This window comes from Staurois parvus, unplaced genomic scaffold, assembly GCF_062004578.1.
Source record: "Staurois parvus isolate SC_StPar_1 unplaced genomic scaffold, SC_StPar_1.0 ptg000685l, whole genome shotgun sequence".
Classification (NCBI taxonomy): Eukaryota; Metazoa; Chordata; class Amphibia; order Anura; family Ranidae; genus Staurois; species Staurois parvus.
Window position 1 is genome coordinate 1 of NW_028318481.1, and position 144179 is coordinate 144179.

General features: G+C 43.3%; 1 long non-coding RNA gene across 1 annotated transcript; it reads right to left on the reverse strand.

Moving 5' to 3' along the window:
* Positions 1-57: 57 nt before the first annotated feature.
* On the reverse strand, positions 58-90750 carry LOC149447468 (uncharacterized). Its single transcript, XR_016305875.1, has 3 exons — positions 90476-90750; positions 16031-16132; positions 58-132 (listed from the first exon to the last, which is right to left on the reverse strand). It is a non-coding gene; the product is annotated as an uncharacterized LOC149447468 (long non-coding RNA).
* Positions 90751-144179: the final 53429 nt, after the last annotated feature.

Sequence of the window (144179 nt, forward strand, 5' to 3'; positions counted from 1 at the left end):
TTGAACAGCATCAGGTCCACTTGAGCACACTAATCTATTAGTGATGATAAACAAATCTTCAATTCCTACCTGCCATAATGTGTTTTTCTTTGGAGATTCATCTTCATTTTGATCATCCATTACCGAAGTGTTCTAAGATAAACAAATAAAAGGATTTAATATTCTTCTGTACTACTTATAAATTAATATGCTATTAAATTACCACTTCTGCATGCAAAGCTAATTAATTATGCAAAGCTTCCAAATACAGTTCCATTATAAATGGACACAACACTTGAATCTAGTCATGCTATCTATAGGATACATCTCCTTAACACATTTATAATCATGCACTGCATACTTTTATGGGACAGGTCTGGGTCGCTCTAAAGGCAGGGGTCTCCAAACTTTCTAAACAAAGGGTCAGTTTACTGTCCATCAGACATCAGGGGGGCCGGACTGTGCCCATTGGGAGTAGATATTGTACTGGCGTCTGTGAGAGTAAATAGTGCATCTTTGGAATTAGGGGGAAGAATTGTACCCCACTATTTGTTTCACTGGGGGGAATAGTACCCTATTGTTGCTGTCAGTGGAAGAAATACTGACACATTGATGTTAGTAACAGGAATTAAGCACCTTTGTTGGTGTCAGTGGGAAGAATAGTGTAGTGCATTAGTAGCAGGAAAAGTGCCCTAAGGGCCGGATAAAGCAAGAAATGGGCCGCATCTGGCACTCAGGCCACAGTTTGGAGACCACTGCTCTAAGGCAAAGCATTTACATGCCAGTAGGGACTCTCCTACCTCAGCCTGTATGATATAGATTAGTTACAAATAGTTCTTTATACACACAGTTTTTTGCTCTTAGGATAATCAGCATAAGGCCAGGAGTGCTGAATGTGATTAACACTTTATATTACATTGTTGGTAAGGATGAATAAAGACACATATCCATCCATAGTTCAACATGTGTATTTATGATGTCACTATAAAATTTCCATATCCCTGTACAATGTGCTCGCTAAAAATGTTTTATTTTATCCATACTTCCCACAGACATTACAAACTATGGAAGGGGGTTACACATACTAACTGCATTCTAAAAGTAAAGAATCCCATATGCATTTTAAGATTGAACCTCTTCTCATTTAACATCGTTGTGTGGCCATGCATCTTCTGGTAAATGGTTTTTCTCCCTATGATATAGTCACCATTTAAATATTTGTATATTGCAATCATATCCCCTCAAGAGACTCTTCTCCAGGAAGGATAAGCTTTATGTTTGCAGTCGTTCCTCACAACCGAGGTCCTCCATCCCCTTTATTAGTTTGGTTGTCCTTCTCTGGACTTCAGTACTCTACTTTTCAGCTCAAAGACACCCTTCAAGACTGCTGACTAAAACTGGACTGCATACCAAGATGTGGCTGAACCAAAAGTTTTGTAAAGTGGTGGAGTTATAGTTTTATCTCTTGACCCTTTGTAAAGCACGATAATTGCCTGCCATAGTCCTGCTTGCTTCTGCTTGGTACTGCACGCTATTGTCAAGTCTGATCTATAAAAGGACCTTCAGATCCTTTTCCATTCTTGATTACCCCAGATGTTCTCCCCTCTACTTAGTAACTTGCATGCATAGTTTTAGCCAAGTGCATGACTTTACACATTCAATATTGCCTAGAAAAAAAATGTAAATAAAATTATATACCGTATGTTTCGCTCCATAAGACGCACTCCCCCCCCCCCCCCCCCAAAAAAAATTGTCTATGCGTCTTATGGAGCGGCCGGCCAGCCCCCCGGTCGCCACCGCATTAGAATACCAGGCCAGCCGCTCGGCTCTATTGTGAAGAAGAACCTGCTCCTCGGTCCTACCTGTTCCTCGGTCCAGCGGTGTCCTGCTTTCACCCGCCGTATAGTCTCCCTGGCGCCGGCATCTTCAGTGAGGGCACCCGGCTGTGACAGCTTGTGAATGGCCCTTCTGGGACCCGTCAATTGTCCCACAAGACTACGGGGGGGAGTGACAACTGCACGGAAGTGGGAGCGGGTACCCGCCGCCCCCCTGCTCCCCAAAGCAGTCTCTGGTCACCCCCTGTACTATGTCAGCAGTCTTTAGTCATTCTCTGTACTATGTCCACAGTCTCTGGTCATCTCCTGTACTATGTTCGCAGTCCATTGGTTCAGAATACTTTTTTCTTGTTTTTCTCCTCTAAAATCTAGGTGCGTCTCATGGAGAAAAAAAATACGATATATATATATATATATATACATATACACACACACATACATATATACATACATACATACACACACAAACAATATTGCCAGAAGTATTGGGACGCCTGCCTTGGCTTAGCTCGCAGTCTCGGCTTTAATTCATCCCAAAGGTGTTCTATCGGGTTGAGGTCAGGACTCTGTGCAGGCCAGTCAAGTTCCACCGTACCCAAACTCGCTCATCCATGTCTTAATGGACCTTGCTATGTGTACTGGTGTGCAGTCAGTCATTCTTGAACAGGAAAGGGCCATTCCCAAAAATGTTTCCCACACAGTTGAGAGCACAAAATTGTCCAAAATGTCTTGGTATGCTGATGCCTTAAGAGTTCCCTTCACTGGAACTAAGGGGCCAAGCCCAACCCCTAAAAAAAAAAAAAAAAAACACCCCACCATAATCCCCACTTCACCAAACTTTACACAATGCAGTCAGGCAAGTACTGTTCTCCTGGCAACAGCCAAACCAAGACAGGTTCAGCGGATTGCCAGACACAGAAGCATGGTTAGTCACTCCAGAGAACACATCTCCACTGCTCTAGTGTCCAGTGGCAACATGCTTTACACCACTGCATCCGACGCTTTGCATTGCACTTGGTGATGCAAGTGCTTGGATGCAGCTGCTTGGCCATGGAAACCCATTCCATGAAGCTCTCTAAGCACTGTTGTGCTAATCTGAAGGCCACATGAAGTTTGGAATTCTTTAGCTATCGACTCTGCAGACAGTTAATGACTTCTGCGTACTGTGCACTTCAATATGCATTGACCCCGCTGTCATTTTACGTGGCCTACCACTTTGTGGCTGAGTTGCTGTTCCCAGTTGCTTCCACTTCGTAATAATACCACTAGCCGTTTACCATGGAATATTTAGTAGCAAGGAAATTTCATGGATGGGCCTATTGCACAGATGGCAACCTATCATGGTACCGCACTTGAATTCACTGAGCTCCTGAGAGCGTCCCATTATTTCACAAATGTTTGTATAAGCAGTATGCATGCCTAGGTGCTTGATTTTAGATACATGTGGCCATGGAGGTGATTGGAATACCTGAAACCAATGATTTAGAGGGCTACTTCTCACACAAATGCATAAAGAACAAACAAAAGAAATGCTGTAAAGAAAGGGTGTTTAATTTTACAGTACCTTAATAGGTACAGTAGTACAGTACAACAGCTGACATACAGGGACTGGCATGGAGTGACCAGACAAGACCGCTGCTTTAATGCTTGCTTCCAGATATCCTAGGCTTGAAATCAACACAGCAGAACAACCACTTGTGACAGAGGGTGCACGCAGCGGACAATGTCCGGCAGACACGTGAGCTACTTTCGTGATTTGGCATGTGAATGCATGTTCGCATCTTTGAAAGTTCTTATACATAACTGTCCATTTTAAAAAAGTATTTATGGTTTTCCACTTCTCTCATAGTGAAGACATACATAATAGCTACTTAACCGCCTCCCGCCTGCCATATAAGGCAATGACGGGCGCAAGGTGCTTCTCTCCTTCTGGGAGGAGGTCATATGACCTCCTCCCACTCTAACCGCGCGTGTGCAGCCCCGTGAGCGCGCAGCGATTGGTGGTACGCTGTGTCCCTTGGACACAGTAAATCACCGATCAATGGAAAGCTGATTGCAAGTAAATAGGGAAATGCCGCTTATCGGCATTTCTCTCCTCACGAGCTGTCACGCTGACAGCTCGAGAGGAGAGCCGGTAATCGGCATTCCTCGGAGGGGACATGTACACTGATCATCAGGGCACTGATGATCAGTGTGCCCTGATGATCAGTGTAGCCCCAGCAGTGCCACCTCTTAGTGCCCATCATAGCCAGCTGTCAGTGCTCAATGCCACCTGCCAGTGCCCATGAGTGCACTATCAATGCCACATATCAGTGCCCATCTGAGCTGCCTTTCAGTGCCGCCAGTCAGTGCCATGAGTGCTGCCTTTCAGTGCCCATCAGTAATGCCTGTCAATGCCAATCAGTGCCACCTACTAGTGCCTCCTCATCAGTGCAGCCTATCAGTGCCCATCACTGCAGCCTCATTAGCGCACATCAGTAAAGGAGAAATATTGCTTATTTACAAAATTTTATAACAAAAAATAAGAAAAAAACGTATTATTTTCAAAATTTTCAGTTTTTGGTTTAGCAAAAAAATAAAAAACCCAGGAGGTGATTAAATACCACCAATAGAAAGCGCTCTCAAAAAAATTATAAACATTTCATATGGGTACAGTGTTGCATGACCGCGCAATTGTCAAAGTGCAATAGCGCTGAAAAGTGGCCTGGGTAGGAAGGAAGTATAAGTGCCCTGTAGGCAAGTGGTTAAATACACCAGTGGTATATATAGTGAACTTGGTGTATAGCATTTCACTTTCAAGTCATAAAAGGGGACAAGAGGGCACCATTAGTTCAGGTCAGCTCAGTATATGGTTTAAAAAAAGGCCTGGATGCATACCAAAATGCACAAAATATAACCGGATACTAACATTTATAGGTAATAACACCAGGGGTAGTTGATCTGGGAAATATCCGACTGCCACCTGGGGGATCATGAAGGATTTTTTTTACCCACTGAAGCACACTGGATCATGTTTTTTTTTTGTTTTTTTTTTTTTTGTTTTTTTTTTTTTGCTTTCCTCTGGATCTACTGTGGGTATAGGGTTGTGTAAGCAGGAGTTCACTTTTTTTTCTATTGGTTGAAAAAGATGGACTAGTGTCTTTTTTTCAACCTGGCTACAGTATGTAAACCAAACATTTCATACTCCTGATATATGTCTGCTGTAACAAGTACTACTTGGTATGAAAAAGTATCCTGTTCTTTGTATTGCTTCCTTTGTGTGAAATACTTGGTGTTCCTGCCAGTCCCCCTTCTTCCCCCTCAAATCACACCACACTGAAATACATGTGTAATGCACAGGAAAGCAGTGCGGTTCCTGTGCAATGCATATGCATTATAAAGTGTGAACCGAGGCTAAAAGTATGAATACCACTGAGCCTATAGCCAATTTCCCAAAAAAAAAAAAAAAACCCAACATCGCCATATCATATGTTAGCTCCCCCCCCCCCCCTTTAAACCATTTGATATTCAACAACCTGGACATTTCCATGACCTCTCATAAAAATGACTAGTCAGTGCATTTACCCAACTTTCAAGAAAGCCCCTGAAAGAACTTACATATACTGTGTATATATATTTCTATTATTTCGGTTTAGAAAAAGACAGTTAGAAACAGGTATATTTTATCTGGAGAGGAGCATAGAATGTTAGTAAAGTCAACTTAAAAATAAAAAAAAAATTGGTTCCCCTGCAAGTATGCATGTCATAATGTGTATAATGTGCTATTATGTATGCACATTATAAAAGATGTACCTCTAAAACAGAGCCTTCCACTTACACGCTGTCACTGCTGACAGGGCTCCATCTTCACCCAGTTTTTCTTAAGTTTTGTGGGCTCCAGCCGTTTGAAAAGCCGAGGAATGACGATGTCACTCCCACGCATGCGACACATTCACTGTGCCCTCAATTCAAAGTGCAGTGCCCATGCGTCTCCAGCTGCAAAACATGTGAATATCTCTTAAGTGGTGCATGTTGAGGAGATATTCATTTTACCTACAGGTAAGCCTTATTATAAACCTAACTGTAAATAAAAGTAACAAAAAAGGTAAAACAAAGCAGAGTGCCTGACATTTTTACCTACAGCTTAGAATTAGAAGTGCACCAAAATGAAAATTCTGGTGCCGAAACCAAAAATTCAAAATGCACTTGGCCGAAAACCGAAACGCGCTGTTTTTAAAAATGAATATATATTTTTTGGAATAAAATACACGGATTTAAAAAAAAAAAAAAAAAAACCCACAATATATACCTTAATTTTTTCTAAAATATGAAAGAGGATGTTACGGTGAGTAAATCGATACCCAAAATGTCACACTTTAAAATTGTGCATGCTTGTGGAATGGCGTGAAAACTGCAGTACTTAAAAATCTCCATTGGTGAAGCTTTGAAAATTTCTACAGGTTAGCAGTGTAAAAGTTACAGAGGAGGTCTAGTGCGAGAATTGTTGCTCTTGTTCTGACGTTCGTGGCAATACCTCACATGTGCGGTTTGAACACTCTTCATATGTGGGCGTGGCCTACATATGCGTTCATGGGGGGACGGGGGCACATTAAACTTTTTCTTTTAATTTATTTATTTATTTATTTTTTTTTTGCACGGTCCTTTTAAAAAAACATTTAATCACTTTTATTCTCATCACAAGAAATGCATGCATCCCTTGTGATAGAAATAATTAGTGACATGTCCTCTTTATGGAGAGATATGGGGTCAATAAGACCCCACATCTCTCCTCTGCAATGTAAAGCATTGGATCAAAAATAAAAAAAAAAGCCTTGATCTAGTGCTTAAAAAAAAAAAAAAATATTATGGGCGGAACGGAAAGGGACATCGCTCCGGTCCTCCAAGGGCATAGAGATGAGTGGCGGTCATCTTTCCTTCACTCATCTCTATGGCCAGCACTGGGATCAATGGTTTTTCAGGTAAGGCTGAGAACTTCCGAGTGGCGGCCGGTGGCAGCAGCGGGTGTGGCAACGTTTTTTTCGGCACCTGTATTGGTGCTTTTTTTTTTTTTTTTCCAGCCAACAGCCGAAAGGGGTATTTTTCAGCCAAAAACATTTTCGGCCACCCAAAATTGCGGTGCATGCCGACTTATAAATAAGGCTTACCTGTAGGTAAAATGAATATCTCCTATTCCAGTGAGCAGCAGAAGGTGATGTCATGGCGTATGCTCTCTACGTACTACAGCATACTACGTTCCTTCAGAGCTCTGTGCTATAACCCGTGACTCCTGTGCATATGCACCAGGTGAAGATGAAAATCCTGTCAGCAGTGACAGCTCACTGCTGGAGGGCCTTGTTTTAAGGTAAGTCTCTCAAAATGTGCTAGTAGGTGATGAATGCTAGCACATTACAGCATTCCCTTGCAGGAAGAAATATTTTTTACTAACTATACTATTGCTTATATTAGAACAACAGATAACCTCAAATTTATTTGTAATACAGTGACTAAAAAGCTTCAAAAGGATCCAACCAAAAAGTACTCACCACTGTATTTTGCCAAAAAAAAAAAATTGACAAAAAAAACATGAAGGAATGAAAAAAAATTCATTACCTGGTCTTTTATTTGTACTATAATTTTATTACATCTTTAAAAGATTTTTGTACAAGGACAAAATTAATATATTTTGGATATTATATTGAATAAGTGAACCCTTCCACGCTAGAGCTGGACTCCACTAACCCCCCCAAGCCCTAGTTCACACTGGATGCGACTTGGCATGCAATTTCCATATGCTGCGACTTGAAAATCACGTTGCAAGTTGCACTCTATTGGAGCAGTCATATCGATGCGGTTCCGACTTGGTCGGAGCAGCACCGATTTCAAAAGTAGTACATGCACTACTTTTGGTGCGATTTGCATAGACATCTGTATCAGATGTCTTGCAAATCGCATCTGAAATTGTCAGGTCCCCCCGACTTCGAAATTGTGCAACTTCACTGTAAGTTGCACGATTTCAAAGTCAGGCTTGATGTGAACGGAGGGTAAACATCAATCATCCTCTGTATCCATAAATCCCATTTAGCGGGATTTAAAAAAAAAAAAAAAAAAAAAAAAAAGAATAGATTAGATAACTCAATTTATACAGTGTTGATATTTCAAAAAGTGTGCAAACATTCAATGTGTCCTAAAAATACAATCAACGTCAGTCAAATATGGCAACAAATTCACCAATAATGGTTTATAAAATGGTTTATAAAAACGAGCATGGCCCTCTGATTCCTACTGTACTAAATTGTACTGTCTGTCCTTATGCTGCGTAAACTGTTAGCCCTATATAAATCCTATAGAATAATTAAACACAATCCGAAAATGCTCACATATCAAAAAGCAGGCATATAGCAGGAATCAAGCTGTATTATGTGTATCAATACAGCTTGATGCCTGCTATTTTTTTCTTAAAATGTGAGAATATTTGGATATCATCACACTCTGGTTTTTTTTACATTCGTGTGTGTCTGAAGACTATACGAACTGCCTCATCTGTAACTAGATTGGTATGCACTTTTGGTAAGTGGATTTCCTGAGTGTGGTGAAGGGAACACCTTGGGGATTATAAGTATTGGAAGATTCACTTGATGGAAATTTGAGGATGTTACACCACTGGTCTTTTCGGGACTTTTTTTTTTAATTTGGGTTTCATGTTTCCACTGATTTTTATACATAAGTACTGTTGAATTTATACATATTGATTTTTATTCACAAGCACGGCTGAAATTATTTAAATTTTTACACAATTATTGGTGAATTTGTTGCCATATTTAACTGATTTTTTTTTTCGTATTTTGAGGACACAGTCAATGGTTGCACATGTTGTAAAATCCCAGCAATGTATAAATTAGTTCTATTATATACAAGGACAGAAGATGACAAAATAGGCTCTTTGTTCTTAGAGAAACAGCATACATTTTATAAAGTTATTTACATGTAGGATATAGCCAAAAGCTATATCCTACATGTAAATAACCCTTTCCCTTTATTTTCAACTGACCCCTACACTTGGTCGAAAAATATTGGGAAAAAATGTCCTAATTTGTTTTCTACTTTTTTTTTATTTAGTGTTTTCTAAAACAGTAACTGTATCAGAAAATTACAGTATGGAACGGATGCTCATTACCGCCTTTAAGGATTCTGTTGGGCCAGTTTTAAAAGCAGGAGACACTCAGGACAGAGTCCCATTAAACTCAATGGGAAGCTACTGTGTAGGAACAGCCAGTGGACTGAATCAACCAGCCAGGGAGAAAAAAAACGAATAAAAAAAAATATATAGTGGTGGATGCACTTATACAGCAAAATTGACTATACAGCAAAATTGACTAGTATGCAAAAAATTAGAACCTTAAAGAACTAAAAGGCAAAACTTTTTTCATTACGTATAGTATAAGGGAGGGATTTAAACTTTGTCAGTTTACTGTTGCCATCCGTGTCCCAATGGGGAAATTTCCCTTTACTTCCTGATCCATAGCCAAAACATAAATTGAGAGGAAATCCCTGTTTTGCCTCAAAACAAAGTGTTTTTAACACTACTACAATCACTCACTAATACACGGATTAGGCTTAATAAATATTAAAGCAAAACATGATTTACTGAATAAGTTCTGTTAGTATAACAACATAAGAATTGTCAGAATTGCAAATCATATTTAGATCATATTATAGCAAGAATAAAGCATCAATACATCACCGGAAATTGTAGCATCACCCGTTGCCCAACGATTAAGGGACTCCAGCAATCAGCAAAGGGGAAATCCGGGAAATCACCGCAAGGCATGCCTGCCGCGTCTTCATTGAGTCCCGAGATCCCTTAGAATCCCCCGTCTTCTATATTCATAATTCGCAGTGTCCTTGTCTACTGCCATGCGCATAGACTGTTTGTTTAACTATTGTGACTATTAACCTTGACTTGTTCAGACTATACATCTTGTAACTATGAGTCCTTGACTGATTACGACTGCACATCTGGTAACTATGAATCATAGATCTAGCCTTGATAGATTTTAACAATGTCCTTGTCTTATTATTCTAAACTCTAGTTACTTCTTCACTGATACATCCTACTAAAATTATGGCAATTGAGTGTCAATTATCCTTCACACATATATTCTATACACCCATGTCACATATGTATCACAATCCCTCCAATCCAAATGAGGAAATACGTGGCTGTCACCAGGGTCATCAGAACTAGTGTCACTATTAGAATTCTAGATGTTGTGACTTCCCAAAATTTAGAATTTTCTTTTACTTCCATTCTCAGGGATAGTGGCCACTAGGACAAATAGAGGGTGTCAATCTCCCTAAAGGGGCTACAGTCAGCATTAAAACCGACAGGTATTCTAATCCCTCTTCATTCTGACCCAAAAAAAAAAATGGTTCTGCCTTTAGTTATACTTTAAAAAAAAGATCAGAAATAGACAAATAAGTAAGGAAGCATCTGAATGTGCTAGTGCTTCTATAATAGCTCTAGCGCAATGGAGGTCTCGGACAAACAGCTACTCGCTTTTTTTTTCCCCGCACGATTCAAAATGTATCGTGTATTCTTTACCTTAAGCTTTTACAGACTGATATCACTGAAAAATGCACATAATACAATAATGTCAAAGGCAAATAAAGTGGGATTTCTGAACTTGCCATAAAATACATTTCTTTGAGTTCACTAAAAAACAGGAATTCAGAGACTGGTGTGTTATACAGACACCTGCAGGAGGAGCAGGAGACTAGCAAACAAAACAGTGACCATCTTGGGATAATCCCTCCTACTCCCAGCATACTTCAGCTTGGAGGTATAATCAGACCAAAAAAAAAAAAAAAAAAAAAGAACGGGGGGGGACCGGCGTCCCTCAAACTCCAAAAAACTGATTTTAATGTACAAAACTCATATTTTTCTTGTTTTTTGAGGGATACAGGAATTCCAAGACTGTTAGGGCATCAAAAACGGAGTGGGCAACAACATCAGGATGCTAAGAGGCCAAGAAGAAAACAGCAGAACCAAGGTTTGCCAGCAGCTCAAAGTGATGCCTAAATAACCTTACTTTGAAAAATGGGTAGGCTAGGATCAAACTTCGTGTGGTTGACACGATGTCCCACACCCTCAGCAAAAGGGCACTACTCTTGGCAGACACGCAAGGATGCCATTAATTTTTTAATAGCACCCCCACTCTCTGGAAACTGCAGTGTTTTCCCATGCTGAAAAACACTTGACACTATGCGGTTTCCTTGTGGTTGTAATTTTGGAAAAGGCGCAGGGACCTTTTCCCTGTGTTTTGTGTAGATACAGCAGCCCATTCAAATGAATGGGCCGCTGTGCTCGCACAAACGCAGCCACAGGAAAAGCGTAATAGTGTGAATCCAGCCTTAGAGGCCTAAACATCCAAAATTTAAGAGAACATGTTGACAGAAGTTCACGTGCCAGCCTCGCAAATCTGGGAAACAGAAACCTGATCACAAGAAGCACTCACAGATTGATTAGTCTGCCTTGCCAGGAAAGGGTGAAACTGATCCTTAAGACCATAAGCTTGAATAATGGTCTATTCTGTGCAACAAAGAAATTGTGAAATAAGCAGAAGGCGCCCTTTAATGGAGGCCATAGGGAATGACAAAGTCAGTCTTTCTAAAGGTAAAAGTGCCTGCGAAGTAGATACACACATTCTGACAGAAAAATACAGAACAATCTCCTGGTTGAGGTTAAAGGTCTAAACGACCTTGGGAAGGAAGAAGTCTCTAGGTCTTAACACCACCTTATCCCTATGTAAAAATCAGAAAGGGTTCTTTACAGGACAAAGCCGTCAGCTAAGAGACCCACCTCGTTGAAGTAATGGCTACAAGAAACGCAACCCTGTGAATGAGTGGAAAAAGGAAATATAGTATGCCTAACAGGTTCAGTAGGCATTTTTGAAGCATTAAGAGAAACAAATTAGAATCTCAAGGAGTGCACTGAAAAGTGACAGAAAACCTGGAAAAAAAAAAGCCTCAGAGTTGAAGCTAGGATCTGGAAAAGCCCAAGGAGCATCTGTCAGGAGTCTAATGAGGTCAGTGTATCACATCCACCTGAGCCAGTCTAGAGCTAGGAGTACAACAAGAATGCCTTCCATTCTCATACTACTGCACAGACAAGGAAGGTGTTTTAGAGAAAACGCATATATTAGGCTATAGTGATTCCACAAAGCCAGAGCCTCCACTGTTTCTGCCAGATGATCATTGCTCCTGGAGACAAACCTGTCCATCTTGTTGTTGAATCTGGAGTCCAAGAGGTCCACATCCAGATACTGGATTACCTTCAAGTGTAGGGACCATTCCCCTGGGTCCAGGCACTGCCAACTGAGGAAGTATGCTTGCCAATTGTCCATGTCTATCTGGAATGTGAATGGTAGTGAAGGTTAGAATGTCAAGTTCTGCACAGGACAGAATTATTTCCACTACTCTTGCCACAGCAATATTCCTGGTTTCTTCATGATGACTGATATACGCCACTGACATGCCATGGCCAACTGAATGGTGGTTGGATGACCCTCCAGTTAAGGTATCCCGACTGGAACAACCAAACTGCCCAAATCTCCAGAATGTTTATTGGGAAACAAGATTCCTTCAATGTCTAAGTATTCTATACTAACAAAATGTTTAAAACTCCTCACTACCTCAAGAGGCTCTCATTGGTTTTGAAAATGTTACAAGATCCCAGAATGAAGGACTTCCCTAACCCCAGAGCTGGATTTCTGAGCCACCAGGCCAGGTCTGGTCTTCAGTATCAGACATATCGGTCTATGGAATAGACTTGCTTAAACCACAATGACAGGATGATGAGTTATAGGGGCCTCTAGTGGAAGTGGGCAAATGGGACTGCCTCAAAGTAAACTACCATCAGTCTCAAAACTCTCATGTAAAATTAGATGGTCAGGTGACTCCTAGACTAAAGAGAATGGGTCTTGGAGCAGAGAGTTTGAAGTTTTTCCTAGGGAAATAAACATTCTGGCTTGAACTGTGTAGAGGATAAGACAAAGATTTCAACTGACGAGTCTGTTCCTTTAACTTCTGAAGGTTCAGGATCCAGCTGAACCTTAGCAAGAACTAAAATGTCTGCACCACATTGTCGGACAGAACCTGTGCTGACTTTTCGGACAGAACCTGTGCTGACTTTTCCTTCAACAGGAGCAAGTATCTTGGTGAACACACAAGAAGTGGAAGCTAGGCAGAATGGAAGAGCGACAAACTGCAAGTGCTGGGGACTCACAGCAAAGAGGCTATGTCAGAGATGGTGGACTCGATACATAATTTATCAGCCAGAATGAAGACATTTGTGGCTTTGAGAAATAAGATGGGGAGAATGCACCCTTGCTTAAGAACAGTTGGCATGAAACCCCTGGAACCATGCTACCACAGATACGAAGGCTACTGCTCTATTACCCATTCCTCCAGAAAACCCATATTAGCTGAATAGAGAGGTTTTAATGTGTGTACTGTAGTGACACAGGCAGATTAGAAGGCATTAACAAAGGGCTGAGGGTGGAATACTACAGCTTGTAGCCCCTGGAAACCACCTTCTCCACCCAATATGCCTATCCAAGGACTTGGGGGACCATTCTGCTGCCATTACTTTTAAGCAATATAGCAAACCAAACAAGCAGAAAAATCTTTTCTGGGCCTGTGCAGTCTTTTCCAAGAACAGCAGAGAAATGGTGTTCAACAAATAGGAAACTAGCAGAAAAAAACTGTTGCATGCCAGGAGTAGGAGGTGTTATATACAAGGCTGGTCATTTTTTGTTCTCCAGTGTCCAAATCCCCCTGTAGGCAGCAGAGCAACCCAACAGTATCCCAAAACAAAAGGAAAAAAAAAAAAAAGCTGGCACAAAACAGAAAGACAAGGTCTTGGAATATCTAGTCTGCTCTTCCATTACCATGAAAAATCTATAAAAATTACAACACAAATAAAACCTGGGCAGACAAAACTGATCACCTTAGCAGCGGTTTTAAAAACGCAGCCATTGGTGTGTGCTGTGTTGAGAGTGGTGCTGCTGCTCTGAAAACAGAAAGCCTTTTTTTTTATTGTTCAAATACTGCAGGTAAAAAAATAATGGAGCGATATATACTTTTAGCGCACACCACTGCAGCAAGTGGTGTAAACGGATCTAAATGTGAACATGGTAAATTACCTTGTCTGTGCATTTGGACTGTGCTTTGGGAAGGCTACCCAGCACGGGCCAGCGCAGTTAGAGTAAAACAAGCCCTTACAATACATAAAATGTAAATTATTTTGTTTTTGCTCCATCTGCCTCAATGTCAACTCACTTTGGAACCATGTTCAAATATTTGACAAGTCTTCTGAAGCATATATATGTGATTTTGGATTTCCGGGTAGGGGGTGCGCACACACCCTATCCAAGCCGCCAGTCACGGCTACCAATCACCGGGTTCTGGCTGGTGATTATTCATCGGCACCCAGTGATTGTCGAGCATCTCCGACGGGGAGGAGAACTGTTTGTAAACTAAATGTAAACAGTTCGTGCACACTGCTTTGCATGGCTGTGCAAAGCACAGTCATGCAAAGCAGTGTGATTACAGTGAAGCACCAACACACCGCCCCATAGTTAAATACAGCCAGCACACAGTTAACCCTTTGATCGCCCCTCATGTTAACCCCTTCCTACCCAGTGCCATTAGTACAGTGTCAAACTGCAAACCTGCATTACACACAAGTATGCAGCTGTATCCAAACAAAAGTGCTTTCCACATTTCCGAGGAGCATAGTATATTAATCTGTAACATTTCTAAATCATTACTTTACATGTGATTCTGAATTGTAAATGGCCACTGTTAGGCTAGGGTCATAGTATTGCGGGTGAGGGAATGCATGTAAACTGTACATGTATCCATATCTGCAGACAAATCGTGTTGCTGTTTAGCAGATGTGTGGGGTGCCATTAATTCTTAACAGCACCACAAAGTCCACAAAAAAGGCTGTGAATTTTCCTGTGCACTGGAACAAGTGCTTTAGCACCAAATGGTTTCCATGCGGCTGATGTTTCAGAAAATAGTTTGGAAACTTTTTCTGTGTTGTCTGCAGGTACAGCAGTCCATTCAAATGAGCTTCTCTCTTAAAGGCTGTCACCCTAGTGTTGTCACCCTAGGCTGTGCTCATGATCTGGACTACAAACACCTCCTCTCATCTTCATACCATAGGAGAGAGGTGTTCTGTAGACACATAAGAGATACAGGAATGTTGACAACACTGGATCTCAGAAGAGGTGAAAAGGTATATTTCTGTACATACAGAAAATGTAAAAAGAAAAAAAAAAAAAAATCAAGCCTGATAAAAATACAAATTTTTGCTCTTGGTACAGAAAAACATTTTCTCCCCCAAGTTGCTCTAACTCAGAACAATAATCAAAGTGGCTGCAATAGGGCAGGGGAGATGAAAAGTAATTCCCTCACAAAACTGTGTGTAAAAATTATCTGTCTGAAATCACCCGTAGAAATCCGGGGGGGGGGGGGGCGTTTTGGAAAGAATTGCATAGATTACGGAAAAATGATACAGAGGAAATGTTCAAGAAATAGAGAGGCCTTATTGCCAAAGCCCAAAATACATGACAGGAAATGCCAATTAGGACTACATCCATATGAGCAAGAGGTCCCAGCATAAATTATCAGATATAATGCCTTTGCTGCTAAAGCTTAGCCAGCAACATGCTCCTATCCCACCAAACAAATCTAATATTTTCTATTACCTGCTCAAGAATTGGCAGTAAACATCCAACAGTTATGAACGTCAAAAAAACTTATTTTACACTGCATAAAGAAATCCAAATTTCAAGAAAAGCATGTACTAATCAACTTGTCTAGTTACTTTGCATGCATAGTATCTTGTAAGGATGCAGAGGAAAAAACTATATCCTATGTTTATGCTTTAGCGCACACTTCGTATTTTAGATTTTAAACCATACGCCATTAGATACTAATTTGTATATTTGTAAACAGAATCAATTTCATGGAAAAATAACCAGACATAAAAGCATGCTTCACTATAACACAAAGAATTTGCACACTAACCAATAAAAAAACAAATCAATAGATCATGCAAAACGGTCTTTCAGGCATTCAGGCCACCAAGGCAAACTAAAAACAAATATGGAGGTGTTACACAAGACAGAGCATACAGTTAACAGTACAACAAGAAAGAAGAAAGGCACCTGGAGACATCTGACACTGGGCATGCTCTGCAGGCATCTCAGTGCGCACATGCTCTCTACCAGGTTGGAGCAGCCTAGCCACAAAGACCTTGGCACAGAACACTGCAGGGTGACAAAAAGGAAGGAGAAAAAAGCAGTTAGATGCCACAAAATATTTCAAGCAGGCAACTTATGAGTATAATAAAATGTATTAAGAATGGACAAGCAAATCTGCATGCTTTTGTTTTGAAAAAACTATGACTTGTGAATATCATATTCAGATTAAGTTAATGTACACAGTGAGTGATGACAATGACCTGTAAAGTTTAACAAAAAGTACATCCTTGGAACTACATATTCCATTCTATGAACTAAACAAGCCAAATGGTACAAAGCACTGGGCCAATGAAAAGCAAATAAAATACATCTAGAAATATTAAACTCAGGTTTTGGATCTTGCCAATTCCTCACTTGTTTATGGTGCTTATCAACGAAAATATAAAAGTGTCTAAACCAAGTTTTCGTAGTACTTGAGCAACCGGATTTCTTTTGAGGGGCACGTTTTTTGCTGCTTTTTTTTAATAAACATATTTAAAAGTATATTAATACTTGGATAGAGTGGTGAGGAGTTAAACCCACTGTCAGTTTTTTACTGCTCGACAGCACATCAGGTTTGATTGCTGTGTGTCCCCGTTAGGGATATTCGCTCAGTCTAATATCTTGATCACCAACGTCACCGGAAATGAAAGCAAAGGTAAAGCCAAAATTTTGGGAAATCTTTCAATGTGGACATATGTTCCCACGAAAAAAATCTAAAAGATTTCCCTCACATTGGAATAATATCAGTTCCTACAGGGCAGAAGTGAAGAGTAATGTCCCAAATGAGAAACAGAAGGCAAAAATTACACTGGTTTTTACTTACCCCTTCTCTATCCAAAATTTAAAAAAAAGGTTTTGGCTTTAGTTATACTTTAGCTAACAGACATCTGAATCATAATTTTTAAATCATAAGGAGTAATCTAAAAATAAGGGGATTGATATATACAAACTGAAGACATCACTAAGGACTTATTCACATGGGCGCCATGTTTATCCACCTGAGAGACACAGGTTGTCTGTGCAACCAGCCTGTCATTCAATGATCTTCATGAACATCTGTGCAGCACCAATGCACAGCTCAGAATACAATCTGTCTGTTCAGGGCCCTGCATCGGTCCCACACAGATCTACATTTACTGATGTGCATAAAGATCATTGAAGATCCATACAGCTGTCAGCTTGTCATTGATTTTACCAGGCTGGATGCACAGAACACTTGTAGCTTCCAGCTGGATCAACACGGCCCTCTGTACAGATATACAGTTCTATGACCCTGCGTGAATGAGCCCTAGTGCTTACTCAAACTTGTCAATTGCTTGCATCAAAGGTTGTGCACATAGCTAGCTTTAAAGCAGACCTTGTACTTCAGTACACTAAAGTTTACATGTTGTCACCAAAGACTATTAGAAACTAACTTTTTTTGTATTTCTCTTCAAAGAGGATGTTAGAATTAAAGATTATTAGTTGCAGTACTTTGAGAATCAAATGTCTCATCCTAAATAATGTTGAGACTGGCATCAATAGCTGCATTGCCAGCTGATATAAATTAGGGTCATGTGAAAAAGTACATTCCACTCCATTCTTCAACATTTAGCCAGAGAAATATTAGATCTTCATTTTAACAGTGCCTACAGATAAAAGTGATATATTTGAAAAACAAAAAAAGGAAAGCTTATCTTTATAAATAATTTACTTAAATATACCAAACGATCTTATGGTTTACTGTGGAAAATGAAAGATCACTCCCCAACTCAGGATACATAGTTAGGTTGGGGAAAAAAAAGAAGAAGAAGGTAAAAGCCATCTTTTTCATCCAATAGAAAAAAAAAATAAAAAATTGAATTAGAAAAAGTCCATAAACAGAATCCTATACCCATAGTTATCCTCTCCAGTAGCAATGACATTTTGCAGAACTGCCCTCCAGTCTAATATCAGCTCTGCAATTTTTGACCACTCCCCTATGCAAAATTACTTCAATATAAAGAAATTTGTGGCTTTCCTCCCGTGAACAGCCTTCTTCAAAATCTCCCCATAGCAGTTCAATGGGATTCAAGTTGGAACTTTGACTAGGTCAGTTCATAACCCTCCACTTCTTTGGGTCATTGGCTGATTTGCTAAGTATGTTGGCTCATTATCATGCCATTTCCAGTTTAATTTCAGCTTTCAGACAAATGGTCTCACATCCTCATCAAGCACATTTTGATATTATTATTATTATACAGTATTTATAAAGCGCCAATAGTTCGCTCAGCGCTGTACATTACAAAGGGGGACAGGACATGTGACAGAACAATACCAATACAATGCAAAACATGAAGGGATTGAGGGCCCTGCTCTTTTGAGCTTACAATCTAGGAGGGAGGGGATAGTGGTACAGGAGGAGATAGCTGTGGGGGATGGAGTGGTAGGAAGAGTGGAGGAGGTCGGCAAGTTAGCAGGGGGTGGGGTAGGCTTCCCTGAAGAGATGGGTTTTCAGGGTGCGCCTAAAGGAGAGGAGAGTAGGTGATAATCTGATGGGTTGGGGCAGGGAGTTCCAGAGGATGGGTGACACCCTGGAGAAGTCCTGGAGGCAGGCATGGGTGGAGAAGATCAGGGAACTAGAGAAAGGAGGTCTTGTGAGGAGCGGAGTGTGCGTGTTGGGTGGTACTTGGATATTAGGTCGGTGATGTAGTTCGGGGCAGTATGGTGGACAGCTTTGTACGTTAGTGTTAGGATTTTGAATTTGATCCGTTGCGCAATCGGAAGCCAGTGGAGGGATTGGCAGAGGGGGGTGGCGGAAACGGAGCGGTTGGAAAGGTGAGTGAGTCTGGCAGCCGTATTCAGGATCGACTGAAGCGGGGAAAGCCAGCGGCGAGGCAGGCTTGTGAGGAGGGAGTTGCAGTAATCGAGTTGTAATATGATGATGGAGTGGATGAGCTGTTTAGTGGTTTCTGGGGTTAGGAACGTGCGTATTTTGGCGATGTTGCGGAGGTGGAGACTGCATGAGTTTGTTAAAGATTGGACTTGGGGCAGGAAGAATAGGTTGGAGTCCAGAATGACACCAAGTACTCTTGCCTGCGGGGCGGGTTTGATGGTGGCGTTGTTGGACATGATGGAAAAGTCAATGGGGGTGGTGTGCGAGCTGGGGGGAAAACAAGAAACTCAGTTTTGGAGAGGTTCAGTTTAAGGAAGTGGAGCGACATCCAGTCTGATATGTCGCTCAGTAGTTGTGTGATTCGGGTGGAGACTGAGGGGGTGAGGTGGGGGGTTGAGAGATAGATTTGTGTGTCGTCGGCATATAGGTGGTAGTTGAAGCCGTGAGAGTGTATGAGTTGGCCAAGGGAGGTGTAGATGGAGAAGAGAAGGGGCCCGAGGACAGAGCCTTGAGGGACCCCAACAGAGAGGGGGAGTGAGGGGGAGGTGGTAGCATTATAGGTAACGCTGAAAGAGTGTTGTGACAGGTAGATGAGAGCCAGGAGAGAGCAGAATCTGAGGCCAAGGGAGTGTAGTTTTTTGAGGAGAAGGGGGTGGTCGACTGTGTCGAAGGCTGCGGAGAGGTCAAGGAGTAGGAGCACTGAATAATGGCCATTAGCTTTAGCGGTTAGCTGGTCGTTGGAGAGTTTGAGTAAGGCAGTTTCGGTGGAGTGTAGGGGACGGAAGCCGGACTGTAGGGGATCGAGGAGGTTGTTGTCGTTGAGGTGAGAGCTTAGGCGGGTGTAGACTAGGCGCTCGAGGAGTTTAGATGTAAATGGGAGCAGGGAGATGGGTCTGAGGTTGTTCGGGTCATTGGGGTCCAGGGAGGGATTTTTAAGTATGGGGGCACTGAATAGTGGCCATTAGCTTTGGCGGTTAGCAGGTCGTTGGAGAGTTTGAGTAAGGCAGTTTCGGTGGAGTGTAGGGGACGGAAGCCGGACTGTAGGGCTTAGTGACTATATCTTCACTGAGTTGGAAGACTAAAATCGACCTTGGGGGATTTGTAAGATGGCCTTGGGAGTTGGACTACCATGTCATTGTGAAGAATAAGGAACGGCTCTTTACAAGAGAGGGTCGCCAGCAGAACGACACTTCTGACAGACTTGATAGCAACCGAAAAGGCCATATTGCAGGTTGCCATCCAAGGAGATATTCCCTGTGGAAGGCAGGCAGAATCAAGTTGAGGTCTCAAGGAAATACAGGGGTGCTGTAAGGGAGGCTTGACCCAAGAGACACCTTGAATAGAGATTTTTGACAAGAATGAGGCCACATTTCTGAAGAGTGGTGAAAGGCTAAAACCTGTCCTTTTAAGGTTCTTTAGGTTGCGTTCTGATCAAGTCTGAGTTGTAGTAAGGCAGGAATATGACGCAAAACGTAATCTCTGGGATTGAAGCACCTGTGGCATACCAGGCAACAGAGGAATTCCATGTATAACAGACCTTTTTGGAAGTGGCTTTTCTTGCTATTAGCAAGGTAGGAATTAAAGACGCAGGGACCCTTCTGTCCCAAGACCTGGATTTCAACAGTCATGCTGTTGAAGCTAGTGACTCAGAAGCAGCATGGATTAGAGGGCCCAGAGACAGAAGGCTTGGCCTGTTCAGAGGCTGTCGAGTCATTTCCTAGAAGGCTGAGAAATTATGTGTACCAGGTTCCTCCAGGCCACTTTGGTGCAATGAGAATCACAGGCATTTTTTCTTGCTCTAATTTTATGGAGCAGACAAGGTAGAATTTGCACTGCAAGGAAAACACAGATTAGCTTGAACTGAAATCAGGGGATTATAAAGGCATTTGCGGTCAGTGCTAGAGGATCCTTTTTCCGGGCCAAAAACAGGAGGTAGCTTGTTGTTGAACCTGGAGGCCAGAGCAATCACATCTGAGGGCCCCAATCTATGGAATGTCAAAGTGAAGATGTCTGGTATTGTACAACAGTTTCGTGCTTGTCCCTTTGAATAATTTTGGATGAAAGCTGTGTGCTAACAATCAGATTATCATCTGATCATGTGTAATAAGGCTGGGCTGGAGAGACACCTTGGCTAAAATGGAGCATGGGTAGGTCAAGAGAAAGAGGAAGCTTGCTCAAGGTCTACAAGCTGCTGTACTGGAGAGGTCTCAGATGTATTTGGACCAATGGAAAAAGCCTCAAAAGGAGACTACAAAGAGACCTAGAACTCTCATGGATTATCTCACAGAGCGGTGTCTCTTTGATCTCATTTCCCAAGCATTAGCCGAGAGAGCATTTTCTTCTCTGGAAAGAAAGTCTTTGTTTGGGATGGGTCCAGGATCAGACCCAAGTGTTTTAGGTGAAGGGAGGGCTGAAGAGCACATTTTTGGAAGTTGATTAATCAACCAATAGCCTGGAGCATCGAAACTGTTCTATGGATATTTGCAACTAGTTGGAAAGGAGATGAAACCTTCAGGAGAAGGTCATTCAAATAACCTGAGTTCTTAGATGGGCAAGAAGAGGTGGCAAGACCATTGTGAATACTCTAAGCAGAGGATAGGCCAAAAGGCAGCACTGAAAGTGATAGTCTTCAACTTAATGAGGTAGAGAACACGGATAAGATGGATAAATGAGAACACAACAGGCTTCATGGATGTCTACAGATGCCCCTCGTCTCACTTAATAACCAACCCTGCAGATTCCATTTGAAATGTTGGAACTGGAAGATACTTGTTTAAGGATTTGAGGTCCAGGATAGAATGATCCCCCCCCCCATTGGGCTTTGGTTTGAATAGAATCTTTTGGACTTGTCTCGTGAGGGTACTGACACAACGGCTACCTGAGACAAGAGACTACTTGGGGCAAAGCTAACTGTCCTCAAGCATTTGATTTGAGAGAGGAAATCAGTGACAGAGTAGAGTTATGAACTCTGTTTTGTAACACTTCAAAACCATCGATTGAACCCACAGGTCTAGGACATCTGTGACCCAGAGAGAAAAACTAAAACGCCCCCCATTCTTGATGATGCCCCTTCACTGGGACAAGCAGGCTTTGGGGGCCTAATCTTACACTGAAAAGAGGGGGGTGGTTGGAATTGCGACCTCCGATGAACTTGTCAAGTGCCCCACAGATATCACCCTTCAAAGGGCCTTCATGTGAGGTTTTCTTACATACATCTTCAGCTATCCAGTGATATTATTCTGCGCATGTGAATGGAGATTAGAGCCATTCTGGAAATGTTTATTTGTTCTAGGTCATCCACGCAAACCAACAAGGCAATTTCTCAATTTTTCAGGTAAACCACAATCCAGGAATACAGGATTTTAGTGGCTGTTTATTGCCCTCCTCCAGTTAGCTGTAGTTTGACAAGAAACAGCAGCAATAGCCGATTAGAGAGCTGAGCCTGAAAGTGAAAAGAGCCTTTAACCACTTCCACTCCGTAAACTTTTACACTCTTCCTGTCCAGGCCAATTTTCAGCTTTCAGTGCTATCACACTTTGAATGACAATTGCGCGGTCATGCAACACTGTACCCAAATGAATTTTTTAGCATTTTTTGAGACAGATAAAGCTTTATTTTGGTGGTATTTATTCACCACTGGGATTTTTATTTTTTTTTGCTATGTAAATTAAAAAGTCCAAAAATTTTGGAAAAAAAGGGTTTTTCTTATACAATTTTGCAAATAAATAGTATTTCATCATAAATCTTGGCCAAAATTTATTCCGTTATATTTTTAGTAAAAAAAATAACCCAAATTAGTTTATAACCAAAAATTATAATTTTTAAACTTTTTTTTACATACTGTCACCTTAGCAGTACAGTGTCACCTTGGTGACACTACTACTTGTGGGGGGTGATGATTTTTTTTTTTCTTTTTACTACACAGATTGCTTTTACACCCATAAAGGATGTAAAAGCAATAATTTCTCCTTCTCTCTAGCTGCATTCCTGCAGCCATTGAGAACTACTGAGTGAGCTGTGATTGGTCACAGCTTGTCACATGGTACAAGGCTGTTGTGAAGAGCCTTGTACCATGTGACCTTTGTGATCATTCACAGATTTCACACATAGTAAGCAATGATGTCACAAGTGACATCTTGCTTACTACTCTGCATGTGATCACTGATTGGCCAATCAGTGATCACATGATCGGGACCTCGTACAGAGGTCCCGTCCGACGATCGGTATTCCACTGTGTCCGGAGGACAGAGCGGGCACCAGATCGCGGTGCTGCGCGCTCCTAGGGAGCACGCACAAGCAGGGTGCGGGGAGGCCATTTATAAACGGCCACCTGACCCTGCACTGCCACCGTCCAGCCGTTTATATAAAACGGCCTGACGGGAGGTGGCTAAGAGCATCTTACAAAGTCCTATCTGCAAAATCTTGAATGAACATACATTATCTGGTACAGTGAGATGTTTAAGACTGATATGGCAGTTTAACTACTAGAAAAGACTCATTAGTGAACTCCCTCCAGTGGACAGAACTGTGCAATAATTTTCTGAGGAGGGAAAAGCTTTTCTAGATTGACCCAATCATAAATTGTTCATTCTATTTGTTCATAATGTCTTTAGATTTAGCAAGTAACCAAACAGGCATCTTCACAAGTCCTGTGCACGTTTTGCCACTCTGGCAATTTCAGGAATCTTCATGAAGACACCAGTGCAATGAAATGCTTAGAGACACAGAGTCTTTGTCCATCACTTCCAGTTCTGGCCCGCCATATTGGGTGATTGGAATGCACACAACTGCAGTGAGAGCTGAGTAGCAGTGCTCCTGCTACACAAAGGCTGTCTGTTTAATGCCTGAAATAGGCAGCTTTTAACATGAGTGGGATACTTTTACCTTATACAATTTTACTATATCTCAAACAAATACTACACTATGCGATTTTAACCCGGTCTATGTATAACTGGTGTGAACTTTTGAGGAGGAGACAGTGAGCAGCAGCATTCCCTTGACATTCTCTGTGGACCAACATTAGTGAAGAATGAGAGGAGAGGATTTGGCCTATACCCGTGAGCATATATATATTGATCTTATATTTTAAAGAGATCATATTCATCTGGTGAGTGAGCACATGGAAGCACGGGGTGATCATTGTGTGGTGGTGTGGAGGAAGAATACTCTAATGGAACGTTGCAGTCTGAATAATTTATAGATGTTTAAAATCAACTATAAGAAAAAATTCACTGCACAAATGGACTTTTATTTACATTTACACACTTATGTATGAGACACTGGCACATGTAAAGAATACTGGGTGTTTTGGTATTAACAGTCACATAACATTTAACGCCATCCTCATGTATTATAGTAATGGTGCATTTGTACCTATTTGCGTTTAAAGGTTAAGTGCACTTTTGTAATATATAAATGCACATTTTTATTTTTTTTTAAGGAAATGTGCATTTATTTTTTTCATGGAAGCCTGCAGAGCATTACACCCACAATCAGTGTATCATGGGTGCAATGTCAGACTGCCTACAGGTCTGCACCCATACCTGTCAGTTTCACAGCTGTAGGAAGTGTGAAAAGACTACAAGCGCACTCAGCACAGCTGAGACAATTTTTAATATGACAGCAGCTGTGGGGGAGAAAGGAAACCCCGCCTGCTCTCGGCAAGGATTGGGGGGGGGGGGGCTTGTCCCCACTTTTACAAGTGTTATGTAAAGTGGGACAAAATGAGCAATTTATCCCTCAAATACCCTTTCTAATGTAGCACAGTATTTTGCTTATTTTGATAGCAGCAGCCTTACATTGCTTGCTATTACTACATTTGTAGTTCACCAAGACCCCCAAAGCGTTTTCAAACAATGGATTCTGCCATAGCTGCCCCGCCTAAAGAGTATAATCTCTAAAAACTTTACATTTTTTTCAACATTATACCCAATTTGCCATGTCTCAGCCTATAACCCCTAATGTGTCTACATTGTCCTGATATGTTGACACATCCTGTGCTTAAGTTATTTCTCAGTCTAATTTTGTGTCATATACACAAATTGTGCTCTTAAAAGGGTTACTAAACCCACAACAGTAAAATCAGTCTGTATATGCAGTAAAGCATGTTTGCTATTCTTACTGTGGAACCCAAGGGGTTAATCCTCTGCATTGTGTAAAAAGGCTGTTTGATCTGGACTTCACTGCCCCTCCTCTTGTTCAAATGTCCACATCTTATCTGCTGATGAGATAGACTGAACCTGTAGCCATTCTGCACATTGTCAGTTTAGTGTGTAATGCTAGAGAGGTTTTTTTTTCCTGGGAGAGTGCATGTGATCAGCACAGGGCCAATCAGCACTGTCCAGACACAGGTCAGGGCTTTTGCATCCTCCTAAAGCAGAAAAAAAAAGCTCCTCCCATAAGCTTTAACCAGTGCTCTGCTGAACAATGATAGAAGTCACAAGACTGCTCTAACTGCTGATAAAGTATTTAGCAGTTTATATTTACTAAAATAATTGTATTTTCATGTTCTGTGTACTGTGGGAGACCAGATATAGTGAATGCAGGGTCCTGGGTTCCGTAACACTTTAATACCAACTTCATGCTCCATGCACACTAGTGTTTTTCATAAGCTCAAAAAAATGCTAGGAAAAAAAAAAAAAAAAACAAAACACTGGATGAAAACCACTGATAGCATTATATATTATTACATTATAGTCAAATTTTAGTAGTGTTTAGAAGTGTTTAGCAGCGTCAGCGTTTTATTCGCATTTTTACAGTACACAAAAGAAAAAAAAAATTCTTTAAAAAAAAAGAAGCCAGAGTCATTAACCCCTCTCTTACCTCTCTTCCTTTTCTCTGTCCTTTCTAGACTCTCTAAGCCCTCTTATATTTACTACAGTTGTATTTTAACAAACTCAGAGTTAATACCCATGTTTGTGCCACTTAAGGTGCGTTTCTCTCAACTGAGGGGTAGATAGCTCGCATTGATGGGCGCAGATACTACGCTTACAAGATTAACGTTATCCGTCATCAGGTAACACATATTATGCCTTTTATCATTCTCTACCTCATTTAAGGAGTATCATCCCGAGGTAGTTGGCAACCTGCACCTAATTGACCCCTAATGGAGATGCACATTGAACATGTGTATGGAGCTTCCTTCACTCCCACAAAGAGCATAAACATTCTGTTAATTAGTGGTACATACCTTCCGATTCTAAAAACTCTATTCACAATGCATTAATATCATTTATCTGTATTCCAGTAGCGATTATATTGTCATGTAATGATTTTTGGAAATTCACTTTTCCTTGTCTTGTGTAAAACTTTTCAATAAACATACTGGAAACAAAAACTACAGATCCCACAATCCCTGGGTCTGTCATTCTAGTGTTCTGCAGGTGAAAGCTGCATAGTAATTACATCTGAAAACAGGTACAAGCAGGCACAGTAATATAGGAAAGATCTGTTTTCATCACATTAGGCCCTTTCACATCTGGCGTTTTGGAATCTCTGGCGGAATCTCTGCGACTGCTCACAATCCCAAATTGTGGTGCAATAGTGGCAAAACACACCACATGCATTTTTCAATGATACCTAAACACATTTATTGGTATTGTCGTGATTTTTGCATGAGAAATCACACTGAAATCACGGCAAACCGCATGACACAACGCTTGTTGCCCAAAAGAAACCCCTGCTCCTTTTTTGGCAACAGGCTTTGTGCAGTGCAGTTTGCTGCAACTTCAGCACAATTTATCACGTGGCAAAAACACACCACATTAAGGTGCCATTGAAGATTAATGGCACCCAAAAATGTGTGGTACGTTTTGTCACTATTGCAGTGACCTCTGGCATTGTGGGCAGAATCGCAGAGATTCTGCCCTAGATCCCAAAAACGCCAGATGAAAGTAACCTTAGCACTCACACATTGGTGATGCAAAACAGAAAATGGTGATGCATGGATTGGATACTGCATAACTCAGAACAAGAAGTTTATTTTTTTTTTTTTTTTTTTTTTAAGGAGAAGGGACAGGCTAGATGAACACATGTATATAGGGGAACCAATCAACCATGACACTACAAACTTCAGCCACATTAGAACCCATTATTACAAAGCAAGCCAAACACAGGGAACGCAACTCAAATTAAAAAGATAAGTTCACCTTTGGTAATATGTTACACCCCAATTTAGTGTAACGTTACCAAAGAGCACCTGCTGCATACCCCCAATTCTCCCTTGTGACAGCAGGCATGGGACCTTCTGCCTGCAGCCACTGTCAAAAAAAATAAAATTAATAAAAATAAAAAGGGAGCATCCACATGGCCTCGTCATTCATTCACAGCAATCTGTGAATGAATTTCAACTACCATCAGCCACCATAGCAGACAGCTTGTATTTCTCAATAAGGGCACTCTCCAGTAACTGTCTACCGTACAAGTGGTACATGCAGACAGCTGCACAGGAATTTTACAGGAGCCTGACAATCTGTGGATCATGGGTGCAATGCTCTGGAAGCCCCAGAAAGAAAAATTACAAATTTTTTCCCCACAAATATATGTGCATTCACCTCGCACACTATTGTCAATAGAACGGTTCAAAACGGTGCAACTACTTTTTGCAATTTCAGGTGCGAAATGCATAGACATCTGTGGCTGAAGTCCTGCAGATGACTTGCAAGTTGCTCCTGAACTTGCACAGGCATACAACTTTAAGTTGCACGATTTCAAAGTCAGATCCGGTGTGAACCAAGGCTTACCTGGATGGACCAGTGTTTTATTCAACCTTAAACTATGGAACTACATAAATACCTAGTTAAACCAACAAACATTTGCAAAAGTGTACGATGCCTTTAGAAGTGTTCCAGCCTTTGCTCCGCAAATGCCACCAGGGAATGGAGCGCCAGCACACTGGAACCAGGAAAGTGCATGAAGCCTATAACTTACAATGGCAGATGTCAACATTTGAACAGGATGCTGGGGGACAAGCAACTTTTGGGATAAAGGTTTAAACCCTTTTACTGGCCGATACACTTTATGCCATATTTTTGCACGTTTTAGACCTGAACAGTAAAACCTCCAAACATATTTTTTAAAAGCAGAGAGAATAAAATGGTGGTAGTTTCAATCTTTTTCAGTCACGCAATATTTGCTCAACAAAATACACCCAAGTAAGGCCCCTTTCACACACGGTGCAGATTGAATTATAATCAGAAAGGATCAGCTCACAGACCCCCTACTGACTGGACCAAAAAAAACAGAGTTAGAGGGAAATACCTGCAGTGTAAAGGGGACTTTATAGGCACCATTCTAATACACAGCACAGTTAGATAAAACAATATATTTTCTAACATTTAAGTGTTGGAAAGTAACAACCACTCTATAAAATTCATTTGTTTACATATCAACATTCATAAACCATACAAAGCTGGTTTTGTGTGCAGTTGTTATATGCCAACGCATTTTGCAGTTGACAGCTGCTTCATCAGGGACATCATGGGACACATCACAAGTTAACTACCTAATTGCCACTGATCGCTGAGGGATTGCTATATGCTTGTTTTGAAGAACCTTCCCCCAGTTGGCAAAAGGGAAGGGCCTGTCAGACATTAGGCCAGATAGAAGGGAGGCAGGCAGGCAGACAAGAGCTGTTACCAACTGCATAATACCAAATGTGTAAACAGAGTAGGCAAATCTCTGGTCACAGCAGAGACCCCACAGCGGCACTGCACTTGTACCCTGGGCCCAAAGGTCAGCTTGAATTTTTCTGGAAGGTGATCAAGGTTCTATATCCACCTCTCAAACAATCCTTTGTGGTAATCTGTGATCAATTTTTCCCATTTTGTCCACGTCCAGGGCGATTAGCTACAGTGCCATGGGCTGTAAACTTCTTGACAATGCTGCGCACAGTGGACACAGGAAAATTAAGATCTCTGGAAATGGACTTGTAACCTTGAGATTGTCCGTGCTTTTCCACAATCTTTGTTCTCAAATCCTCAGACAATTCTTTACTATTAGCTCTCTTCTCCATGCTCCATGTGGCACACACAGACACACAACAGAGAGGTTGAGTAAATTTTTCACCATTTAAGCTGGTTGCCGCTGTGATTTATATATGGTCAGCACCCGTTAAATGATACAGGTGAGTTTAAAAAACAAATTACAGGGACTTTAAAAACTTGGAATGCAATTATTTCTTACAATTTTGATAAGGTGTCAATAATTTAGTCCAGTCCATTCTTGGAGTTTTGCATGGAAAATGTCAGATTTGGCTTTGTTTCCCCACTTTTTTATATCATACCAATACAAACAGAAAAAATAAACATGAAAATGCCTAAACATTTGCAATCATTTTTTGGATGAAGTGGTGCATTATCTGACAGAAATGCAGGAGTGCCAAGATTTTTGGCCATGACTGTACTGGCTTGATATCTAGACTCTTAGGCTTCATTCACATGAGCATTCTGCTCTCTACAGCCTCAAAGTGGAAAAAAAGCCTTGCATTCAAATGCTTCCCCCCACAATCATTAAGGATACCTAAATAAATAAATATGGGCAAAATTGTTAGAACCATGTTTCAATATGTGTACCTTTAGTATTTACTTGCCATCACATGACCACAATCCCCAACCTTGCATAGCGCAAGTGGCAGCTGGTGGGTGTATTTCTTTAGTCCTGGCAATGTACCTTCCAGAAGCAACAATCTACATCACATTCCTGTCAGAGATCTGACAGAAGTGAGCATCCTCATTCATGGGAAAATATTGAGGTTATGAATGGGTCGTGGCTTTGCCCTGTTGCTTGAACAAACACCACCAACAGTATCAGGGAGTGCCTATGGGCAGCATTATTCAGCTACACTGTTGTCAGTGAAAGAATTGCTGAAGGTCTAAATGGTTGTTTCGAATCAGACATTTTGCAATTCAAACAAATGTTTAAAATAAAACTATTACTCATGAAAATAAAGGGAATTTTCAACAACCCTCTTTTCCCACCGGGTTTAGATCACCCAGGAGCGTTTTCTTGGTGGGTGACTAATGGTTTTTCGCAGGTGCGGCACTTTTTGATTTTTCGGTCCTTTCCCACCTGAAACTCTCTTCGGGAATCCCGGAATATCCCCCCGGCGGAATTCTTTCGATATCTTCAATAGCGACACTGGCTGCTCTTGCTGCAGGGCACTTCTTTCCCGTACCAGAAATCTGCCTTTGAACAGCTTTGCCAACAGAATCCGGGCCTTATATCCCTTCTTTATGCAGCTCTGAACAGACGCTCGTCGCATACTTCTCTTTTCTATGTTGTTCAGTGGGAGCGCGACCTGGGAGTGGCTGTGGATCCGGAGGACTGGAATAAGGCCTGGTCACTCATAGCTAAATGCTCATTTAATATGACCACACTGGAGGCAGCCTATAAGGTATTGTTTCGTTGGTACTGGGTTCCGGCTCGGTTGGCTCGGGCTAACCGTGCCTGTAGTGATCAATGTTTTCGGGGTTGTGGCCATCGTGGAGATGTATTGCATAGCTGGTGGTCATGCCAGAGACTGTTTCGTTTTTGGTCTCGTGTGTTTGGCCTCCTTTTCACCTTGTTCCATCTCTCCATACGCCGGGATGCTCGGTATGCTTTGCTTCATTGCCCCATACCGGACCTCTTGGCTCACCAGCAGAAGTTGGCTTCCTATCTGTTTTTATCGGCCACTAGAACAATTGCTCAGGCCTGGAAGAGTCCTTTTGTCCCTCTTCAGGGGGTGCAGGATCGTATGACCACTATGATGCTCAACGAACAGATGTTGAGTATCTGCAACGACTCTCAACGTAAATTTTTGAAAATATGGGAGCCGCAGTTGCAATATGCCTTTCCCTCACTCCCCCCCGGCTAGTCTGGGGATGTAATGGCGTTCAGTATTGGCGCTCTTGGACCCCTGCTCTTTGCCCCCCCCTTTTTTTTCTTTCCTCTTTCTTCCTTTTTCTCTCTCTCTCTGTTTTTGGTGTGACTGGACAGCTGCATTTAGTTGTTATAGGCAGTTACATTAATGTTTTTCAACTTATGTGCCATTGATAGCCCCTGCGCGGGCGTACCTTTTGCCCTGTTGGCATTAGAGCACTGTTTTTCCTTTTTTTTTATTTTGCATTTTTTTTTATCTGTGCAATTGATAGCCCCTGCGTGGGCGTGTTTTATTGCCTCTGCTTTATATTGTTTGAAAAATTAATAAAAACCATTGAAATAGAAAATAAAGGGAATTTTCTTTTTACTTTTAACTGGAATTACAGCCATTTGTTTATGTAGCTGGAGACATCTGGAGATGCATTCATGCAGCCTATTATACTAAACCCAAGCAGCTCTACAGACACAGCCACATGTCCTAATCTGACAGGCATGCAGGGGCAGATGCATGCCCCAAACGCAGTGCATACGCAGCTCCAGTAACAAAGACTGATTCAAAATGTGTATTGCCACAGCGCCCATGTGAAAGAAGCAATACACAGCCATTCCACAACACGGATGTTGCTTTTAATTCAAAAGGAGACATATATAGTCATCCACCTAAGGTTATCATTACACAGCTTTACTGATTACTCATATAAAGTAACCATGATGAGGATAAAACAAAACACTGTTAGTAGTTCAAGTAGGTCCCACACTAAACCCACACGGTTCCCAAAACTTTTATAAGTATATAACCATGGTATGGTAAATACATATCGAGCAACTATATCATATTCACATGATGCCATGCTGAAAATGACTCTTAATCAAATTTTAAATGTATATGAAGAAACGTCATAAAAGGATTATGCATTATATGTACATCTTGCCTGTATACAGAGTTGTTAAAATATCTCTGCATGATTTAATTGCAAAACTGGCAATTGTTGCAGTTCCATAACATGTTAAGACAATCACTTAATAATTTAATGCAGTGATACAGCTGCTAGTAATACAAGAAATTGAAAAAAGGAAATTATAATGTTCATATGGCCGCTATTGGAACTTTTAAAACATCAGTAACATGTGCTAGTACCCCAACAGTTAAGGATCCTTTCCTGAATGTAACCACTTGCCTACTGGGCACCTATACCCCTTTCCTGCCAAGGCCAATTTTCAGCTTTCAGTACTGTCACACTTTGAATGACAATTGAACGGTCATGCAACACTGTACCAATATGACATTTTTAGCATTTTTTTCAGACAAATAGAGCTTTCTTTTAGTGGTAATCGCCAGTGGGCGTTTTATTTTTTGCGCTATAAAAAAAAAAAAAGAGCAAAAAATTTAGAAAAAAAAAAAGTTTTTCTTTGTTTCTATTATAAAATTTTGCAAACAGGTTATTTTTCTCCTTCCTTGATATGCGTTGATGAGGCTGCATTGATGAGGTGGAACAGATAGGTAGAACTGATGGGCACAGGTGGGCGGCACTGCTGAGCACTGATCATCAGTGCCTTGATTGATCAGTGCCGATCACTTCTCTGACAATTGCTGGTTATTGGTAGTACTTTCCTCACGTTGTGACAGCGTGAGGAAAGTGCAGCAGATAACCGGCAACTGTATTTACCTGGTGATCTGCTGTGTCATTGGACACAGCTGATCACGTGGTAAAAGGCCGCTGTGATTGGCCGTTTACCGTATCATGTGTCCGCAGGACAGTGTTCACCAGCAGCGCCGGGTGCGTGTTCTGTAATGCCATCTACGGACGTCGTCCCAGAACTAGACAACCGTGCTGTAGCTGTTTTTCAGCTATAGCGCAGTAGGGAAGAGGTTAAACCACCTTTTTCATTTGTCATGTGCACTGCTCTAGGTACACTAAAAATCTCATAGTTCATAGTCCATCTCCGAACGAGCAAGAGAAGGTGCTACATTCATACACAGGGAGACCATGGAGAAAGAGTAGCCACCATCCAGAAAGAAGAATCACAGCTACACAAAAAAAAAAAAAACCACAAAAAAAAAAAAAAAATTTTGAAACAGGCCAAGAACTGAAGGAAATTTGAGTTAAAAAGGAGACCAAGTACAGCCAAAGCTAATTTGGCTATATTTCTCCTGTGGATCACAGGAGTGCAGTTCTTACTGCACTCCTGTGACCCGTTTTCAGCAGACAACAGGCTGGAGCCCGCTGTCGGCTGACGTCACAAACAGGGGTAACTTGTTGTTGAACCTGAAAACCCGAATGCCCACATCTGGCCATTTCTGCCATAGGATGCTGAACATGTCAGGATGGAAAAACCATTTCTCTTGGAGTCCAGACTGAGAAATCCGCCTTCCAGCTGTCCATTCCGATTATGTGAAAAATAGATTGCTGTGAAATGCTTTTCTACCATGGAGATCAGACTTCCTTCCTTCAATGCAGCCTGACTCCAGGTTTCCCACTCATTTAAATAGGCCACAACCATTTGCATTATCTGATTGAACCCTGGTTAGCTGTCCCTGGAGAAATTGGGGGGGTTGGGGTCCAGTGGTGCAGAGCCAAATTTAGTGCACTGAGCTCAAAGATGTTGATGGACAACTTTGCTTTCCTGGGTGACCATGTTCCCTAAGCTGTGGAAGGTGGAAACAGCCCTCCACAAACTTTGAGGCTGGCATCAGTTATTGCCTTTGATGGATGTGAGAAAAGGACTAGGGAATAGGGCATAGGGAAGTCATGAGATGGAGAGCATTTGTTCCAGGCCAACAGAATGCTATGTTAAAGGGACCCAAAGTGAAATTGAGCAAAGGGAACAGCGCTGAATGAGGAAACAAAGCCTACATCTATCATGGAGAATCTCTCAGAAAGATGTAATTTAATCCCAGTGTCCATGCGTGAGGTTTTATGTAGCATGTATGCAATTGTATTTGCCAGCATGAGTCACGTTATCCTTTAAGCCTGGGTTCACACTTGTGCAGTGCAGAATACCGCATATGATTTGCGCAGGAACCGCATGGCATTCCTGTGCAAATCACATGCGAATTCTGTGCGGTGCGATTTGAGTCATACATTTTGTGTGGCTCAAATCACACCAAAAAGCTGCAGGACCCTTTTTTTTGGTCCGCACTAGAATCGGATCGCATGGGTGTTCGCAACCATGCGATCCGATTCTGCACATGACACCACATTTTGCTAACTGATTTCGGGATGTCGTTAACTTAAAACACACACCCGCAATGGTTCGTGTGAACTAGGTGAGATTATGATGCGGTGCAGAAATCACACAGAAAACGTTGCAAATTTCACACTGCATCAGTGTGAACCCAGGCTAATACCGATAAGAACATGTAGTGGTTTCTATTATGTATTAAAGTAGTTGTAAAGGCTCAAGGTTTTTTTTTTACCATCATGCATTCTATGAGGTAAAAAACCCTCTGTGTGCAGCAGTGTCCTCAGCCCCAACAATACTTATATGAGCCCCATCGAGATCCAGCAATGTGCATGACAGCTTCGGCTGTCCTGGGTCTCTGCCTCATTGGCTGAGACAGCAAGTAGGAACCATTGGCTCCCGCTGCTGTCAATCACAGCCAGTCAGCCAATGAGGAGAGGGGGCAGGGCCAAGCCACGCTGTGTGTGTGAATGGACACAGAGCAGCAGGTGCCCCTATAGCAATCTGCCCACGGGGGACCTGAGAAGAGGAGGATCCAGGCTGCTCTGTGCAAAACCACTGCACACAGCAGGTAAGTATAGACATGTTATTTTTAAAAAAAAACTGAACCTTTAGAATTGCTTTCAGCTTTATTTCATGATCGCAAGTGTCTTACTTTTTCAGAGAGACAGGGTAAATAGGAAAGGTGGTGGTGTCTGTCTCTATGTGAAGTGATCTCACAGCGAGTGTGAAAGAGGAAGTAGTTGATGGAGAGTGTGATGAGGCTGAAGTATTATGGGTGAAACTGCACATGGGGGTGCATACTACAAAGGTAATCATTGGAGTTTGTTATAGGCCTCCCAGTGTTAATGAGGAGGTGGAGACTTAGCTCCTTGCACAGATCAAAAGGGCTGCAAGGGCTGGGACAGTGATAATAATGGGGGATTTTAACTACCCGGAAATTGACTAATGGTACTGCAGGAAAAGTTAAAGGGCAAAAATTTTGAAACCTACTACAGGACAATTTTATGGTACAGTTCATAGAAGCCCCTACTAGGAATGATGCTCTGCTGGACCTGGTAATCTCAACCCATGCAGAGCTTATTATGAATGTCCATATAAAAGAACATCTGGGCATCAGTGACCATAACATGATTTAATTTATGGTGAGCTGTAAACAGCGAGCACATACGGGAAAAATAAAAACGCTCAATTTTAAGAGAGCTAATTTCCCAAGGCTGAGCCTCCTAGACTTAGACTGGGAGGGAATATTGGCATCAATGAACACAACACAGAAATGGGAGTTCTTCAAAAAGACTATGTGAACACACTGCAAAAGTTAAAAAGGCTAAAAATCAAACCTATGTGGCTTACGGCCAAAGTAAAAAAAAAAAGCTATAGATAGTAAGAAAAGAGCTTTTATTAAATATAAAAATGAAAGAACGCTATCAGCTTATCAGCTTAAACATTACAAAGAATAACAGAATATGCAAACAAAAAAAAAAAAAAGGCCTCACAAATTGAAAACGGAAAACAGATTGCAAAAGATAGCAGGACCAACCCCAAAAAATTCTTCAAATAGTAAAAAAGGTCCGGTCTGAGCATGTAGGCTCTTTACAAAATAATCTAGAGTGCGTGACTGGGGACAAAGAGAAGGCAAATTTATTAAATACCTTCTTCAGCTCTGTGTATACAAAGGAGCATGGGGGAGCACTTGCCCATAATGGGCATGTATTGACACAGCTCCAGCTGATCCACACTGGCTCACAATTGATAGGATCGAAAAATATTTAGACAGTATAAAAGGTGAATAAAGCACCAGAACCGGATGGCATACGCCCACAGGTACTTAAAGAATTGAGCTATGTAATTTCAGATCCATTGTTTCTAATTTTTAGGGACTCTCTAATGACTGGCATAGTACCCACTGGATTGGCGTAAGGCAAAATGTGGTGCCAATATTTAAAAAGGGGCCAAAATCTTTAACAAGTAATTATAGACCTGTTAGTTTAACTTCTATAGTTGGGAAGTTACTGGAGAGTTTATTAAAAGACCACATAGATGAGTTCTTGCTGGAAAAAAATATTTTAAGCAACAGACAGTATGGATTCATGAAAGACAGAAGTTGTCAAAGGAATCGGATTTCTTTTTATGAGGAGGTGGGCAAAACCTTAGAGGGGGTAGCGGTTGACTTGGATTTTGCAAAAGCGTTTGACACAGTTTCCCACACACAGCTAATGTGTAAGGTAAAGTCTACGGGCTTGGAAAGATCCGTATATAAATGGATAAAAAACTGGCTAAAAGATCGTATTCAAAGAAGTGGTTAATGATTCATCAAACTATGTAAAGATTACTTGTGAGCCACTGGAGTGTGTGTTCTAGATTTTTATGCAAAACAAATTTGTAGTGTATAAAATAAATTATAAAAAATATTAATATGGGCGCTGGCTTCCTTGCACACCCTCATAAATATGAGTCAAATATTGACAAAAATTAATATAATATAAGGTACCGCGCTCTATTTAGGACTAATGGTTGCTTACTCACTTATGGTGATGACTATGTACTCTCTACAGTATAGGCATGAACAGTTTATAATATGATGAAATGAGATAGCATATCTCTATAGTTAATACTAAAGAAACAAATATGTTAATTATTGTGATATTATCTGTGAAAAACAGGAGAAATAAATGAAATAAATGTATTCACCTAATTAATTTTGAAAAATTCAAATTATGTGTGCTACTTGAAAATATACACTCATTAATTATAAAATAGAAAAATGACAAAAATAAAAACTATATAGAAAAATAAAAAATATATATAATAAATTATGTATATTATAATAATGATGAAAATAAATTGTGAATCCCCCAGATGAAGCTACGAGTCCCTGTAGCGTAACGCGTAGGGGAGGGGCAGAGACGTCACCAGTGATCCGACTACCCACACGGCGAGTATTGTCAGTGTGTGCTGACACACTAAAGAGGCTGGTCATCACCGCTTACAGCGGCTTTTTATAGAAAGCGTGATTAATCCTTTTAAATACACCATGTCATTTTTCTTTTTGCATGGCTAAAATGAGGAATAACGGAGAACAGGAATAAGGAACGCTCCAAGGAGGGAGAGGTCTGCCTGTCATTAGGCTAACACTGAAGTATCTTCTCTACACAGACTACACCCATAAATCAGCAGGCTGTTTGGGAAGAGAGCACATCGCATTAACTATTTCGTTGAACTCTGCACAAAGTTGGTTAAGACTTTTCTTCATTGGGAAAAAAAATGTTTTCATTGGAACTTTTATTCACAATATATTTTCATCATTATTATAATATACATCATTTATTATATATATTTTTTATTTTTATTTTCTATATACATTTATTTTATTTTTGTCTCATTTTTCTATTATTTTATAATTAATGAGTGTATATTTTCAAGTAGCACACATAATTTTGAATTTTTCAAAATTAATTAGGTGAATACATTTATTTCTTCTGTTTTTCACAGATAATATCACAATAATTAACATATTAGTTTCTTTAGTATTATTAACTATAGAGATATGCTATCTCATTTCATCATATTATAAACTGTTCATGACTATACTGTATAGAGTACATAGTCACCACCATAAGTGAGTAAGCAACCATTCGTCCTAAATAGAGCGCGGTACCTTATATTATATTCATTTTTGGTTAATGATTCATACTCTGAATGGTCTAGGGTTGTCAGTGGTGTACCCCAAGGTTCAGTGTTGGGACCCTTACTTCTTAATATATTTATAAACAATATAGGGTCTGAGATTAAAAATACAATTTCAGTCTTTGCAGATGACACCAGGCTGTGCAGTGGAATAACGTCCTTACAGGATGTCTTCAACTTACAAGCCGACCTCAATGCACTGTTTAAATGGGTAACTATGTGGCAAAAGAGGTTTAATGTTGATAAATGTAAGGTTATGCACTTGGGGGCTAAGAATATGCATGCATCATACATACTAGGGGGAGTACAACGGGGGGGGGGGATCAATGGTGGAGAAGGATCTGGGAGTTCTGGTAGATCACAAACTTAATAATGGCATGCAATGCCAAGCTGCGGTTTCTAAAAGCGAGCAAAATCCTCTCTTGTATTAAAAGAGGTATAGACTCCAGAGAGAGAGAGAGAGAGATATCATATTACCTCTATACAAATCATTACACCCCGTTCCAAATTATTATGCAAATTATATTTTTCTCATTTACCTAAATAATTGATGTAAATAACAGTCAGCATAATTCTCATGTTATCAACTATTAAGAGTACAATTCAAATTTTATTGAACAAACCTCCTAATAACAGTATTTTGTTTTAAACATAAAAAAAACTTACAATGCACTGTTCCAAATTATTACGCACAGTAAGTTTCAAAACACTTTACACCCTGTTCCAAATTATTATGCAAATTCTATTTAAGTGTCACAAAGATTAAATATTTTGTTTTTCAGTTTAACTCATGGATGGTATTGTGTCTCAGGGCTCTTTTGATCAATGAAAACAATCTCGGACACCTGTGATAATTAGATTGGCAGATGAGCCCAATTTAAGGAAAAAAACTACAAAAAGGAGGGTGTTCCACATTATTAAGCAGAGCACCATTTTCAAGCAATATGGGGAAGAAAAAGCATCTCTCTGCTGCCGAAGAGAGTGAAATAGTTCAATGCCTTGGACGAGGTATGAAAACATTAGATATTTCACGAAAACTTAAGCGTGATTATTGCACTATTAACAGCTTGCCGACCCGCCGCAGTGTTTTTACTGCAGCAGGGGGGCACCTGTATGCACAGCACCGTCTTTTAACATTGCTGTGCAAAACTGGTAGGGGGGCGCGCGCCCTACCTGTCCCGTGGCAGCGGGTGTCCATCACCGGCTCCCGGCGGGTCATTTCCGGGTGCCAGCGATTACAAGTAATCACTGACAGATAGCACGGCTGCATTGTTTAAACTGCAGCTCTGCTGTCAGTTCAGAGCATGCTGAACCTGAGAGAAGACTTTATCTCTGGGGATCAGCTTGTTCCTGTGAAGTACACACCCTCGCCCCCTAGTAAAACACTCTCCTCACCCAGTTAACCCTTTCATTACCTAATAAAAGTTAACCCCTTCCTCCCCAGTGCCAGTGTTGTTTTTTTTTGCACTGATTTTTTTGCACTGTATTGGTGTCACTGGGGATGTCAGTGACTCCAAGTCAGTTCCCCCCCAGTGTCAAAATGTCCGCCACAGTCCCGCCATAAGTCGCTGACCACTGTCAAATCGCTGATCACCGCCATAAGTCGCTGATTGCCGCCATTATTAGATGCTATAACTTTCACATAAACCAATTAATCTACACGTATTGGGATTTTTTTGATTAAATTTTTTTTTACTGGACATGTTTTATAGCAAAAAGTCCAAAATATTGTTTATCAGTTAAATTAGTGCAGTGCCGAGTAGCAAAAAGAGGCCTGGTCAGGAAGGGGGGTAAATCCTCAGGAGGGCAAGTGGTTTAGAGATTTGTGGCTGATTCAGAGCACAGACAGGTTCGTGCAGATAAAGGCACATTGAGGAAGATTTCTGCCAGATCCATGCATCGGATCAAGAGAGCAGCTGCTAAAATACCATTACATGGCAGCAAACAGATATTTGAAGCTGCTGGTGCCTCTGAAGTCCCACGGACATCAAGATGTAGAGTCCTCCAGAGGTCGTCCACCAACCATCCACTACTCCATCCCTGGACCATCCAGGGTTGCACGGCACTCATCAGTGAACAGGACTGTTTGAAAATTAGTCTTCATGTATTTTTCTGCCCAATGCAGCAGTTTCTGCTTGTGAGCATTGGTTAGTGGTGGCCGAATAGAAGGTTTATGCACAGTTGCAAGACTCTGGAGGACTCTACACCTTGATGTCCGTGGGACTTGCATGGATCTGGCAGAAATCTTCCTCAATGTGCCTTTATCTGCACAAACCCGTCTGTACTCTGAATCAGCCACAAATCTCTTAATAGTGCGATGATCACGCTTAAGTTTTCATGAAAGATCTAAGGTTTTCATACCTAAACCAAGGCATTGAACTATTTCACTCTTTTCGGCAGCAGAGAGATCCTTTTTCTTCCCCATATTGCTTGAAAATGGTGCTCTGCTTAACCACTTGAGCGCCAGAGGATTTACCCCCCTTAATGACCAGGCCTCTTTTTGCTACTCGGCGCTGCACTAATTCAACTGATAATTGCACGGTCATGCAATGCTGCACCCAAACGAAATTTACGTCCTTTTTTTCACACAAATGGAGCTTTCTTTCGGTTGTATTTGATCACCTGTGTGCTTTTTATTTTTCACGCTATAAACAAAAAAAGGCCAAAAATTTTGAAGAAAAACAATATTTTTTACTTTCAGCTATAAAAAATATATAGTAAACTCAAAGTTGGTTATAAATTTAGGCCAAAATGTATTCTGCTACATGTTTTTGGTAAAAAAAATCCCAATGAGTGTATATTGATTGCTTTGTGTGGAAGTTATAGCGTCTACAAACTATGGTGTAAATACTGCAACTTTACGCCATTTTTCTGCTATACAGCGCTGCGCTAGTTTAACGGACAATTGCACGGTCATGCAATACAGTACATAAATGAAATTTACATCCTTTTTACCCCCACAAATTTAGCTTTCTTTTGGTGGTATTTGATCGCCTGTGCGGTTTTTATTTTTTGCGCTATAAAAAAAAAAAGGCTGACAATTTTGAGGAAAAAAAAACAATATTTTGGACTTTTTGCTATAAAACATGTCCAGTAAAAAAAAAAATGCAAAAATCAAATTTAGTCATAAATTTCTGCCAAAATGCATTCTGCGACATGTCTTTGCTTAAAAAAAAACAAAAAAAAAAACAAAAAAAAAAAAACACAATATGTGTAAATTAATTGGTTTACGTGAAAGTTATAGCGTTTACAAATGGCGGGAAAGACACTGGGATTTTTAGGGGTTTTTTTATACTAATAATGGCAGCGATCAGTGAATTATGGCAGCGACCAGCGACTTATGGCGGGACCGCAGCGGACATTCTGACATTGGGGGGTACTGACTTGGGGTCACTGACATCCCCAAAAACACTAATACAGTGATCAGTGCAAAAAGAAAAACACTGACACTGTACTAATGGCACTGGGGAGGAAGGGGTTAACTTTATTTTACAGGGAAGGGTTATCTGAGTGAGGGGGAGTGTTTCACGAGGGGGCGGGGGTGTGTGCTGGACGGGACAAGGCTGATCAAGAGAGAGAAACTCTTCTGTCTCGATCAGCTCGTCCTCGAGCTGACAAGGAAGTGACAGACAGCCCAGCTACTGCAGCTGTGCTCTCTGTCACTGTTTACCGCCGATCGCCGGGAAACAGCCACTAAGGACCGGCTGTGACCCGGCGACTGACATCCGCGGCGGTGATCGGCGGGACAGATAGGGCGGCGGCGTGCCTCGCGCGCGCCCCCTATCTGTTTACAAAACACATGTTTTAAAACGTGGTTTTGCTTGCCAGTGCCGCCCTGCCGCCGTATTTCTACAGTGGCAGGGCGGCAAGTGGTTAATAATGTGGAACACCCTCCTTTAGTAGTTTTTCCTTAAATTGGGCTCACCTGCCAATCTAATTATCACAGGTGTCCGAGATTGTTTTCAGTGATCAAAAGAGCCCTGAGACACAATGCCATCCATGAGTTAAACTGAAATACAAAATATTTAATTTTTGTGATACTTATATAGAATTTGCATAATAATTTGGAACAGGGTGTAGTAAGACCTCTTCTGGAAGATGCAGTTCAGTTTTGGGCACCAATTCACAAAAAGAACATTAGGGAACTGGAGAAAGTACAGAGAAGGGCAACCAAACTGATAAGAGGCATGGAGGAGCTCAGCTATAAGGAAAGATTAGAAGAACTGAATTTATTCTCTCTTGAGAAGAGGAGATTAAGGGGGGGATATGATCAACATGTATTAATACATCAGTGGTTCATATAGTGAACTCAGTGCAGAGCTATTCACCCTGAGGTCATCACAGAGAACAAGGGGGCACTCTTTACATCTGGAGGAAAAGAAATTTAATCTCCAAAACATGGAAAGGTTTCTTTGCAGTGAGAGCTGTGAAAAAGTGGAATAGACTCCCTCAAGAGTTGGTTCTGGCCAGCTCAGTGGATTGCTTTAAAAAAGGCCTGGATTATTTCTTATACACACAGAATATAACTGGATACTAACATTTATAGGTAAAGTTGATCCAGGGAATATCCGATTGCTTCTCGGGGGATCAGGAAGGAATTTTTTCCCTGCAGGAGCAAATTGGATCGTGCGTGCTTTGCTGGGGTTTTTTTGCCTTCCTCTGGATCAACTGTGGGTATAGGATTACCTTTTTTTTTTTTTTTTTTTTTTTTTAAATGGTTGAACTGGATGAACTTTTGTCTTTTTTCAGCCAGACTAACTATGTAGCCAGTCACTTGTACACAATGGAAGGCTTGAAATCCTACTGAGCGTCACTAGACTCCCTACTCTAAGGAAGTGACCAGAGGCGCAATGCGTCGATCTGAGCCTGTGACGTCACATCCGGTTAGGACAAAAAAAACGCAGTTATTTACCTGTTAACTGTATTTCCAGGAATCTTCTAGGACAGCTCACTTGAGAGATAGGGCTCCTCCCAGGAAACACCCGCTCCACCTTTTTTTCCCCTTTATAGGCGTCCTCTCTCCCATTGGCCCCCAGTATAAGAATATGACCGAAGGCCTAGGAGAAAAAGAAGAAAACCAGTAATAAAGATATCCCCCATAGGTTCGCAACATACCTGCACATAATTGTGTGATCAAACAGTAATCGGGGGGGAGTTACGCTGTCCTAGAAGATTCCTGGAAATACAGTTAACAGGTAAATAACTGCGTTTTCCCGAGTCATCTTCTAGGACAGCTCACTTGAGAGGAGTAGAATAGAAATACGTACATTAGGGCGGGCACCCTGCTTGTAGGACCTTCCTGCCAAATGCCTGGTCCTTGCTGCCGATCAGATCCAGCCTGTAATGCTTAGTGAAGGTGGCGAAACTGGACCACGTCGCGGCTCTGCAGATCTGTCCGGGGGAGGCCCCCCCTTTTTCCGCCCAGGAGGCCGCAGTGGCCCTTGTGGAGTGGGCTTTTAGGCCGGGCGGTGGTGACAGGCCTGCCGACTTGTAACCTTCCGAAACTGCCTCCCTGATCCATCTGGCGATGGTGCCCTTGGAGGCACCGTCCCCCTTCCTTGGTCCCTGGAATAGGACGAAAAGCCGGGACGAGCGTCTCCATGTCTTTGTGCGCTCGATGTACGTGATCAAACACCGTCTTACGTCTAACCTGCTACAGTCCTCCGCGCTGCCCGGATCGGCCTCCAGGGAAGGTATTACTATTTCCTGAGATCTATGGAAGTGTGAGGCGACCTTAGGTAGGAAGGCCGCGTCCGTGCGGAGGATGATTCTATCCAATAAGATGGTGCAGTACGGCTCGATCACTGAAAGGGCATGCAACTCGCTGACCCTGCGGGCAGAAACTAGTGCCGTGAGGAGGATGGTTTTAAGAGTCAAAGATCTGAGCGAACATTCATCCAGCGGTTCGAAAGGCCCCCGCTGAAAGCTCTTCAGGACTGTGCCCAGGTCCCATGATGGAAGTTTTGGCAAGGACGGGGCACGGCGCCAGGAGATAGCCCTCAGGAATCTGATTACTAATGGGTCTGCCGCCAACCTCAGCTCGAGAAAGTTCGACAGAGCCGCTACCTGTACTTTGAGGGTATTGGCGGCCAGACTCTTATCCGCCCCGGCTTGAAGGAATTCAAGAACTGTATGCAAAATGGGCGTGCCCGGTGCTTCGTTTCTGACCTTCCAGGCGGAAAACTTCTTCCAGACCTTGTCGTACAAGGCGTTCGTCGACCTCTTCCGGCCATCCAAAAGGGTGGCGACCACTCTTGCCGAGAGCCCCTTTTCCGCTAGCCTGTCCCGCTCAGAAGCCACGCCGCTAAGGACAGCCTTTCTGGATGAGGATGCATCACCCTCCCTTGGTTGAGTAAATCGCGTGTGGGTGGTATCATCCAAGGGTCTGCTAAACTGAGCTCCTTCAACCGGGAGAACCAAGATCTCTTGGGCCAGAATGGCGCGATCAGAATAACTTTGGCTTGAGACACCCGGATCTTCTGAATCACCTTCGGCAGTAGTCTGAATGGAGGGAAGGCATAAAGGAGGTCTCCTTCCCACTGCTGAGCTAGCGCATCTATCCCCTCGCTTTTGGGGTCCTTCTGCAGGCAGAAGTACCTTTCCCGCTTTGTGTTCTGGCCGTTGGCAAATAGATCGATAGAGGGGGAGCCCCACCTGGCGCAAATCTGATCGAACGCTGACTGGCTGAGGCACCATTCTGTCTGAATGACCTCTCTTCGGCTCAGCTGATCCGCCAACTGGTTCAGGTCCCCTTTCAGATGTACTGCCGTGATGAACTCCAGGTTTTCCTCCGCCCAGCTCAGGAGGGATCCGGCCAACTCCATCAGCCTTGGGGACCTTGTGCCTCCCTGCCTGTTCAAATACGCCACTGCAGTGGTATTGTCGGAGAGAATCTGGACACCTCTCCCCCTTATCTTTTCCTGAAAGGTCGTGAGTGCCTTGAAAACTGCCAACAGCTCCCTGTAATTTGACGACCTGCTGGAGTCTACTGCACTCCACGTGCCCTGGGCCAGGCCGTCTTCCATATGGGCGCCCCAACCAGTCATGCTTGCATCCGTGGTGATCCGTAGTGGGTTGGCCAGCCTCCAACTTCTTCCTCGTTCCAAGGTGAGGCTGCTTCCCCACCACCTTAGCGATTCCTTCACTTCGTGCGTGATGCGGATCCTGGAACTCAGACCTGCTCGGCTGCCGTCCCAGTGGGAAAGGGTGTGATTTTGCAGCACCCTGGAGTGAAGTTGCGCCCATTGCACCCCTGGTATTGCCGCTGTCATCCGCCCGATTATTCTCATCGCAGTCCTGACCGTGCAGGTCGACATCCTCCGGAGGGCCCTTGTGTCCTGCCGCAGGTTGAGGGCTTTTTCTGATGTTAGGTACGATCGGGCCTGTGCGGAGTCCAGGACATACCCCAAGTACGTAATCCTCTTGGAGGGGGTTAGCTGTGACTTCTCCTTGTTGATAAGCCACCCCAAACTTTCCAGAAAAGATATCGTACGTTCGATGTGCGATCTCAGGCCTCCCTCTGTGTCCGCAAATAAAAGCAGGTCGTCCAAATAGGGGATAATGTTTATCCCTTCCAGTCTCAAAACTCTTAAAGGCTCCGCTAAAATCTTGGTGAATATCCTCGGGGCCGACGACAGGCCGAAGGGGAGTGTGTTGAACTGAAATAGCACCGGACCCTTTTCTCCTTCCAGCGCAAACCTCAGGAATCTCCTGGAATCTTCTCTTATCGGGACATGTAGGTATGCGTCTTGCAGATCTATCGAGGCCATGAACACCCCAGGTGAAAGGAGTTCCTTCACCGTGTATATGGATTCCATACGGAATTTGCTGGGCCTCACGAACTCGTTCACCTTCCGCAGATTCAATATCATCCTGTAAGTACCTGACGGTTTTTTCCTTAGAAAGAAATGGGAGAAGAATCCACTTCCCCTTTCCTCTTCTCTCAACTGGCAGATAACGTTCTGACTGAGCATATTTTGTAGGAGGTCCACCAGCGCATCCGCCATAGCCCTGTCCTTTGGCAGGGGTGTTGCAAAGAATCTCAGAGGGGGGGCCCTTGTGAACTCTATTCTGTACCCCCTGTGGATGGCCTCCAGAATGTAGGTGTTCTGGGTTATCCTTAGCCATTGTGCGTGGAAGCGCCCCAGTCTCGCTCCCACCTGGCCTCTCCAGTCACTTCGGCTGGGTTTTGGGTCTATTCTGGCCGGGGTTGAAAAGGAAACCTCCCCTGCCTCTCGGCTCGTTCCTGCCTCTTCTTGCGCCCCAGCCTGGGCGCTGGGTTTGGAACCTAGCTTCCCTTGACGCGTATCGCCTGGATGGGCGAAACCCCTTCCGTCCAACCTGCCTGCTGGGGACCGGGAAGCTCTTTTTCCTGTCGGCCGACCTTTCCAGGACTGAATTCAGCTCAAAGGAGTTTACCTTCAAACGGCAGGCCACAGAGTTTAGATTTGGAGGCCAGATCCCCCTGCCACGATTTCAGCCAGATAGCCCTCCTTGCCGTGTTTATGAGCACTGTAGATCTAGCAGAGAGTCTGATGGTCTCTGCTGATGCGTCCGCGATGAAGGCTACCGCTTTCTCCAGCACCGGAAGGGACTTCAGAATCTCTTCCCCCGGAGTGCCTTGTTCCAGATGCAAACGGAGCTGCCCCAACCACACATCCAGGGTTCTGGACACACAGGTCGTTGCCACTGCAGGTTTAAAATTCACTGCGGACGCTTCCCATGCCCTCTTCAGGAAGGCGTCCGCTTTCCGATCCATCGGGTCTTTTAGGGACCCACCGTCTTCAAAGGACAGATCCGTGTCCTTCGAGATCCTCGAGAGAGGGGCGTCTGGCTTTGGGCAAGTCTCCCAAACCGAGGCATCTTCCTCCTTAAAGGGGAAACGTCTCTTGAGGTTCTTGGGAAGGAAAGCCTTCTTCTCTGGCTCTTCCCATTCTCTCCTGATCGTGGACCATAGGGCAGGGTGTACTGGGAATGTACGGCTGCTTTTTGCCTGTAGCCCTGCGTACAGTTGGTCGTGGAGGGAGAGGTCCTGCTGTTCTTCCTCCAGATCCAGGGTCTCATAGATCACCTTTAACAGGTCCTCCGTGTCTTCCACCTGAAAAAGGAACCTGTCTGCCTTTGGGCCCTGAGCCTCAATCTCACCCTCCTCCGAGTCTGAGGTGTCCGACTGTTCGTCCTCCCAGTCCCTTACCGGCGCTACCAGCTTCCTCTTTTTCCCCCCTTGGGTGCCAGAAGTGCCCGGTTGGGGCTCATCCTGGGCCGGTAAAAACAAAAGAAAGTTGCCAAACAAAGGCCCTTACCTTACTGCAGGCCTCCCCCGCTCCTGACAGATCTGCCTCCATGCCGCCGCAGACTCTGCCTCGGTGCGACGGTTTTTCAGGGGCTGGTGGGCTCCGCCCCCCCCCTGCGATCCCCCCTCGCCGACCCCCCTCTCACGGCCGCCGGTGGAGAAGCGGCCGTGGCACGGGTTCCTTCCACGGCCCGCCGCCCATTTCCAAGATGGCGGCGGCCGTTCCCTGCTCCTGCGCCGGAAGTGACGACACCCGGCGCCCGGAAGTGACGCGATCGCAGCGTCCAGACCCACCGCAGCCGAGCCTCCTGGCCATGCTGCCGGGATCCAGGAGCAGGTAAGACTTAACTGAAACCCCCAGGGAAAGGCACCAATGCCTCGGTCGGCGGAGCGGGCTCTACCCCCCTGGAGAGCCCCGCTGGGACCATCTGGGGCCGACGCCCCCACCCCACAACGGGCATCCCTGGTGAAACTGGCTGAAAGGTCCCCCCCCCTCACAAGGCCCCTGCCTTGCTTGGAGGAAGAGGGGGGGCCCCAGCCAGGGACCCTCTGTACTCCGCCAGAGAGCCCAGATAAAAAATAAAAAACGGGCGTAGCTCCTTCCTGGCCGGAGGAAACACTAAAACTGGGGGCCAATGGGAGAGAGGACGCCTATAAAGGGGAAAAAAAAGGTGGAGCGGGTGTTTCCTGGGAGGAGCCCTATCTCTCAAGTGAGCTGTCCTAAAAGATGACTCGGGAAAAAAAAAATGAAGCATGGTAGGGAGTACTATACTGGCAAATTATATACACAGTGCAATCTATTTTATTTTATACAAGTACAACCATTTTTTGGAGGAGTGGGTCAACAGTATCAACAGTATTACTAAGGTTGAACCAATACATATGCACTGTTTCTACTATTGAAATAAAAGGCAGTGAATGAGAAAGTACAGGGAATGCAGTGCATCAGAAAGCATGGCTTATGACATTACTGCATTCATGCAACACCTGAGAAGCAGGACTGCATCACATTTATCCTGGTTCTTATCTGAAGCTGTATTCTTTGTACAATTGTAAGCGAAATTCTATTTTTATGTTTTATTAAACTTTCCAGTGAGCACTATGGACAGTTTATCTTTATGAGCGGATTTGGCAAGTGACTGGGAAAAGTTGGAGGCACGTGGGTATTCTGAAATGGGTTTGTGGAAACGTAGATCAAGGAGTCCAGGAAAGCGCTACATTGTTAAATAGCTTTGTTCGACCTCTTATTACTTACTGATGTCCATTGGTACAGATGTACTCAGCAGTGATTGATTGAGCACAATGGTAGTGAAGAAGAGCACAAATTTATAATTAAAATTATATCACATTATTTTGGATTGAACAGAAAAGTGAACTTTTTTTTCATGGTTTAACAGAATTTATACACGTTTTCTATTTATGTACACATTGGGGGTTATTTACTAAAAAATGCATGATGCAAAAACTGGTGCAGCTCTGCAAAGAAACCAACCAGCCTCCAGGTTTTTTTTTTCTTCCTAAAGCTTAATTGAACAAACTGAAGTTAGGAGTTAATTGGCTATCATGCACAGCTGCACCAGATTCTGAGTGTACCAGTTTTAGTAAATCTCTCTCTGTGAAATTCCTTACCACTGAACGTCTAAATTAAATTTTCAGAAAATCATCTGTCAATCAATAGATAACAGCATCTGCTCTGCCGAGAAGGTGTAACAGCAAGAATTACATCATATCCACTTCTCTCTCTGCAGAAAAAATAAACTACATTTCCCATCAAACTTGCCCACTTCAACGTATTTAATGCTCACTCATTTTCAGCCACTGCTCAGCATTACACAGCAGGACACTTAGAATGACAACCTTCAAAATGTGAAGCATGCATGTGCAAAATGTTAAAATTAATTATATGTAGTCTAATTATATATATACACACACACACACACACACACACACATATATATGTATATATTTTGAAGCTTGGGAGAATCCCAAAAAAATGAGTAAAATGGTACCTGGGTTTTGTTTGCAGCGCCATCAATCAGATTGGTTAGGGAAAAGCTTTGCTAGAATTGAAGTTCTGTACCAGCACATGGTTATTTTGTGCAAAGAAGAGTATGCCTTCCTTTTGGGGTTCAGTGAAGGAGGCTCGCAGATCTCCATCCCATTGCGCTAGGAAAGGTGGGTCTGCAATGGCATGAATATTCACCAGAGTTTTGTAGGAGGTAGAGAGGGACCTATGTATTGGACCCTCACCCAGGCAGAGCTCCTCAGAGTAAAGCCTCCAAAGGAAAAGCACGAGTTTGGGCAAAGGAAACTATAAAATGTGAAAGCTGCATCGCTCTCAAATATTCTATTGCAAGATGTTTTTGGTTAGTTAGTATAGTTTTAGTAGGTATCCAGCCCGAAGACTGAAAAAAATGGGAGGCCCTGTAATAAAAAGATAGGGTCCGTAAGACACGGCATGAACTCCAGATGACCAACAATTGGTGTCATAGGAGAAGGAAAGTTGGATAAGGAGGGTAAATGAAAAAGAAAACTGCCCATTTCTGCGAGAGTGGGTCCTATCAGTGGGTGGGTATTCAAATGGGCAAACTGAGGGTTTTCCTGCACAAGGTAGACCGGTCAGTGGTGCGCGTGAGCTGCTTCTTGTTTCAACACCGCCCATAGTTTCAGATTGCCATGGCGGCACCAATCGACAACCCAGGTCATATGTGTCACCATATAATACAGAGCAGGATCAGGGAAGCCTAGTGTCTCTGAGTTTTGGTCTCACCAGCAAAGCTCTCCCAAGGTCTGGAGGATTTTGACCGGTAGAGCCTATAGTAAATATACGTCTCGGCATCGCTTTCATCTTGAGGAAGTTACAGTGGCCAAGAAAGGGCAAAAGAATCTAATTTTTCAAGGACGGTGGTTAGCATGTTCAGATGAGGTTAGAAGTTTAAAAGGAAGAATGTCGTTCAAAGATGCAAAAATTCTGGTTCCCAAGTATAGGATCGATTGAGTAGCCCACTTGAATGGGAATAAAGGGTGAAGACCTGCTACAGCAGAGTCTGGTAAAGATCCTCCGATTTTTGGAGATTAACTTTAAACTTGGATAGGGCACCATACCACTTCAGCTCCTGCAACAACGATAGTAAAGAGGGGCAGTTATGTAGAAGAGGTTATCAGCGTAGACTGCCACCTTGTGCTGATGTTTGCCTGCCTGAATACCTCCAATACTGGGATTACCCCTGACGTGTTGGAGAAAAGGTTCTAGAGAAAGGACAAATATAACAGGGGTGAAAGGGGGCAGCCCTGTCTAGTACCATTAAAGATCATAAATCGGTCGGAGTTAAACACATTCACTCGTACCATTGCGGTGGGGTTGGTGTATAAGCCTTAGATCCATGTCAGGATAGACTTCGGCATCCCTACAGACTGAAGTGTTACCTGGAGGAATGCGCACTCTATGCCATCGCAGGCTTTTTTAGGCATCAGTGGACAGAAGCAGAAGTGGGGTGCATGATTTTTTGAATAGCTTTATAACACCTCTATAATGTCCGGGTGGTGTTGCCTCTTGCCGCCATGGACTGAATGAAGCAAACTTGATATGTTGCAATTAAACACCGTAGCAGGACGTTTGTTCTGGAGGCTAGAATTTTGGTGAAAAGTTTAACATCACAGTTTAGAAGGGATAGGCCTGTAACTGGTGCAAAGAGGTGGGAGTACAGAGATAGATGCATACAGCATGTCTCGAGGAATATTGTGATTGTCTAAGGCAGCACTGAGGTAAAGTGGGGTGCCAACATGGTCTGGTACGTTTTATAATAGGGGAGGGTGAATCAGTCAGGACCAGGTGCTTTTTCGGACTGGGTGTCAGAAATAGTGGATATAAATTCCTCTACAGGGACAGCTCTTCCCAGTCTTCATCAGGGAAGGTAGGAAGATTAGCTACCAGGAGATATTCCAGGACACCTGAGGGGGAAGAAAATATCAAGCCAGTGGTGGATGCCTGATCTAAAACTACAGAAGAGGGAATAGAAATCACGGAAAGCCCCCGCCATAGCAGAGGAAGCCTGAATTTTGGACCCCGATGGGCTAAGCAAGGCAGGGATGTAGGATTGGGATTGTTTGTTGCTCAGAACATTAGCCAACATATGGCCACACTTGTCACCGTACTCATAAATTGAGCGACAGACCTTAAGCAACATACACTATATGAACAAAAGTTTGTGGACACCTGATAATCTCACATACTACAGTAGATGGTAAAAATTATGTAACACCCCCTCCTAATTATTGAGTTCAGGTGTTTCCAATGAAGGGTCTTGTTTAATGTTACAGCATACAAAGAAATATTAAACTGTGTGCTTCCAACCTTGTGATGACAGTTTTAGGACATGACTGTGCCCAAAAGTCTGGTCCAAAATTATACGGTTTGAGGAGCTTGGTGTAGAGGAACCTGAGTTGCCTTCACAGAGCCATGACCTCAACCCTATTGAAAATCTGTGGGATATACTCAAATGCCTATTGTGTGCCAGACCTTCTCGTTCAACATCAGTACTAGACCGCACAAGTGCTCTTTTTGCTAAATGGGCCAAATTCCCACAGACACACTTTCCACTGGAACTAGTTATAGACCCAAAGTGTTGTTCAGTTGTGTATCAAAGCTCTCGGTTTTGGAATGGCATATTTAACAAACTCATATACTGTAGGTGGATTGGTCAGGTGTCCACAAACCTTTGATCATATGTTTTGCTTGGTATAGAGAGTGTTCCCTAATGGAGTCGAGTCGAACCAGCTCCAGTTTGGTTGTACGAACTGGCTGAGATTTATGTTGGCGTTCTAGAAAATGGAGTCAAGTCAAAAGATCGGAAAAAGGTTTTTCAATAGGAAAAAGTCTATTCTGAGCAGGAGAGTAAAATGTGTAATCTCTCTTGTGGGTGGAAGATTCTCCAAATGTAGACCAATTTGTGTGCATATAAAAAATGTCCTTAAGGTGAAGACAGACCTTCCTGGACAGAAAGGTCGAAGTTAAAGTCACCCCTCAAAATGAGGGTGACTTCAAGAAAGGATTCTAAGGAGGTCAGAAAGGCCTCAAGCGCTTGATATTAGTTCATGTTAGGAAAGTATACATTTGCAAGCGTAAAGAAAGGAGAATAGTCTGCCATTCAAGAGCAGAAACCTGCCTTGCTGATCTCTGTATTCGAGGAGTTGTCAGAGAACAGATTTAGATATGAGGATTCTTGTCTCCATAGATTTAAAGGATAAGGATGGGCCATGATACTATTGGAAAATTTGGTGATTTTGTCAGCTCAGAAATCAGTTTATTTGAGAAAAGCGGTATGTACCCTGTGTCTTCAGAGCTTGACTAGACAGCTAGTATGCTTTGATGTTCCAGGAGAGGAACTTAGCAGAAAGTAGACCACTAATATCTACTCTGAGGGTGGGGGAGAGGGAGGAGAGGAGGCAGAAAAAGAAAAGAAAAGAAAAAAAAAAAAAAAAGTAGGGAGGATGGGGGTTAGGAAAAGAAAGAAGGCAGAGAAAGAGGAGTAAAGTAAAAAAAAGTCTATTACGAAGGTAGAAACTCCTATGAGAAGAGCTACTGCCATCAGGGCAGAATAAACCTATTGTGAGGAAGTGGTAAGGCACAGTCAGGTATAGAGTCCCGGATGTAAGAATCCCTGCAGCAGCAATAACCAAGTTCCAATATACCAGTGGTACCATTAGGATTAATGCAGTAATCTCAAGTAAACGGTTATAAATGTAATCTCAATTAAACTGTTATATGTATAAAGATATATGTTACATAGTTAGTCTGGCTGAAAAAAAAGACAAAAGAAGTTCATCCAGTTCAACCAAAAAAAAAAAAAAAAAAAACCAAGTTACACTTACGGTAACGTCTTTTCCAGGAGTCTTTCAGGCCAGCACCGGTTTCAGAGTGCTGGCCTGAAAGACGGTAGGGGAAAAAAGTTATAATCCTATACCCACAGTTAATCCAGATGAAGGCAAAAAAAAACCCAACAAAGCATGATCCAATTTGCTCCTGCAAGGAAAAAGAATTCCTTCCTGATCCCCCGAGAGGCAATCGGATATTCCCTGGTATGTGTAACATTTAAACCAAGTAAATGATTGCCCTCTGGAAAGCAGTGCCAGTGGCAAAACCTTCCCAGTGCACTTGGCTCGGGTCAAGTAAACGGCGCAGTCCACAGGTCAAAAAGACCCAAAATACTGAGCTTGCCCAAGACAGTGCAGCAGGACGTGGGAGAGTCCACAAGTGCAGTGGCCCTTCCGGAACTCAAAGGGTGGTCAGGTGGGGGAAAGTACTAACATTCCAGACAGCGCAGGCTAAGGGACAAGAATATACTTTCCCTGTCTGCAGTGCAGGCAACTTTATTCGTAAAGAGGGGCGCCAGCTCAAACCAAGTGGGGAGGGCAAGGTGGCCCCCACAGAGCAGGAGTCCCCTTCATTCCAACTCGGCCTACGGTCCATGCACCCGATAAGCTTCCTAGAACTGTGCAATCAGCCAAAGTGATATCAAAAGTAACAATTTAAAACATGATAACAACCCCCCCCCCATGAGCAGCAAACTAACAACAGTAGCAATAGCAGCAGCCTCCTTGTATGCAGTGCAAGGACTGCTACATCACCATCTGAAATACCCAGAAGGTTATAATGGGCAGTTCTACTGTCCCAGGAAGCTCAGGAAACACTCTGGGAGAGACTCCCAGACTTAACAAGGGAGGCAAGAAAGTTGCGGAGGGTCAGATAAGGTCACAAAAACGTATCACGGCAAGTAGCTCCACAGTTCACCTTGGCTAACTCGATTGTCAGCGTCTTCATCCAGCACTGTGTATCAGGGATTTACGGCCGGGTGGGCCTGGGAAAGGCCTCTGCAGCGGCAACAGCTGCTCCAATTTCTTTGTGGTCTGCCTGGAGAAGCTTGGAGCTGCAGGTTCTGAGAGGCGGTTACTGTAAGCCAACTGGGGACTGAGATCTATTCCATTTCAGCAAAGGCAAACAGATCTGGAAGTTTCAAAGGACGGCAGAGGAGGAGGAAGACATCAGATCCTTTACGAGCAATAAGATGAAATGGGTGTCCCCACTTGTTTGTGGGACCTTTCTCGCCAAGTCCGTCCAGGAGTGGTCTGACTGCCCTTAGAATCAGTAAGGTCTTTCTACAAATATTCAGGAGAAGGGGAATGGCAGCATCAATTTCAAGATGCCCACATTCCTTGCCCGCCACAGAATTTCCTCGAGGGTAAAGAGTGTAGACAACAGAGGAGATGCCTAGGTCTGTCAGACGTGGGGGATTGCGGGCCAAGGGTCTTGTCTACGCTGTCAAGGACTATTTCCGAGTCTGTTCTTGGTTAATATTGTTGCACTGAATGTTATGTTTTAGTTGCTAGTATAATGTGAATTATTGCACTTGAAGTTAATATTTATTGCAAATATCTGTAGAGGAGTTGCCAACATCCCTGCAAAGTTTTATTTTTTATGTTCTATTATGCCCCAAGTTTGATGTATATTACATACCACAGAGACTTGATATTGTGGTAATATTGACTTTTGAGATTTCCATACAGTAGAGGGTTCCACCATTTTGGTTAAAGTGTTACTAAACCCACAACAGTAAAATCCGTCTGCATATGCAAAAAAGCATGCTTATTATACTCATTGTGGAACCTAAGGGGTTAATCCTCTGCTTTGTGTAATAAGGCTGTTTGATCCTTTCCTCTGTTCCTCCCCTTCTTGGGAGAGTGCATGTGATTAGCACAGGGTCGATCAGCACTGTCCAGACAGAGGTCAGGGGATTTCCATCGTCCTAGAGCAGAAATAAAACTCCTACAAGCTTTAGCTAATGCTGGGCTGGATACAGATAGAAGCCAGAAGACTGATCTAACTGCTGATGAGAAAAGGTATTTAGCCATTTTTATTTACTAAAATAATTGCATGTTCATGTTCTGTGTACTGTGGGATACCAGATATAGTGGATACAGGGTCCTGGGCTTAGTAACATTTAAAGTTAACCACTTCCCAACCGGCCGTTGTATATAAACGGCCGGACGGTGGCAGTGCAGGGTCGGGTGGCCGTTTATAAACGGCCACCCGCATCCGAGGCTCGTGCGCGGCTCCTAGAGCGCGCATCCGCGAGCCCGGTGATTGCCGTGTCCCTCGGATACCGGCGATCACCTGACATGGTACAGGACCGTCCTGTACCATGTGACCAACTGTGTCTAATAAGGACACAGTCTAATGGTGCGGCTTCCGCCCCCTTGACCGCGCACGCGCGTTCCCAGAGATCGCCGGGTCCCTCAGATACAGGGGATCAGGTAACAGGTAACAACGCCTATCAGTGCCGCCTATCAGTGCCGCCTATCAGTGCCGCCTATCAGTGCCGCCTATCAGTGCCGCCTATCCGTGACACCTCATTAGTACTGCCTATCAATGCCGCCTATCCGTGCCACCTCATTAGTACTGCCTATCAGTGCCCTTTAGTGCTGCCCATCAGTGCCGCCTATCAGTGCCCATCAGTGCTGCCTCATCAACGCACATCAGTGCTGCCTCATCAACGCACATCAGTGAAGGAGAAAAAATACCTGTTTGAAAAATTTTATAATAGAAACAAAGAAACTTTTTTTTTCAAATTTTTTGCACTTTTTTTATTTATAGCGCAAAAAGTAAAGCGCCCAGTGGCGATTAAACACCACCAAAAGAAAGCTCTATTTGTGAGAAAAAAATGATCAAACTTTCAAATGGGTACAATGTTGCATGACCGCGCAATTGTCAAAGTGCGGCAGCGCTGAAAGCTGAAAATTGGCCTGGTAGGCAAGTGGTTAACTGTAAACAGAAGCCGCATGGTGCGGCTTCCGGCTCCTTCTCCTCACACGGAGTTCTGTCTGTGAGAGAAGGAGCCGGATAGCCTGAGCAAGAGCAAGCCTGACCGCAAGTGTCCCTGACTTGTCTGGCCCTGACCGTCAGCGGCCCGTGGCCCTGACCGTCAGCGGCCCGTGGCCCTGACCGTCAGCGGCCCGTGGCCCTGACCGTCAGCGGCCCGTGGCCCTGACCGTCAGCGGCCCGTGGCCCTGACCGTCAGCGGCCCGTGGCCCTGACCGTCAGCGGCCCGTGGCCCTGACCGTCAGCGGCCCGTGGCCCTGACCGTCAGCGGCCCGTGACCCTGACCGTCAGCGGCCCGTGGCCCTGACCGTCAGCGGCCCGTGGCCCTGACCGTCAGCGTCCCTGATCGCCACACAGCGGCCCAGCTGTGTCCCTGATCACTGCATAGTGTCCCAGTGTCCCTGATCTCCACACCAGCAGGTCTTGATCACCTCCACACCTGCAGGTCCCAATCACAGCTATACCAGCGGGTCCTGATCGCCGCCACACTAGCGGGTCCTGATCACAGCCATACCAGCAGGTCCTGATCACCACCCCAGCAGATCCTGATCACCAAACTAGTGGGTCCTTATCCCCGCCATACCAGCGGGTTCTGATCGCCGCCACATCATTGGATCCTGATCGCTGCCAAACCCACAGGTCCTGATCACCACCATACCAGTCCTGATCACCTGAGAGCCATTACAGCAAACTGAGTACTTTTTAGTCTTTGCACACAGTTTACACACACAATCACAAAACATTGCCTGCCAGCTCACGGTATCTCTGATCTTTGCCCAACAGCATCTTGTGTAAACCAACCGCAGACAGCCATCTGTCCCTCACTACAGTAACATCAGACCACTGTACACCAGCACCATCATCCTGATCACCGCCATTCCAGTAGTTCCTGATCACAGTGCCAAAAATATGACCAAAAGATTATATTCAAGCGAGGAGGCATTTCAAATTCTGAGTATGACAGATGAGAGTGACGGAGAGCTCTCACTGTCAGACTCAGATTCTGTATATGAACCAGTACACAGCAGAGGTTCACTCTCTGAATCAGAAGAAGGTGTTCCAACAAAAAGAATGAGGAGCTCCAAGGACCAGCAAGCAACCACCAGCAGCTCAATACCTTCCTCTGACATGGCTAGTACCAGCAGTGTAAGTGCAAGTACTAGTACTCGGGTGTCACGTCAGCGACCAAGGGTCCATACTGCTGTCCCAGATGCACTTTTAAACCCTGTGTGGCTACCTACAGGATCACGAGCACCTATAATTCCCCCATTCATAGCCCAGTCAGCCATTCAGGTAGAAACTCAAAATTTTACAGCCATTGATTTTTTCCATTTATTTTTCACTGAAGATTTTTTGAATTCAGTTGTGCACCAATGCAATTTATCACCCAAAATCCCAACTCCTTTTATGCCCGTACATTTGAGTGGAAATGCCTCACAGTTGAAGAATTTAAAGTGTTTCTCGTCCTTGCATTTAATATGGGACTAACAAAAAAAAATGAATTACATGCTTATTGGTCAACAAATCCCATTCATCACATGCCGGTCTTTTCTGCCACTATGTATATATGGATAATTCCATGTGCCCCCCCAGAGATCACCCAGAGTATGACAAACTTTATAAAATTCGGCCACTGATCAATTATTTCAACCAAAGATTTTCAGAAATATATTGTCCTGAAAAAAACATCTGTGTCGATGAATCCCTAATCCATTTCACTGGGAGGCTGATCATAAAACAGTACATTCCAAGCAAACGGGCCAGATATGGTGTGAAAATGAACAAACTCTGCGAAAGGTCCACAGGATACGTGCACAAGTTCCGTATCTACGAAGGAAAGGACAGTCAGCTAGAGCCCCCTGAATGCCCAGCTTATATGGGGATTAGTGGAAAAATTGTCTGGGACCTGGTATACCCCCTCTTCAACCAGGGGTACCACCTTTACATGGACAATTTCTACACAAGTCTGCTCCTTTTCTGTCACCTTTATCTCAAAGACATCGTAGCCTGTGGCACAGCTCGACCCAATCGGAAGGGCTTTCCACAACAATTGGTTGCCACCAGGCTAAACAGGGGCGAGTCAGCTAGCTTGCAAAATGAAGAGATCCTGGCCCTTAAGTGGCGAGACAAACGGGATGTTTATGTCCTTTCATCTATCCATAACAGCAGCTCATTGGAAATTCAAGGAAGACGCGGTACCATCCGAAAACCTCAATGCATACACGAATACAACCTGTTCATGGGGGAAGTAGATTTAAATGATCAAATGCTACAGCCCTACATACCCAACAGAAGATCAATCTACTGGTATAAAAAAAAGTATCCTTCTACCTTACATATGGCCCTGTACAATTCCTACATCGTTTACCAGAAGTACACACAAAGACCTGTCACCTTACAATATCAGGAAGAGATTATCACATCCCTCATCTATCAAGGAAGACCCGTACCTGAACAAATTCGCTTTGATGCAGTGAGCAGATTGCATGAAAGACATTTCCCCAATATCATCCCTACTACCCAAGCAGACCGCCATCCTCAAAAAAAATGTTGTGTATGCTCCAAAAATAGAATTCGACGTGACACCCGATACTATTGTCCCCAGTGTCCCTCAAAGCCTGGTCTCTGTATAGGAGATTGCTTCCGTATCTACCATACCGCACTACATTATTAGTGAAGTATGGTGAAGATATTTCTGTTTGTCCTCCTACCTGCTATTTCCCTGCCACGTTTCTGCCTGGATTCATTTTCCTGCTTTCCATCTGAACTGACCTCGGCCTGTTAATCGACCATGCCTCTGCCTTAACTGACCTCAGCCTGTTAAATCGACCATGCCTCTGCCTGCTGCCTGAACTGACCTCAGCCTGTTAATCAACCATGTTTTCTGCCTGCCTCCTGGACTGATCTTTTTCCCTCCCACTTTAGTAGTGGGATTCAAGACAACACAGGGGTCTCACTTATGTGAGGGGATCCAGAGTAGTGTTTCCAAGCAGAGAAAACGTTTTTGTTTTCTTTGGGTTTTGTAATTCCCGGATCAGGGTCTGGAGACCAGAGGCTTCGAAGAGATTTGGGTGGGACGAAGCCTCTACCCCTTTGTCCAGTCTTACCCAACCAAGGCCCTAAGCTTTATGTTTCTGCCTGGACCAATCCTTTGATCACGTCTCTGCTTGCTGTCTGTATCGACTGTGGCCTTTTTATGGACCATGTTCCTGTCTTCTTCCTGGACCACTGCTTTGCCTGTTTGCTCACCACGTCTATGCATGACATCGGTACTGACCCATCTGCACATCCCACTGGCTACCTTCCTGTGAGACACTGGTGCCCCCATCCTCTATAGACAACTGCACTGAAACCACAGGTACTCTTTGGTTTATCTTTTGTTCAACTTCTTGGTGAGTGAACATAGTGCTATGTGGGCAGCCACGTACCAGTAGATTGAGCTTTTAGGAACAGGCTGTAGGTGAAGCTACACTATGCTTTATGCTATGTTTATTTGCAAAATTTAGTAACATTGCGTTAAAAAAAAAAAAAAAAAAATTTCCACATTTTCTGAAAATTTGTGTAAAAAATTAAGTCTTCAGAAGACTCGGCTGCTCCAGGACCTCTAAAATTGTGATAGGTAGTCAAGAAATTTGATGTGTATTTTTTGCCCTTAGTATGCCCGACGGTGCTTATTGTATGTGGGGCCCCTCTATGTGGCTAGGCTGTGAAAAAGTCTTGCATGTTTGGTATCGTTATATTCAGGAAGAGTTATAGAATGTGTTTTGGGGTGTAATTTTAAGTATGTCTATGCAGTGTATTAGAAATATCTTATAGATTGACAACTTTGTGTAAAAAAAAAATAATTTTCATTTTCTTTTTACATTTTCCAAAACCTTGTGGCAAAAAATTAAATCTTCAGAAGACTCCACATGCCTCTTAAAACATACCTTGGGGTGTTTGCTTTCCAAAATGGGGTAATTTTGTGGGTAATTCCATTGTCCTGATGCTCCAGGACCTCCAAAATGGCATTAGGTAGTCAAGAAATTAGATGTGTCATTTTTTCCCCTAGAACTCCAAAAGGTGCTTATTGGATGTGAAGCCCCCCTATGTGGCCAGACTGTGAAAAAGTCTCACACATTTGGTATCGCCATATTCAGAAAGAGTTATAGAATGTGTTTTGGGGTGTAATTTTAAGTATGCCTATGCTGTGTAATAGATATATCTCATAGACTGGCAACTTTGCATAGAAAAAAATACATTTTCATCTTCTTTTCACATTTTCCAAAAACGTTTGGCAAAAAATGAAGTCTTCAGAAGACTCCCCATGCCTCTTAAAACATACCTTGGGGTGTTTTCTTTCCAAAATGGGTTCATTTTGTGGGTAATTCCTTTGTCCTGGTGCTCCAGGACCTCCAAAACTGTGATAGACAGTCAAGAAATAAGATGTGTAATTTTTGCCCCTAGAACGCCTATGGGTGATTATTGGATGTGGGGCCCTTCTATGTGGCTAGGCTGTGAAAATGTTTCACACATTTGGTATCACCATACTCAGGAAGAGTAGCAGAATGTGTTTTGGGGTGTAACTGCAAGTATGCCTATGCTGTGTGAGAGAAAGAACTTGTTAAAATGACAACTTTGTGAAAAAAAAATTAAAATTATTTACTTTCATCATTTCCCCTTAAAAAATTGGCAAAAAATTACAACTTCAAAAAACTCTCCTTGCCTCTCATTAAATACCTCAGACTGTCTACTTTCCAAAAAGGGGTCATTTGGGGGGTATTTGTATTGTCCTGGCATTTTAGGGCCCTGAGAAACTATATAGGTAGTCAGTACATCAGGATTGATAAATTTTCAAATATATCAAATATATATACCGTGGTCTGTGGACTCTATAACTTTAATACAGACTAAATAATACACACTGATTTGGGTTATTTCTACCAAACAAAGGTAGCACAATGGATTTTGGCCTAAATTAATGAAGAAAGTATATTTATTTGCAAAATCTAGTAACAAAAACGAAGAAAAACATGTTTATTTTCAAAACTTTCAGTCTTTTTCCACTTTTCTAGAAAAAAATAAAACCCCCAGTGGTGATTAAATACCACCAAATGAAAGCTCTATTTGTGTGAAAAAAATGATAAAAATTTCATTTGGATACAGTGTCGTATGCCTGAGTAACTGGCATTCACAATGTGAGAGCGCTGAAATCTGAAAATTAGCCTGGTCAGGAAGGGGGTAAAAGTGTCCGGTCTGGAAGTGGTTAATGATTAGTAAAGTAACAAGGTTACTGTATTAGTATGGTTTTCTTATGCAGACCCTTACTTTTGCTACATACCAATCTTTAACTGTGCCACATGCTGATCTATAGTATAATAGGTAAAATAAAATATTGTGAGTTAAAGACTTAATGCTAAGCATTTCTACCAAAAAGGCATAAAAGAAAAATCAGGATCCACTGCAAGATATACAAATAATATAGCCGACTGACCCAACAATTGGGGTGGTGTCCTCGGGACCAAATAGACACAACAACCACCTGAATATGTGAGTAAAGGACCCACAAAAAAAGAAGTCCCAACAGAAAAACAATCTGCGGCTTAAAATGTGTTTTATTGAAAAATATCAAAATGTAATAGAATTACCCCTCCACCCTGCACAGACAACACTGTCATAACATAAAAACACCCACCCAGGTACACTGACTACTCACACCAGAACATGCACCAATGGCGGGAAAGGACCAAAACCACATAGTTATTGTCAGTAATGCTGGATGATTGGATGAATAATGTCCTGTGCAACAGCAGTGCAATTGGATTGTGTAAAGGATGCTGGCCCCTCAAAAGCTGGTATGGGAGGTTTGACCAGAATCCGCATACATAGCTGTAAGTTTAAATGAAAGTCCATCAATCTTTGGAAATTAACCTCAACCAATGCTGGAAAATGAAACCTTGTAATGAAGGGCCCCCACATGCAGTCAACCATGCAAAGTGTCACTATGATTGCTATAGAGATAGCAGCAAAAAATTGTGACACTTGGCAGCAATAGAGGTCAAACTTGAGCTTCTGGAGTTCAAAAGCAAATGTATGAGTAAAGTCTATATATGGCCATAGCCACTCACTGCATACAGACAGAAGAGAGGTACCAGGTGTGCAAAGCTCATCAGAGCACTCATAGCCCAGGGATACGATCGCTCACATCGATCAAGTATTAGCAGCCGTTGATTTATGGTACGTTTTAGTTCTCAGGCCATTGCCCTCAATGGATATCAGGTCGTCAAGGAATGAAATTTCCGCAGTGTCAAAGGTAAATGTGAGCCTGATGTTGCGATTATTGGTGTTAAAGTTTAATCATGAAATCATGAAGTTCCTTCTCTGATCCCTCCCAAAGCATTAGGACTAGTGGTGCACCAAAATTAAAATTTGTATGCTGAAACAAATACCAAAAATTCAGAATGCATGTGGCCGAAAGCCGAACCATCTGCATATGTGAGCGTGGGGAGGCTCCAATTTTTTTTTGTTTTTTTTCTACTTTCATGTATATTTTTATTTATTTTTTTAACTTATGATTTTATTGCTACCACATAGGGGACCAATAGTTCCCTATGTGATAGTATATGAGTGACAGGTCCTCTTTGTAGGGGGAAGGGGGTGGGGAGAGGAGCAGTGGAGGGGGGCAGGAAAGGAGCAGTGTATACAGTGAGGTAGCAGTGTATACAGAGAGGCTCCCTCACTGGTGGTCGCTATGTTGGTGCCGGCTTTTTTTTTTCTTCACTATAGCTCACAGAATTAGCTGTCACTTTCCCCGGAGCTAAAGGAAACTGTTTCTTTTAGCTCGGGAAATAAACTAAAAGGAAACTATTTCTTTTAGCTGGGGGGGAAAGTGACAGCTGATTCTGTGAGCTATAGTGAAGAAAAAACAAAGCCGGTAATTACATTTAAAAACCGGCACTGCCATATAGTGACAGCCAGTCACTGTATACACTGCCCCCCCATCTGCAGTGTCTCCTGTATTGGCACCATTATTGGCTAAATTTTTCCTATTGGCAGAAAGTCGATAGGGCTATTTTCGGCCGTTCTGTTTCAGTGGCCGAAATCTCGGTGCATCCCTAAATTAGGACATCATCTATGTACCTCAACCAAAAGGGATGCATGGCTGAGGTACATCAAGGAGCAGTATACTATCTCCTCCTCCCACCATTCAAGGTGGAGGCAAGCATACGCAGGTGCCCAAGGGGCCCCCGTCAAGGTCCCTCGAATCTGGCGATAATTAGCCCCCAGGAAATGAAAGAAGCTATTGAGAGCAAAATCCAACAATTCTAAAAGAAATTCATTTTGTGCGCCCATATCTGGGTAGCTCAACTCTAAGAAATGAGCCACCACACCAGTCCCCCAATGGTGGGGGGTGGAAGTATATAGGGGCTGCACATTGATCCCTACCAATATCGTTCCTGTCCTAACCTCCACCTGAGCAATCTTCAACAGGACATCTCTGGTATCCTGGACGTATGACGAGAGTCTCATCACCGTTTCTTTGATCAAGGCATTTTCCGATGCGTTCCAGGGGTCCTCTTATGGCCGATATAACGGGCCTCCCTGGAAGGTTTTCCAGGCTTTTATGTATCTTGGGGAAAATGTACATAATGGGGGTATTGTAATCCTCCACATGCAGATAACCCCATTCTTTTTTTGGTGATGAGACACTCCTCACATGCCAGAGACAATTTCTGATTAAGGGACAGAACTAAAAGGGGAAAAGGAATCTCTCCCTGTTTAGTATACGTAAATGAATCTTTGAGTTGCCTCTTAACTTCCAACTCATATGCATCTTCTGACATCAGGACCACATTACCGCCCTCATCACTAGGGTTATTTACTAGGTTAGGTGCTTCCTTAAGTTCTCAGTGCCCGCCTCTAATTGTTCAAGAGATTATACGTGCCAGTCAGTCTCCAATCAAGTTTAGATAAATCATGTTGGACCAAATCTAAGAAAACACCCAACCAACGATTTTTACGAATCTGGGGCATCTTAGTGGATTTTATTGCTAAACTCGTCTATATTATCCATGAGTCACCAGGGTCTGCATCCTCATCCAACTCATAAAAGTCATCTTCCATTAATGAGATGAGGTTTGCAATAGCTTGCTGTTCCTTCTCTTTAGATACAAGTTCATTACTTTCCGGATGGATACCTCCTGTCTTCCCGAATGCAATAACCTTAAGTATACTTTCCTAAGGAATAGAGGTACCGTAAATCAACGGCTGCTAATACGCTGCTTCTTGCCTCTAGTCACCATCTGCATTCCCTGATACAGGGAATCCCTACTTGACAGTTCCTGCGTATTCGCAGGAACTGTACCAGTGGGGATGACTATAGACGGGAGGTGGAAGATCTCTATGGGAGATTCCTTGAGAGGGGATACTCCCATGGGACTATCAGACAATCCCGTAAAAGGGCCTCCATACAGCAGCGCGAGGAGCTCTTGAATATAATATACTGAAGATTTATATCATTACTCGGTTTGGCACCTAGTGGGAGGGGGTACGGGCTATTCTGTTCAAGCATTGGCATATATTGACAGTCACATGGGCTGTCTGGAATTGTGGGCCACAGACCCCTAATGGTTGCCAAAAGTGCTTTGAACTTACAAGAACAACTTGGTACAATCAGAACACCCATGAAGAATTGGTTAACAGACTTGCCCCCACTTAGTCAGATGTACCCCTGTGGACAGTGTAACATATGCAGGTTTGTTGACCATACAGGGAGATTCACAGATGCAGAAAGACAGACAGAAGGTCTACCACATTAAGCAGTTTATGAACTGTGCGACGACAAAAGTACTATATATGCTTGAATGCCCTTGCAATAGTATATTAGCAAAACCAAGAACTAGCTATGGGTACGTATAGGTGAACAACTTGACAGCATTAGTAACAAACATGATCGGACTCCAGTTGCAGAACATTTTGCTAAGTTTCACAATTCATCCCCTAAGGGACTTAGGGTCAAGGCAATTTATGCTCTAAACCACTCTAACGGGGGAGGAGCCTAGACATGGCAGTGCAGGAGAGCACGGAGTAGGTGCTCTCCGCCTTACAACTGCCTCCCCGGATGCCCTCAGTATGATATGTATGTGAGCTGGGCGCTCACCTGTCGCCGAGAATAGTCAGGGGTCCGGTGGATTGGAAGCGGGAGTTGACTGTGGTCTGCCCGGCGGTGAGATCCAGTGCTGAGACGGAGCGAAGCAGCATGGCCGGGATCCCACGTGGTCAGCTGCCGGGGAGCACTGGGAAGGGGAAAAGCCGGCCGCCGTCCCAAGGAGAAAGGGAGATGCTGGTTCGCCTTACCAGCCTTGTGACTCTTAAAGTGTTGGATCCCCAGCTTCCTCCCCAGTGCTCTGTTTGACATATTCCAGGAGATGGAAGACAGGAAGAGACCCAGAGGAATCCCCCCTAGGAATGGACAGTTGCGGATTGCTGTATAATGCAGCCTGAGCTTCTCGGCCGCCTCGCAAGAAGACAAAGAGGAGGGTGAGTGAGAGTGGCTTTGACTTATTATTACTGGTCAATGTTGACAGTGTGTTGTATTGAAGCAAATTTAAACAGTAAGGGGGATTCCATAGGGGTCTGAAGAAATAGAAGAGTGAACGGGCAGACCTACAAGAGTAATAGAAGATTATTGGAAGTATAACTAAAACTTGTCACCTGGCACATATTTATTAGTACTCATCTGCGTTGGGCTGTGTGTGGAAGAAAATAAATTAAATAGAAGAGATGAAGAAGAACAATAAAGGTAGTGGGATCAAGGGGTCTCAATCTGGCACGATTAAAAAGTATACGTCTCAGGGAAATGTGACCCCAGAAAGGACTCAAGGTGCAAACGAGAAAAGTGAATTGGAAATTAGTCTGGAAAATAGCCCTAGACTAACCCTGGGAATAAAAGGTAGCAGTCAATAAAATAGAGATGAGAGAAACTGAAAGTGAACTACAAGTACCAAATAAAAAAGATGGCAGAGATGTTTAAAAACCTGGAAAAAACAATAAAACAAGAAATGGCAACAATGCCGAATGATCTGGGGCAATTACTATTGAGAGTGGAAAAAACTAAGGGAAAAGTTAAAAATCATGCACAAAATATCTCCAATTTAGAGAAAAGGATAAATAATGTTAGGAAAGATCAAAAAAAAATTGCTGTATAAGCTACAGGTACAAGAAAACCAGGATAGGAGGTGTAATCTTAGGTTACGAGGAGTCCCAGAGATCCCAAAAGGAGAACTACAAGGATTAGTTGGTAAATTCCTAAACTCCATATTGGGCAGACCTGAAACAGAGATGGTTAAATTGGAGGGTGTTTTTAGGATAGGAAAGTCTCAACGAATTAATGGGAAGGAAAAACCAAGAGACATAATTGGGGTAGATGGGGTAGTAGATAGTTTGGGAATGTGGGAGGGAGGAGGGGGGAGGTGTATACTAAGACTAACAGCCTGCATTATGGGAAGTGTTATAAAAGTGAAAGGAGTAGAAAAAAAGAATTATAAGAAAGATGGAAGTAGTACAGTTTATAACTTATAATGTAAATGGGTTGAATTGTTCTGGGAAAAGATTTAGATTATTTAAAGAACTCCAGCATAGAGCATCCTCAGTGTTTTTTTTTTTACAGGAGACACATTTTGAGATGAAATCTAATGTTAAATTGAATTCTAGATATTATCCAGTATGTTACTACGCAGATTCCCCAATTAAGAGAGCCAAGGGTGTAGCAATAGGGTTCGCAAATATAAGGTTTGAGCTGGAGGATAGAAAGACAGACCCTGAAGGGAGATTCTTGTTTTTGAAGGGTAAATTACAAGAGATTGAGTGTACAATAGCTAATATTTATTGTCCAAATAAGAGGCCTGAGATATTTCTGAAGGGTATATTGAGGAAATTGATGGATTTCAAAAAAGGCATCCTGATAGTGGCTGGAGACTTTAATCTATGTATGGATCCACAGATGGATGCAACCTCTTCTGTGCAAAGAGACGGGGTAGATCTCTGAGAACATTGAAGAAATTACAGGAATGCCAACTGGTTGATATTTGGAGAATTATGCATATGAAAGATAGAGATTATATCTTCTTCTCAAAAACATGAGATGTATTCAAGATTGGGCTACATATTGGTGGAGCATCGTCTCATTGAGTCTATAGTTAAAGTAAGAATAGAAGTAATGTCCTTCTCAGATCATGCCCGTCACATTGAAATTAAAGTGGGGTAGTCGGGTGTCAGGAAGTTCGACATGGAGGTTGAACAAGGCAGTTCTTCTAGATCAAAAGATTGATCAGAAGATAGAGGAAGAGATTAAACTTTTTTTGAAGAGAACAATACAGGAGATGTGTCGGTGGCCACAGTGTGGGAGGCTCACAAGGTTTACATAAGGGGAATTCTGACTGCGTTTGGGGCAAAAAAGAAAAGAGAAAGGAGAGAGAAAATTAGTGGGCTTTTAAAGGAATTATTTGATTTTGAACAGATACATAAAAATAGAACAAAAAAGAATGCAGAAAGTAATAAAAAAGGAAGAATTAGAGACTTTGATGGAAGAGGAGAAGAGTTTTTATCAAGGTGTTAAGTGAGAGATATAGATGGGGAGATAGACCAGGAAAGTATTTGAGAGCCGAGGATAAAAAATATCAGGAATTATATAGAAAAAATAAAAAACCCCAAGGTAGAATTGGTCCACTCGACTAAAGATATTGCTAAGGCGTTTAAGGATTATTATATTACGTTGTATAATATTACTTCCCATGACTTTATAAATAAAGAAGAAATTGTGAAGGAAAAAAGGCCATTTAAACAATGCAGGTTTGCCAAAATTGAGCAAGGTGCAATTGAACTTCCTTGACTCAGAAATTACTCATGAAGAAATAAAATTGGCATTAAATAGCTCTAAGACAGGGAAAAGCCCAGGGCCAGATGGGTATACTGTAAGGTACTATAAAAAATATAATGAATTGTTGGTCCCTAAACTGAGGATATACCGTATTTTTTGCTCCATAAGACGCACTTTTTTGCCCCAAAAAAGGGGGGAAAATGTCAGTGCGTCTTATAGAGCGAATATAAAGCGGCCGGTCCGGTATTTCCGCATCCACCATGTCAGAATACCAAACTGGCCGCTCAGCTGTTCTCTGATGCAGAACCTTACCTGTTCCTCGGTCCAGCGCTGCATAGTCTTCCCGCGCCGGCATCTGTGACAGCCGGATGCCCACTGCGCATGCGCGAGAAGTGCTGCTCTTTGTGAATGGTCCGGCGTCTTGTGGGACACATGACAGGTCCCAGAAGACGCCGGGCCATTCACAAAGTGCAGAGCTTCTCGCGCATGCGCAGTGGGCACCCAGCTGTCACAGCCGGGTGCCCACAGTAAAGGGAGGACAACTCTGCGGAAGTGGGAGCAGGTACCCATTAAATTCAGGTACCCGTCAAATTCAGGTACCCGCTCCCCCTCCCTCCCTAAAGGTCCGCAGTCTCTGCTCATCCCCTGTACTGTGTCCGCAGTCTCTGCTCATCCCCTGTACTGTGTCCACAGTCTCTGCTCATCCCCTGTACTGTGTCCACAGTCTCTGCTCATCCCCTGTACTGTGTCCACAGTCTCTGGTCATCCCCTGTACTGTGTCCACAGTCTCTGGTCATCCCCTGTACTGTGTCCACAGTCTCTGGTCATCTCCTGTACTGTGTCCACAGTCTCTGGTCATCTCCTGTACTGTGTCTGCAGTCCATTGGTTCAGAATATTTTTTTTCTTGTTTTTCTCCTCTAAAACCTAGCTGCGTCTTATGGTCAGGTGCGTCTTATGGAGCGAAAAATATGGTATATTAATGCTTTGGGGGGAGAGATAGAAATGAGACAGGAATCCCTACAGGCACAAGTGGTGTTAATTCATAAAGAAGGAAAAGATGCTTCTCAATGCTTGAGCTATAGACCAATTTCTTTATTGAACACAGACACTAAGTTGTATGCAAAAGTCTTAGCTAATAGGTTGAAAGATTTGATGCCCAAATGGATACATGGGCACCAAGTGGGGTTTGTTCAAGGGAGGGAGAGAAGAGATAATGGGCTGAGATCCTTGTTGTTCATTCAGAAAAGTAAAAAAGGGAAAACTCCAGTAGTGGTGCTTTCAATAGATGCCGAAAAGGCATTTGATAGGGTTAACTGGGGTTTTATAATGGACACCCTGGAAGTTTTGGGAGTGGGTGTTAGAATGAGAGAGTGGATAGGAAAGTTATATAGGAGACCCTCTGCAGTTATCATGGTTAATGGGGAGTTGTCGAAGCCTTTTGGGATGTCAAATGGAACAAGACAGGGTTGCCCATTGTCCCCACTGTTGTACGTTTTGTCATTAGAATCTTTGTTGTCAACAATCAGGAAAAATGTAGATATAAAAGGGAATACAGATAGGAGATTTTGAACATAAAGTGGCTGCCTTTGCGGATGACTTGTTTTATGTGGGAAATCCCAGGATAACTCTCCCAAATTTAATGAAGACATTGAAGGAATATGGGGAGTTATCAAATTTAAAAATCAACCCAAATAAAACTGAGATACTAAATGTAAATTTATCAAATAGAGAAAAAGAAAAGATACAAAAGGAATTCCCCTTTTTATGGCAAGAAAGAGAATTAAAATATCTAGGAGTGAAACTGACTGCTTCATATAAAAATCTATATAAATCAAACTTAATTTCATTGTTAAATGAGATTAGGGAAGATTTACAGAAATTAAGTGGAGGAAACCCATCGTGGATGGGACGAATAAATTTGATAAAAATGGTAATTGTCCCCACAATCCTATATAAATTTGAAATGATCCCTATTAAACTTCCAGGAGGTATACTTTAAGACAATTAAAAAAAATAAGATATACCGTATTTTTCGCTCCATAAGACGCACTTTTTTCCCCCCCAAACAGGGGGGGGAAATGTCAGTGCGTCTTATGGAGCGAATATGGAGCGGCCGGTCCGGTATTTCCACCGCCACCGTGTCAGAATACTGGGCCGGCCGTTCAGCTCTGCAGTGTGACCTTACCTGTTCCTCTATCCAGCGGCGCGCCGTCTTCCCGTCTTCTGTAGTGTGCGTGACAGCCGGGTGCCAAATGCGCATGCGCACGAAGCGGTGCTCTTTGTGAATGGTAAGGCGGTACCTGGGACCCATGACAGATCCCAGAAGCCGCCGGACCAATCACAAAGCACAGCGCTTCTCGTTCATGCACACTGGGCATCCGGCTGTCCGCCGAGCGCCCACACTACAGAAGCAGGGAAGACAGCGCGCGGCAGGATAGAGGAACAGGTAAGATCAAAGAACAATTCCGCGGAAGTAAGAGCGGGTACCTGTCAAATTCAGGTACCCGCTCCCCCCCCTCCCCAAAGGTCAGCAGTCATATCCTGTGCTGTGTCCGCAGTCTTTGGTCATCTGAACTGTCCGCAGTCTCTGGTCATCTCCTGTTCTGTGTCCGCAGTCTCTGGTCATCTCCTGTTCTGTGTCCGCAGTCTCTGGTCATCTCCTGTTCTGTGTCCGCAGTCTCTGGTCATCTCCTGTTCTGTGTCCGCAGTCTCTGGTCATCTCCTGTTCTGTGTCCGCAGTCTCTGGTCATCTCCTGTTCTGTGTCCGCAGTCTCTGGTCATCTCCTGTTACTGTGTCCGCAGTCTCTGGTCATCTCCTGTTACTGTGTCCGCAGTCTCTGGTCATCTCCTGTTACTGTGTCCGCAGTCTCTGGTCATCTCCTGTTACTGTGTCCGCAGTCTCTGGTCATCTCCTGTTCTGTGTCCGCAGTCTCTGGTCATCCCCTGTACTGTGTCCGCAGTCTCTGGTCATCCCCTGTACTGTGTCCGCAGTCCCCGGTCATCTCCTGTACTGTGTCCGCAGTCCCCGGTCATCTCCTGTACTGTGTCCGCAGTCCCCGGTCATCTCCTGTACTGTGTCCGCAGTCCCCGGTCATCTCCTGTACTGTGTCCGCAGTCCCCGGTCATCTCCTGTACTGTGTCCGCAGTCCCCGGTCATCTCCTGTACTGTGTCCGCAGTCCCCGGTCATCTCCTGTACGGTGTCCGCAGTCCCCGGTCATCTCCTGTACGGTGTCCGCAGTCCCCGGTCATCTCCTGTACTGTGTCTGTAGTCCATTAGTTCAGAATTTTTTTTCCCTGTTTTCTGCCTCTAAAACCTAGGTGCGTCTTATGGTCAGGTGCGTTTTATAGAGCGAAAAATACGGTATATGGAGGAATAAAAAACCTAGATTATCGTATGAAATATTGAGCAGAAATAGAGAAGAAGGCGGTTTTGGGGTTCCGGATTTTAAGAGATATTATAAAGCAGTAATTTTAGCAAGAATATTTGATTGGACACAAATTGAAAAGGTAAAAATTGGGTTAGAAATGAAAATTCACTGAGTGGTAATAACTTAACTAAAATTATATGGATGCCAGCACGTTATAGAGATTTAGAAGACAGCACAAGTATGTTTACATTAAATGTTTTGAGAGTGTGGGATACAATGCACAAACAGATGAGGTGGGATTTTAATTCACTATTAATGCCTCTAAGGAATACAGAGTTTTTTCCTCCAGGTAGAGAGGAAATTACAGGAAAATGGTTTAAGAAGAAGGATGTTCAATTGAGAGATATAATGGTGGGAAGAGAACGGAGATCATTTAAGGATTTAAAAAAGGAAGAGGGAGAAATTTTCACAAGGTTAGATGAGTGGCGGTATTATCAATTGAAACACTTCGTTGGGAATCTTCCGAGGCCCTTGAGATCTAGAAAGGACTGGAATCCGTTTGAGAGGTTGTTGGAAATACGGGGAGATGGGAAACATGGCACTGCTAAAATATATAAGATTCTCACTGAATTAGACACAAACACAAAGCCAATGTATATAGCAAATTGGGAAAAAGATTTAGGGGTGGTGATTGAAGAGATTAAACAGAAAAAAATATATAGATTAATTCACGATAACGTTTGTATGCGGGAGGTGGAAATTAATTATAAGTGTTTGATAAGATGGTATATTACACTGAATGTAGAACATAAGATGAGCAAGGTGTTGACCATGGTGTTGGCGAGGGGTGTGGAGAGATAGGTACGATGTATCACATATGGTGGGAGTGCCCAAAAATTCAGATATTCTGGAAGAAAATAGTCAATCTAATTAGAATGATTACTGAAATTGATATTGGACTGGACCCTGAGATCTGTCTCTTCCATAGTTCAGAGCTATCAGTAAGTATAAAGAATCAGGTATACGGTATTATTTAAATGCAGCTAAGAGTTTGATACCCAAGTATTGGCGTAAAATAGAAGTGCCGAGGGAGGAGGATTGGATAGAGTGGATCAGATCTGTAGGATTGAGAACTTTTTTCATATACAGGACGACAAAATGGGGTCATATTACGTGAAGTGGAAAAAATGGGAAGTGTTTAAATTAAAGGTGAAATATATGAAGTTGTAAGGGTTATTAATAAGAATATTTTGTTTACTTTTGCAGGAGAATGTGGAGTAACACAGCATTGGTAGATGGAGGAGGGGTAGATGGAGGTAGGAGGGGGTGGGTGGGAGGATGAGGAGAGGAGGTGGGAGGGATTGGGGAACGGGATAGTTAGGGATAAAACAAATAATGTTATTGAATGTTTTTATTTTTCTCTTCTGAGAATGTGAATGTAATGGCTATTTATATGAAAAATGTAATAAATATTTAAATTAAAAAAATTAAAAAATAAACCTCTCTAACCGCAGGGGGGATTTTGACATGGTCCTCCTGCAGAAGGAGAAAGAATGGATATTCAGATGTCAAGAGACTTGACACTGAATTGAGCTTACAGGTGTTTCTGGAACCCTAATCTTCATGCCTTCTTTATCTTGGTATTGAGGAATCATTTTGACTTCATATTTTTTTTTATTGATTTTCAATTTGTAGGGATAACACTATTTCCAATATCTTCCATTTCTTATGGCAATATGATTCACTGGTGTAATATGAATGCCCGATTTAGTGTGGGTTATGTGACTGTATACAATTGGAACTGGTCCACTTACTGGTTATGTGCATTTGATATTTTAACATGCGATGTTTAAAGTGACAATAAAGCTGCGGTTGTTTTGTGGGCAAATTCAGGAAGTGACGTGCTAGTCTCTATATAAGTCCTTAACACTATGGCCGTGGCATCCTGAAGAAGCTCACGTGACTCGGTGGGAAAAACACGTTGACATCACAGCGCCGTGACGTCCACGCCCCAGGCACCTCCACGCAGCTTCTCCAACCAGCCGCACCGGACATGCACCTTGCAGTCACATGCAATCCACTTCCAATGAAGTCTGACTCCAACAGCATTGCACAGAAAGTCGGTATCTATCGATGTGAGGAATTGGTGAGCTAATTAGTGCTCAGGTGAGCTTTACACACCTGGTACCTCTCTTCTGTCTGTATGTAGGGAGTAGCTATGGCCATATATAGAGACTTTACTCATTTGCTTTTGAACTTCAGCCATTCAGGTTTGACCTCTATTGCTGCCAAGTGTGATAATTTCTTGGTATCTCTATAGCAATCATAGTGACACTTCGCATAATTGACTGCATGTGGGGGCCCTTCATTACAAGGTTTCATTTTCCAGCATTGGTTGAGGATAATTTCCAAAGATTGATGGACTTTCATTTAAACTCACAGCTATGTATGCGGATTCTGGTCATACCTCCCATACCAGCTTTTGAGGGGCCGGCATCCTTTACACAATCCAATTGCACAGGACATTATTCATCCAATCATCCAGCATTACTAAGGGCAGAACACATCCCCCATGTGTCATTTATTAGCTCTTTATTGAACGATTGCCAAACCTCCCCCCCGTCCATCCAAGTATAAATTCAGTACAGTCCAAGGGATAGCTGGCGAGGGGCAGGCTGACATTCCTTGCGCAAAGTACGCATTACGGTGCTAAGTACATGGCACTTTAAACACAGCACTTTAACTAAGGCAAATGCAAACATTAGTGCTCCACCTCAAATAGATTGCATGTGCTCTTCCCTCTTTCCATCTGCCTTCCTTTATTATTTCTCCTGTCTCCAGCATGCTCTTGCTAACTCTCTTTGTCGCTATAATGCCTGCTCTTCTCAAACTGTCAAATCTCTTGTTTACCCCTCCTCCCCACCACACAACCTGTACATATCTCCCTCACTTCTGCCCTCTCAACATCACTGCACTTATCTCCTGCTCTCTCTTGGTCCATAATAATGTCACCGCTACAAAAGCACTGCGGCACTTGCCCTCATATAAATCTCGCTCCCACCTCACCTCCCTCACCCTATTACTACTAACTTCTGGAGACATTACCCCAAACCCTGGTCCTCCACCATCAAACTCCAACCCACAGAAGCAGCAGCCTCCCCTCTCTAGCCGCAGTCGCAACCCTCACTCTCTCATCTCAATTCCCCTGCTTCCACGCACCAACCCCTCCCTCTTATGTGCCCTCTGGAATGCCCGCTCAGCCTCTAACAAACTCTCTACTATCAATGACCTCTTCCTCTCCCACTCCCTCAACCTTGCTATTACTGAAACCTGGCTCTGGGATTCCGACTCGGTCTCCTCAGCTGCACTCTCCTATGGCAGCCTCCTCTAGACTCACTCACCCAGACCCAGTGGACGAAAAGGAGGCGGAGTCGGACTTCTTTTCCCACAAAGCATGTTCCAGGTTCTTCCTGCCCCTCCGTCTCTGTCCGTCTGCTCTTTTGAAGTGCACTGTATTCGTCTCTTTTCTCCTGTTTGCCTGAGGATCGCAGTCATCTACCAGTCCCCGGGCCCAGTTTCACGCTTTCTCGATGACTTTTCAGCATGGCTACCGTACTCTCTCTCCTCTGAGGTGCCTGCTATCATCCTCGGTGACTTTAACATCCCAGTCAATGTTCACACCCCTGCCACCTCTCAACTACTCAACCTAACTTCCTCTTTTAACCTAACACAATGGTCACAATCCACCAACCACTCCAATGGCAATACCCTTGACCTTGTATTCACCCACCTATGCACTCCATGTAACCTCTCTAACACCCCTTTTCCTCTCTCTGATCACAACTTTATCAGCTTCACACTCCCCCTGCCTCCTACCTCCCATGCCTCCAACCAGCAAACCGTTACCTGTAGAAACCTCCATCACCTCAGCCCTGACCTTCTCCACTCCGCTACTGAGCGCCTCTATGAGGAAATTGCACCCCTGTCCTGCCCAGAGCTGGCCACATCTGCCTACAACGATCTATCATCCTCCCTGGATGCTCTTGCTCCTCTTTCTACATGCAGACCAGGCCTCGCCTGTCACAAACCTGGCAAACAGATGAGACCAGAAGTCTCAAGAGACGCAGCCGCACTCTTGAGGGAGCATGGCGTAAAACTAAATATCTTTAAGACTTTACCCTCTACAAATTCACTCTTCTCAAATACAACTCCAGCCTCCATGCTGCTAAGCAAACCTACTATAAACACTCTCATCAAGACCCTCTCATCCAATTCTCGTCAACTCTTCTCTACCCTTAATTCCTTATGCCACCCACCACTGCCTCCACCCACCAACTTACTTACTGCACAAGAGAGTCACTTCAAGAAGAAGATCGACACAATTTGTGATGAGATCTCCAGTATCAAGCTTCCTCCTCTAACCAACATACCAGGCCCAACACCAAACTCAACACTCTCCTCCTTTGACCCTGTTACCACCAAGGAAGTTACTGAAGTCCTTTCCAAGGCCCACTTCATCACCTGTCCCCTGGATCCTGTCCCCTCACGACTGTTGCAGCCTCCTTCCTGCTCTATCCTAAACTCTCTAACCCACATCTTCAACCTCTCACTCTCCACGGGCACCTTTCCCTTCACACTCAAAAATGCACTGGTTACCCCCCATTCTCAAACAGCTCTCGCTGGACCCCACCTGTTTGAATAACTTAAGACCCATCTCCCTGCTCCCGTTTGCCTCCAAGCTTCTCAAGCGCCTTGTTCACAACCGTATGAACTGCTACCTCACCGACAACAACCTTCTTGATCCCCGACAGTCTGGCTTCCGCCCACAACATTCCACAGAAACTGCCCTACTAAAACTCACTAATGACCTACTAAGTGCTAAAACCAATGGCCATTACTCCATACTCATACTCCTTGACCTTTCTGCTGCCTTCGACACAGTCGACCACCCACTCCTCCTCAGTAAACTCCTCTCCATCGGCCTCCGTGACTCTGCTCTCTCCTGGTTCTCCTCTTACCTTTCTCAGCGCACTTTGTGTCACATACAACTCCTCCTCCACTCCTCTTTCTGTTGGGGTACCCCAAGGTTCTGTTCTTGGGCCCCTCCTTTTCTCTCTCTCCATACCTCCTCCCTGGGCCAACTGATAACCTCCCATGGCTTCCAATACCACCTCTATGCTGATGACACCCAGATCTACCTCTCCACTCCCCAGCTCAAACCCTCAATCTCCTCGCGTATCACAAATCTACTGAGCGACCTATCAGCATGGATGTCACATCACTACCTTAAACTCAATCTTTCCAAAACCGAGCTTGTAATATTTCCTCCTCCTCGGTCCCCCACTCACGACTTTACCATTAAGATCAACAGCACAACCATTGGTCCTTCCACTCATGCCAAGGTGCTAGGTGTAATCCTAGACTCTGACTTCTCCTTTGGGCCCCACATCCACTCACTGGCTAAATCCTGCCGCCTCAACCTCTGGAACATTTCCAAAATCCGACCCTTCCTGACCAATGACACCACAAAACAACTTATCCACGCCTTGGTTATATCCCGCCTCAATTACTGCAACTCCCTCCTCACTGGTCTACCGTTACACAGGCTATCCCCCCTTCAGTCTATTGTGAATGGTGCTGCTAAACTCATACACATTACCAACCAATCAGCGACTGCTGCCCCTCTCTGCCAATCCCTTCACTGGCTTCCACTAACCCAATGTATAAAATTCAAAATATTGACCACAGCTTACAAAACCATCCACAACACTGTCCCTAGCTACATCGCCAACCTCATCCACAGATACCGCCCAAATTGCCCACTCCGCTCCTCCCATATCTTACTCTAGCTCCCTCATCACCTCCTCCCACACTCGCCTCCAGGACTTCTCCAGAGCCTCTCCCATCCTCTGGAACTCCCTACCACAGCATGTCCGGTCAGCCTCCACCCTGTCAGCCTTTAGGCGATCTTTGAAAACTCACTTCTTCAGGGAAGCCTACCCCACCTCCACCTAAGAACTGTACTTAAATCACCTCCATCAGATCATCCCCCACAGCTATCACCTTTTGTATCACCTCCCCCTTCCTTTAGATTGTAAGCTCCACGAGCAGGGCCAGCACATTCCTTCTGTACTGAAAATGTATTGTAATTGTACTGTCTCCCTTATATTGTAAAGCGCTGCGCAAACTGTTGGCGCTATATAAATCCTGTATAATAATAATTATTACTGACCATAACCATATAGTTTTTGGTCCTCATAGTCCTATCCCCCCATTAATGCCTGTTCTGGTGTGAGTGGTCAGTTTGCCCGGGCGGGTGTTTTTAAGTTATGACAATGTTGTAATTTGGGTTTTATACTGTGCATGGTGGAGGGGTAATTGTATTACATTTTGATATTTTTCAGTAAAACATATTTTAAATGGTTTCTCTGTTGGGACTTTTTTGTGGGTCCCTTAGGGTTCATCTACACAGGGCGTTTGAAAAACTTTTCTGAACGCTGGAAACTGACTGCTAGAAAACATAGGTTAAAAACGTCAGTTTAGCCACGTTTAGACCATTTTGTTCCTGCACACGAAACCTGGAACTGACTACACTGGTGTACTAGGTCCAATTGAATTAATGGAAAACGCTGTGCATGCATTTTTGTTGAAGAAAAAAAAAGGCACTGGACAGCATCTGGATATGGACCAGCCCAAAAACGCATCAAGGCATTTACATGCGTTTGAAATGCCAGTAAACTCTACTCCTGAACTTGATTTTTGTGTTTTCAAAAAAAATGCCTGTAACCTCAATTTCCTGTAAACAACTGTGTGTACATGGACACACAGGAAAACAAATGGAGAGTTCAGGGGCTGCTAAAAATAACCACAAAACTGCTCCTAAACTTCAGTTTAGCAGCTGCAGCGTACATGAGCCCTTACATATTCAGGTTGTTGATGCAAAGCCTTTTTTTTTTTTTAACACCAAAAAAAGCACAAAAAAAAAAAAAAAGTGCAGCACTACCTTAATAATCAATAACTTTCAATGGAGCAACCATCTAATGGATGGTAATTTCAAACAACTTAAATTTTACCACAATACCGGTCTCTGGGATATGTAACTTCACATAGAACACACAAAACTTAAAATAAGTACACTTTGCAGGGATGGTGGAAACCCCTCTTTATAGATATTTGCGATACAGATTAACGTCAAGTGCAATAATTGACATTGTAATAGTAACTAAAACATATCAAACTCAGTGTAAAACAAAAAAAAACCCAAGTGCAATAACGGTGGGATCCTCCCAACTAAAAAAGCTGCACTTAATTTGTATTGCAAATATCTGTGGAAGGGGTTTCAACCATCCCTGCAAAGTTTTATTTTTATGTCTAGAGCAGTGGACAGTATCACAGATGGACACAGATTTAACCCTACAGATGCTGGGGAGGGAGCCAAGTGGGAGGATCACAATTAACCCCATCAATGGCCAGGCACCTCAATGTTAGCAGCAGCCACTGCCTGAAGCTCACTGGTTATTTTACACCTAATCATTTCTCTGTCCGTGTAGGGAGTGGGAAGGTCCGTGTAGGGAGTGGGGTCTGTCAGTGGGGGCAGGGGTTAGTAGTTAGGGAATGAGGGTCTGTATGTGGCAGACAGGGGTCAGTAGAGAATGAGGGGTGTCGGTCTGCAGGGAGTGGGGGCGTCTGCCTGTGAGAGGCAGGAGTATCATGGGGGACAGAATACCTTGGGCTGCATTGTAATCAGAGGAGATATAGAGGGGATCCGGAATGCCACAGCCTGCATTACTATGTTGCTAGTAGGGGCTTCTTTAAGCTGTACCATAAGTATGCTTTGAAACAGGTTTATTTATTTTATTCCCTTTTATTGTTCCAGCAGGGCCATTATTCCAGTCAATTTGAAGATAGTTAAAATCCCCCACCAATATCACTGTTCCAGCTCTAAGTAAAAGGGAAAGTTTTCTATTTAAATTTAATATGTAAATCTAAGTTTCTAGAATAAGAAATATTCTTGCAAACATACTTGCATTCTGACTCAATTTGATTATAGGATTCTTATTACATAAAGACCGTGTTGGTCTATACCAAAACGCTAGGCCAGAGACAATATTAGGATAGTAACCCTATTGCTGTATAGGGCCCATAAAGGCCACATGCCAATGTATCTCCTTTCACTGGCTATCCAAAAGGAGATCCAAACAAAGTTCTAATCTGTATTACATATCTTGCAAAGGTGGGGCTTTGGCCGAAATTTCCGAACATGGATCAAGCCACTTTACAAAATTCTACAGGCCTATTTAAAATACACTGGGTAGTGCTTAGAACCCTTTTCTGTAGCTAGGGGGACCAGGCAAAGATAACTTTTGTCAACCCTCCTATTTGCACTGGCTGTAGATTCCTTGGTTCAATTGTTTTGTACTCAGGGTATGGAAGTGGCTGGTTTCCACCATAAACTATGTTTATCCCCTCTGATGATGTGCTGGAGCACGAAAGGCCTTAGGAGGAGACAGCAGAGCGGGACATCTTAGCCGCCCGGAGCCACGAGGAGGCCCGGCGGCCATATTACTTTTGGTCAGTCACACAAATTTTTTATCATTCACTGGTTCAGTGTTTTCTGCCCTGTTTTACTATTATTACTATTTTTGGAATAAATGTTCTTGATTTTACTTACTACACTATGAGGTGTTTTTTGGCTCCTATCTGGAGCTAACTAATTTTTAGGACATCTTACCTATTTTGGCCACCGGAGGGAGTTCCTCGCTCATTACTCACCTAGTCTAAAGAGGATCTCTGGATCTGGATGCTGTCCATTTTACCAAGATCGCCTGCTCCCGGATACCCACTGTACCCGCTTGATGAGTGATTTCCAGGGGTCATACTACATATGCGCTTTTATATAGCGCGTCCGGTGAGTGCGCAATTTTACCGTTTGATCCTGGGCTTACTAGCTTCTATGCAAGATCCTGCGTTTATTCGCCTGGACATTACTATTTATTTATCTGAAGTACTGCTCATTATTTCTGCTATACATCACAGTGTGTTTTAGATTATCTAAGACATATATGGGTTTACAGATCTTATGTCATATCTATTAGCGCCGCACTGTTTATATTTTCTGTGTATTTTTGAAGGTTTTGCTGTGATTGCCTTGGGTGCATTGGCTGCTGATGTGAAAGCGCTCACTTTCTTATTTTTCTTTTACTGGCTTAGAATAGCCTGGGAAGTGATGTCACCCATAGACTTACTATGAGGCTTTTGTTGTCGCCCGAGTCTCCTACACATGAAAACCGCCACAGAGCTCAGCCTTGGACCAGACCTGAGCGACTGCTGAAAAGGTAAGTATAGCGATTTTTCTTAAGAGGGCTAGATAGATTAGGCTTAGAATGTGGCTGAGAGTTACTTAGGTTTTGCCTTTACTTCCACTTTATTGTCCAAATGGTCCCCTTGTTTATCTCGAGGATGGGCAAAATAACACCAGTCAAGATGTCCCCACTACCAAAAATACTAAATATTTTTAGTGTTGCCTATTTCAGTCCCATCCCATTACCTACAGATTTTGCAACAGGCGTCTCATTATGCGTGGGGATCTGTTATACAGATATACTTACGTTGATGCATTCGAAACTGGACGGTAGCCTGGGGTTACCCAACCTCCAGAAATACCAATACTCAACCAGCTCAACTGGTTAAGTTCCACTCAGAACAGGAGATACCCCTGTAGGTAGGATAGCAGGCAACGGACTGTGACCCTCTCACTCTGGATAATTTTTTTTGGCTTAAAAAAGGAGAAGTACAGCCAAAGCTAGTTTAGCTTTACTACTCCTGTGGAACACAGAGTGCAGTTCATTTTGCACTCCTGTGACCAGCTTTCAGCAGGCTAAAGTTCGCTGTTGGCGGACGTCACTCAGCCGCTCCAGGCTGGGGAAGGATCACGACCGTATGGTTGGGATTCACCCAGGAGCCTGGACCAATACCTGGCTCAGCCTCCCAGTGCTGAGACAGCAGCTCCTGTCCCTGCCCAATCTATAACCCCATGCTCCAGTGAGCCTGGGGGAAAGGCAGAGAAGACGGCAGTGACTGATCGTCACCAATCTCTGATCAAAGTGGCAGGGAAAATTGAGCATTCAGCAGTGTCTGATCGCTCAGTTCTTAGCAGACAGGGAACAGATGCAACATTGATCTGATGCGGCACCCACCTAGGTAAGTATAATTTAAAGAATTTTAAAAAATCCCAAGTCTTTTTAATTCTCCCGACCGTAGAGCTATGACCAATCCAGTAACTCTAGAATCTCTCCCCCATGTGATAAATTGACAATGGCATGATATGTATGATTTATGTATACGAAATATGGCAATTAACACCTTTGTTTAGTATTACTGTAAACATTTTTAGAGCTCAGACCACATGACTGTTTGAACATGTGTGTGATTCTGACCCATGTGCCCCAGAGCAAATATCTAAATGAAATCAACATTTGGTGACCACCCAACTAAGAGGGCACCTTCCTACACAAAACGCTAGAGACTGATCTCTGAATCTCTTTGAAGGGGAAGGAGGATTGGACAGATATGTTCAACCAAATTAGCTTCACAAAACATGCTGGATGTAGAATGCAAGGTTCAAGAATTAATTTACAGAACGCAGGGGGTCAGCAGTATGTAATGTACTGTCCAGTGTGCTGTGGAGATTACACACAGTGATGCATCATGTTTCCCTTATACAGAGTATTTCTTGAGGTTTTAGCCACAGACTGGCTAAGTAGGGTAGTGCAGTGAAGGTGTGCAAAGCCTGCCAATGGTAAAGTAATCCCCTTTTCCAAGTATTGGTAAAGTACGGGTTCATGCTAATAAGATGCCTCAACTCTCCTGTTTAGCGTCCATTGATTGAAACCTATCTTTTAAACAGAGCCAATAGCAGCTTTGCATTGTGAGAGACAAAAGCGGCACCAGTTTACTCAATGCAACAAAAGATACTGTTGATGTTAGCAACACCATGACACTACCAACTAGGGGAAAGAAGAGCAATAACAGAAGATCTATAAACATTTCATTAGAATATAAAGCAAAAAGTAGTAATGAAGTGAGATAGGGGATGTAATTTTAATGTTTCTAATCAAACTTTGAAAAAAGGAAAAATGGGGGAGCCAATGGCTCTTGCAGCTGTCTCAGCCAAGGAGGAGGAAGAGTGCCCGGAGAGTGGATGCTCTCGTGCACATCGCTGGTCGCAATGGGGCTCAGGTAAGCATTATGGGGGCTGCAGCACACAGACGTTTTTTGTAACTTCATGCAAAGAATGCATGAAGGCAAAAAACCTGGAAACGTTACAGCCAATTCAACTAGTTCCCCAGCACAAGCAGACTGGATCACGTTCATGTATGTCATCCAGCCTGTTCCTGGATCGGTACATGCAGCATGCCGCTCCAGTAACTGGACACAGTCGATTACAATTATTGGTAACCAGGTATCATTGCTAAGATTGGTTATAGCATTCACGATTACAATGCAAACAAAACCATTCTTGATTGCTTGCTTAGTGTTGTGAAGCTGTGATTGATTCACAGCTATCACATTGGTTCCCTTGCTACCTGTACCATGGGATTAGCTGTAGCCAATTACAGCATGTCAACATTAACTAAGCTGTCATGAATGTCAACCCATTCATGACAGCTAAAGCTACAGCTTACAAAAGTTAACTTCACAGTTTAAAAAAATCCTCATCACCTCTCAGAGTAATACAATACCACTATGGTAACTATCTTCTGTTCATCGAACCGAACAGAAAAAGTTAAAAAGTTTGCAGCTAGGTCTTTTTTTCACCTGACCAGATGTGGGAGATATAAGCAGATGCAGGTTTGGTTACATCAACCGCTCATGAGTCCTTTTTTATCTGCATTACAAGATGGAAGAGAGAGAAAACAAAACCCATAAAGGACATTCCGTATTAGTTATTTGATGACTTTCAACAGATGATAAATCTGGCGGCCATGTGAAAGGGTCCTTAGACAATGTATAAATTTAGATTTTATAAACATTTCCAGAAAGTTTCTAGTCCTCTATGGGGTTTTTTTTAAATAGCCAGCTGAAAATTTCTATGCATAAAACTGTACAGAACTGAACTGTATTGTGCATATCTGTATCTGGTCAAAAACCAAATTAGATACAAATTTAAGGATAGGCTTACACCTGGGACAGACTGATCTTCCAGGCACTGCCCGAGGACCCGTGGCAGTTAGCCCCTGGAGGTGCCCACAGCTTACCATGCAGAAAAGAGGACGTTAAAGCCAGGAGGAGGCAGTGAACAATGGTATTCCTACCAGCGGTTGATGCAGCGCTGGGAGAGGGCTCAGGTACCAGCGAGGATGAGAGAGGGATGGTGGAGCCATGGGGAGGAAAAAAGCAGCAGCTGCTCTGGCCACTTCTCCTGGAGAGTTCAGCGGAGGGGCAGGGCCAAAGACCACATCCGTGCCATGGGCAGAGGACATCAAGTCACTGAGTGCTGAACTTAACTGGAAGCGGCAGAAAGTGCACTGCACAGCAGACATCACTCTGAGCAACCTGCATTATGGGCAGCAGGTCAGTGACATTGATTGCCAGCCCAACAGCTAGTAGTATCACTCCGCCAGCAATTCTGAGTGTTCCTGCCCAGTGAGCATGCACCAGGTGCTATTCCCAATATCTAATAATCCCCTGATCTCTATACACCAAGTGTCACTCAGTGTACAGATAGATAGATAGATAGATATGCAGTAGTACTCAGTGTACAGATATCAGGGTCATCTCTACACCGAGTGCTATTCACTATATGCAGCACTGATATCTGTACACTGCCACTCGGTAGGCGTGGCTTGAGTTTGGGCAGGGACACCATGATCTCCTACTGCCGGGGGCCCCATGAATTGTCAGTCCGCCCCTGACTTACACTGGACTGGCAGGCCTCTCACCCCACAATATTATAGGAGCCAGGCAGAAAACAGTCAGCTGAAAAGCAGCTGTATCTGCTATTCAGTTATATTAACAGCCGACATAGCCTGCTTTCAAAATACAATAGGCATAGAATGAAATTTTTCCTTGCAAATAGTTAATTAAGAAGTCCATGAGGTAGCCTACACCTTGATAGACCAAAAAGCAGAATGTAATATATTGTAGCCTACCAATCTTTAGATTCCTCCATTCACCTTGCTTGTATGGATGATGAAATCTGCTCGCTAATCTATTAGCCTAAAAAGAAACAAAAAACGCAGCCAATGCAGGTAAGGACTGGCAAGAAGCAACATGTTGCATCTTGTCTTGGGAATAGATATGCTTTAGAGCCCATTTATTCTGCAATTCACTGTGCACATAAACAATATAACACCCAGCTTTTGGTAACCTAAAATATGATATTGCATCTAGTAAAGTGATAACATGTAAAAATGTTAAACTGTGCCACCTGTGAAATAGTGACAAACTACCATACATAAAATTGTCCATAGGTGACACTTTAAAAGCCTTTTCAGGTTATTAGTTTAGAATTAAAAGTGAGCTATGACACTAGTCATTCCTCTCACTCCAGAATTTTCTGCAATACCTCACGTGTGGTGTAACCACTATTTACATAGGTGTGCCAGACCTGACTTGCGTGTCTGCTTTTGCCTGCAAGCACGCAGGGGTACTTTTATTTAATTTAACACTTTTTTCATTAAACTTTAATGCTATCATAAGGGGTGAACAACCCCCTTGTGATAGCTTTGGGCAGTGACAGGTACTCTGAGACATCAGGGATCTATTAGACTACTGATATCTCCCCTGCCCTTCAAAACAACTGATCAATCGCAGATCGTGCTTGATCAGATGCTTCCCTAACTGTAGCGGCCAGGGAGCGATGGCGCAGAAACAGGAAGTGACAAAATCCTTGTTGCTTTGAGCTTCATTAGTCAGAGGACCACTGGTACAGACCTCTTAAAGATGGGACCAAGCTAGTGCAGCTGTGAGCATAACTTAACCTCTAATCTACCATGCAGTTTATAAACTTAACTTAGTAGGCGAGTAAAGCTCTAATAAACCCGAAAACAAAAAAGTTTATTAAATTGTAACTTACCAATTCTTAGATGTGGTGGCTGTTTTAGTTTTCTAAGTTTGAATGGGTGAGCGGTTATGAAATTCCTGCAAATGTGCACGGGAGCCATGGCACAATACTCTGAAGGCATGACATGCCATCCCTTCAGAATGCAGTGCGCAAGCACCTGTGACTTAACCGGCTGCAGAAGTAGTGGATATCTCCTAAACGGTGTGCGTTTGGGAGATATTCCTTGTACCTACAGGTAAACTTTACTATAGGTACAAGTGGGCAAGCAGTGTTTACTGTTGTTTTAAGACTAAATGTGGCACTGACCAGGTCATCCGAGGAAAAAAAAAAAAAGCCTAAAAAAGAAAAACTAATGCAGCCACCACATTTAAGCATTTCAATACCGTGCAATTTTACACCTTCCTGCCCGGGCCATTTTTCACATTTCAGCGCTCTCACACTTTGAATGACAATTGCGCAGTCATACAACATTGTACCCAAACTAAAATTTTATCATTTTCTTCACACAACTAGAGCTTTCTTTTGGTGGTATTTAATCACCGCTGGGGTTTTTATTTTTTGCTAAAATTAACAAAAAAAGACAAAACATTTTGGAAAAAAAACACGTTTTTCTTTGTTTCTGTTATAAAAGTTTACAAATAAATAATTGTTCTTCATAAATTTAGGCCGAGATGTATTCTGCTACATGTCTTTGGTGAAAATAACCCAAATTAGGATGTATTTTTTAGTTTGTAGGAAAGTTATAGAGTTCACAAACTATGGGATAGATCTGAATATTGATCAATCCTGAAGTACTGACAGCCAATCTAATTTCTTGAGGCCCAAGAATGTCAGAATAGTACAGATATCCCCAAATGACCCCTTTTTGCAGAGTAGACAGTCTGACGTACTTCATAAGAGGCATGGCGAGTTTTTTGAAGTTGTATTTTTTTGGTCATAATTTTTCGGAAAATTAAAAAAAAAATTTTCACAATTTTTTTTTTTTACATACTGTCACCAGTGCAGTACAGCGTCATCATATAACTGGCATGGCGGTGAACAGGGACACTGACTGGTGACAGTATGAAAAAAGATATATATTTTTTTTTTATTATTATTTTTAATTTTTTATTACTTTTTTTTTTTTTTTTTCATATTTTACTATGACCAAAGTAGTACAATGTTACCATAGTAACATTGTACTACTTTGGGGAAGTGATCAGTATTTTTTTTTTTCTTCTACACAATTTGCTTATAGCAAAGAATTACTTTGCTATAAGCAAGCATTTACCTGAATGAAATCGGATTCATTCGGGTTTTTTTTTTTTTTTGTTTTTTTTTTGTGCTTAGCTGTGATTTGGTCACAGCTAATCACATGACATGTGCATGTGATTAGCTGTGACCATTCAGCTAGGCACTAGTATACAATGGATGGCATGAATGAAGCCATCCATTGTATACAACTGTCATGTGACCTGCTGTGATTGGTCACAGCAGGTCACATGGTACCAGCAACGGGGGCCGGTACTCAGATCTGTCATCGGCCGTGTCCGAGGTACACGGCCGGTGACAGATCACGCCGCTGCACGGCTCTGCATTAGCGCAAACTGCGCATGTGCGGGAGCACGCCAAATGGCGTGCACCCGGAATGCCGAAGCACTTTTGAAGCCGCCAAACGGCCATTTGCGGGGCGGCTAATGGTTAATGGTTAGTAAGCTGCAATTTATTATACGTGTGCTTTTGGGTTTAATACTGCTTTAACAAAACAATCTGAATATATACAGTGAAGGAAATAAGTATTTGATCCCCTGCTGATTTTGAATGTTTTCCCACTACATAAAAATGATCAGTCTAAAAATCGAATGGTAGGTGTATTGTAACACAGAGGCAGAATAGCAACAAAAAATTTCAAAAGAAATGTATGTCTAACAAATGATGCCCTTATTTGCATGTTCATGAGGGAAATAAGTATTTGATCCCCTATCATTCAGCAGGATTTCTGGCTACCAGGTGTCTTTCAATCAGGTAACAAGCTGAGATTAGAAGCAGTCTCTTAAAAGTAGTGCTGCTAATCTCATTTTTTTACCTGTATAAAAGACCTGTCCACAGGAGCAATCAAACAATCAGATTCCAAACTCTCCACCATTTCAAAGACCAAAGAGCTGTCCAAGGATGTCAGGGATAAGATTGTAGACCTACACAAGGCTTGACTGGGCTACCAAACTATCCCCAAGAAGCTTGATGAGAAGACGACAACTGATGGTGCAATCATTTGCAAATGAAAGAAACACAAAACAACTGTCAGTTTCCCTAGGTCTGGTGCACCATGCAAGATCTCACCTCGTGGAGTGGCAATGATCATGAGAACAGTGAGGAATCATCCCAGAACTACATGTGAGGATCTTGTCAATGATCTCCACGCAGCTGGGACCACAGTCACCAAGAAAACAATTGGTAACGCACTACGCTGACAAGGATTGCCATTGAACATCTGAATGATGCAGAGGAGGACTGATCGAAAGTGTTGTGGTCAGATGAGACCAAAATCGAGCTCTTTGGAATCAACTCAACTCGCCGTGTTTGGAGGAGGAGGAATGCTGCCTATGACCCCAAGAACACCATCCCAACTGTCAAACATGGTGGTGGAAACATTCTGCTTTGGGGGTGTTTTTCTGCTAAGGGGACAGGACAACTGTACCGCATCAAAGGGACGATGGACGGGGCAATGTACCGTCAATTCTTGGGTGAGAACCATCCTCCCTCAGCCACGGCATTGAAAGTGGGTCGTGGATGGGTGTTCCAGCATGACAATGACCCAAAAACAAACGGCCAAGGCAAAAAAGGAGTGGCTCAAGAAGAAGCACATTAAGGTCCTGGAGTGGCCTAGCCAGTCTCCAGACCTTAATTCGATTGAAAATCTGTTGAAATCTGTTGCAGGAGCTGAAAGTTCGATTTGCCAAACGTCAGCCACCAAACCTTAATGACTTGGAGAGGATCTGCCAAGAGGACAAGAGGAGTGGGCCAAAATCCCTCCTGAGATGTGTGCAAACCTGGTGGCCAACTACAGGAAATGTCTGACTTCTGTGATTGCCAACAAGGAATTTCCCAATAAGTACTAAGCCATGTTTTGTGAAGGGGATCAAATACTTATTTCCCTCATGAACATGCAAATCAGTGCATAATTTGTTAGACATGCATTTCTTTTGAATTTTGTGTTGCTATTCTGTCTCAGTGTTACAATACACCTACCAATCGATTTTTAGACTGATCATTTCTATGTGAATGGGCAAACATTCAAAATCAGTAGGGGATCAAATACTTATTTCCTTCACTGTAAGCTAATTGGTTGCCATGCACAGCTGATCCAGATTCCATTGGCTATCTTGTACCCTGGAAGGAAAGATGAAAAAGTCAAGCTCTAAAAAAATACAAAAAAAAAAAACACACACACACTTTTTGGAAAGGACTCAATGCCATGTTAACACACCCTAGGCAAAATTATGGACACACCAGGTAAAAGAACCTAACAGTGTTGGACCGCCTTTGGCATCCAAGATGGCCTGAATTCTGCTGGGAATTGTCAAATACAAGTCTTGGATGGTGAATAATGGAATCTGATAATATTCTTCATGCAAAAATCAGTTCAGTTCTAGGAGAGATGCCAGAGGCGGGAGACGAACCCAAACTTTGTTCTCCAAAATTGAGCATAGTGGGTTATTGATAGAGATCCAGCGACTGTTGCAACCCAGGGAAGATGCAAGATTTGTCTGCATGCTCATCAAACCATGATTTGGCAACACCAGTTGTGTGAATATCGTCTTGGTAAATGGCTCTGTCTTTGGGAATCAATGTCTGCACCATGAGGTGCACATGGTCGGCCAAAACGTGTAAATAGTTGCAGGCAGTGTACCTTTCAAGGTTATGGGGCCTGCAGAATACCAAGATGTCCAAACCATGATTGTGCAACTACCATGCCACAAGATAGTCCTGGTCAAAAGCTGGTCATGTGTAAACACATCTGGAATTAGAAACACAGCTTGATTCATCGGACCATATTACAGTCGTCCATTGATCGATAGACCACGATTTATGGGTGTTGCACCACTCTCCTCTTCTGAGCATTAATATCAGTCACTAGTGGTTTCCAGCTCGCCGGTGAATGTTTTGCTTATGGAGTTCTCTACGCACAGTTTTTGTAGGCACAGGCTTTGGAAGAATGAGATTGAGCTATATGGTCCCTTTTACAGCAGCGGTTTTCTTATTCCAGGTTGCAATCCTGCACAATGTCCTTTAGTCTCTTTCGGTCAGCTGACCATGTCAACCGCGCTTCTGCTTATCAGACAACGCTTTCCCAGAAACTGTATAAGCCATCATAACCTTTGACATTGTACCTCGCAACACAGCAAATATATTGGTAACTTGAGTGGTAGAGGCAGCAGCTGAGCGGGCACCAACAATTTGCCCTCTTTGAAGCTCAGTAAGCTCTGACACCACTCAGTATTACTAACAGCATACCCAGTGAATGACGAAAGTGTGACTTCCCACCTGTTAGGTGTCTCATCACACAGCATAAGCAAAAAATGTTACATCACTTCTGCTTTCAACTTCAAACATGTTGCTTTCACACCTGCAAACTGTAGCATTTCCATTTTTTTTGGTCTAATCCCTGTATTAGCAGCTTTGGAATGACGCAGACAAACTTCAAATGATTCTCTACAAAAGGCCAGGATCGATCTTCTGGTCTGTCTACATAACCTCATTTGAACAAAAAAAATCAAAAGCACAATTGGCCAGCTACAGCACAAGCTAGCAATGTGCTGGTGATTCTCAAGCCGCCGGCTGGGAAGAGAGGCGTCAGCAGTGCTCAGCATCCATTGTGGATGCTCTGCGGCAGATTGGTGTGGGAGGCCGGCCCCTCCTCTCGGCGGCTACCCACTGAGGAGTGCCGAGGACTGCAGCCTATGGAAATGGCCGCGCGTCCCCTCACACAAGCCGGGACCAGCATTCCCCCTCCATATCTATGGCCCTCTTTCCGTCACTAGTCACAGGCAGCAGGCGGTGACTAATCCCAGAAAGAAAATACAAGGGCGGAGAAGATGCCTCACTGAAGATGGAGGAAAACAATTAGGCTTTGGTTTCCTGTGGCCCTCCGCTCCACAAATTTCAGCAGCTTAGACGGCCAGGGCCTGCTGAGGATTGCGGTTCTTCAGCAACTGCCAGGTCCAAAAGCCATTTTCTAGGTATTCAGTATTATAATACTCTGTCTACACAGCACAACCAAATACGAGACATAGAAGCACAACGTATTCAAACAGGCAGCGCTGACCACAAGCAGACTTCACTTACCATGAGCTCGATTGTTTTATCCTCTATCACTGAGTCCGGCTCCATGATTGCCAGTACCGAACCCAATAGCTCTCCCCTTCCCCCCACCCCGACTAACGCAGCAATAGCAGGCGGAAGCCAGACGCCAGCGACAGGGGGGCACGTTCTCTCAACAGAAACGTAATGACGAAGGCGATCACATGACCGCTATGGCGAGGTGAGGTATTGCAGCTGGAAGGATAGTTTGAGCCACAGGAAAATGGCTGCGCGCGAAAAGCCACACCGAACAGTTCATTGTGTTTGGCCGAACCACGGTGCCTGAAAAGTGTCCATTGCCTGTGAGGAACAAAATACACCGAGAGGGTGTACTACCCAACGCTGCTTGTTGTTCAACAGGCTTTTGAGGTTGAATACAATTGTCACAGCGCCACCTGCTGTTCAGTGGTTATGGAAGAACATGGTTATATCTGCAGTAGAGAAAGTGCATCACATCAGGGGTGTCAAACTCCATTTCATCGCAGGCCGTATCAGCATTATGATTGCCGTCAAAGGGACGGTTGTATCTTAAGACTAGCTGTCCAGAGCACCCCTCCCCCATTACATCAGATGTCAAGAATCCCACAGTCTCCCTAATATCACCGTGCACCCCCTTTGGGGGTAGAGCTGGAAAGCAGAAAGTGCATGGTCTGGAGGCGGACCAGAGGAGGAGTGGAGTCAGTTACTAGAGTCTGCTGAATGCTGAGACCATGGGAGGCAGAGATGAGGGGGCTCTGCAGCTGCACTGAGAGGTGCAGGATTTGGCAGAGGAGGTCTATTCTCTCTCCTGCAGACTGCTGAGACAAGGGGGTACCTGCAGGAGAGGTGCAAGGGCCACATGAAATGGCCTGGAGGGCCGGATTTCCCCCACGGCCTTGTGTTTGCAACCTGTGAATCAAGTGTGTTTACTGCAGAACTCCGGTCAATTTTTTTTTAACCATGCAGTGGGGCCGTGCCCCCTGTGGCCAGATGAGCTGCTCATTTTTTCTAGGGGTGAAGAAAAAGCTCATGCACACCTGACCCTGCAGATAACTGCTCTCCCCCCACGGTCCAGCGGTAGACTGTTCCTGTCCAGGGCTGTCTTTAAAATTGATTGGACCCTGGGCAAACATTTTTCTGGGTCCCCCCCCCCTTCCCGTGCAAGAGAGGGAAGGGGGTTAGACAGAGGCCAGTAGACCTGTCCCTGGCTGCAGTCCCTCCTGTGCCCCCCTGTCCCAGTTCCTGTCTGGGTAGGTGTGTCGTGTGTGATGCCCGGTACCTTACATGCCAGCAGTAGACCTATAGATGGACTGTCCTGGGTAGAGGTACCTGGTTGCTTGTGCCACCTGCCAGTCCTCCTTGCTGAGCAAGAGGAAGTTGGAGAAGAAGTCCAGGCTTTGGGAGGTGCCGGGGATACTGCGCACACTGCTGCTCACCTCTTCGGCAGTCAGGGAGGTAGTGGAGTATCTTCTACCTTCTGGGCTCTTGGTGCTAGCTGCCCACCTTCCCTGTGGCCTCCATTTCTGGGGCCGCCCACTCACTCTGTACGCATGATATGCGGAGCACTTTCAGCCTGCCTGCACCCTGAGGACGCCACTGTCAGTACTGGATTTAGATCTACGGGTTCCGCGGTCTATGCTGCCCTGTTCCCACCACCTCCGGACGGGGACTCTCCATGACAAGGGGCAGCTGCTTTGGGCCCCACAACAACGACTGGGCCTGGGGCAAATTCCCCCTTTTATGACAAAAATGATGTAGCACTGCTATCTAAAAACACATATATACAATATTAAAACAATAAGCAAATCTTTCTTATTAAATTACATATTCCTGTGAGCAAATAAAGTGCTTAAATGAATGAGTCCATAAGATTAAAGTGCCAATCAATAAATTGCTTGAATAAATCAGTCCATATACAGTGGGGCAAAAAAGTATTTATTCAGCCACCAATTCTGCAAGTTCTCCCACTTAAAAAGATGAGAGAGGCCTGTAATTGGCATCATAGGTAGACCTCAACTATGAGAGACAAAATGAGAAAAAAAATCCAGACAATCACATTGGCTGATTTGGAAAGAATTTATTTGCAAATTATGGTGGAAAATAAGTATTTGGTCACCTACAAACAAGCAAGATTTCTGACTCTCACAGACCTGTACCTTCTTCTTTAAGAGGCTCCTCTGTCCTGCACTCATTACCTGTATCAATGGCACCTGTTTGAACTTGTTATCAGTATAAAAGACACCTGTCCACAACCTCAAACAGTCACACTCCAAACTCCACTATGGTGAAGACCAAAGAGCTGTCAAAGGACACCAGAAACAAAATTGTAGCCCTGCACCAGGCTGGGAAGACTGAATCTGCAATAGGCAAGCAGCTTGGTGTGAACAAATAAACTGTAGGAGCAATAATTAGAAAATGAAAGACATAAAAGACCACTGATAATCTCCCTCGATCTGGGGCTCCATGCAAGATCTCACCCCGTGGGGTCAAAATGATCACAAGAACGGTGAGCAAAAATCCCAGGACCGCACGGGGGGACCTAGTGAATGACCTGCAGAAAGCTGGGAAATGGAGTTTTTAAGTGGGAGAACTTGCACAATTGGTGGCTGACTAAATACTTTTTTGCCCCACTGTATCATATATGTGACCAACACCAATGGTTCTAAAAGTGCCCGTGCTTAAAATCTACTTCATGCAATTTTGTGCAACCTTAATGCTGTCAGAACTATCACGTCCAATTTTCTTTAATAGCGTATATACAAAATATCTCCCTTCTCTCTCCACTCCTTATAGACACTCCATATCCTTCTCCTTTTGAATCAATGCTCAGATGTATTAGAAGCGCCCCTTCTACCTTAGATAAGCCACATCATCTCGTTCATGGATGAAAAAAAATGCCTCATATAGTGCATTAAACGTTTTAAATGATTCATATTTAAAATTTTGCACTCACATAAATCAGGATAAAAAACTTTTATGCTTTAGCCATGTGCTTCCCAAGTCTATTCTGACACTTCTCACAAGTGTAAAAGAAAACCCAGATTTTTTAAAAATTGTTATGCTTTAAAATTGCGTATGTTCATAGAGCGTCTCCAAACTACAGTACATAATATGTCCATAAGGGGCACTTTAAAAGTCTTAACAGGTTACCAGGAGATTTGGTGATAGAATTATTTCTCTCGTTATAACGTTCACAGTGATACCTCACATATGTGATGTGAACACCATTTACATATGTGTGCACAACCTACGTATGCATTTGCCTTTCCGTGCTAGCATGGGGGGGGAGGGGGGGGGGGCAGGGCACTTAAAATTTTGTTATTTATTACTTTCTTATTTTTACACTGTCATTTTAAATTAATTTTTTGATCACTTTTATTGCTAACACAAGGAATGTAAACATCCCTTATAATAGCAATAAGCAAGGACAAGTACTCTATACTGAGAGACCTGGGGTGCGATTTCGCAAGCCAAAAATGGCTTTGTTTACATCCACGTGTATAAAGAAACCCTGCACGTGGGTGTAAAAAAAAACTATAAAACACAATAGTTAGCACCAAGAGTTATGATACCAACCCCAAATATTGTAGAAAATGTGCAGTGCTATGAATGATAAATCAATTCTATAGAAACATATATATATATATATATATATATATATATATATATATAAAATAAGGTATCTCTTACACCTCTGACTCAGGGCTTCTAATAGTGTGAACAGAAGGCGCAAGAGTACAGAGTGGCATGAGTGCCTATAAGTCTTGCTAGTAGCAGAGCAGGTGCCCACGCCAGGCAGGAGAAGTCGTCAGTGATCTTCATTTAAGTAGATGAGCTGGTAGACAGTTGATGGGCAGCAGACTGGTACTGAGGACAGCAGGCAGGCAAGGCATTCACTGGTAGCAGACTGTAGAACAGCAGACACAGCAGGATGGTAGGTAGATCTTGGTGACTGCAGGAAGAATAGCAGCATCAGGCAGGCTGGGTCATACACTGGCAGGGCAGATCAGGTTCAGTGACACAATGTGGTCAAGGTACAAGCTGGGCAGGAGCAGATCAGTGGTACAGTAGCAGATGGAGCAGGCAGAAGACAAGCCGAGATCAATGCAGGCAGAGTTCATGGAGTATTCAGAATCACATGATCTCAGGATACACAGAAGGCTGAAGTAAAAGTTGCACTGATCCTGAGCACTGGCACAGTTTAAATAGTCTATTTAGCACCAACATCTGTCATGAGTGCACGTGAAAAAGTCGTGCACAAGTAAGCACACCATTGTGCGCGTGCATGAGTATGTGCCGAATGCCTATGTCCATGAGAAGGAACATGGAATAGTCTGTGAAGATACACAAGTCTGTCCAGAGGAGCCATCTTGTCTACTTGCATACCCTGACAGGATCCTTCAACAGTTGTCCAACCAGCCTGGAACAAAGCTTCTCACCGACAGAAACTGTGGTACGGCACTGGAATGCAGAGTCAGCCTATATACTGTAGATGTAAAAAGTCTACACACCCCTGTTAAAATGTCAGGTTTCTGTGATGTAAAAAAATGAGACAAAGATAAATCATTTCAGAACCTTTTCTAGCTTTAATGTAACCTATAAACTACAGCCAGTTGAACAACAAACTGAAATCTTTTAGGTGGAGTGAAGTAAAAATCAAAAACTAAAATAATATGGTTTGGAAAAAAAAAATCCCAATACATGTACAGGTGAAACTCGAAAAATTAGTGTAATTGTGTAAGAAAATTAAATTTGTCATTTTGGAGGATGTCTACTTTCCAAAAAAGTGTCCTTTGGGGAGGTTTGTACTGCTCTGGTATTTTAGCACCTCAAGAAATGTGATAGGCAGTCAGAAAATAAAAGCTGTGGAAATTCCAATATATATACCATAGTTTGTAGACACTATAACTTTCACACAAACCAATTAATATACAGATGAAACTGGAAGAATTAGAATATCATGCAAAAGTTCATTTATTTCAGTAATGCAACTTAAAAGGTGAAACTAATATATGAGATAGACTCATTACATGCAAAGCAAGATAGTCCAAGCCGTTATTTGTCATAATTGTGATGATTATGGTTTACAGCTTATGAAAACCCCAAATCCGCAATCTCAGAAAATTAGAATATTGTGAAATGGTGCAATATTCTAGGCTCAATGTGTCCCACTCTAATCAGATAATTAAGCCATAACACCTGCAAAGGGTTCCTGAGCCTTTAAATGGTCTCTCAGTCTGGTTCAGTAGGAATCACAATCATGGGAAAGACTGCTGACCTGACATGTGTGCAGAAAACCATTATTGAAATCCTGCATAAGGAGGGAAGGCCTCAAAAGGTAATTGCAAAAGAAGGTGGATGTTCCCAAAGTGCTGTATCAAAGCACATTAATAGAAAGTTATGTGGAAGCGAAAAGTGTGGAAGAAAAAGGTGCACAAGCAGCAGGGATGACCGCAGCCTGGAGAGGATTGTCAGGAAAAGGCCATTCAAAAGTGTTGGGGACTTTCACAAGGAGTGGAGTCAGTGCATCAAGAGCCACCACACACAGACGGATCCTGGACATGGACTTCAAATGTCGTATTCCTCTTGTCAAGCCGCTCCTGAACAACAAACACTGTCAGAAGCGTCTTACCTGGGCTAAAGAAAAATAGACCTGGCCTGTTGCTCAGTGTTCCAAAGTCCTTTTTTCTGATGAGAGCAACTTTTGCATCTCATTTGGAAACCAAGGACCCAGAGTATGAAGGAAGAATGGAGAGGCACACACTGCAAGATGCTTGAAGTCCAGTGTGAAGTTTCCACAGTCTGTGTTGATTTGGGGAGCCATGTTATCTGCTGGTGTTCATCCACTGTGCTTCAGTAAGTCCAGGGTCAACGCAGCCATCTACCAGGAGATTTTGCAGCACTTCATGCTTCCTTCCGCAGACAAGCTTTATGCGGATGCTGACTTCATTTTCCAGCAGGACTTGGCACCTGCCCACACTGCCAAAAACACCAAAAACTTGTTCAATGACCGTGGGATTACTGCGCTTGATTGGCCAGCAAACTCACCTGACCGGAACCCCATAGAGAATCTATGGGGCATTGCCAAGAGAAAGATGAGAGACATGAGACCGAACAATGCAGAAGAGCTGAAGGCCGCTATTGAAGCATCCTGGTCTTCCATAACACCTCAGCAGTGCCACAGGCTGATAGCTTCCATGCCACGCCGCATTGAGGCAGTAATTGCTGCAAAAGGGGCCCAAACCAAGTACTGAGTACATATGCATGCTTATACTTTTCAGAGGTCCGATATTGTTCTATGTACAATCCTTGTTTTATTGATTGCATGTAATATTCTAATTTTCTGAGATTGTGGATTTGGGGTTTTCATGAGCTGTAAGCCATAGTCATCACAATTATGACAAATCATGGCTTGAACTATCTTGCTTTGCATGTAATGAGTCAATCTCATATAATAGTTTCACCTTTTAAATTGCATTACTGAAATAAATGAACTTTTGCACGATATTCTAATTCTTCGAGTTTCATCTGTATATTAATTGGTTTGTGTGAGAGTTATAGTGTCTACAAACTATGGTATATATATTGGAATTTCCACAGCTTTTATTTTCTGACTGCCTATCACATTTCTTGAGGTGCTAAAATACCAGAGCAGTACAAACCTCCCCAAAGGACACTTTTTTGGAAAGTAGACATCCTCCAAAATGATAATTTTTTTTTTCTTACACAAAGTTGTCACTTAAATAACACTTTGCTCATGCATGCCATTGGTAAATGTGGAATAACACCCCAAAACATATTCTCCTACTTCTCCTGAGTATGGGGATACCACATGTGAGAGGCTTTTTGGCAGCCTACCTACATACAAGCCCTCAAAATCCAATGACAACCTCCAGACTTTTAAATGGCATATTTCCTCATATCACTTCCCCACTACCTATCACAGTTTCGGAGGCCCTAAAATACCAGAATAGTACAAACCCCCCCCCCAAATTACCCCTTTTTGGAAAGTAGACACCCCAAGGACTTTGATAAGAGACATGGTGAGTATTTTACAGGTATAATTTTTTGGCACAGGGTTTTGAAAAAGAAAAGAAAAAATAAATTTTTGTTTTCTTTCTTAGTTTTCCGAAAATGTGACAGCAAATGAGATCTACAACGTACTCACCACGCCTCTTAGCAAGTACCTTGGAGCAGGGGCGAGCTGACCATTTAGGCACTCAGGCACTGCCCGAGGGCCCGGGGTCCGTAGGGGGCCCCATGAGATGCTCCTGGTACCTTTCCTAGGCTTTTTTGGGTGTGGTTTGAGTGTGGGTGAGGACACAGGGGCCCCATGATTTCCTATTGCCCGGGGGCCCCATGAGTTGTCCGTCCGCTCCTGCCTTGGAGTGTCTACTTTCCAAAAAGAGGTCATTTAGAGGGGTTGCTTCTACTATCCTGGCATTTCAGGGCCAACATTATACCTTGTATCACACATCACCCACTCTTGAAGACCAAGCCTTTTATGACACTTTGTTCACATGAAAAATGTTTGCAAGAAAATTATTTTGAACCCCAAAACATTATATATATATATTTTTTAAAGCAGAGATCCTAGAGAATAAAACAATGGATGCTGAAATTGTTTATGTCACATATTTGTGCAGCAATTTTTCAAACGCAAATATTTTGGGAAAAATACTGTAACGGACATGTAAGATTTATTGTAACGGACATGTAAGATTTGAGTGGAAATATGGAATCATAGCCATGACAGGTTGAGAAGATTAGATTATGTCAGGCCCTTTCATTGCAAAGGTGTGTGCAGGAACAGTCTGGTCATTAAGGATGTACACTGAGCCCCTGGGCAGTAGGGAAATGAATAGAAGGTACAAACAAATGATCTGGGATCAGATGTGTATGTATACACAATTACTCCATAGGCCTTACAGACCCAATCATCATTTAACATTAATTAGTCTAAAGCCAGGTTCCTGGAGGTGACAACTTTTGTGTGTCAATCAGGTTATCACCTTCTGAGGAAAACCAGTGACAGCAGACAGACTGTCTGCCTTTTGTGGAAAGCTCTATAAGTAATATTCACATCAAAGAAGTATGTTTAATCTCTTATAAAAGCCAAAATATTAGTTGGAGAGATATGAACAAGCTTCCTTTGTGCAGGCCATTCTGTGCGCTACATTTACATATAAGAATCATATTTGTGGCTTGGGGAGGAAGCCAGGGAAATGCATGGAGTGATTAGATGACGCGGGGGTGCGACAGTCGGATGGTGTTTGGTACTGCTGCGATCGGGCTGACACGCTGGTGTCAGAAATCCAATCCCCGACTTGGTGTTCAGGCCAGTCTCGGCCCAATTGAACTTGGGCAGGTCCATACACAGTACCTCTTGTGGGCAGGTCAGGACCACCTCCCACAGAGTCATTTGGCCGAAGACTAATATCCCGCCCATGTCCCAATCGCAATAAATTGAACGCACGGACATTTGGACAGGGTGATCCGTACGGAGCTGGTTCGATTGACCAATGGATTGCTAAGTTTCTGGCTTGCTCCAGCCGCAGGGTAAAGTGTTATTCTGTCTTTTTATTCCCTTTTATTTTATAGTAATTAGTCATTTGTGTGTCTTCTTATATCTTTGTATTTGCTGTAACCTTTTATCTTTTGTACATATTTTATGCACTGCCCACTTTGGGAAATTAAATCTTAAAATTAATTAGTGAACTTCTGTGTATTTAAGCACGTGCTCATATCTTCGGAGAGACTAGATTGGGTTATATTGTATTGTATTTTAGTGCTTTTAAAACGCTCGGTTAAACTCATTGCCAATCTGTATGCAACTGCACTGTGAGTGGGCAGATTGCACGCAGATTGCAAAGGTAACAGATCTGCCAGACGGAGATCTGTGTGTGTGTGGTGTCTCAACAGACCGTTCTGCGGATAAACTGTTGGGTGGTGGCAGGCTACCTTTGTGGTGCGTCTGGTGTGGGGGTGTGTGGACAGTGGAAGGGTTATCAACACCGGGGTTCAAGCTAGGATAGCTGAAGGGACCTTTAGAAGGGTGTGTGATTACTAAGCTGGTCCTCAACTCTAATCAGGGCACCAGGTTGTATGTAAGATCGTATCTGCCAGTGTGTGGTCAACCAGCTGGATTGGAGTGGAGTCTCCATCTGGTGGTGGCCAGAGGTAGTGCGGGCTGCGAAAAGGTATCACGGCTGATCATATAAGGTTTGAGATATTTAAGTGTAAATCCCTTTATTATCCCCTCTTTACCACCCTGTGCGTCTCGGTTAGCTAGTCGCTGTGGGCGTGGCGTGTGGTGGACACGTGACAGGGTGATCGTTTTAGCGAATCCTTGACAAATACACTTTTTAGAATTTTAATGCACAAAAACACAATATATTGACCAATTGTTTGCTAAAATATAAAAGATGATGTTATGCTTAGGAAATACTGTAGATGCCAAACATGACATGCTTTAAAATTGTGCATGCCAGTGCAATGGAGACAAAGTAGGCGATGCTTTAAAAGCCTTTATAGGTCACCAATTTATATTCACACAGGAGATCTAGGGCTAAAATTACTGCCCTCGATATGACATTCGCGGCGATACCTCACATGCATGGTGCAACCACTGTTTACATACTGGCATAGGGTCAACACTTGTGCACGCAGTTGCGCATGGGGGAGGGGGCGAGGGTGCATTCTTTTTTCAGTTATTTTGATTTTTTTTTATTATTTTTACACTGTCCCTTTCCTTTTTATTTATCACTTTTATTGCTGTCACAGGAAATGTAAATATCCACTGTGACTGCAATATGCATTGACAGGTATTCTTTTTTGAGAAATATGGGTTCTATTAGACTCTGGATATCTCTTTTGCCCTTACATCATCTGATCTCACCAAGATCGGTGTGATCAGATACTTTCCCAATTTACAAATGGCTCTGTTAAAGTCCAGCGAAACGGACTCATCACATGCCCAATGCTCGTAGCTTCCGGTCTCTCAGACCATAGAGATGATTGGAGCCATTCTGATCTCTGATCAGCTCTATAGTCAGCAAGCGCAACTGCTGGCTACATTCCTGGATTTCCCTGTGGGACAGGAGAGCCCAAGAAAACTATGGAAGGAGGGGGGGATGTCCCTTCCCGTTGCTTGCAAAAACGATTCAGCAGCTAATTGGCCACTAGGATTGCTTTTACATGAAAACAGACCGCCAGCTGTAAACAAATGATACCAGAATGATGCCTGTAGCTGCAGGCATCATCCCGGTATAACCACTCAAATTCCAGCAGCGTACCAGTACATTGCTGGTCCATGTTGCGCATATATGTAACAGCAGAGAACATGGGCATGTGATGAATTGGGTCTGTGGAACAATATGACCACAATTCATTCTTTTCTGTAATGCCCAAGTTGAGGGTCAGGCCCAAAAAAGTTTTAAATTCAGAAACCGTGATATGTTTCCATGCGAATTATCTGGCAAGAGCTGTTTTTGGGTTTGAGGCGATGTATTGTTGTGCGTATAAATTGCCTTGGCCCACAATCAGTTGGTACAAATCTTCTATGAAAAACAGTGAAGGGGCTAAACGCTAGTGCTGGCAGCACTGTGTCCATGGGACACAGCCAATGACATACCACTATACCAGCGTCATGTGACAGCTGTGACCAATCACAATTCCTGTCATGCCATCCATTGTATACAATTGTGTTAGCTGTGGTTGGGCAAAGCAGTCACATGGTACAGACAAGGCCAATCACAGCCCATCTGTATCATGTGATGAGTTTTGCCCAATCACAACAAATGACTGAATGAATCAGTTCATTCAGTAACAATGTTTGCAAATATTTATTTATTTATTTCAGTACTTATATAGTGTGGTCAATGTACATAGCGCTTTACATATATATTGTACATTCACATCAGTCCATAACCCTCAAGGGGTGTACAATCTAAGGTCCCTAACTTACATTCATACATACACATACTAGGACCAGTTTAGACAGGATCCAATTAACCTACCGGCATGTCTTTGGAGTGTGGGAGGAAACCGAAGTACCCGGAGGAAACTCACGCAGGCACAGGGAGAACATGCAAACTCCAGACAGGTGGTGCCGTGGCTGGGATTTGAACCAACAACTCTAGTACTGCCAGGCGGAAGTGCTAACCATTCAGCCACTGTGCTGCCCAAATATCAGTGAAATACATTGGTATTAGCAATCAATGTGTAAAAAAAAAAAAATCCTGATCACTTGCCCAGAGTAGTTCAATGTTACTAAGGTTAACATTGTATTGCTCTGGTCACAGTGTGTTGGGAAAAAAATTGTAAAAAAAAGAAAAAAGAATGTGATAAAAAATTTAAAATAATAATAGAAAATGTGAAAAAAAAAAATTAAATTATTATTTTTATTTTTTTTTTACATACTGTCACCAGTCAGTGTCCCTGATAACCACCACACCAGTTATATAATAACTCTGTACTGGACTAGTGACAATATGCTACAAAAAAAAATACTTTTTTTTTTTTCTTCTAAATTTCTACATTTTCCAAAAAATTGTAACAAAAATTACAGTTTTAAAAAATGCACCATGCCTCTTACTAAATACCTTGGACTGTCTATTTTCCAAAAATGGGTCATTTGGGGGGTATTTGTACTATCCTGGTTTTCAGGCCTTAAGAAATGAGATAGGCCGTCAGCATATCAGGATTAATCGATTGTCATATATACCATGGTTTGTGGACTCTATAGCTTTCCTACAGACTAAATAATATACACTAATCTGAGGTATTTTGACCAAAGAAATGTAGCAGAATACATTTTTACCTACATTTATGAAGAAATGTAGTTTATTTGCAACATTTTATAACAGAAACGAAGAAAAACGCGTTTTTTCTCAAACGTAGAAAACTCAGTGGTGATTAAATACCACCAAAAGAAAGCTCTATTTGTGTGAAAAAAATGATAAAAAAATTTTATGGTACAGTGTTGCATGACTGCACAATTGTCATTCAAAGTGCAACACTGAAAGCTGAAAATTGGCCTGGGCAGGAAGGGGGTAAATGTGCCCGGTATTGAAGTGGTTAAAGCTCTTTTACTACTTGTTAAGAATAATTAAATCATTTAATTCCCCCTACTCACAGGGGTCCACAGAAGGGTCTTCCAGGACTGACATTTATGTGCAAGAGTGACATTTCCTGGGTACGTAGGGGGCTAATGTTATTCTCAAGATAAGTTGCCAACCTTCCTCTAACCCAGACACCCAGGTAAGTATACTCCTCCACCAACTTCAGCGGCATATGCTCTCCTTTGATTTATATTAGGAATTTATGAAAATAATTTTTAAAAAAGCATTTTCTGGGTATAGTTATGTATATACTGTACATAATTGTATACCAGGCTTGTTTGACTGTTGTTTGAATCCATCTGAATTATAGTTCCAGTTTAAAAATGTTAAAGTGATTCTAAAGGCTTTTTTTTTTCTTTTTTTAATAACAAACATGTCTATACTTACCTGTTGTGTGCAGAAGATTTGCACAGAGCAGCCTGGATCCTCCTCTTCTCAGGTCCTTCCCCCAGTGCTCCTGACCTCTCCTTCCTGTCGGGTGCCTCTAGAGCAAGCAGCTTGCTATGGGGCACCGCTGCTCCGTGTATCCATTCACACATGGAGCCGTGGCTCAGCCCCGCCCCCTCTCACTTCTCATTGGCTCACTAGCTGTGATTGACAGAGAAGAGGGAGTCGCGTGATAGCCAAGACTCCAGTGCACATTGCTGGATTGAGAGGGGGCTTAGGTGAGTAAAAGGAAGGCTGGGGAGGCTGCTGCACAGTGATCGAACGCTTGTTTTCCTTTTTAGACCCTAAATATCCTACATGTGATTTACTGTAATGTGAAATTTCCTTCTTCAATAATAATCACCATGTGCTGCCACCTAAAGGAATCACACTCTCCAGATATTATGTCCTCCAAGTTATAGTAAAATCAAATAATCCATATGGTGTAATCTAAATTCCCTGCAACTTCCATATATTTTGCAATTACTTCACAGCTGCTTAGGTCTTCACATCCCAGGAATGATTATTCTGTTTTAGCTCATAAACTCATTAGATTGGAATAGAGACCCGAAAAAGAAAAAAAAGCTTCCCATACAGGTGTACAGTTTTATGAAAAGATATAAAAGATATTTTATATCTTTTATGAAAAGATATAAAAACCACAGGAAAACCACTCAATTGCTTAACCTTTGGGGCTAGACGCCGAGCGGCCACACATTTGCGTTCTATTAAAAAAGAACATATGTGCTGAGAGCGCGTGCCCTGCGCGCTCCCAGCAAACATGTCCAGTACTCATGGAAAGGTCCCGATCTCCTCTTTCGACCGGGACCTTTCCCAATCATGTGACCGCCGTGACGGCGTGTCACGGCGGTCATATGACCCTAAACCCCGCCCCGACTCCAGGATTCTGAAACCCTTAAAGGGCCGGGAGGCGCCGGCACCAAGGGGTTAAAATGATCGTAAACCTTCACCTTGTAAGACAACCCATTCAGTTTAGCCACCTCAAATTCGGACACTTTCACCCCCTTCTATTCCAGACCAATTTTCAGATATTAGGACTGTCAATCTTTTAATGGCTATTACCCATGCAACACTGTACCCAAATAAAATGTTTATCACTTTTTGACACAAATAGAGCTTTCTTTTGGTGGTATTTGTTCACCATTGGGTTTTTTGCTGTATAAACAAAAAAATGCTCACAATTTTGAAAAAAAAAAAACATTTTTTTCTTTTTTGTTATAAAATTTTGCAAATAAATAACCTTTCTTCATACATTTAGGCCAAATATATTCTGGAACATTGTTTGGAAAAATAATCCAAAACAATGTATATTATTTAGTCTGTGTGAAAGTTATAGAGTCTCCAAACTATGGTATATATATGAATATTGATCATGATTCCGGTATGGGGTATGGCAGTGATCAGGACACTGGTGTGGCATATGGTGGTGATCAGGGTGCTGGTGTCGGGTATCGCAGTGATCAGGATATTGGTATGGTGTATGGCGGTGATCAGGGCTCTGGCATGGTGTATGGCGGTGATCAGGATGCTGGTATGGGGTATGGCGGTGAGCAGGGTGCTGGTATGGGGTATGGCAGTGGTAAGAGTGCTGGTATGGGGTATGGCAGTTATTAGGATGCTGGTATAAGGTATGGTAGTGATCAGGATGTTGGTATGGCAGTGATCAGGAGGTTGGTATGGCATATGGCAGTGATCAGGGTACTGGTATGGTGTATGGCGGAGATCTGGACTCTGGTATGGGATTGGCGATGATCAGGACATTGGTATGGTGTATGGCGGTGTTATTGTGAGTACCGGTGACACTGGGACATGTGACAGGGCTTGCTGCACTCTTTATTTGTACTGCACTGTGGCAGTGATCAGGGACACTGGGGAAGGCTGGCACTGCAGTCTGTGAGTGTATATGTGACAGGCTGCTGTACACTCACAGGCTGTAGCTTCGGTTCTCTCTGCTCTCACAGTGAAAGCAGAGAGAACCGATGCTTACTTTCAGTTTGTATTGTTTACTATGTGATTGCTGTGATTGGACACAGTAATCACATAGTACAAGACCATGTGATCACCCGGGCACAGCAGTAATGTAATCCCCTGTGTCCGGGCAACACCATATCGGCGCTACTTCCCGTCCACTGTTTATAGGCTGTGGGCGGACAGGAAGTAGTTAAAATAGAAATGAAAGTCAAAACATTTGGGTATAGATATAAAACACATTATACACACTTTTTTCTCCTTTTTTGACAAGTGATTAAATTCCCTCTGTTCTCAGCTGCCTAAGCTAGGAGAGGAGAAGCAGCAGCATACTGATCCTCCCAGTGAAAGACTATGCAGGAGGGCATGTCTGCAGAAGCCTGGTCATTGGAAGAGAGCAATGTATAAGGTGGATATAAGTGAGCGCACAAAATGAGTAGAAGCAGCAGTGCACAAGGTAACCAGATAAAACCTTAAAATAAGCAGTAAAAAATTATGGTGTGCAACCATATATAGAAATTGGTGTACAACATAGAATATTAATCAGAATTAAGATCATACAGTTAAAATATCAAGAGATGTAAAAAAGTTCATAAGGTGACTGAGGTGCTCAATATTCCTGTGACTTCCAGAAAGTGGTGATAGTGTATACAGGTGTATAAGAAATGCACATTCACCGGAACGCGCAAAATAGTGCACAGTTTTTGTAATACATCCTGATGTCATCTAATGGTCATCATAGGGTAGGGTAGGAATCCAGTAAACCTCCTCTTAAAGTGGATGGATCCTTGGGCTTAGGGGTGATGAACCAGGATTATCCAGAGTTCCTTTTAAGGGATGGATGGGTGCAGCTCACTGGGCGTAGTAGAGGCTCCCTCTCTGGAGGTTAGGTGGTGGATAGCTGTGAATTAATACTCTACAAGGGAGTCAAGGCAGAGACATACCCATAGTGTAGTAATTTTATGGAGAATTTATTGAAATAAGTGTCAGGTATCCAAATAAAAACGATAAGCAGAGCAGGTAAGAGCAGTGTGGACTAACTGTCCAGAGTTTATGATGGCCACCGGAGCTCCACGTTTCTCCGGCGGCATATCTTCACGGTGTTACTGGCTCCTTCTTACGTGTTTCGTGCACCCGCACGTCATCTGAGGGGAGTACCAATTGGAAGAGAGCAGGCTGAGTTGCCAGCACAGCCAAAGAACTGAACATGGTGTGTACTCCTGCCTAGTGTAGTCAGTTTTTAATAGGAAAGCAGAGGAACTGGCTGAAACACCAGGGAGTTCACACAAAGGAAGCAATACAAAGAGAACAGGATACTTTTTTATACAAATACATGGTACAGCAGGGTCTTATCAGGAATATGAAATCTTGGGTTTACATACTCTTTATCCACTTCCCGCCCGCAATGTACTGGACGGGAGGAAGCAGCAGACAAAGCAGCATACCCGTACGTCACTCTGCTCTTCCGGGTTTAGAGCGCACATGCGCGTGTCCCCCCCGCTGACCCTCGTTGTCATTCGCTATAGGAGGTGTATGTCAGCAGGTCTCGGCCAGTGATTTTGGTCGGGACTCTGCCAATCTCCTACAGCGAATGGAGATGCAAAGCTGTGCCTATATTTGTAAATACAGCACAGAATCTAGCTGGTTCTTCCCTCCCTGGAACTATTTTGTTCCAGAGAGAGAAGAAAGAGACATCACACATGAGTAAAAACAGCACACTGCACCCACACACAGTAGATAGAGACATTTTAACCCCTTGATTGCCACATTTAACCCTTCGATTGCCCCCTGCCAGAGCCATTAATACACTGTCAGTGTACAGTATTTTTTACTGATCACTGTATTAGTGCCACTAGCGACGTCAGATAGCGTCAAGGTCAGTTAGCGTCCCTCCCAGCTAGGGTCAGCTAGCATTAGATTGCCCACACACTATCGCACTTACGTTATAGGTCGCTGATCACCGTCATTACTAGTGTAGTGTTTATATGGATCAATATATTGATCATGAATAAAACTATACCAGTGCCATCTTAGTATGTGTCCCCAAAAATACAGTGTTAGCAGGATCATCCCCGTTCGCTGCCAGCACTAGCCACAATGCTCCCCCCCACCCCTAATAAGAAGTGCAGTGTTACTATAATTTCTGATCACTGTCACCTGTAATACATTCCACACAAAACCGCAGTGTTGGCAGAGTCCGCAGAGTCAGGCCTGATCTCTCTTAGAACTTGCTGGTAAATTTTTTTGTAGCGGTTCAAGCAGTCCCTGACAGTCAGGTGCTCTTTTTCCTGTGAGTCGCACTAGGTACCTGTAAATTTAGAGTCCAAAATGTCCAACGAAAGGTACACTAATGAAGAGGCCTACAGGATTCTGAGCATGTCAGGTGAGAGCAAAGGGGAAGAGTCCCTGACACAATCAGCCTCAGAATACGAACCTGTGGACAGCAGCGGCACCCTAACAGGTAACTTGGATGATGGAGAAGAGGTCCCTGTTAAGATCAACCCCATGAAGTTGAAGTGCTAGGATCGCATGGCTTGTCTCATATGCAGCAAAGTGCCAGTACTAGTGCTGCACTACCTTTTGGTGAACTGGTGAGCACCAGCGGCCTAGTATATCCTGGTCTTTTTTATACTAGCACGGCAGTATCACTTGGTGACATCGCCAGTCCCATAAGTGCAGTACAAGCTGGTGCAATAGTAGTGTCCCGCAGCCACCAAGAATTCACACACAGGCCCTTAGAGCCCCTAGTGTCCTTCCGGACATGCTTGCAAATCCTTATTGGCAGCCCACAGATTCTGCAGCACCCATACTTCCCCCATTCACTGCCCAACCTGGAATTCAGGTGGAAACAGCAAATGTAACTACTCCCCTTGATTTTTGGAGCTGTTTTTCACAGAAGTTTTGTACAATTTGATTGTGGGCCAAAGCAATTTATATGCTGAACAATATATTACCATAAACCCAAATTCAAACCTTGCCAGACCATTCGCATGGAAACCCATTACGGTTTCCGAATCTAAAACTTTTTTGGGCCTTAACCTCAAGATGGGTGTGACGTCGACGTCAGATCCCTGCCCTTCTCACTAAACTTGTGACCGAAGGACTAGCCAATCTAAAACTGTGATGTCACGTGCGTAACAATGCCATGCCCAGCTGCACCCTGCACAAAGATTTTCCAGCTCACTGGCCACAATTGATGTACCGGGAGCCTGGGAGCGATTGCTACTGGGTCAGGTTAATTACGCAATTAACCCTTCACACTGCCACCACCTCCTTTTTGTACAGAGAAAGAGGAAACTCGGCAATATCAGCAATAACACTAGGATGGTTGGATAATCGTCTGTATACCACTGTCACCGCAGGCAGGTTATACAGAGGGTTAAACACACATAGTAGCGCTCTTCAGCGGCAGGAATTCGTAAATTGCATTATTGAGCTTTAGAAAGAGTTCAACACTTTCAGAAAGATTTATTACTAAAAGGTCAAAAGGGTGCAATAACAATATTTACAGAAAAAAGATGTAACCAATATATATATAAATATACAGAGAGCAATAACACAGCAAAGAGATAACAGAAAGGAATCTAGAGGGTTAAAGTACTTGCCAGTCCACCTTGGTTTAAGCAGCTTCAAGTGTCATAAGTCAAAAGGATTTCTTGTCTCTACTGATAGTTTCGATGTTAAAAGCAGGAGACTCTTCTCTTACCTAACTCAGCTTAGCTTTTCTAGTATCTCCACCAGGTGCCTCCCTCGACAGTAACCAATCGTCTCCTTTTGGGGAGGGAGTTGGTAGGTGGAGACCCAAGCTCTTACCAAAAACTCTCATAGCTTATATTATGGTTCATAATTTACCCTGGGTACATACAACATCCTATCCACGAGTAGATTATTACGCAGAATCGTCTGCTGACGATCTACATATGAAATATAACATACCTGCTGGGATGATTAAGGAGATTTTATTTTCTGCTCTCCTGTTGATCTCAGCTAGGGAAGGGAAGATACCAAACGAGATGTCTCAACGTGACCAATCTGAAGCTATGCCTATTTTTTTGTGTAAGTCCCTCATATTCCAAGATATGAAATCATTATTATTATTATTATTACATCGAGTTTATATAGCGCCAAAGAGTTTGCTCAGCGCTCATAGGGGGAAAATGGATTTTGACTGTGGTGTCTAGTTTATTACTCTCTGGAATATCTTTGAACTCAGTGAAGGGCTTGGTTTATGCTTTTACGATATGCCAGATTGCACAGTTTCTTAGACAGCTAGGCCCCAGCACCCTTGGGAGTTTTATAGCTCGGAGCTTCCTACTGTGCTTTGGCTGCCTGTGACCTCTGCCAACACATGTCACCCCACAGCAAGGGAGGGGGATGAGGAAAGATATAGTTCTACAAGATGGCCGATCCTTTGCCAAGATGAAGGTTTGTATCCATCTCTGTGTGCAAACTTGCTACGATGGGCATTGCAAAAAAGAATGAGTTGTGGTTGTATTGGTCCCGATTCATGATATGCCCGTGTTCTCTGCTGCCATGGCCAGGTATAGATATGAGACGATAAAGTGCTCCATGCATTTCAGTGATAACACACTCTGTCATCCTCGGGCTGACCCTGAACATGACAGGCTCTACAAAATTCAATTTATTGAGTTACTGTTTTAGGACTTGTTTATCCTGACAGCAACAGGGTCTTGCTCACAGAATATAGACAAGTAGGTGTGTGTAGTGCTGTTGGATGATATTTTTCATCCTCAGTTAAAAAAAGAGCATAAATGCCGAAATCGGGGGAACCTGAGAATGAAGTCTGTGTTTCTGCCAGCTGACCATAGAGCTGATTGGAGACCAGAATGGTGCCAATCATCTCTATAGTCTAAGAAATCGGAAACTACGAGCATTTCATCACTTCAGTTTTGCAGGATATAAACAGCGCCATTAGTAAATTGGGAAAGCATCTGATCACACCGGTCTTGGTGAGATTAGATAATGTAAGGGTCCTCTGCCCTGATAGACCCCAGATTTCTCAAAAAACAATATATGGCAATGCCCATTGAAGTTATTTGGGATATTTACATTCTCTGTAATAGCATTAAAAGTGATTAAAAAAAATGAAAGGGACAGTGTAAAAATTATTGAAAAAATCAAATTAACTTAAAAAAAAGCACCCTCGCCCACTGTACCTGCGTGCACGAGCGTTGACCCTGTGCCAGTATGAAAACAGTGGTTGCACCATGCATTCGAAGTATCAGAGCAAACGTCAGATCAAGGGCAGTAATTCTTGCACTAGACCTCCTCTGTAAATCTACAATGGTATCTTGTAAAGGCTTTTAAAGCGTTGCCTATGGATATTAAAAATGTATGCAGTTTGTTGCCATTGCACGGGGCATGCGCAGTTTTAAAGCATGTCATGATTGGTATCCATTTACTCGGCATACCATCATATTTTATATTATACCAAATAATTGACCAATATATTGTGTTTTTGTGCATTAAAAGTAAAAAAAGTTATTTTTTTCAAAACATTTGTGTTTGAAAAATCGCTGCGCGACTACTATGTGACATAAAAAATTGCACTACCCACCATTTTATTCACTAGTGTGTCTGCTTTAAAAAAATATATAATGTTTGGGGGTTCAAAGTAATTTCCTAGCAAAACTACATATTTATTTCATGTGAACAAAAAGTGTCAGAAAAGGCTTGGTCTTCAGGTGGTTAGAAGAGTGAGTGATGTGTGGCTTAAAATGCCCCCACCCCCCAAAATTACCTCTTTTTGGAAAGTAGACACCCTAAACTATTTGCTGAGAGGCAAAAGAATTTATTTTTTTACCACAAGTTTTTGGAAAATGACAAAAAAAAATCTTTTTTTTACACACAATTGTCAGTTAAATGATTTATTGCTCACACATGCCATGGGTATGGGTGGAATTACTCCCCAAAATACATTCTGCTACTTCTCCCGAGTATGAAGATACCACATGTGAGAGACTTTTTGGCAGTCTAGCCAAGTACAGGACCCCAAAATCCAATAAGCACCTTCAGGCTTTTAATGGGCTTTATTCCTCATTACACTTCCTATCTATCACAGTTTCGGAAGCCCTGAAATTATTATTATTATTATACAGTATTTACAATAGTTCGCTCAGCGCTGTACATTACAAAGGGAGACAGAACATGTGACAGAACAAGAACAATACAATGCAAAACATGAGGGGATCGAGGGCCCTGCTCTTTCGAGCTTACAATCTAGGAGGGAGGGGATGGTGGCACAGGAGGAGATAGCTGTGGGGGATGGGGTGGTAGGAAGAGTGGAGGAGGTTGGCAAGTTAGCAGGGGGTAGGGTAGGCTTCCCTAAAGAGGTGGGTTTTCAGGGTGCGCCTAAAGGAGAGGAGAGTAGGTGATAATCTGATGGGTTGGGGCAGGGAGTTCCAGAGGATGGGTGATACCCTGGAGAAGTCCTGGAGGCGGGCATGGGAGGAGGAGACCAGGGAACTAGAGAGAAAGAGGTCTTGTGAGGAGCGGAGTGGGCATTCTGGGTGGTACTTGGATATTAGGTCAGTGATGTAGTTCGGGGCAGTATAGTGGACGACTTTGTATGTCAGTGTTAGGATTTTGAATTTGATCCGTTGCGCAATCGGAAGCCAGTGGAGGGATTGGCAGAGGGGGGTGGCGTAAACGGAGCGGTTGGAAAGGTGAATGAGTCTGGCAGCCGTATTCAGGATCGACTGAATAGCCAGTGGCGAGGCAGGCCAGTAAGGAGGGAGTTGCAGTAATCGAGTCGTGATATGATAAGGGAGTGGATGAGCTGTTTAGTGGTTTCTGGGGTTAGGAACGTGCGTATTTTGGTGATGTTGCGGAGGTGGAGTCTGCACGAGCTTATTAAAGATTGGACTTGGGGCTGGAAGGATAGGTTGGAGTCCAGAATGACACCAAGTACTCTGGCCTGCGGGGTGGGTTTGATGGTGGCGTTTGTTGGATGTGATGGAGAAGTCAATGGGGGGTGGTGTCCGGGCTGGGGGGAAGACAAGAAACTCGGTTTTGAAGAGGTTCAGTTTAAGGAAGTGGAGCGACATCCAGTCTGATATGTCGCTCAGTAGGTGTGTGATTCGGGCGGAGACTGAGGTGGTGAGGTGGGGGGTTGAGAGATAGATTTGTGTGTCGTCGGCACATAGGTGGTAGTTGAAGCCGTGAGAGTGTATGAGTTGGCCAAGGGAGGAGGTGTAGATGGAGAAGAGAAGGGGCCCGAGGACGGAGCTTTGAGGGACCCCAACAGAGAGGGGGAGTGAGGGGGAGGTGGTAGCATTATAGGTAACGCTGAAAGAGCGTTGTGACAGGTAGGATGAGAGCCAGGAGAGAGCAGAATCTCTGAGGCCGAGGGAGTGTAGTTTTTTGAGGAGGAGGGGGTGGTCGACTGTGTCAAAGGCTGCAGAGAGGTCAAGGAGTAGGAGCACTGAAATGCCAGGATAGCACCAAACCCCCCAAATGACCCCTTTTTGGAAAGTAGACAATCCCAAGGAATTTGATAAGAAGCATGGTGAGCATTTTGCAGGTCTCATTTTTTGTCACACATTTTTGGGATATGAAGAAAGAAAACAAAAACATATTTTTTCTTTTTTTATATTTCAAAAAGGTTGTGAAAAAAAATGTGATCTGCAAAATACTCACCATGCCTCTTTTTAAATTTCTTGTGGTGTCTACTTTCCAATAAGGGGTCATTTGGGGGGGGTCTGGTGCCATCCTGGCATTTTAGGGTCTCTGAAACTGTGATAGGTAGTGAGGAAGTGAAATGAGGAAATTACGCACCTTCAGGCTTTCAATGTGGTCATTGGTTATTTTGTGACATTATATGTTCTGTACCCTTGCAGATTTCTACCATCAATGTGCCTGTTTCTCTTGTTTCTCCTTCAAATGTGATGTATGTATATACATGTGAAAATCAATAAAAACTGTTAATTATAAAAAAAAATAGTGGTCATTGGATTTCAGGCTCCTGTATGTGGCTAGGCTCCCAAAAAGTCTCACACATGTGGTATCCACATACTCAGTAGAAGTATGTATTTTGGGGTGTAATTCCACATATACCCATGGCTTGTGTGAGCAATATATAATTTAAATGACAACTTTGTGTAAAAAAAAAGTTTTTGTAATTTTCCAAAGACTTGTGGAAAAAAAATAAATCTTCCATGGACTCAATATGCCTTTCAGCATATAGCTTAGGGTGTCTACTTTCCAAAAAGGGGTCATTTGGGGGTGTATATACTGTCCTGGTATTTTAGCACAGAAATGTGATAGGCAGTCAGAAAGTAAAAGCTGTGTAAATTCCATTATCTATACCATAGTTTGTACATGCTATAACTTTCACACAAAGCAATCAGTATACACTTATTGGGATTTTTTACCAAAAACATCTAGCAGAATACATTTTGGCCTACATTTATGATGAAATTTGAGTTTTTTGGATATTTTTTTATGACAGAAATGAGAAAATATTGTTTTCTTTTCAAAATTTTCGGTCTTTTTTTGTCTATAGCACGAAAAATAAAAAGCGCACAGGTGATCAAATATCACCAAAAGAGAACTCTATTTGTTTGAGAAAAAGGACATAAATTTAACCTCTTCACGCCGGCCGAACGCAAATGTGCGGACTCCCAGCATCTAAGCCTAGACGCTGAGCGGCCGCACATTTGCGTTCTATTAAAAAAAGACATATGTGCTGAGAGCGCGCGCCCTGCGTGCTGCCAGCACACATGTCCGGTACTCACGGAAAGGTCCCGATCTCTTCTTTCGATCGGGACCTTTCCCGATCATGTGCCCGCCTTGACGGCGTGTCATGGCGGTCACATGACCCTAAACCCCGCCCCGCCTCCTGGCTTCTGAAACCCTTAAACGGCCGGGAGGCGCCGGCGCGAAGGGGTTAATTTATGTACAGTATTGCATGACTGTGTAATTGTCAGTTAAACTAGTGCAGCGCTGTATAGCAAAAAATGGCATAAATTGCTTTATCTATACCTTTAGTATGTAGACGCTATAACTTTCACACAAAGTTTTTATCCTTTTTTTGAGACAGATAGAGCTTTCTGTTGGTGGTATTTGATCACCACTGGGTTTTTTTATTTTTTGCTATATAAATGAAAAAATACTGAAATATGTTTTGCTTAGTTTTTGTTATAAAATTTTGCAAATAGATAATTTTTCTTCATAAATGTAGGCCAAACTGTATTCTGCTACATTTTTGGGGTAAAAATAACCCAAAACAGTTTATATTATTCAGTTTATGTGAAAGCTATAGAGTCTGAAAACTATGGAATATATATTTGAAAATTGATCAGTTGAGATCCTAAAATACCTGATGCTGGTATGGCATATGGCAGTGATCAGGATGCTGGTATGGGGTATGGCGATGATCAGGACACTGGTATGGGGTATGGCGGTGATCAGGGTGCTGGTATGGTGTATGGCAGTGATCAGGGCGCTGGTATGGTGTATGGAGGTGATCAGGGTACTGTACACTCACACACTGCAGGATTGCTTCTCTCTGCTTTCACGCTGAGAGCAGAGAGAAGCAATCTTTACTTTCAGTTTCATTGTTTACTATGTGAGTGCTGTGATTGGTCACATCAGTCACATGGCAAAACACCACGTGATTGCCTGAACACAGCGGTAATGTGATCCACTGTGTCCAAGTGACACACTGATCACCAGGCTTTGGGGTGCCCACTCTGTGAGCTGTGCATGAGCCATCGATGTGGGTTGATGTACAGGAATGTTAGCCCACATCGGCGCTGCTTCTATGCACAATGGGCTCACAGGAAGTGGTTAAATAATAGCATTTGTCATTGCATGATGGCATCATCTTTAACCACTTGAAGTCCTCCATGTTAGGCTCCCTTCCTGTTTAGGACATGTTTTTATCAGTTTTCAGCACTGTAATACTTTGGCTGACAATTGCTTGGTCATGCAACACTGTACTCAAATTAATTTGATATAATTTTTGACACAGAGCTTTCTTTTTCTGGTATTTAATCACCACTGGGTTGTTTTTACAATATAAAGAAAAAAAAGACCAAACATTTTGAAAAATAAAAATCTGCGGTAATGAGCTCCTCATTAATTTTTCTGACCACCTTGCATTCAAACAATTTCTCTCCAGCAAGCTTGTCAGATATGGGGTCAAGATGTAGAAGACCTATGAGAGGGCAACAGGCTATACATATAAGTTTCGGATTTACGAGGAAAAAGATAGTCACGTGGAGCCCCCCAGATGCCCAGACTACACGGGGAGTAGTGGCAAGATAGTGTGGGACTTGGTGTCATCCTTTTTCCATAGGGAGTACCACTTTATATGTGGACAATTTTTAGTCAAGCATGCCACTATTTAGACATTTGTACAATCTTGGAATTGGCGCATGTGGCACCATGCAACCTAATGTGTGCCCACCATTAGAAATGGGTGGATGCAGGGCGGTATATTCTAATGATTGGCATACCACACACTTTTTCTGGCAGATATTTCTTCTCTTTTTTTTATTCAGCCCACAGCCTGCATACAAAAAAAAAAAAAGAACATAGCATATATACCCAACAAGGACCAAAGAAGTATTGGTACATCACTGAACTTTGAATGGTTATACCAGGATGATGCCACAGGCTGCATACAAAAAAAAAAACATAGCATATATACCCAACAAGGACCAACGACGTAATGGTACATCACTGAACTTTGAATGGTTATACCAGGATGATGCCTACAGCTGCAGGCATCATCCTGGTATCGTTTTTTTCAGCCGGCGACCGGCTTTCATGTAACAGCAACCCTAGTGGCTAGTTAGCTGCAGGATTGCTTTTACAAGCAGAGGGAGATGATACCCCCTCCCCCTCTGCTTTCCAAGGCCTTCTCGGGCAGACTCGTGCCATCGGGGGAACCTGAGAATGCAGCCAGTGTTTCTGCCAGCTGACCATAGAGCTGATTAGAGACCAGAATGGTACCAATCATCTCTATAGTCTAAGAAATCGGAAGCTACGAGCATTTCATCACTTCAGTTTCGCAGGATATAAACAGCGCCATTTGTAAATTGGGAAAGCATCTGATCACACCCATCTTGGTTTGATTAGATAATGTAAGGGCAGAGGAGATATCTAGAGTCTTATAGACTCCAGATTTCTAAAAAAATAATATGACAATGCCCATTGAAGTTATATGGGATATTTGCATTCCCTGTGATAGCATTCAAAGTGATAACAAAAAAACAATGAAAGGGACAGTGTAAAAATAATTTAAAAAAATCTAAATAAGTTAAAAAAAAAACAAAAGCACCCTCGCCCCCCCACGCACGCACACCTTTATGCGCGAACGTTGATCCTGTGCTGGTATGTAAATAGCGGTTGCACCATGCATGTGAGGTATTGTCATGAACGTCCTCTGTAAATCTAAAATGGCAGCTTGTAAAGGCTTTTAAAACGTTGCCTATGGATATTAAAAACGTATGCAGTTTGTCACCATTGCACGGGGCATGCGCAGTTTTAAAGCATGTCATGTTTGGTATCTATTTACTTGGCATACCATCATCTTTTTATACGTTTTTTTTTTTTTATAAATATTTATTGAATTTTGACAAGATTCATTTTACAATCATTTTCTCCAATTAAAAAAGAAAACGAAACAATATCATTTTACTACCATAATTATCTCCCTAAAATATCTCTATTTCCCCCCCTTTTCCCATCTACCCTTCTCTCCCATCCTCCCCTCCAACCACTGTGCCTTTTCCCCACCTCCTTGCTATAGAAAGCAATCAAAGTAGGTCTAGTAGAATTTTACATCTTCATATATTTCACCTTTCCTTTAAAATCTTCCCATTTTTTCCATTTTGCATAACATGTCCCCATCTTATCTACATGCATGTAATAAAGTTTCTCCATCTCACTAATCTGATTCACTCTAACTACCCAATCCTCTTCCGTCGGCACTTCCTTTTTTCGCCAGAAGCTGGGTATCAGACTCTTTGCTGCATTTAGTAAATACCATATACCCGAATCCTTATATAGTTTCACTGATAACTCTGTATTGTGGAATAGACAAACTCTGGGTCTAATCTAATATTAATTTCAGTAATCCTCCCCACTAAGTGAACTATTCTCTTCCAGAATGTTTGTATTTTTGAGCACTCCCACCATATATGATACAACATGCCTATCTCTCCACACCCTCTCCAACACAATGGTGAAATCTCCCCATACATTTTTTTTTCAACTTTCGGTGTAATGTGCCATCTTATCAAACACTTGTCTTTTATTTCCACCTCTCGCATACTAATATTTTCATAAATTAATCTATATATTTTCTTCTGCTTCCCCTCATCTATTTCCATACCCAAATCTCTTTCCCATTTCTCTATATACATCAGTTTTGTGCTGGTGTCTAAATCAGTGAAAATTTTATATATTTTTGCAATTCCATGTTTCCCATCTCCCCGTGAATCTAACAACCTTTCAAATGGATTCCAATCCTTTTTAGTTCTCGAAGGTTTCGGGAGTCTCCCAACAAAGTGCTTCAATTGGTGATATCGCCACTCATCTATCCTATTGAAAATATCTCCTTTTTTCTTTTCCAACTCCTTAAATGATCCCAATTCCTCACCCACCATTATATCTCTCAATTGCGCATCCTCCTTTATAATCCATTTTCCTGTGATACCCTCCCTACCTGGAGCAAAAAACTCTGTGTTCCTTAGTGGCATTAACAGTGAATTAAAAACCCACCCCTTCTGTCTGTGCATTATATCCCAAACTCTTAAAACATTTAAAGTGTACAAACTTGTGTTATCATCCAATCCCCTATTTTGTGTGGGCACCCATATGATCCTACTTAGGTTCGTTCCACTCAGCGTATTTTCGTTTTTTTTTTTTTTTAATTTAAATATTTATTAATTTTTCATGTTATTACAAAAATTCCACAAGAAGAGACACAATACATATAAATAATCCATACATTTCTACTTTGCCCCTTCTATTTTACCTCTTTTCTTTCCCTACCCTCCCAGCCCACCTTTACCCCCCTTCCCCCCTCCCTCCCCTCTGCAAGATCTCCAATCTCTCAAGGCCCAATAACTTTAAATAACTTCCTAGTTTAAAGTTTTCTATATTTCTCTTTCAATCCTGATTTTTCCCATTTTTCCCATCGCGAATAGTATAGATCCAACCTGTCTTCCTGAATATAATAAGATTTTTCCATTCTACTAATCTGGTTTACCCTATTGATCCAATCCTCCTCCGTCGGCACCTCCGTCTTCCACCAAAACTTGGGAATCAACCCTTTTGCAGCACTTAAGTAGTACCATACGCCTGATTCTTTATATTTATTTACGGTTGTCTCAACATTATGTAGGAGACACATGGTTGGGTCAAGCCCTATGTCATTTCCAGTTATTATTTCTATTGATTTAACTATTGTCTTCCCGAAAACCTGAATTTTTGGACATTGCCACCATATATGAAACGCCGTGCCCTCCTCCCCACATCCTCTCCAACACATTTTTGAATTCTCCCCCCTCATCCTGTGCTCAGTGCTCGGTGTAATATGCCATCGTGTCAGACATTTATAATTAATCTCAACGTCTCTCATACTAACACTCTCATGAACCAATCTAAATATCTTATTCTGTTGATCTTCATCTATCACCACCTCCATATCTCTTTCCCAATTTGTTATAAAAATTAACTTTGTGTCTGTGTCTAATTCTGTGAGTATTCTATAAATTTTTGTAACACCATGTTTCCCATCTCTACGTGTTTCTAATAGCCTTTCAAACATATTCCACACCTTTTTTAATCTCAAGGGCTTTGGGAGATTTCCAATAAAACATTTTAATTGGTGATATTTCCACTCATCTATTTTAGTAAACATATCTCCTCCCCTCTCTTTTAATTCTTTAAATGTTCTCAATTCCCCCTCTACCAATACATCTCTCAGTTGGATATCTTCCTTTTTAAACCATCTCCCTGATATCTCATCTTTTCCTGGAGGGAAGAACTCCGTGTTTGCAAGAGGCATTAATATAGAGTTGAATTCCCATTTCATGTGTTTGTGTAAATTATCCCATGTCCTTAAAACGTTTAAAGTGAAGGTGCTTGTGCTTTCTTTAAATCTTCTAAAATGTGCTGGAACCCATATCATCTTACTCAAATTAAATCCACTCAGTTCATTTTCTATTTTTACCCAACCTTTCCCCTTGTGGTTAAAAGTCCAATCATAGATTCTTGCTAAAATTACTGCTTTGTAATATCTCTTGACATCAGGTAGTCCCATCCCCCCTTTCTCTTTAGTCCTGCTCAGTGTTTCATATGATATTCTTGGTTTTTTATTCCTCCATATATATCTTGTTATCATTCTTCTCATTATCTTAAAAAATGCCTCTGGGAGTTTTATTGGAATCATTTGAAATCTATAGAGTATTTTAGGTATAATTACCATTTTAACTAGGTTTATACGTCCTAACCATGATGGATTTCCTCCTTCTAATCTTTTTAGTTCGTCCTTAATCTCATTTATCAGGGAAATATAGTTTAATCTATATAGTTGTTTATATGAGGTAGCAAGTTTTATTCCTAGGTATTTTATATCTTTTTCTCTCTATATAAAGGGGAATTCTTTTTGTAGCTTTTCTTTTTCGCTCTTTGGTATATTGATGTTCAAAATCTCTGTTTTTGTTGGGTTAATTTTTAGATTTGATAGTTCACCATATTCCTTCAGGGTCTTCATTATACTTGGTAGTGTTATTCGGGGATGCCTACATAAAACAATAGATCGTCCGCAAAGGCCGCTACTTTATGTTCTATATTTTCTATCTGGATTCCCTTTACCGCTCCGCTATTCCTTATTATTGATAACAGGGGTTCCAATGTCAAAACGTACAGCAAGGGGGACAATGGACAGCCTTGTCTTGTTCCATTGGACATCCCAATGGATTCCGACCTTTCCCCATTTACCGTGATGATTGCGGTGGGCTCCCTATATAATTTACCTATCCACTCACGCATTCTCTCTCCAATCCCCAACACTTCCAAGTTGTCCATCATAAAGCCCCAGTCCACTCTATCAAACGCCTTTTCGGCATCAATTGACAAGAGCACCACCGGGGCTTTTCCTTTTCTACTTTTCTGGATAAGCATCAAAGTTCTCAACCCATTGTCTCTACCCTCTCTCCCCGGGACGAACCCCACCTGATCTCCATGGACCCATTCGGGCATTAGATCTTTTAGCCTGTTTGCCAAGACCTTTGCGTACAACTTGGTATCAGTGTTTAATAATGAAATTGGTCTATAACTAGAGCACTGAGAGGGATCTTTTCCCTCCTTATGAATGAGAACGACATGGGCCTGAAGGGATTCCCCCCTCCATCCCCCTTCCCAAGTCATTCATATACTTCTTTAACTTTGGTATCAGTACTTCACAAAATTTTTTATAGTACTTAACTGTATAACCATCCGGGCCTGGGCTTTTGCCTCCCCCTGTACTTCTTAATGCTACTTCTATTTCTTCCTGGGAAATTTCCGCATCTAAGGAATTCAATTGTGCTTCACTAAGCTTTGGCAATCCAGCATTTTTTAAATATACCTTCCTTTTTTCGTTAATACCTTCTCTAGTTTCTTTTGGTGAACCTTGATGACTGATGTTATACAACTTTCTATAATACTCCGTGAATACTTTAATGATTTCTTTAGTTGAGTGGACCAACTCCCCCTTAGGGCTTTTTATCTTTTCTATATAATTCCTGTTTTTCTTTTTATTCAGGGCTCTCATTAAATATTTTCCTGGTCTATCTCCCCATCTATATCTTTCGCTTAATACTTTGTTATATACCCTTCTCCTCTCCTCTTCCATCAATCTCTCTAATTCGTCTTTTTTATCCATTAACTTCTGTCTTGTTTCTATTGTTATTTTCTTCTTATGTATCTGCTCCAAATCCAGGATTTCCTTTAAGAGTCCACTAACCCTCTCTCTTCTTTCTTTTTTCTTCCTTGCTCCCATCGCAATCAAAATTCCTCTTATATATACCTTATGACTTTCCCATACTGTAGCTGTCGTTACTTCCTCTGTCTCATTCTCCTTGAAAAATACCTTAATCTCTTCCCTGATCTTCTGCACAATATCTTCATCCAAGAGAAGAGCCTCGTTTAACCTCCATCCTAAACCTCCCGTCCACCTTTTTCCCCATCCTATTTTCATTATGACAGGGGCATGATCCGAGAAAGTTCTTGTCTCTATTTCTATTTTAACCAGCATTTCAATGAGTTGATGATCTATTAGTAATCCAGTCTCGAGTATATCTCATGTGCATTAGAGAAGAAGGTATAGTCTCTGTCTTTCATATGCATCATTCTCCAGGTGTCCACCAGTTGGTACTCGTGGATCACCTTCTTCAAAGCTCTCAGAGACCTACCCCCCTCTCTCCGCACAAGGGAGGTTGCATCCTTTTGTGGGTCCATACAAAAATTAAAATCTCCTGCTATTATCAAACGCCCTTTTTTAAAATCTATCAATTTTTTCAACATACCCTTCAAAAAGATCTCCGGTTTCTTGCTGGGGCAATATATATTGGCTAGTGTACACTCAATTCCCTGTAGTTTACCTTTCAAGAACAGGAATCTCCCCTCCGGGTCAGTCTTTCTATCTTCCAACTCAAATCTCATATTCTTTGCCAATAATATTGCCACCCCGTTTGCTCTTTTAATTGGAGAGTCAGCATAATACCATGTTGGATAATATTTGGATTTTAATTTCACATTTGATTCTATCTCAAAATGTGTCTCCTGTAAAAATACCACAGATGTTGCCCTGTGGTGTAACTCTTTAAACAACCCAGGACAGTTCAACCTATTCACATTATATGTTATAAACTGTATTTCTTCCATCCTTCTTGATTCTGTTTATCTCTCTTCTGATTCGTCTCTTCCTATTAGGCCCCCCTACTATCTTGCAGCATATCAACCCAACCTCCCCTCCCTCGGCTCCCTCCAACCCAACCCCCATCTCCCACCCCCCACCCTCTCTTCTTTTTCCCCTACCCATTTTTAGGCTTATAAACTGCCTACAAATCATTTGTGGATCTGATTCCACCTTTTGATTTAAAATTTAGGGCGTAAGCTCCGCCCATGTACGGCTCACCTCTCCTCCGACCCCCCCCCCCAGGTCCCCTCTCTTTATCAGCCAGGCTCAGGAAGTATCATTACTTCTCTCCTAACCGGAGCTTCCCGGAGGACCTCAACTTTCGGGGGGGGAGAGACCAGGGGCGAGAGGGAGAGAGAGAGAGAAAAAAAAAAATATATTTTCTACTTAATTCTCCCTCCCTTCCCTCCCCGGCCCCAGAGCCTCCCCCCCTTTCCCCTGACCCACTGCCAGTCCTCTTTTCTTGTGTTCTCTGTATCTCCTTTATCCTCTTCTTCCCACCCAGCAATCTCCATTCTTTGCAAGTCCAGTCTATCACAAAAATCCCTTAGTTCCTTCGGGAATCTCAAATAAGCTGTGACCCCGTTTTTCCAGCCAATTAGAGTTGCTGAGGTACCCCATCTATACTGCACATTCTGTTTTCTCATTTGCTCCAGCAGGGGTCTCAGGGATCTCCTTCTCCTTAGGGTCTCTGCTGTTAAGTCCGCATAAATTTGGATAGTCCAATCTCCATACTTAACTGATGATCTTCCCTTAGTTTTCTTCCAAATCTCATCTTTGGCCCCAAATTTTTGGAACTGGACAATTATGTCTCTCGGCCTGTCCTTCTCAGTAGCCTGTTTGAACTTTCCTATTCTGAACACTCCATCTAACTTGATCCCATCTGTATCAGGTCTGTCTCTTATGGAGTTCAGAATTTTTTTAACTAGATCATATAGCGTTTCGCCGTTTGCAGTCTCTGGGATTCCTCGTACTCTGAGATTACACCTTCTTTCTTTATTTTCTTGAGCTTCCATCCTATAGGTCAATTTTTTCTGAGAGGTTACCAAATGGGTTATTTTTTTCCTTAGATTATCTATGTTTTGGGCCTGGATTTTGACTTTCTCCTCTGATTCTTCCATTCTTGTTAGCAGATGCCCTAAATCCTTTCGTATAGCTGTCAATTCATGTTTTATCATTTTTTCCAAATTTTGAAACATTTCTATCATCTCCTTCTTATTTGGTACTTGTAGTTCACCATCAGATTCTTTTTTTCCCGAGCCATCTACTATTTGTTGGCTACAACTGCTATTCATGCCCAATGATAATCTAGGACTACTTCCTAGACTAATGTCCATTTCCCCTTTTGCGCTTGCGCCTTGGGCCCTTTCTGGCGTAATATTTCCAGATGATGTAAATTTCTTTATTGTTCCTGTTTGGGACCCTTTGAGCCCTGCTCCCTTGGAACCTTTATTCTTCATATTCTCAAGATGGGATTTTACCGCTTCTTTATGATTTATGGACCAGACAGGCTTGCTGTTTTTCCTATGTGTTTTTACTCTCCTAAAACACCTGGGCCTCCTCTCTTCTTCTCTTCCAACCCCTGGGAATCCTCCCCTCTCCTCTTTCACCCCTTGGTCTCCTGTGTCTCTCAAGGGTCCACAACACAATAAGCCCCCAGCAGCGCTCACTCACCCTTCCCAGGTCGGTGGCTCCAGGCTTGTGGCTCCAGGCTTATGTGGAGGGCCTTCACTGCTGCACAGTCCTGGAGGGGGGATTCCTCTGGGTTTCCAGTACTTTATTTCATTTTGATTCGTCCCAGGGAAGCAGGATGGATCTCTTGATATTCATGGGTCTCCCTGACCCAGGATCAGACAGTCAGCCAGGGGGTGCTTGCAACAGTGGACCAACGGCTCCCTGTCACATCAGGAAGCCGGCCGGCCGCCTCTTTCCCCCAGTGATGCTCCGCGGCAGGTCACGTGCTCAGCAGCGTCTCCTCTCCTCTCAGCCGCACGGATCTCCCACTCATACCGCGCCGGGGGATCCGGCGTGACCCTGCAGCCTCAGATCAGCTCCCATCTCCGGCTCTCCGGGTTCACCTTCCACCCCGTCCAGACTCCGGTGAGTCTACTCCTCTTGAGGGTAACTGGGTGGGTCGGGGAGCGGGACCCAGCAAGGAGCTAGAGCCGCTCGCTCCCCACAGCCGCCATGTTCAGGCTCCTCCCCTTCCCAGCGTATTTTCGATTTTGACCCAACTTTTCCAATCAAAAATTCTCGCCATTATTACAGATTTATAATATCTCTTAAAGTCTGGTACTCCCAAACCACCCCTCTCTTTATTTCTACTCAACGTTTCATAACAAATTCTAGGTTTTTTGTTCCTCCATATATATCTTGTTATCATTTTTTTAAGTTCTTTAAAATATACCTCTGGAAGTTTGATTGGAACCATTTGAAATTTATATAAGAATTTGGGCACAATTATCTCTTTTATCAAATTTATGCGTCCTATCCAAGATTGGTTTCCTCCCCCTAATCTCTTTAATTCCTCTTTAGTCTCGTTTAATAGTGAAATATAATTTAATTTATACAAATTCTTATATGAAGCAGAAAGTTTTACCCCTACATAATTTAATTCTCTTTCTCTCCATACGAAGGGAAATTCTTCTTGTATCTTATCTCTTTCACTGTTTGTAAGATTTATATTTAAGATCTCAGTTTTTGTTGGGTTGATTTTTAAGTTTGATAACTCCCCATATTCCTTCAATAACCTCATTAAATTTGGGAGTGTTATCCTAGGATTTCCCACATAGAACATCAAATCATCCGCATAGGCCGCTACTTTATGTTCTCTATCTCCTATCCATATTCCCATTATATCTATGTTCTTCCTTATTGTAGACAACAAAGGCTCCAGAGATAGAACGTACAACAATGGGGACAATGGACAACCCTGTCTAGTTCCATTTGACATCCCGAAAAACTCCGACCTTTCTCCATTAACCATAATAGCTGCTGAAGGTCTCCTATATAACTTTCAAATCCACTCTCTCATTTTAACTCCCAGCCCTAGCACTTCCAAGGTGTTCATCATAAATCCCCAGTTCACTCTGTCAAATGCTTTTTCAGCGTCAATTGACAAGAACACCACCGGGGTTTTTCCTTTTCTACTTTTCTGAATGAGCAACAATGATCTCAACCCATTATCTCTGCCTTCTCTCCCTGGGACAAACCCCACCTGATCCCCATGTGTCCAGTCAGGCATTAAATCCTTCAACCTGTTTGCCAATACCTTTGCGTACAATTTAGTATCTACATTCAACAATGAAATTGGTCTATAGCTTGAACACTGGGAGGCATCCTTATCTTCCTTATGAATTAAAACTATGTTAGCCTGTAGGGATTCTCGCCTCATTTCCATCTCACCCCCCAGGGCGTTCATATATATCTTCAGTTTGGGTATTAACACTTCTTTATATTTTTTATAGTATCTCACAGTATACCCGTCTGGCCCCGGACTTTTCCCCGCAATAGTACTTTTTAAAGCTGTTTTTATTTCTTCTTGTGTGATTTCTGATTCTAGGGAGTCCAATTGTACTTCACTCAGTTTTGGCAAACCTGAGTTCTTTAAGTATGTCCTCCTTTTTTCACTATTTACTATTTCAACATTGTTTATAGTATCTTGAGGGATGATATTATACAGCTTACTATAATATTCCTTAAATACTCTGGCGATTTCTTTAGTTGAGTGAACCAATTCACCCTTAGGGTTTCTTATTTTTTCTATGTAATTCCTATTTTTCTTTTTCCTTAAGGCTCTCATTAAGTACTTTCCCGGCCTATCATCCCATCTGTACCTTTCGCTTATTACTTTATTAAAGACTCTCCTTTTTTCCTCTTCCATCAAGGTCTCTAGCTCTTCTTTCTTTTTTATTATCTTCTGCCTTATCTCTTTAGATATTTTACTTTTATGCATCTGTTCAAGATCAAATATTTCCTTTAGAAGTCCGCTAATTTTTTTCCCTCTTTCTTTTTTGCCCCCATTGCAATAAGTAATCCTCTAATGTAAGCCTTATGGGCCTCCCACACTGTAGCCACCGACACATCTCCTGTATCATTTTCCTCAAAAAATCGTTTGATTTCCACCTCGATCTTCTGATCAATCTCATGATTCAGAAGAAGTGCCTCATTCATCTTCCAAATTAAGCCTCCTTTCACCTCTCTTCCCCATTTTGTTTTCATTGTGACGGGGGCAGGATCTGATAACGACATTACTTCAATTTTTACTTCCACTAAAAACTCTATAAATCTATGTTTCATCAGTATAAAGTCCAATCTAGAGTATGTCTCATGTGCATGTGAGAAGAAGGTATAGTCTTTTTCTTTCATATGCCCGATTCTCCATATATCCACCAATTGGCACTCATATATCAACTTCTTTAATGATCTCAGAGACCTACTCTCCTCCCTCTGCACAGAAGAGGTTGTATCCATCCGCAGGTCCATATAGACATTAAAATCTCCAGCCAATATCAGATGGCCTTTTTTTTTTAAATCCATCAATTTTTTCAATACTCCCTTCAAAAATATCTCCGGCTTCTTATTTGGACAATATATATTAGCTATTGTGCACTCAATTTCTTGCAATTTACTCTTCAGAAACAGAAATCTTCCCTCAAGATCCGTCATTCTATTCTCCAACTCAAATTTTATATTCTTTGCAAACCCTATAGCTACCCCCTTTGCTCTTTTAATTGGTGAATCTACATAGTACCATATCGGGTAATGTCTAGTATTTAGCCTAACATTTGACTCAATCTCTAGATGTGTCTCCTGTAAAAGAAACCACTGAAGATGTTCTGTGTTGCAACTCTCTAAAACAACCTAAATCTCTTCCCAGGACAATACAACCCATTTACATTGTAAGTTACAAACTGTACTTCTTCCATATTTCTCTTCTCCTCCAACTCCCTCTCCCGCTTCTCTCATAACTCCTCTCAGCCCACAGAGTGTTAACCCTAATACCCCCCTCCCTCTCCTCACCCCCCCTCCCACACCCACCCCCCATCCTCCTCACATCCCCCACCCTCCCCCTTTTTAGGCTTAAAGTTTGCCTACTAATCATTTCTGGGCCAAAACCCACCTTTGGTTTAAACCCTTGCGGTTGAACTCCGTCCATATATGGCTCCCCTTTACCCAACCCCCCCTTTCCCTCTATCTATCTAGTTCAATTACTTTTCTTAGACTCTTAAAAATAAGAACAGCATTCGAACAGAGAAACCCTAGTAGAGAGAGAGAGAGAGAGAGAGAGGGAAAAAAAAAACCTCACTCCTCTCCTCTACTCCCCTCCCTACTTTCCCCCTCCTACTAGCTGCCAATCCTCTTTCCCCATAGCCCCTATATCTCCTTCTTCCTCATCCCACCCTGGTAACTTCATTCTCTGTAAGTCAAGTCTATCACAAAAGTCTCTTAAGTCCTCAGGAAATCTCAGAATAGCCGTGAGTCCATTTTTCCATCCAATTAAACTCGCCTGGGCTCCCCATCTATAATGCACATTCTGTTTTCTCATCTGATCTACTAGGGGTTTTAAAGATCTCTTTCTCCATAGTGTCTCCAGTGCTAAATCCGCAAAAATTGGAATGTTTATTTCTTCATACTTGATACTTGTTCTTCCCTTAATTTTCTTCCAAATCTCTTCATCACTCAGCCTATGGAATTGGATAATTATGTCTCTCGATCTTTCTCTACCATTTCTTTGTTGGACATTTCCTATTCTGAATGCACCGTCCAATTTAAACATTTCTGAAATAGGTCTGTCTATTATGGAGTTTAAGATTTTACTCATTAACCCTTTCAAGTCCTCCCCCTGTGAACTCTTTGGGACTCCTCGTATCCTGAGATTATTCTTTCTATCCCTATTTTCTTGAACCTCTGTTTTGTAAAGCAATTTTTTTTGATCTTTCCTGATTTCCAGTGTCCGTTTCTTAAGTTCTAAGATATCTTGGGCATGATTTTTAAGTTTTTCCTCCGTTTCTTCCACTCTGCATAGTAATTGCCCAAGATCATTCCGTATCATTGCTATTTCTTGCTTTATTGACTTTTCCAAGCTTTTAAACATTTCTGCCATCTTTCTTATTTAGCACTTGCAATTCCCTTTCAAGTTCTCTCCCCTCCATATTTTCTAACATATGTTGACTGCTATTGTCCATTCCTAGGGATAGTCTAGGACTTTTTTCCAAACTAATTTCCATTTCGCTCTTTTCATTTATTCCCAGGGGTCTTTCTGGGGTCGCATTCCCCTGTGACGTATACTTTTTAATCAAACCGGACTGGGCTCCCTTGGACCCGCTTCCTTTAACACTTTTATTCTTTATATCTTCTGACCTCCTCTATAGACACCAGGGAAAAACTCAAATAGACACTAGGGACCCAGATTTGACCCACTATTTAATTGTCCGCTTGAACTTTCATTTCCATTTCTAGGGTCATTTAATTTAATCTTCTTTACTCTTCCATACCTTCGAACGCCCTAGGAGCCCCCTAGGAACCCCCCTTCTCTACTTCACACACTGTTCCTTTATGCCATGCCAAACATTATACAATTATTCAGAGCCACTTTCTCTCACCCTCCTCTCTCTTGTTTTTCCTGCGAGGCGTTCCAGACTGCTGTCATCAGTCTCTCTGGACAATTTTTTTCCTACCTTAGGGGGGTTCCTCAGGGTATCTCAGTTCATTCCACTAGGGCTCAGACAGGGCGTCGTATTCATCATCCATCCAGAACATCCAAGGAACGGACTAGGGTGTAAGCTGGGGAACAGACCGCGTCTCTCTCTCTCCTCAGACGCTACCCACGTGGTTCCGCCTCGTCATTCCGTTTCCCCGGCAACCCGACCCTTCTTCTGGGATCACCACTGCAGGCCTCGGGGAGAATGACAGCCGGACCCGCTCTCGTCCCACAGGGCCGGCACCTCACCACCAGAGCCCCGGCCACCTCTCTCACAAGTAGGTCCCGGGGAGATAGTTACTCGACTAGAGCATAGAGGATTGGGGAGGTTAGAGTCGGAGGTATCGGAGAGCACCTACATCATGCTCTCCCACGCCTCTATGCACAGGCCCCGCCCCATTTTTTTATATGTTACCAAATAATTGGCCAATATATTTTTTTTGTGCATTAAAAGTAAAAAAAGTGTATTTATTTTTTTAAAAATTGCGTTTGAAAAATCGCTGAGCGAGTACTATGTGACATAAAATATTTCAGCACCCACCATTTTATTCACTAGGGTGTTTGCTTTAAAAAAAATATATAATATTTGGGAGTTTAAATTAATTTCCTAGCAAAAAATACTGATTTTTTTCATGTGAACAAAAGGCTTGATCTTCAGGTGGTTAGAAGAGTGAGTGATGCGTGGCATAAACTTCTAATGCTGGGCATAAAATGCCCCCACCCCCCAAAACGACCCCTTTTTGAAAAGTAGACACCCCAAACTATTTGCTGAGAGTCATCTTGAATCAATAAAAGGATTTATTTTTTTACCACAGGTTTTTGGAAAATGACAAAAAAAAGTTTTTTTTGTTTTTTTTTACACAAAATTGTCACTTAAATGATTTATTGCTCACACATGCCATGGGTATATGTGAAATTACTCCTCAAAATGCATTCTGCTACTTCTCCCGAGTATGGGGATACCACATGTGAGAGACGTTTTGGCACTCTAGCCAAGTACAGGACCCCAAAATTCAATAAGCACCTTCAGGCTTTTAAAGGGCTTTATTTCCTCATTACACTTCTTGACTACCTATCACAGTTTCGGAGGCCCTGAAATGCCAGGATAGCACTAAACCTCCCCAAATGACCCCTTTTTGGAAAGTAGACACCCCAAGGAATTTGATAAGAAGCATGGTGAGTATTTTGCAGATCTCTATTGTTGCCACAAGTTTTTGGAAAATGAAGAAAAAAAACAAAAACATATTTTTTCTATTCTTTTTTTATATTTCAAAACCTTGTGAGAAAAAATGAGATCTACAAAATACTCACCATGCCTCTTTTTAAATTCCTTGGGGTGTCTACTTTCCAAAAAGGGGTCATTTGGGGGGGTTTGGTGCTATCCTGGCATTTCAGGGCCTCCGAAACTGTGATAGGTAGTGAGTAAGTGAAAAGAGGAAGTTACACACCTTCAAGCTTTCAAAAGTGGTCTTTGGATTTCTGGCTCCTGTATGTGGCTAGGCTCCCAAAAAGTCTCACACATGTGGTATTCCCATACTTGGTAGAAGTAGCAGAATGTATTTTGGAGTGTGATTTCATATATACCCATGGCTTGTGCGAGAAATATTAAATTTAAATGACAACTTTGTGTAGAAAAAAACAATTTTTTGTCATTTTCCAGAAACCTGTGGAAAAAAATAAATCTTCCATGGACTCAATATGCCTCTCAGCAGATAGCTTAGGGCAGTGATGGCGAACCGCTGGCACGCAGAGCCATTTCAGTGGGCACGCCAGGAAGAAGAGGAAGATGAGCACACACGGACCACGCACACTGACTGGCCATCCAGATCTCATCCACACTGGACCCCCATCAAACTACATCTCCCACATGTCTCTGGGGCCAGGGTGGGTGTGGACGAGAGGAAACGGCTCCTATGCGGATCTGGCACCAGGGGTGATGTAGCCGGGGATGGGCGTGGAAGAGAGGAAGAGGCTCCCACACTGCTCCGGGGCCAGGGGCAATTTGTTCAGCGTGGATGGGAATGAGCTGCAGGGTTGGAAGCCACACCGACACTGCCAGAGGTGAGATTAACTGCTTGCCAACCATGCTATAGCCAGTGCCGTTTATCAGTGCCCATGATTGCTGCATATCAGTGCATCATCAGTGCCTCCTCATCAATGCCCACCAGTGTCGCCTCATCAGTGCTACCGATCTGTGCCGCCTCATCAATGCCCATCAGTGCTGCCTATCAGTGCAGCCTCACCAACGCACATCAAAGAAGAAATATTACCTGTTTGCAAAATTTTATAATAGAAGCAAAGAAAACCTTTTATGTTTTTAATTTTTTGCTCTTTTTTCATTTATAGTGCAAAAAATAAAACACCCAGTGGTGATTAATTACCACCAAAAAAAGCTCTATTTGTGTGATAAAATGAGTGTTGCATGACCGCACAATTGTCATTGTCAAGTGCAACAGCACTGAAAGCTGAAAATTGGTCTGGGCAGGAAGGGGGTAGAAGTGCCCGGTAGGCAAGTGGTTAATTGCAGTGTTGGCACTTTGAAATAAAAAAGTTGGTTTTGTGTTGCAGTTTTGGGCACTCGGGCTCAAAAAGGTTCGCCATCACTGGCTTAGGGTGTCTACTTTCCGAAAAGGGGTCATTTGGGGGAGTTTGTACTATCCAGGTATTTTAGCACCTCAAGAAATGTGATGGGCAGTCAGAAAGTAAAAGCTGTGTAAATTCCATTATCTATACCATAGTTTTGTAGATGCTATAACTTTCACACAAAGTAATCAATATACACTTATTGGGATTTTTTTAACCAAAAACGTAGCAGAATAAATTGTGGCCTACATTTATGATGAAATGTTAGTTTTTGTGGATATTTTTTATGACAGAAATGAGAAAATATATATTTTTTTACTTTTTTGTTTATAGCGCCAAAAATAAAAAGCGCACAGGTGAAAAATTACCACCAAAAGAAATCTCTATTTGTGTGAATAAAGGACATAAATGTAATCAATGTACCATATTGCATGACCGTGCAATTGTCAGTTAAACTAGTGCAGTGCAGTATAGCAAAAAATGGCATAAATTGCAATATCTATACCATATTTTGTAGACGCTATACCTGTCACACAAAGCAATCAATATACACTTATTTGGATTTTTTTTACCAAAAACATGTAGAAGAATAAATTTTGGCCTAAATTCATAACTAACTTTGAGTTTACTATATATTTTTTATAGCCGAAAGTAAATAATATTGTTTTTCTTCAAATGTTTGGTCTTTTTTTTGTTTATAGCGCGAAAAATAAAAAGCGCACAGGTGATCAAATACTACCAAAAGAAAGCTCTGTCTGTGTGAAAAAAGGATGTAAATTTTGTTTGGGTACAGCATTGCATGACTGCGCAATTATCAGTTGAATTAGTGCAACGTCGAGTTAAGGGGTCATTAAGGGGGGTAAATCCTCTGGAGGGCAAGTGGTTCAATAAAATCCGAGTCTACTCCCCCTATACTCAGTACACGTATGCCACAGTTTTTGTACCCATAAAATTGCTTTAATGACTGTGTCACAAGCAAGAATTTTGATAAATGCCCCTCAGTGTCTATAGTGCAGGGTTCAGGAGTGGGTAATGTACAGATTGCAAGGGTTTGGAGGGGGCAATTCACAAGTAAAGGTTGCAAAGGCAGTAGAAGGGGCAAAAGCTGCAAAGTCAGCGGATGGGGAGGCGTAACATGCTGTTGTGGCAAACATTATCCCTGCTCACGTATAGTTGTTGAATGTGACCCAATGAATGGCAATGCACGCATTTGCAGCACAATGGTTCAAGTTTTTGGAGGTTAAATTGGGCTGTGAGGAAGCAATATAACATTTCATCACCACCTGTCGAATCGTCTTTGAAAAGTGGTCCACCATGATCACCCTACGGTGGGTGACGCAAGTATACATGAATCTAAAGCAATAAAAAAGCCTAAAAGTATAGGAAATTCGCCATGGGACTCTAGTGGCAGAGAATAAAATATATAACAAAACTATTAAAAGACCAATAAAAATAACGGCCAATAAAAGCTGATAGAAACTCAGCAGCAATAGCATATGTAGTACAGAAAATTTAATTTACAACATATACCCTTGTGGATTACAAATACACTGATACACAAAAATGCCATGATTTATAGTGGTGTGTTCATCTCGTAACTCTCAACTTGTTTCAGAATGAAGTTCCTTCCTCAGGGATCAAATAGGTATAGTAGTGCTGTGATACAATAATGAGCCATCAATAATATGCACAGATACAATGTAGAAAGTGTAGCATACATAGGTGTATATAAAAATTACAAAAAACAACAGGTCCATATCTGTATATGCTTCAATAGTTGAAAACTTACAATTGGTACATATGCCAATGTAGCCGTATCTAATATGGACAAAAACAACCCACACAAAAGAAGAAAAAATTAAGAAAAAACCGGGCCACCATCTGCCTAAAGTCACCTGGGGTATTTCAGCAACATCCTTGCACTCTGCAGTATTACTACAAGGATCCCATAGAATCACCACCAAAAAACTGTCAGGCCAATCTGCTTTAAATAGAGAAAAGGACTATAATTGTCTAGCCAAATCAGAGTGGGATATCCTGCTGGATAATGCTGTGTTCAGGGATAAGATATAGATAGAACAAAACAAGATGTTCAATATAATTGACACCAGCTACCAATGGATTAGGGTGTTTAAGGCATGTCACATAAATATCCATAAAATTTATATCACTATATCCATATGGTGTTTAAACCATATCATGTAAAGATGCATAAAGTCTTACCCGCTGAGTGTGACAATGTGGTGACCAGCCTTAGTGAATGTCCAGCAAGATCATCAAATGTGTCAAGGATGGGAGGTGTATTTATACAGGGGGGAAGTGCCCTTCCAGATGGTCAATGTGGTCCCTAATAGGAAAATGCACACCCGCCGCTGGATCGCAGTGAACACAATGGGATCCTTCAGCATGGCGGCACAACCATGCACACCATGGTGCGTGATGATGTCACGCGTCAACATGCCTCAGGCGCATGCACGATGGTCGTAACACTAAAAAGTGGCATACTTGCGGCAAGGGGGCACAAGACAGCTCCAGAGGGTGCAATTGAGGCCTCACAGCTGCAGTGGCCAACCCAAAAGTGGTCCCTTCCAACCACACAAATTGTGGCCAGGAGGGACCTGCGCGTGCCAGGTAGCAAACTACGGTACTACGGGTGTACCCGCATCACGCCCCCTAGCATTGAAACAGGGACCCACAACTGAAAAATTTAAAAAAAACAACAACAAAAACCAAGTGGAAAAAAAATAAAGGAAATTGTTGTACCCATGAATGTGTCAACGTGTTTACTGACATGGCCATATCCAAAATTGAAAAAAATATATATATATAGAATTAAAATTGGATGAGACATAGATATTTCAATAATTGTCAGGAATGGAAATTTTTTATTATGTATTGATGTCATACATATACATCAAGCTTATGTATAAAAGTACAAATATAAATAAATAAATACAAAACTCAACAGAAAAGAAACTAAAAAGTCCCAACAGTCCCTGGGGAAAAAAACTCAAACATAGCCTGAACGGCTCATAAATAAAAGTCCATAACCTGAAAGGAAAAACTAAAACTTTATACAGTATTTACAAGGCCTTTATGGCCGAGACCATATAATTAGGAGCCTTTATGGCTCAGACATAAACATAAACCATATACAATTTCCATATTCAAACCTGCCGCTTACGGCCTATATGGCTGAAACTATATACAAAAAAACCTAACCACACTATTATATACACTACGGGGGAGGGCTAAGGAACCCGCAGGCCTTCCACGTCTGACCCCTACAACCTACCATGCAAAAGGCTACCAAAAAGATCTGAACGCAAAATCTAGGGAGTGCAGAAGGCAGAAACTAGGGACAGATCCCACCACCCAAGATCAACAGACCGCTGCAACAGGCTTGATGTTCCTCCACACCTCCATCCAAGCTCTGCGTCACAGCCTGTCTTTCTCAAGACCCCGAATTTTCCCCACCTCACCAAGGATGTCACTCACCACCACCTGAACAGGGAGGACCTTCTGCCGAATGGAGACCTGACACCGTGCCATCCAAGTGTAATAACGGACAACTAAGCTGACTAAAAACAAGGTTTCCAAATCTAAACCGATGCGACGCTCGAATGCTCCGTACACCCACTCCGCATACGGCATGCGATGGAGGAAAGGAACACCCAGAGCCTCTCCCACCTGTTTATACACCTCTACGTTAAAGGGGCATTGAAAGCAAGAAATGGTCCATAGTCTCCACTTCACCCCCACACTCCGACCTCGGACAACCACGGTCATCCGGAGGACGGTACTTCAGGTTACCCCTCACGTAGAGCCTGCCGTGGAAGGCGAGCCAGGCCTGGTCCAGCAACTTCAGGGGGATCCGCTCCAGATTTATCAACCGCAAACTCTCCCTCATAACATGGCCCGGGCAATCTCTCAAGGCCAGCGGCGCATGGAAAGCAGATGCCACAATCCTCTCACCCAGGAGCCTCCTAGGGAGGGACTGGACCTCCTCCGCAGTCACATGCCACCGCCGGAGTAACTTCAGGCACGAGGCCACATAAGCCGGGAGCTCACCATGCTTGACCCGCAGGCTTCTCACTGGCCCGCCACTCTCCCAACTGCGCAGAAAGGGTCCAAACCAGATCCGGAACAGTCCTACCCATGCAGGCGGTCTCTCTGTCAACATGTTACCAAAGTTATGTTTCAAGAACATCAGAGAGAAAAAGACCACCGGGTTGACCATACCTAGGCCACCCTCCCGTCTTTATAAGTAAGTCACGTCCCTCTTGACGAGGTTCAGCTGATTCCCCCATAACATCTGGAAGAAACAGCTATAGATCCTCGTATAGAGCGATTCTGGCAAGAGGCAAACAAAGCTGATGTACAAAAAGACTGGGAGCAGGAAAGTCTTGATCAAATCAACCCTTTCCCTCAAGGAGAGCCGCCACCCCTTCCAGCATCTCATTTGACCTCGGCATCCGACAGCTTGGATTCCCAATTTTGCTTGCTGTAATCAGCAGGGCCAAAATTGATGCCCAACACTTTGATGTTCGGCTGAGGCACCAGGAAGGCGTTCGGGAGTGAGAAGCTCTCACCCTCCCTGCCCATCCAGAGAACTTCACATTTGTCCTGATTGACCTTGGAACCTGATGCCTCGGCATACTGATCCATTACTGAAACCACCTCCTGCGCCTCCTCTGGTCCAGAAATGAAAACAGAAACGTCATCACCATAAGCCACAACTCTCAAAGGCGGATCTCCAGTGGCACCCACCGGCACCCACTCACCGCCCCGCCATCTATGCTCCTGACGAAGGGGTCGATGGCAAAGGCATGGAGCAAGGGACTCAGCTGGCACATCTGGCGCACCCCAGATCCAACCTCAAAGGGCTGCCCAACCCAACCATTCACCAACATGAAGCTCTCAGCCCCTTGGTACAATGTCTTCAACCAGCCGATGAACCTCCCCTCCAAACCATACCGGTCCAGGAGATGCCAGAGGTACTTGTGATCAACTCGATCAAAGGCCTTTGCCTGATCCACCGCCAGCAAGTACTTTCCCCATCCTTCAGCCTTTCATCACTCCAGAGCCTCCCGGACAGCTAACACCGCTGTAAAGGTACTCCTGCCCTGAACCGAACAATGCTGCTGACGAGAAAGCAAACTGTCTGCCACTGACGACAAGCGCCAGAACAAGATCTTCGCCAGAACCTTTCTATCGACATTGAGGAGGCTGATGGGGCGCCAGTTCTCAATAGCTGAAGGATCCTTACCCTTTGACAGGAGGATAACTGCAGACTGTCTCATGGAAGGAGAGAGAGATCCCTTATCCAGACAGCTGTTATACACTTCTGCGAGACGAGGTGCCAGGCAGGATTTAAAAGCCTTAAAAAATTTGGCTGTCAGTCCGTCTGGCCCAGGAGTCTTTTTAATGGCCAGACTATTAATCGCTCTGGACACCTCTTCTGCAGTAATCTCCCTAGTCAAACTCGTCAGAGGGATATCACTGTCCAGACCAGGCGTGGATTCCAAAAAGCTCGACATACCTGTCCGGTCAAGGTGCTTCTCACTCAGTAAATCCGCATAAAAGGACCTGGAGACCTCCAGAATCCCTGACCTGGATTTAGACAGGGACCCCGTACTATCTCTCAGAGCAGAGATCGTCTTAACTGCTGCACTCCGTTTGCAATTCTGGAAAGGGTTGGGCGAGTGGTATTTCCCATAATCCCTCTCCAGAACCAAAGAGGCACGCCGATCATACTGGAGTTTCCTAAGGAGAAGCTTTAACTCCGAGATTGCCCCCGAATCTCCACCGCTAGAAACAAGGCGGTCGAGCTTCCTCCGCAACCGCTGGTAGGCGTTATACTGTTTAAACTGTTAACATAAATTAGTGAAGCGCTGTATAATTATTATCATTTATTGGTTTAGTCGAGTGACAGCAGCTATTATTATAGGGATATTATAGGGAATTTATCTATATAAAGTGCAGGAGGATACTCCCATATACTGTTTAAACTGACGTATCTTACCAATGGCCTTGAAAAACCTGCTGATTCGCACTTTGGTGAGCTCCCACCACTCAGACTTACTGCCGCACAAATGCAGCACCGTCTCCTGCGCCTGAAAGAACTGAACTGAGGTTCTTCCTGTCCCACTTGGACTGTGGGCCATAGATATTAATGAGATGGAGCTCTTGTCCCTTTACAAGAACATCCAGAATCAGACATCTTCCAATCTCTACCTCAATTATCTGCCGACACGTTACCATGCCGGTAAAAAGCACCGCGATTCCGCTGTAAGGCTCAGCCGCAAGAGACCAGTAGGAGGGCCCATGCCTCCACTCATGCTTGGCCAGATGTATGTCAGCCAAGCTGGGCAACCTGGTCTTCTGCAAAAACAAAACATCAGCATCAACACCGCTGAGCAAAAATAAGGCTGACTCTCTAGCACTCACAGACTTTATGCTGGCAACGTTAATAGTTGCCACCTTTATCGGAGCAGGAACTGCCATTAAGATAATTGAGAGTGGCGTTTCTTAACCCTCTTCTTGACTCTTTTTGAAGGGTCTCCTGACCTCTTTAGAGACCCTCCTGCCTCCTCATCCTCCTTCAGGGAAACAGGATCCTCATATACATCCTCCTCCTCCCCCGACAGAGCCCCAAACATGTTACCAAGGGCCAGATCTCCCACATCCAGAGAGGAAATAGACCCTGCAGGAGAGAGGACCAGCCTGCTATGCCTCCCCACCACCGACCACCCCTCCTCCACCTGGACCCCACCCTGCTCACCCTGAACAGGACCCTGGGACCCCTGAGGTTCCCTACTGGGCTTTTTCTCTCGCCTCAAACGGAGGAGAACCGGGGGAGCAGGCACAGACAGCCTAGATTTTACATCCACCACCCTTGCCCCTCTGGCAGCCTCAGCCAACTTTTTCCCCTTACCAGGAGGGGGGACAGACCCAACAGGAGAAACTACTGGGACACTGACTGGGGTGGGCTCAACCAGGGGAACTACCACAGAAGGGACAACTGAAGCCACCCCCGCCTCTACCAAGGCCGCTGCAGAGGCCGACTTGGCCCTCTCCGCCGCAGCCTCCGCCTCCGCCTCCTCGGCATCCATCCTGTCCAATTCAGCAGCGATTTCCGCCACTGGGAGGTTGCGGAGTGCCTCTGGGCACTGATTGTATGTAAGGGCCCAGTACCCCACAGAGGTTACACCTCACAATGTTGCAATCTCTTGCCAGGTGACCAATTTCCTGGCAAAGAGTATAACTGGGCACGTGGCAGCAAAGTGCCCCTTTGCACCACACCGGTGACATACCCGGGGTTGACTGGCATAGAACACAACAATTCTATCCCTCCCCAAGAAAGCAGATGAGGGTATGTGCTGAAGCACATTGCCTTCTACTCTCAGACGGACGGTAGTTGTCCATCCACCCGTCCAGATCCCTCTCTCATCTACCACCTTGCTGAGGACCTCCATAACATCCCCATACCTCCCCAGCCACACTACAATATCTGATGGGGGGATGGACTCATTCCTCACAAGTATGGTGACCTTTTTAATGACATTCTGCCTAAATATTAATTTGGGGGACAACCCCACCCACCTGGGACTACGGACATAAATTGCCTCATAGCGTTGCCAAAAGAGATCCAGTTGCTCTGGCCTCACAAACGAGACATCGTACTCCCCTGTACCCACAGGGGCAATAAAGGCAAAAATATCTGCCACCCTGAACCCCATCTCCAGGACGCGGTCTATTACCTCTTTTCTGCTTAAAGGGGGTCCCTCCCCTGACCATTTCAGTTGCACAACATTTCTCCTGGTCGCAGAGGTTGGCAGGTTACCTGCCTGTGCCATAAGTGGCCTGATCCTTTCCCACCTCTCACTGCTGCTGAGTAGCTGATGACAGGCTTGGGCACAGAGGCACCTGCCTCAGGGGGAACTGGACCAGGGGGGGCCGAGACTGGATCACTGGGACCCAGGGGAACAGGGCCAGATAGAGCAGGGCCACTGGAGAGGGGGACTAAGGGTGCAGGACCCAAAGGACCCTGAGCCCGAACACCCAGACCATCCCCACCGGAGCCCGCCAAAGCAGGGGCTGAAGTGACCTAAACCCGGGGGCCTGAACCCACCAAAGGGGGACTCTGCAGGGCCTGACGTATGGGCACCTGGCTTTGCGGGGACAGAACCTCAGCTGGAGCGCCAGGAGCAATAGATTCCCCAGCAAGTGTAGCCCCCACCTTTGGAGGGGCGGCGCTTAACGGGACAGAGAGACCTACACAAACCGCCCCTTGCCCCACAGGAGGAGCCTGCACTAGCAGCTCGGTCTTACCACCGGAGATGTCCTTTAACTCCTTGCTGCCCATTTTTACAGAGTCCTGCAGCACTTCCCCGATCACTGGTATACCGTCCTTTACCAGAACGGAGCTCCCCAAGGAGCTTGGCATCCTCTTTAGCTGCACGAACACAGCGCGCTCCTTCTGCACCGGCTTGACCGGCTTCTGTGATGTATCCTCCTCCTCACTTCCGGAATCCTCCGAGGTGAAGCGGAAACGGTCACCTCTCAACTCCAGCTCCTCTTCCTGGACAAAGCGCAACTCCCCAGCCGACTCCGCCTCCTCCACACGTGTTCCCCAATCTGTGCTCCGCTGCCCTAGGGGGAGGGAGTCCGAACCACCCACGGCCTCGGCGTCCTCCATTTCTGGCGGTGCCATTTCCAAATTTGGTGCAGCGAGCTCAGCCAGCTCCTGCGCTGGCACACCTGCAGTCACTGGCTCACCCCCGGTCACCGGTTCACCTTCCATCACTGGCTCACCTCCCGTCACTGGCTCATCAGATGACTCCTCCATAGAGGAGACCATATCCACAGGACCTCTTGCTGCCGCAACGCTCCTGTTTCTTGCAGCTTTGAAGCGGCTATCATTAGTGAACTTCTCCTTCAAAACTCCACTTTTCTTTTTAAGTGCCGCCACATACTTTGCTTGCAGAGAGACCCTCTGCTCTAAGGCCTCCAGGCCAGGCTTCATCTCCTGTCTCTTGGTGCTCCACACACGGTCATAACTGGAGCGTAGCTTTTTAAGCTCCAAATTTAATTTGACCAATTTGGTCTCCTCCTTCTCCACCATCTTAATCCGGGCGACCACATGGTCCCTGTATTCTGCACAACCTTCCCCCTTCTTGGGGGCCGTTCCCTGGTCCTCTATAGGTGGTATGCAGGGACCGGTACTAAGCCCCTCATGGGGCCCTCCACCGGCAGGGCCAGACCCAGGACCTGACATCCTCCCTGGGCTGGCTGGGACAATCAAGCCCCTGGCTTTTCAGGCCTTCTGGAAGTATTGCAGAGATCTCCACTGTGCGACCACACCTGTCAGGAATGGAGATATTTTATTATGAATTTGAGTCATACATATCCATCATACTTTTCTTATAAAAGTAAAAAACATAAATAAATAAATAAATAAATACAAACATGAAACTTATGCACAAACAAAAGTCCAGAAACTCCTGAAAAGGAAAAACTTTAACAAAAAACGCCCTTTAGGCTCACTATATAGTAGTCCCAGGCCTATATTGGCCTATTACTTAAGTCCAAAAGGCCTTAATGACCAGAGAAAGTTCATCCCTAAAAGGAGAAAAAAATCCATATATACATAGACCTTTATGGCCAAAAACATGCCCATATCCAAGAACTTATATAGCACAAGATATTCCCATGCAGTAGGCCAATTTGGCCAAAGAAAGGACACATGCAATTTTCAATCTCCCGCAATACTCGGCATTTATGGCCTAAACTCACCATAGGAAGAGAACTTAACACTTAAACAACATTACAAACTTACCAGAAGGAAGGCCAAGAAACATAGACCTTCAGCGTCGCGACCTTTCATAAAATGGAATATTTCTTGACAAAATCTAGGGGAGTGAAAAAGGAGGAAAATAGGAACAGATGCCACCACCCGAGATCAGCAGACAGCAGCTACAGGCCTGATGTTCCTCCACGCCTCCATCCAGGCCTTCCGCCGCCACCTGCCTTTCTCAAGGCCCCGAACTTTCCCAACCTCACCAAGGATGTCACGCACCACCACCTGAACGGGGAGTACTTTTTTCCAAATAGAGACCTGACACCGTGCGTTCCATGTGTAATACCGGACCACTATACTAACTAAGAACAGGGTGTCCAAATCAAAATCCTGGCGGCTTTCAAATGCTCCATACACCCACTCTGCATAAGACATGCAATGGAGGAAAGAGACACCCAGAGCCCCACCCACCTCCCTGTACACTTCTACGTTAAAGGGGCACTGAAACAGGAAGTGGTCCATGGTTTCCACTTCACCCTGACACTCCGACCTCGGACAACCACGGTCATCCAGAGGACGGCACTTCAAGTTGCCACTCACGTAAAGTCTGCCATGAAAGGCGAGCCAGGCCAGGTCCCTAAACTTCAAGGGAATCCGTTCCAGATTTAACAAACGTAAACCCTCCCTCATGATATGGCCTGGGCAATCCTTCAAGGCCAACGGCGCATGGAAAGCGGTCGCCACAATCCTCTCACCTAGGGGTCTCCTAGGGAGGGATCTGACTTCCTCTGCCGTCACATGCCACCGCTGGAGTAACTTCAGGCACAAGGCCACATAAGCCGGGAGAAAGGGCCTAAACCAGATCTGGAACAGTCCTACCCATGCAGGCGGTCTCTCTGCTAACATACTACCAAGATTATATTTCAGGAACATCAGAGAGAAGAATACTATCGGGTTGACCATACCTAGGCCACCCTCCCACCTAGATGAGTAAGTTACGTCCCTCCTAACAAGGTTCAGCCTGTTCCCCCATAACATCTGGAAGAAGCAGCTGTAGACCCTTGTATAGAGCGACTCTGGCAAGAGGCAGACGAAGCTGACATACAAAAATACAGGAAGCAGGAAAATCTTGATCAGGTCAACCCTTTCCCTCAAGGAGAGCCGCCACCCCTTCCAGCATCTCACCTTGACCTCAGCATCAGACAGTTTGGCTTCCCAATTTAACTTGCCATAATCAGCAGGGCCAAAATTGATGCCTAAGATTTTCACACTCTGTTGAGGCACTGGGAAGGTGTCCGGAAGTGAGAAGCTCTCACCCTCCCTACCCATCCAAAGAACTTCACATTTGTCTCGATTGACCTTGGAGCCAGACGCCTCAGCATACTGATCCATCACTGAGGCCACCTCCTGCGCCTCCTCAGTCCCGGAGATGAAGACAGAAAAGTCATCAGCGTAGGCAACGACCCTCAGGGGTGGATCACCAGCAGCACCCACCGGCACCCCACCCAATGCTCCACCATCTAGCCTCCTGATGAAGAGGTCGATAGCGAAGGCGTAGACTCAGCGGGCACCCCTGGCGCACCCCCGATCCAACCCCAAAGGGCCGCCCAACCCAACCATTCATCAACATGAAGCTCTCAGCCTCCCTGTATAATGTCTTCAACCAGCCAATGAACCTCCCCTCCAAACCGTACCGGTCCAGGAGACGCCAGAGGTATTCGTGATTGACCCGTTCAAAGGCCTTTGCCTGGTCCACTGCCAGCAAAAACTTTCCCCATCCATCAGCCTTACACCGTTCCAGAGCCTCCCGGACAGCTAATACCACTGTGAAGGTGCTCCTGCCCTGGACCGAGCAATGCTGCTGACGAGAAAGCAAAACGCCTGCCACTGACGACAAGCGGCAGAACAAGATCTTGGCCAGAATCTTTCTATCGACATTGAGAAGGCTAATGGGGCACCAGTTCTCAATAGCCGAAGGATCTTTACCCTTTGACAAGAGAATTACAGCAGACTGCCTCATGGAAGGAGGGAGCAACCCCTCATCCAGACAGCAATTGTAAACTTCCGCAAGGTGGGGTGTCAAGCTAAACTTAAAGGCTTTAAAAAATTCAGCTGTCAGACCGTCTGGCCCAGGAGTCTTCTTAATGGCAGGCAGGACATTACCCTCCAGACCTGGTGTAGAGTCCAAAAAGCTCAGCATCCTTGTCCGGTCGAGGTGCTTCTCACTCAGTAAATCCTCATAAAAGGACCTAGAGCCCTCCAGAATCTCCGACCTGGATCTTGTCAGGGATCCCGTACTATCCCTGAAGCCAGAGATCGTCTTAACTGCTGCACTCCGTTTGCAATTCTGGAAAGGGTCAGATGAGTGGTACTTCCCATAATCCCTCTCCAGTATGCTGGTCATACTGGTATTTCATGAGAAGTAGCTTGACCTCAGAGATTGCCCCAGAATCCCCACCGCTAGAAACAAGGCGGTCGAGCTTCCTCCGCAGCCGTTGGTAGGCAATGTACCTGTCAGGAATGGACTCAGCAGTGGTGGTGGGACTCACCTGCCGTGTGGGCTGCAGTACCAGGGCTGGCCAGCGGGTGCTCTCAGCAATCAGAAGCTCACTCCTGCAGTCAGCCATCACCTGAGGCTGATTGCGGGAGGTGTATTTAAGGAATGGCCAGACCTGCAGTCAGTGCCTTGGTGTTGTTTTCCATGAGCCCCTGTACCTTGTATCCTGTGTTCCTGTTCCTCTGCCTATCTGATTTGTTGCCGACTCTGCATTGTTCCTGACCCTGCTGACCATCTCCTGTTTAACCCCTGGCTTGCCTGACCATCCTTCTGCCTGATCCTCTGTACCGTGCTGCCCGTGAGTTACTGAACCCGGCTTGTGATCCTGACCATTCTCTGCCTGATCCTCTGTACCGTGCTGCCCGTGAGTTACTAAACCCGGCTTGTGACCCTGACTATTCTCTGCCTGCTCCTTCAGTACCTCGCTGCCCGCACGTTGCTGACCTGGCCTGCCTGACTACGCCTTACGCTACCCAGACGATCCATCCATCCTGCACGGATGCAGCCATCCCTGCTCACACCTTCTGCCTCTTCACATCAAGCTTCCTACCTGCATATACCTCTGGTGGATCCCTCTACCACGGGCAGG